At 40.0% G+C, this 126,201-nt stretch overlaps 2 protein-coding genes and 1 long non-coding RNA gene across 8 annotated transcripts; 2 read left to right on the top strand and 1 right to left on the bottom strand.

Annotated features, from left to right (window-relative positions):
• The first annotated feature begins 5,577 nt into the window (after positions 1-5,577).
• srp9 (signal recognition particle 9) lies at positions 5,578-11,096 on the top strand. Its single transcript, XM_042096329.1, has 3 exons — positions 5,578-5,929; positions 10,485-10,553; positions 10,644-11,096. Exons 1-3 carry the CDS (start codon positions 5,858-5,860, stop codon positions 10,761-10,763), a joined length of 261 nt encoding a protein of 86 aa, XP_041952263.1. The 5' UTR covers positions 5,578-5,857; the 3' UTR covers positions 10,764-11,096.
• A 6,404-nt stretch (positions 11,097-17,500) lies between these two features.
• Positions 17,501-123,575, bottom strand: slc5a6a (solute carrier family 5 member 6a). Of its 6 annotated transcripts, XM_042096319.1 has the most exons (18): positions 123,306-123,575; positions 99,419-99,469; positions 96,202-96,379; positions 94,599-95,049; positions 93,906-93,971; positions 93,759-93,810; positions 93,600-93,667; positions 87,088-87,242; positions 72,552-72,692; positions 72,142-72,271; positions 67,182-67,270; positions 66,968-67,080; positions 65,082-65,149; positions 54,996-55,082; positions 54,719-54,897; positions 21,558-21,661; positions 20,015-20,136; positions 17,501-18,088 (listed from the first exon to the last, which is right to left on the bottom strand). In XM_042096319.1, exons 4-18 carry the CDS (start codon positions 94,944-94,946, stop codon positions 17,960-17,962), a joined length of 1,851 nt encoding a protein of 616 aa, XP_041952253.1. In that variant the 5' UTR covers positions 94,947-95,049; positions 96,202-96,379; positions 99,419-99,469; positions 123,306-123,575; the 3' UTR covers positions 17,501-17,959. The 6 variants fall into 6 exon arrangements, with proteins under 6 accessions (XP_041952253.1, XP_041952251.1, XP_041952252.1 ...); XM_042096317.1 differs by lacking the exon at positions 99,419-99,469; XM_042096318.1 differs by lacking the exons at positions 99,419-99,469; positions 123,306-123,575 and adding an exon at positions 123,156-123,272.
• On the top strand, positions 37,842-38,299 carry LOC121712236. The gene is made up of 2 exons (XR_006032558.1): positions 37,842-37,903; positions 38,012-38,299. It is a non-coding gene; the product is annotated as an uncharacterized LOC121712236 (long non-coding RNA).
• Positions 123,576-126,201: the final 2,626 nt, after the last annotated feature.

Below are 126,201 nucleotides of genomic sequence, written 5' to 3'. Positions count from 1 at the left end.
AACTGAATCAGACACATGAATGGCAAACTATAGCCATGGAACATAATAGAGGCAAAATTAACATTTGCTACATATAAACATTATATAAACTCATTAATGCATGCACAGACAGGAATAACAAATGAATTGCAGAATCAGACACATGAATGGCGAACTATAGCCATGGACATAACAGGCAAAAATAACATTTGCTACATACACATAGGCTACATTAGGCTGTATAAACTTATTAATGCATGCATGGACAGGAATAATTACAGTGCAACCGGCAAGTTTTCACACCCTTTCAAGTTTTCCACATTTTGTTATTTTTCAGACTGATCTTCAAATGGATTCAATTCTTTTTTTCCTCACCAATCTACACATAATACTCCAACACTACACAAAAAAGAAGTTGTTTGGAGTGTTTCGGAAATTTATAAAAAAAATAAAAGAATGAAATATACCATTTACATAAGTATTCAGACCCTTTGTTATGACGCTTCTATCAATGGTCCTTAAGATGCTTCTACAACTTGATTGGAGTCTACCTGTGCCTATATGAATTCACTGGACATTAGTAGGAGAGGCACACATCTCTTTATATAAGGTTTCACAGTTGTATGTCAGAGTGAAAACCAAGCCACAAGGGTCGAGTGAAGACACAGATCTGGGGAAGGATACAAGAACATTTCTGCAGCATTGGAAGTGCCCAAGAGCACAGTAACCTCCATCATTCTCAAATGGAAAAGTTTGGAATAACCAACAGTCTTCCTAGATCTGGCTGCTCAGCCAAACTGAGTAATCAACGGTAACCAAGGACCCAATGGTCACTATGAGATTCTGAGTTCCTGTGAGAGGATGAGAGAAGCGTAAAGAAGGACAAACATCAGTGCATCACTCCACCAATCAGGCTTTTATGGTAGAGTGGACAGATATAAGCCATTTCTTGCCAGGAGTTTCCCAAAAAACACCTGAACAACTCTCAGACCAAGAGAAGTAAAATAATCTGGTCTGATGAAACGAAGACTGAACTATAGGCCACAATTCTCTGAGCTTTTAATATCTTATCAACCACAAAGGAAACTTAAATCTTCCAATTCTAATCTTTTAATTGTACCCAAAGTGCTCCACAAGCAAAGTGGAGAAGCTGCTTTTATCCATTATGCCCCAAAACTATGGAACACCCTGCCTCTGTACATCAAGCAGGCGAGTTCAGTAAATATTTTTTTTAAAAGACTAGAAAACATACCTGTATAAGAGAGCCTTTAGTTAACTCATCTTATCCTGTAGACTACTTTTTCAGATTATTCTACATCTGCTGCCATTGGAGGGCGCAGCCAGCCAGAAGCAGATGGGCTCCCCCTATTAAGTCAGATTCTGCTCAAGGTTTCTTCCTGGAATATGGGAGTTTTTCCTTGCCACAGTTGCCATATGGCGTGCTTGTGGCTGCCAGTCTTAAATGTCTGTGTATAAAGTCAAATAATTACGACATATGCTAAGAACATGCTAAACCTGGCTGCTTGGAGTTCGCATCAACGGGGCCCTAAGCATTTGTTAGCAAAGCCTTTATATATCTTTAGTAGTGTAATAGTATTTCTGATATATTGCTGATTGGATCATAAACGGCCACAGCAACAAAGGGGAATGACTGACTCTTTTCTATAATTGTGTTGCATGTTATTTTCTATATTTCTGATATGTTGCTGATTGGATCATAACTGGCCACAGCAATGAAGAAAAGTAAAAGTGATTGATAATGACTGACTGACTCTATTATTGTGTTAAATGTAAAGCACTTTGAGCTGCATTCTGTGTATGAAAGGTGCTATACAAATAAAGCTTATTATTGATAGCCTAACTTCAGGCACAGAAAATGTCCTTGCTTCAAGCCTTAGTGCTACCAACTGCATGACAGGCCTATAAATATTTGCCTAGTGTCTCTGGTAGCATATCTTATTTCACAAATTGTTTCAGTAATTTAGACTACATAATTGTAAAAGGCAGTTAGATAGTGTTTATCGTGACACTATCGTGAAAATTCTTTTTATCAACTAGTAGTTCTAGCTGAATATTCTTTTTATCAACTAGTAGTTCTAGCCAATTATACAGGGGAGATACCGATTCATAACATCTGACTAAATTCATCCTATAAGGGGTCTGGGGAACATTGTGTGGGCAGGTGACTTTCCAAGCCTATGGAGTTTTGAATAATATTCAAACAAAGGTTAATCGGAATGATAAATACTGTTATTAACCGGTTATCTAAAATAGAAAATAACGTTGAAATTGGTTTTGTTCCTGTTTTCGGTTACGTCCATCCAAAAACTGTGTTCGTTTCCGGTTTTCATTTTCATTCTTTGAACCGTTTCTAATCCCTGCTAAAGATATTTGGCCTTTAATTGTAGTGGGGGTTGAAATAAAAACTTTCCAAAGAATGAAATAATTGAATTAGATACCCATACCCAGTACTTAGTTACTGTCCACCAATGTGTGTGTTTGCATGTTTATTAGTGAGGTGGTAAATTAAGAATTACACTCTTGTTATGTACATTTTAAATTGTTGTATTATAATAAATCAAAAAAGAATGTTTTGACCAAGAAGGAATCAGATGGAAATGTTTTGACAGTCACAGACATGGTTATCATTGCAACAATCCTGCATTAGAATCTTGTTTCAATCTAGAATGAATGGAATTGGTGGGTCTTCAATAATTTGTTTTCCAAGCATTTACATGAAGCAAATGATATGCCGAGTCGACTGAAACGCATTCCATTCAGATAGCTAGGTGGATACCAGGCTCATAATTCACTTTTAATTGCAAAAAGAAACGTGAAGCAACATGTCATTGCACATTTCCATTTCCAAAGCAATGAAGGCTGCTTATAACAACTTAACATTGTGCATATTATTGTTAATATTGTGCTATCAATGTAACTCAAACAAACAAGGCTTGTAAACAAGAGCTGACAAAAGGGCATTATGAGGACGTAAAGATCAATGTTCTTAAAGTGACAGTTGACAGTGACAAGTATTTATACGTTTTTTTATAAGTAAAACAGCATTTCTTCAGACATTAATGTTTAAAAACACACAGTAATGGTCTGTAAATAATAGGCCTTTTATTTTACTTTAGGTGTTTGAGTTATCATTTAAATGTCACTCACTCAAAGCCACTCACTTAGAGCATCGAAAGGGCCAGCAGGCAACCATCTTGACATGTCTTTATTAAGATTTGATTTACAATGTAGTAGGCTCTCTATTGATTTTAATGAGTAGGCCTAGGCCTTAAAGTTACAGTATTTCTATCACAATTTACCAGACTTTGACCTTTTGTCGGTTTTTAACAAAATTCTGACTATGATTGTTCCTTGTATTGCATCATGAGTACTGCGCCTGCTGCATCTGTTGTTAGCCTTAAGCCTAGCTCAGTCATTATGCTATACCACATCACCCTCCATTGGAAGAGCAATTAGCTGCATTGAGCATAATAAACTGCATTTAGAATGCCAAATCCATATTTCTAGATATTTCGGTGAAAGTAACTTAAAAGTAATGCAATAGTAGTGGAATGCCTTACAATTCAGACAGTAATATTGTAACAAATCATAGAATGCTTTTGTCACAGAGTTTTATTGACTCAACACAACACACGAACGCCCCATGCCGGGCCAGACCCGGCCCTTATGCCCCAGTACTAAACCTCTGCTTCAGGCTGTGCTGGCAGCACACACTGGTTGACCCTGGTACCAAGCACTCTAGCAACTAGTACACAGCCACAACTGTCAAGACAATACAATAACATGACCAACATGGCAAGTAATCAAAGACCTTTTGAAGAAACATTTATGAATGCATTGCACAGCATTATGGGAGTTCACAGTCCTGAACCAGCTAGGCTCGGTTCATTACACATTACGGTGCCATTGGGTTTATTGCCTGGCGATGCCACCCAGAGGACAATTCTCCATTTTTTTTATTTCAGAATGTCGTTCCCCACCCTCTGGTGAACAAATCTGACCCCCATATTGAGGGTAAAAGTTTTTAGTTTTCTCAGCCTAACAACTTTTGCGTCGACAGTGTAATTCAATTGAGCGCATAGAGGTCAATACGCCATTGAGTTTATTGCCTGGCGATTCCACCCAGACAACAATTCTCCAAATCCCCAACAACAAAAAAAGACAACAACCAACATGGCTTTACATTTTCTACATTTTACTACTATGAAATATACAAATGATATGCTCTGAGCAGTAATATGAGCATACAATAAAATGCTACTATGCACTATAAGAACAGAGAAACAGAAGATAGGTATAAAACCCATCAGGCATTATTGAAGGAAATGAGTGGAATGAAAAGCAACAGATATAACTTTGTACACAGCTACATAGTTTTGCAGAGTGTCCAGGACTGTGCATAACCTGACGACCTGAGAGAGGCAGCCAAAGCAACTTTCTGGGGGAAAAATCCTCGAAATGACTTCATAGTGACAGTAACAGCAACTTGAACAAGGCAACACAATCATCCAGATGCTTTTGCATCAGTAATGGGTGAGAGAGGAGTCTTTTATGAGTCCTGCATGACTATGACCTGGCAGACAGCATACTCCATGTTCTTCTTAAAGGTTTAAAGGTGCTGTAGGAGGGGGTGATGGGCAGCAGGAGGCGGTTGGCATCGGGCTGGCCCTGGGGGAAGGCGTAGGACGGGTCGGAAAGGAGACGGTGGGGGCGGCATGAAGCCCATGTTCGAGAAGATGGCGAACACCAGGACGTCCTCCAGGGAGCTGGCACACACACACACACACACACACATACATACATATACACACACAGGTTATAAGAGTTTTATCTGCCAAGTCAAAAGTCTGTTAAAGTTAATTCTGGCAAAAAGCTCTGGGTAGGCCTACTGAGTGGAATATTAATTATTTTAACATTTTTTAGTTGCACTTGCAAGTGTCATTCAATTAGTCCTATAGAGTCAATTTGTTGCTGTTTTGTTTATTTCAGGACATCGCTCTATCCTGCGTATGTGTTTTATTCAGTCATGTTTTTATCTAATTGGCATGGCAAATCTTAGGCCTACATTCATGTTTACATTCTTCAATGTCAACAGACCATCGCGAGTAGCGATTTATTTGCTATTAAGCTGCCGCGAGTAGCGATATCAATGTCAAGAGACCATCGCGCTAGAATAAACCAAGTTTTGATAATCTATTGTCTGCTATTATGCTTTCCCATCGCAAGTAGCGATTGATTTACTAGCTGCCGCGAGTGGCGATGTAGCCTATCAATGTCAAGCGACCATCGCGTATTAAATAAGTTTTGATCATCTATTTTGTGCTATTATGCTGCCGTAAGTAGCGATACTTGCTTTTAATTACATCCTTTAATGTCAAGAAAACATCGCGCTATAGCAGGCTTTTATTTTGATTGAAATCGAAACAGGAAGTGTGCTTCTTAGCAAACCCTTATTTAGGCTTATTTTGGGCCAGTAATGGGGCTCTGTTCGTCTTCCTAACACACGCTCTTACCATAGATATGCGCTCTTGGATCAACCGGAAATCTGTCGCTAGAATAAAATCGTAATGTAAAAAAAAAAAATGTAATGTCGTTAACAGAACCCTGCTGTCTAGAGCTGATTGAACTAGCGACAGCAATCAAAGTGTGACTCGCGGATATGTGAAACTGCTTTCAAAATTTGATTATTTTGTTGACCTTTGACTTTTATGGCGGGGTTAGGGAAATGTTCCTTATTGTCGCTTTTTCACTCATCTCAGTCGTGCTGTTTCTTTGATGAGGTGGAATTATCTTACTGAGTGGATCAAAACGGCTGCATTTTTCAAACTGATTCAATCTTCCTGGCTTTCTCCAAATCATGCCGTACTATCAAGTGTGGGAAGAATTTGCCAGGGCTGCCGAAAAACTATATCTCACTGAACCGATGAAGGTAAAACATGTGATTGTTGCATGACGATAACTTGCCTAACGTTATCTAACATTGACTTAGAATTGTAATTAGTTAGGCTAAAATAAGGGTCTTATCCGTTATATTACAACAAATGCCACGAGGTTAGTGGGTTATTGGCTATTTCAGTGAATCAGCTGTAACGTTCTTTGTAGAGATGATCAACGGGCTTTGTAAAACAGGATTACATGGGGTTCATATAATCTTTTGTCTATCCTTCCTTCCTTCCTTCCTTCCTCTTCCTTATAATTAATTTTGTTAAAGAAACGAGGAACGATCGATAGGAGAATGGACGAATGAAGGAGAGACAGATATGGGAAATGAGACGTCCTGTTCTCTCACGCATAGGGGAGTTTCGACAACCGGATCTAGAACTTGGTTTTACAGGGCCGGGGACGTTTGTGCGTGTTTCCAGAGAATGTCTAAAGCCCGTTTACGGAGAGCCGGTTCACTCTTAACTCCATGGACCTGCAATTTGTTGCAATTCCGGTAGGGGCGATTGGATTCTCTGGAATGTCTAATAAGGGGAGAACTTTCACTCGGAAAACTTCCGGTTTCTAAACTGGTTGCAGTTCCTTCTCTGGTTCCACATGAGGGCGCTCGTCCACGGAGGTCTATGAGCCATACCCCTCAAAATCAACTTCTCTTGGGATACATTTTTTGTCTAGTAATTTGAATGTTGCATTCGAAAGGGGAGGCAAAGAAAGTACACACTGTTGAGTAATATATTTTTTAGTCACTTAATTGTTCTAAAACACCTTTCAAACGTGTCAATGACGTCATTCATTTGCACAATGCTAGCGTGTTATGGGCAACAACGACCTAAACTGTAAGAAATCGAAAGGACATAAGTACTCATTCATTCAACTTTTGACCTGTAACCCATGTTGAACTTGTAAAAACTACAATCAAATCTGAGATTTCTCAACGACGATCAGGTGAAAGAGACCAATTTGGCCATCTCTCCATAGACTCCCGTTCATTTTGCACTCATGGGTGATTCCGCCAGTGGAACTCTGGTGGAACTGCAACCAAAATTTGGTACAATGGGACAATTGGTACAACACAGGCCTGCACAATGCAATATTTTGTACTCCAATATTGCAGTAGCCTACTGCAGAAAAAAACCCCTGCAGTTTTCTTGTCACACAAGGCAGTTTTTTCCCCGTAAGGGTTTGATAGGGCCTAGATGACAAGCAAATGTATGATGGGCTAGACGTGTGACTTGCTATCGATAACAATTAAATCGTTTTAAACACCGTAACTGAGTCACTGAGTGAGGTAGACACCAGTGTCTGTAATTCAGACAGCTGAATTAAAGAGGTAGAGTTGTAATAAAAAATAGCAGGCCTAGGCTATTGGCTAATCTGCATAAAGTGTGCTGTCATAAATATCAGTCATTCAGAAAAATATTTTTATATCAGGATATAAAATAATAGATATAGTATATTGTAATCCTCTGGTGTTCTAAGGGAGGCTATTAAAATGTTATTTAATAAAATGTCTACCCCCCCCCCCCCAAAAAAAAAAGAAAAAGAAAAATCGAGATTCGTATCGAACCGTGGGTCAAAAATCGTGTTTGTATCGTTACAGCCCTAGTGCAAACTCAATCATCTTCAACTCAACACTTCAAAGACCCAGGAGATGGTGGATTTCCGCAGGTCTAAGCCCACTCTGCTACCAGTCTCCATTGATGGGGTCAATGTGGAGGTGGTTAGCACCTACAAGTATCTGGGTCTCCACCTGGACAATAAACTGGACTGGTCAGCCAACACTGACGCACTCTACAAGAAAGGGCAGAGCAGACTGTACTTCCTGAGGAGGCTGCGGTCCTTCAATGTGTGCAGCAAGCTCCTCAGGATGTTCTACCAGTCTGTTGTTGCCAGCGTCCTCTTCTATGCAGTGGTATGCTGGAGAGGAAGCACAAAGAAGAAGGATGTGGGGCGACTTGACAGGTTGGTAAGGAAAGCTGGCTCTGTAGTGGGAGCTGAACTGGAGTGCATCACTTAAATATCTGACAAAAGGACCCTGAACAAACTGATCAACATCTTGGACAATGGGTATCATCCACTCCACAGCACTATTGTAAAGCAGCCTGATCAGCTGGAGACTTCGCTCACTGCCTTGCACAACAGACAGACTGAGGAAGTCATTAGTCCCCAGGGCCATTGAACTGTTCAATGCTTCACTTAAGGGAAGAGGAGAGATAGACTTCTCCGCATAGTCTGTCTGCCTCTTCACCCCCTCCATGTTTGGATTACTGTTTGTCCACTAGCCACTTTTTACCACTGTCTTTCTGCCTCACTGTTTGCGTGCTATGTTAGCACATATGCATTATAGGAGGCGTGATGAAAATTTTGGGGGCAAAAAGTTAGTCTGGAGCCCTGAGGAGTCTGTGTTAAGGTAGTAAAAATGATTATTTATTTATTTATTTATTTATTTATTTATTTATTTATTGACAACGTAGTTAAGGCAGAAGGTGTGTTACTTCTAATTATCAAACATATTTTGTATTGATATTGATTACATGTCTGTCGCGATATATATCGCTATCGTTTTATCGCCCAGCCCTACTCTCAAGTGTTTAGAATCTTTGATCAGAATAGCCGTTGTTGCCTACTTTTCCTTGAGAAGATACAGCAGTCAATCTGAATGACCGTATATACATGAGTGTTCATTCGGAATAGGAGTGGACTACACCACCTCTTTCATTCCGATTAAAATTCTGATCGGATCGGCAGTTTTATTCCGGTCAAGGTGGGCACACAGGTCAAAAGTTAAGTGCGTTTACACAACATCAAAAAAGCCAAAGCCCTGAGGGGTATTCCAGAAAGGAGGTTTAACAAACACTGAGATAAAACTTAACCTCTGGGTTGTCTGAACCTGTGGTGACTAAACCCGAGCTGTCGGTTCCAAAACACCGGTTACCAGTTAGTTCAATCAACCCTGTGTTAGATAACCTAGAGTTGTGCGCGTTCACGGCGAACTTATAAAGGAATCATCTATTGAGAGTCGAAACCATGAGTGAAACCGGCGAAAGGAAGAGCATTTTTCATAGGCGGAGTAGTCGAGGCTTACGAGGAGGAGAGAACTGTAATAACAAAAAAAGAGTAATACTTAAGCGGCTGCGTCTGAGACCTTGCTTGGCAGAGAATAGCCTAACTGTGTAAATGCGTATGTTTAAGATGGCCTATTTAATGTCAAAAGCACAATTAAATAATTCACTGGACATCGCGTGTAGGCCTATTGACTGCTTTGAATGACGCTTTCTTAAACTAGCCTACCTTGTCACAGATTGAGTGGGCCATAGAATTCTTTGAGAATCCCAAATGTAATTTTGTATTTAACGCGGGTTCTGCAGCTGTGGGCCAAGTTAAACTTTTGCGCTACATCATCGGAAGGGTGAATGTCGGAAGGCATGGGTAGCCTATTGGACACATTTCGGTGCACATTTGGAAAAGTTTATAAGTGATGATGACCTGCCAGTTGGTGAAACTACACTTTAATGATCCTAGTGGGTTTGTGTCCAGGAAAACGAATGAAGTTGCGCCGGAACTGCTTTAGTGCAAGGCAAACTTTATGCACCGACTGACAGCTTGCCGATATGCTCTGCGTCTCCAACACTACAAAAACTCCCAGTCGGAGAGCGTGTGTAGCCTATTAAAAAATATTTTATCCCAAATGCCATCAGCATTCTTAACCAAACTTAGTGACAACATGCATAGCCTACCCGGCTGAGCTGTACAGCTATATTTAATCTTATTTATTAATTTTCTATAGGCTATGTTTCCTCTTTTTTGTACTGTACTTGTTTTAATTATATCTTCAATGTGTCTGAGATGTTGTTTGTCCATCTGTCTGGTAAGCCAAACACAAATGTCCACTATGGTGTAGGCTAGCTACATTAAAGATTTATTTTATTCTATTCTAATCCACCATGCTTAATGTAGGGATAGAGAATGCTTTTCAAGAAGCCTATATTTAGGATTCAGCTGAAAAACTCTAGCGCTCTTGAAACACTCGTTTGGAAAAGAATAGATAGGCTTTCATGTGATGTCGTGGTCTTATCGCCCTCTCACGGTAAATTGCACGGATGTATATTACATGATTTTGTGCTTCTTTGTCAATCGGACCTTCGTCAAAATGAAACGCCATTGTGTGACAAGTGTAAAAATAGCGGCCTGATTGAACATGCACTGAAATAACTGAACATAATTGAACATAACCTGAACAAAACCTACCCCCTACCAGGTTAAGTTCATAGCCTATGTTACCATAGTTACTTACATAGCCTGATCATTTTTGAGCTTTCTGGAACTGAAATCCCAGGTTTACCGTTTACTCTGGGTTAACATACCCAGTTAAGCCAGTAAACCTGCTTTCTGGAATACCCCCCTGGACTATGGACTACTATCTATGAGGTTTTTAGTTGTTTAGTTGGTTTAACTTCAATATATCAATTTTGGAAATTAAAGAGTTCATTAATTTTGCATCGTTTGCCGTTCTTTTAGCCAATGTGTGCCTCTTTCTCTTTAAGGTTAGGGTGGTTCTGAAGTACAGGCACTGTGATGGAAACCTCTGCATAAAAGTCACAGATGACTCTGTGGTAAGGGCAAGATTTCTTTAGTTTATTTTACTTCTGATGCTCTCAAAGTTATATGTTCAACTGTTTGACTTTCTGTTTCTAATATTTCAGTGTTTGCAGTACAAAACCGATCAAGCGCAAGATGTGAAGAAGATTGAGAAGCTACACGGAAAGTTGATGAGATTAATGGTCTCTAAAGAGTCTCACAGTGGTGCAATGGAGACAGATTGATACTATGGCCTTTTCTTTCTTTGATCTGTGATAATGGTGTCTGCATAGATTCACATGGGTTTGTGTCCTTTGAATTGAAGAGCCCGGTGAAGTAAAAACAATGACTTTGTATTGTGCCGATGGAGACAATTCTGACATTTGGCATAAGTATATTCACAGTTGAAGCTGTACATGGTTAAATTTACTTTTCACTTAACACTTTATTTGTGCTTTATTTGTGTAAGCATCTGCTATCCAAGGCAAGCAGATGAAGCACAGTCCAGCAAGTGAGGTGAAGAGCAGGTGTGTTCAATCTGTTCAATCTCCAGTCACCAAATAAAGTTAGGTCTGTAAGCCTTGTGTTCCCTTATTGCTGAGCAGATAAGCAGTCCCTCCAGGATTTCGCGGGTCTTATTTGAGATTGTTGCGGCCTAAAGTGCCTGATTTCGTGACCACATTTCCAACAAATTGTGACAGAAGTTGCAGCGTTTGTTGCAAAGAAATTGCAGGAGGAAGTGAAAATTGCAAGAATAGTTGTGATTTTTTTTTATTTTTTATTATTATTTATTTATTTATTGAAAATTGAGGGGAAACTAAGGGTAGTAAGACAAAAATCACACTCATCATGATATTGTTACTAAAAATAATAAGAAAAGTAAACGATTACAGAAAATCAAGTTATTTTATTTGTAACTAAATTAAGAAATGCTTTGGCTGGGGTAATTCACAAAGCAGTATAACCTTTTGTAGAACTGTCCAAAAAAGACCCCCTGAAAGATGGCATCATGTCATATGTTTCAATATATTCATATACTTTGGAACTCGTATTAAGTTCATATATGGTTAAAGTTGTCAAGAAACTGATGGTTAAAATTCTAAAGAAACTTGAGGTTGGTATGTGTGAGCAACCCACACGTTACTCATCTTGCACTGGATAATTTTCCTGAATGTCAATATTCTGATCACAACTGTGGGAAAATTTATAAGTCAGCACCAGTCAGAGGCTACATTCATTGTTTTGCATTTTTATGATGTCATAAAGTATTTTGATACAAAATACGAAGCCAAATACAAATTCAGTTATTAAGGTTTTTCATGTGACTGATTAGGTATATAACGCTTTGTTTACTGCCACCTGGTAGACAAGGGATGCGTTGAACTTATTGAACATCATTGTCTGCAGTTGCCTCTCGGTAGGCTACATCTCTGTATTTCATCAATGTCAACATGTCAGGCATCAATAAAGGATGATGAAACGTTATCCCATTGTTCAATATTTGATAGCCTGTCACAGAAACGTAATTTTGCTAAAATTGCCCTGATTTGGGGTGTTGATCCGTATGGGAGAACAGGCAAAGTTGTAGCCTAACTTTTTTTTCTCTGTTTAAAACTCAGTTTACACGAAGATTATATAGTCAGGTAGAACCCCAGGATAGGTGTGACATAAGGTACGAATGCAATTCTTTGCATAAATTGATAGTGGGGGTGTAGACTCAATCTGATGGGTGCCGCTCATTTTTTTAAATGACAATCTGCCACGCCCCCTTTTTTGACCATAAAACAACTAGATACACATTACTGTATAAACCCATGTATGGTATCAAATGAAAACTTCTCAAACAGAAATTAACAATGTCAATACAAAATGCTAAAAAGTCCGGTAAGGTCACACCGCTGAAATAGTAGGCTGAGCAACAAATTGTCTCAACCCTCAACAATTAATCAAAAGTTAGAAGGAACAAAGTAGCACTTTCTCATAGATTCTGAAAGCAACTATATACAGAACATGTTGCCAGGCTGGCCTTGTACACATCACAAACATCAAGACATTGCTCCCTCGCTGTCATCAGTATCCTCCACTGAAAGTGTAGCCATCTTCAAATTTTTATTTGCACCAACTTCACCACCACTACTGCAGTGGTAGTCCATCTGACTGACAGCAGCAAGAGACCCTGAAGCATGCTGGCACTGCCTTGCATCCACAAGCAACAAGCTGTAGACCTGGCTGTTTTGGGTGCAATGTCAGTGTTGCCATGGACAGGCACAGGAATTCCATCCTCTATTTTCCAGCCTAACAGGGATACATCATCAGTACACATGGGAGGTGGTCAGCAACTCTCCACAGAAAGACTTGCAGCCATGCATGCTTGATGTGTTCCGCTGCATATTCTCTTGTTGGAGGAAGACTCTTTATTTTAGAAGGGTCTCTTATCTTGGTGAATAGCATGTATCTCAACTTACTGAGGCTTTCAACAGTCTTTCCATAATAGAGGCAAGAAAGGAAACCCATTCCTGCCTTCATGCTCATCGGCTTCTAGATCTGTAAAATTCTTCAAATGAAGATTCCTCTTGAGCATCAGATTGATTGCTGAGGTTTTCCCTTTGCCATATGGATATGATGGCACACTGTCACAACCAGACAATGCATGAACAGTCAACAAATCATAACATTTGCAGCCATATTAATGTAAAATACTTTGGGCCAATGTTGGGAAAGTTCACTTTCTACGTGAACTAGTTTAAAGTTCAGTTCACAAATTTTAAAATGAACTAGTTCAGTTCATAGTTCATAATTAAAAATGTTGAACTAAGTTCACACTTTCCAAAAATGAACTAGTTTATAGTTCTTTTTTTTTTTTTTCATATATTGCTGCGAGCTATTATTTTTCAAAACTTTCGTTCAATGAACACGTTCAGGCACAACACTTCTTTGGGCATCCATGGCCTACTGGTTAGGGAATCGGACTTGTGACTGAAGGGTGGCCCATCCGATCCCCGACTGGTAGGAAAAATGTGGGTGGGGGGAGTGACTTAACAGCGCTCTCCCACATGCATATCCACGGATGAGGTGCCCATCATATCTTATGATTTTGAAGCCTGTTAAACTTTTTATGATGTTTGGCTTTTCTATGAAATGTGGCAAAAGTAAACATTTTTAGAGCATAAGACCAGGGTCAAAAAGATGCATCTGAGTTTAGAGATTAATATGATGAAAGAATTTTGAATCTAGGTCAGTCTGGTAAGGAGAAATATGCATAATTCACTTTTTTGACAATAGTGCCACCTTTGGGTGCAGTACCCAAAATTTTGGGTTATGTGTAGTGGAGGGTACTGGTTACCATACCTGACAATTTCAAGTTTCTAGGACTTACGGTTTAGGCTGCAGTATGACTTATACAGAATTTTGGCGGAAAATGAATGGCACAGAAACAATAGGGGTCCCGCAGCTGTCCTGCTTGGACCCCTAATAAGAACATAGAAACACAATAGCCAGCTTCAAACTGTTGAGCCAAAGCGAGCTAGGCCAGGCCGTGCCGGGGCTAATTGCTTTCACACCTTCAGGTGCAGGTGCTAACTGGTGCCACCTTGGGGCTATATTGGTGCTACAGGCCCCTGATTTCTGGCCCAACCTAAATGTTGGGCCACTTGGTGCTAGAGCGGGGCTAGGGGTGGTGTCAAGGTGAAGGCGGGGTCAACCCATTGTGTGTGAAGTCGAGAAACATGATAGAATGGAATGGCTATGAAAGCACAAAAGCACAGCAGTATTTGCTAGTAGCCTACACCGAGTTTAGAGATAGCGGTTATCCGTCCGTATTAAAGATGTTTGCCTATCAGTAGGCTAACTCTGTCCAGAGGTCGCCAAGTAGCACAGTCGGCTAAAATTAAAGGTGAACTTATGAGTAAATTAACATAGACACGCGTCCCACTAAATTATTCCTGCCAGTGTGTTTTATGCTATCGATAGTGTGGAATAGCCTAGGCTACTTAAAGAACTATCGTAAAAGCTCCAATTTCAGTTTCAGCCCCTTTCGTTAAGAAATTCTATATAGATGTTTTTTAATATATCAAAATAACATTTGATAAATGAACCTTACATTTTCCAGTAGCCATAGATGTGTATATTTGAACAAAGTCTGGTTTGGTTCTTTGTAGGAGCATCTACTGCCTTCAAAATCCTATTTTCTTTACTGTGCGCTCGGAGTTTGGTGCTGGGCTGGTGGCTCACGCGGCACATCTTCGTGAAATCAAAATTCCACCGGAGCTCCAGGCGGATTTGTAACGTTATACACAGCCTTACAACACTGTTTACAGCTCTTTGATTCACGATAAAATGTCATTTATGGTACATAGCTCATTTAGATACATGTATATTGTGTGTGCTTGCGTTTCTTTAGGAATCTGCCGTCTTGGTTTGTATAGAAATGAATAGGCTGTGGCATACACGTAAAAGGACAGAAATAGGTGACTGACTTCGATAGCAGGGGTGCGTTTACCAAAACCATAGTTGCTGACCCATTGCAACCAACAAAGTTAGCAACTATCGTTTTGGGAATCGCACCCCAGTATAGGAAAAAGATACGCGACATTCTGCTTATCCTGTTTGAAAATGGGTGGTATTGGTGACGTTTTCACAAGAGAAGGTGTGTCGAGGTGTAATGCGGAGAGATAATGGCCTGACAGTCTGAACACAAACGTGTCAGGTTCATGAGGCTTGTAGCCTGGGCTACTATCACCAGATGGCCCCTCAAATGACCCTAGCCTGGCCTGGCTCGACGGTCTGAAGCCAGCTAATGGGTGCCTTTGCAGCTTCGCTGCTTGGCCCCCAATTATACTGCTTGGTCTCCAGTAAGATGAGACAGAAACACAATAGGTGCATACATTCTGTTTGGTCCCCAGTAAAAGGTGATTAAAATAAGCAAAGTCAGAAACACAATCGATGCAGTGTTTTTGCTTGGACCCCAGCAAAGGTGATGCATTATGAGTGTACTGGTTTTACCAATTTAAGTCCATCCATGTGACTGACTAGTTATTTCTGACTGACCGTCCTTGCCATCCAAAAGAAGTGATTGTCCACAATGTTATATGCCGTTTGAACTCAATGAGTTGAGTATTTATTTTACAATAACATAACTGGTAAATCAAAATAAAACAAGCAGCTCAAGCTCATGAAGGCAGGAGACGGACGTAAAAAAGCTGTTGCCTCCAATCAGCCACACCTGGCCTGGCTCTGCCCAGGTATGTTATTGGGGCGGAGTATCCTCAAGGGAGGCACTCCAAACCTGCAGAGGGTGCACAAACTCAAAACAAAAAAGGGTTAAATTTACCCCAACAATGAGTAAAGGTAAAAACACAAAGGCTAAGCCTATGCAGCTTCGCAAAATGAATCAAGGGAACGCTACTAAATATACTAAACTTCAAAACTGTTAACCATGCAGTTCTAAGGGCTGCTACAGACTACAATTATGGAATATATAAGCAGAATAATAAGAAAAGACAGAAAAGCAATAGATGCATATGCAGCTTTGCTGTTTTGCTCCTAGTAAAAGTGATGAATAATAAGTAATGGTAGAAACACACTGGGGCCTACAAAGCTTAGCTGCTTGGGTCCTATAATGTTATTTTTGACAAATATACTCATACAACCGATAAAATAGATAGAATTTCACTAAAGCAGTGATTTATTATTATTAGTGGGAAGTTAATGCAATAACTTTTTTACCTTTCCACAATTACAACTTCCCACTAATTTAATAAGGTTACACTTTACTTGACAGTATCGACATAAGAGTGATATGACACTGTCATGAACGTGTCATAAACAAGTCATAAACGTTTATGACATAACGCTTCTGTTATAAAGTGACATTCGGTTTTTGTCATAAGAAGTCAGGTTTAAGATTAGGGTTAGGGTTCATGTGTCATGACAGGGCCATGTGTTCATGACAGTGTCATGTCACTCTTTACTTATGTTGATACTGTCAAGTGTTACCTTTAATAATTATTACGTCGGTGGGAAATTAGTATTTACATTGGTGGTAGGAAACAGTTACATCTTAAATTTCCCTTTGGGGGTCAATAACGTATCTATCTATCTACATCTGCCAGGAAATTATTACATTGTTGGAATTATGACATTTTGAAAGTGCAGATTCTTATTATGCTGGTGGTTTATTAAATTGGTGGGAAGTTATTCCGTTGATGGGTGTTACATGGGATGATGCCAACCTCAATGCAGACATTCTGGTGCTGTGGAGGAGTGGTTGGGGAAGTCAGAAGGCAGGCTGGAATAACTTTGGTTGTATACTTTCAAAATCTATCTTTTCTGGCTGTTTTCCCGGATCTCCTACCCTGTCGTTATCATGCGGCTAGCTGGGAAGAAATACAGTCTGTAGAGAGATGTTTTTCTTACTCGATAAACGTTATTGTGTTTGCAAATTCCATCCAGCCAATTAGCTTCACGTCATCATGTTGGCATTGGCAAGTTGCTAATGAAGTTCATTGTGAGCAACTCGCGTAACTTCTTGTGGTCTGTGTCGCTATTCACATGGATATGCATGTCAGTCTCCAGCTTTAAGGTATTCTGTCTCTTCGGCTGGCTTCATTCACAAGCAACTTACCAAAGCAACAATTCTCAGAAAGCCAGAGAATTCTTTAAACAATGAGTAACACCAATCAGTATATTAATCAGTATACAATGTAAACAGATCCACCTCTGAGATTTCCTCCCTCAAATTCTCTAACTGATGACCTGATATTTTGAGCTGAGATGAGCCAACCTTAAAGAGATCAGCCTTGAAGGAATGCAATCAGCTCATTATTTTTATTTTAATATGTAGGCTATATTTCCTGTGATGTGTGTGGTTATTATTTAAACTGTTGTCATTACTTTAGCCTACCATGCAAGACAGGCTATTATGAGTTCTGACAATTATTGAAAGCTATTGATGGCAAATAGAATTGAGAAATATTGGGGCAAATTTTCATATTTAACACATTTATTGAGAAACAAGGTATAAGAACATGGGATTTTTACCCTGGCATTGATTTGGGAATCGAGAATCATATAATTTCACTGGTATTGGTATCGACTACCAAATGTTTATGGCATCCCTATTGCATTCTCATGCAAAATAGTCTTTTGTCTGACAAAATTACTTCAGAAATGAGTCAAGTTTACCAGAGATTGCTGCAATTCCAAGGATGATGATCCACAATCTCTGTAGGATATCATGTACAATATGTCACTGATTAACAGAAAAGTTTTGACTATTCAAGTAATACACACATATAAAATCCTTGACAAGCATTGTCACAAAGGCACAAAGACAAAACCTATCATTTTTAGAAACATGGAAATGGGTTTCAGCTCCATCTTCTTTTTCTCCACTGCTTCTCCATTTGTGGCCAGAAAAAAACAGGTATGTGGATTAGAGCCATTACATGGCTGTTTCCTGCACCACCACCACCACCTCTTCTCCATGACACTTTTCCTCATCTTGGGAGTAAGACACGGCATTAGCATCTTTCTGAGCCATTTCATAGGGCTGCTGGTTCAATGCTGGAGACTGCACAACAGATAGAAACACATACAAAGATAGGGCTGTTTGTTATACATGTTTGTGTTTCAATTTCAATTTAATTTCACTTATAGAGCACCAAAACATTACACATGTCTCATGGCGCTTTACAGAATGTTAGACAATCAGATAAAAGAAAATAAGGCCTATGGGTAACAGGGGCAAGAAAAAACTTCCTAGAATTGGAGATACATATAGGAAGAAACCTCGAGCAGATCCACGACTCAAGGGCCTGACCCATCTGCCTAGTCAGTTACAGAACAGTAAGGTCTGTATACATGATAAATGCATAAGTTAGTCAGATGTAGAGAATAGAACATGGTGTTTAAGGCCACCTGAGGTGTATGTTACAAGAGGTGGGATGGTTTCAGTATGATAATGCATGAATCCTATTTAGTGTCAGAAAGTTCAAATAGTCCAATGTGGGAAATGGAATTGTCCAGTGGGGTTGTTAACACATTGGCCAAACACTCAATTGTCTTGAAAACACTGAAAATCAGTTTGGTGTCAAACCTCAAGCCTTGTAGCTATCAAAGAATGATGAAATATTAACATTACTTTCTGACTGGAACTCACCAATGAATACAATCATGAAACAAAATGGCAACATGGGCTGACCTCAATCTCAAAAGGCTTGAGATTTTCCAAAATCCAGACACAAATTCACAGATGCATTGCATTGCACTGCATTGTTTTCAAGTTCAAGTATATACTCTTTTGATCCTGTGAGGGAAATTTGGTTTCTGCATTTATCCCAATCCGTGAATTAGTGAAACACACACAGCAGACAGTGTACACACAGTGAGGTGAAGCACACACTAACCCGGAGCAGTGAGCTGCCTGCTACAGCGGCGCTCAGGGAGCAGTAAGGGTGCCTTGCTCAAGGGCACTGTGGATGTGGGCATGGGAAAGCAGTGTTCAACCACTTCCCCCACCCACATTTTTCCTACTGGGTCGGGGATTGCACCAGCAACCCTTCGGTTACAAGCCCGAAGCCGAAGCAAATATTTTATTATATATTTTCATGGGACAACACTGAGGACATGACACTTTGGTACAATGTAAAGTAGTGAGTGTACAGCTTGTAACGTAAATTTGCTGTCCCCTCAAAATAACTCAACACACAGCCATTAATGTCTAAACCGCTGGCAACAAAAATGAGTACACCCCTACACTTGTATAATACATTTTTCTTTACATTTACTGAGGTAAACAGGCATAAGATTATTCCCAAGTGATCCAATCCAACAGCTCGATAATTACACATCCTGGTTATATAGTTTCTGTCAAATTCCACTGGTAACGCCCTCTTGGAAATAATAACATTTAATTTAAATCACAGGCCACCAAAAGAGCCAGCAAAGAGGGGAGAAGATGCAAACAGAAGAACAGAGACCATTTAACACTTTATCCCGAGTAAACATTTAGCTAGATATTGTTTTGCATATATGCTTCATAACCATCAGTGTGCAGGTAACAGAAGTGTTACTTGTTTGTTAAATGTCACATGTAACAAATGGCTGTTGAGACTATTCAAATTCAATTCCTATTACTACTGAAAAAAAATTAACAACTATCGCAATTGGCCTCGATGTGAAGTAATGACTTTAAGCCTTAGTGAAATTATAGCTCATATACTTCATGCAAGATGAATAATGTCATTATGGATTTTCTTATTTTGGCTTAGGCCTATATATACATTTTATGCCAAAACACACCGATGACTAATTGAAACCATTAGAACAACTCTTTTAAACAGTGTGCCTGGCGCAGACCAATTTCTCATTCTCAAAATAAGGAATGAGAAGTCTGACACCCCAAGCGTGTACAGTATGTGCATCGTATTACAGATAGTGTTTGTGCATCAGTATCTAAGAAAATGAGAGTAACTGTGGCTGAGCATGTGAACACTACCTTGTCTAACAGTTTAGTGACACAGCACAGTTTCTCCTTGTAATGCTCTGGTAGGAAAAACAGCAGGGTGCTCAACACAGGGTATACTGTACCGGGGGTCAGCTCCTTCTCCTTCATAGGCCCTGAAAAGCAATAAAAGAGGTTGACTTTATCAGGCCTGCTCACCACAAATTTTGCCTGCAGATAAAAACTACTAAAAAAAAACTACTGTTAAAGTGTTACTCCTGAGTAAAAGCAACCTAGGGTCCATTTACGGTAGTTAACAACGTCAAACTTTTGTTTGAGAGCAAAATTACCTTAATTGATGGCGTTTTGAGCAAGACTGAATGGGCTTACAGTGATGCTAACCAGGCAAAGTCCATGTCGCTATTTTATACATCATTATACGGCATCGTTTGTCTTGTTATGTATCTTGTTTGTTGGAGCGCTTTGGGTTGCACTATGTGAATGTTAAATGCGCTTTAAAAATAAAACTGACTGACTTATACCATTAACAACCCAGCTGAAAAAAACAGCTAGAAACCAGCTTAAGCTGGTAGCTGGTTTGAGCTGGTCTTTGCTGGTTTTCTTCCAGCTCTTGCTGGTCTTTGCTGGTGTAGCTGGTGCTCGATGGTGTTTTATGCCCCCAACGTTGTCTTCCAGGCAGCGCTGCCACCGCTGACTTAAAGGCACCTAATCCTTAACCTAACCCCAAAACTAACCCTAACCTTAACCCATGCCTAACCCTAGTGCCTTCAGGGCAGCGCTGCCTTGAAGACAACGTTGGGGGCATAAAACACCAAGAAGCTGTTCTGTTGTGTTGCTGTTCTGTTGTGACCAGCCTGTCATGTTGGATACAGCTGGTGTAAGATGGTCATTTTGGTGACCAGCCTGCCAAGCTTGATATTGTAAGTGTAAGATGGTCATGCTGGTTTGCTAGAATGCCCAACACAAGCTGGCATGGCCAGTTAAACCAGCAATGTAGACCAGCAACACCAGCTAAAATGACCAGCTTGAGGTGGTAAGACAAGCAAAACAAGCTGAATTACCATCGTAAGCTGGGTAAACCAGCTGAAGGTATGTTTTCACAAGAGTTTTGCTAGTCTAGCAGGTCAACCATCATAGGGTGGTCAAACAAGCTGGTTAACGAGTTGGTCAACCAGCAATCCACCTTTAGCTGGTCAGGCTGTTTTTTTTTCAAACTTTTTTCAAAGTTTGAAGTTGTTAACTACCGTAAATAGACCTTAGGTTGTTTTTCCTCTGGAGTTTAAAGAGTCAAACAGGATACTAAATAACTGTGACTGGCGACCAACATTTGGTAAACAGTTACTGATATTGCTTCGGAAAGTATTTTCCAAATATGAACACAGAAGTATTCACAAATCAATTAATTAAAAGACGATTGAGCATCAGAACTGGTTTCATACTTTAAAAATTTGCTGGTGTGGCATGGTCACAAGGTTATTTTCTTTTATTTTCTCAAGTTAGTTACAGGAGTACCGTTCAAGTAAATATAACTGAGGGCTACAACATGTTTTCCATTTTAGAAAATGCAGATCCACACCTGTGAAAAGGCTGACTATCAATCCAACCAGGACAACTGTGGCAGAATTATGAGCACTGTACCACATGTAGGATAGAGAGTAAAGTGCCTGCACACCTGTGGGCCTGTGTACAAAGAAATATTTAATTAAAATTCATATTTTATTGATTTTTATGTATCTTAACACAAATACAGCAATATTGGCAGCCCAGTGTATGTATGTATACACTGGGCATATATGTGTGTATATATATATATATATATGTAAAAACATTTTGGCAGTTTATCTTAGTCTTAAAATGTAAACAATGAGGGAAAATCCAACCTTGTAAAACCCTTAAACAAAAATAATAATAATAATAATAATAATAATAATAATAATAATAATAATATTAGTACCTCTGCATTTAATACTTTGTAAAACCTCCCTTTAACAATAAAAACGGTTCATTCTTTTTCAGACTAGAAAAGTTGACCGAAGTGCTTTTTTGATTTTGAAAAACTCTTTTTTATTAAAAAAAGTTTTTTGCTGCCTTAACGTGTGCTATTCACAAGTTAAACTCCCGGAATTTACTTGACCATCAAACTCCATTTTAAAATCACGGATCCATTCATTTTTTCTGTTAGTCTGACATTTTCCCCGGGTTGCCAAATTGTGTATGAAATACACCCTATGGCTTACGCAATTCAATTTCAACTCTTGTCGTCATAAAACCTGGCAACGCTTCAATGTAACAACTGATATGATGCCAATGTGACCGTCGAGTGTTCAGTAGCTACATTTTTTAAAAGAAAATACACAAAAAGAAAACGAGTCTGCTTCTCTGACTGACGTCTTTACCTTGTTCTTGCAAAGGTCAGTGCCTTTGGGAAATGTTCAGGTTTGAAGCTTTATGCATCAGTTAAATCTGGCATACCAATTACCAAACTAGAACACGTTTTTTAACGGTGTTATTTTGGTTACGTTGACATATCAACCAGATGGATTATGCTACAAAAAGATAAATCCTCCTTTTGAATGTCCCGTGTTCGTCCTCCTATTTGCGCTTAGCTTCAGGGTTTTCCTGATTGCAACAGTAGCATTACACCTGGCTAAAGAAACAAACGTGTCTGCTTCTTTTTTCCTATCCATAACGGTACAATTATTATGACCGCCGCTAGCGAAGCGGTCATATAGGGATTGTCAAAGTTACCGATACCCGGGACACCGAACCACCGGGGCACATGAAATTTGGTGGGTATGTAGCCCCACTAGACTTTTACGGAAAAAAATTTGTTTGGTCCCCGGGGGCCACTCCAAGCCCCCCCGCTCGGTGGGCCCCCCGAAACCCAAAAAATGCAGTTTTTCCTAAATAACTACCTGAACCGTGGCACCGAGGATTAAGACATTTTTATGGTATGTTGGTCTCAAGGGCCCACATCAACCTAGCCCATAATCACTCATTTGTGATTTGCACCCCCCCGGTAAAAATGAAAATGCAATATCATTCTGCTTTAATCACCCCTCTCTTCAGTTAAGATGTTCAGAACTGCACCAAATTTTATGTGTATGATTAACCTGACATTCTCTGGGGGTATGCCAAGTTTCGTAGAATTTCATTAAATTCGTAGAATCACTCATTGGCCTGTAGATGGTGGTGCACACATATACACACGCACACACACACATAGGCACGCACATACCATCAGTATTGACAATTACAATGGCCGATACATAATTACAAATTCGGTAGGATTAAAGGAAAACCAAATATTCATCATAATAATTTGGCTGCATTTCCAGTATTGGCGTCACATAGTCGTTTGTCCACCAGATGGCGCATCGTTGCAGTGAGACGCAATTTTGTTGGAAGTTAATCTAATCTAATCTCGCTTCCTACAAGGACAAGACTGTAGTTCACCGCAGAGAACGGCTAATAAGGGTAGGATGATTTCTGCATGACATGTAATTCCCATTTCTTCTTGAAGCCGAAATAAATCTGAGAATGTTTATCGGACATGCTTGGTTTTTACTGCAGGTAGGCTACGTTAATCTTAAATTATATCAATAGCCTAGAGTAGTCAAGTCAAGTCATATTTATTTATATAGCACACAACGCAATGTTATTGACCCAAGGTGCTCAGAAATAAAATAAACAGTAATAAAAACAAAAAATAAAGACATAAATGACAAAAAATAAAAATAAATAAATGAAAATACAAAATAATAATAATAATAATAATAATAATAAACAGATTATGATTGTAGATAAAAAACTAGATGTACCGCATAGCGGTACAAAATATGACCGCCGCTCAGTCCTGTACATCCGTTCCGCGAAAATAAATCACACTTCAATTTGTCTCCATATTTTACTCCATCCCCCACTCTTGAAACTTTTGTGTATGCTTGTTTGGCATGCCTGAGTGTGTGTGTGCGGCTGCACAGAGAGTAGCCTACTGGTGCTGAAAAGGTGAATAGATTGTAGAATAGCCAAAGAAGATGTAGCATTGTTATAAAACCTTTAACATCTCTAAACAATCACAAGTAGGGCAGTTCATCAGTTCATCCATTGCAACTGGATTGATGAAAGGTCACTTACACCTGTAGGCTACATTGTATTTGGGAAAAGCAAAAGGTATCAGCATAATGTTATTTATTTATTTATTTATTTATTTATTTATAAACAAAAACATCTCTGTCAGTTCCGTGCCGTTTTCAACAGCTATCAAAAACAAAGGTTATTTTTGGATGGATGGATTTTTTGTGAATGTTTCTTCTTCTACATAAGATTTTAGTCATCTTTAGTTCATGTAATACTTTATTGTCAATGCACAAATTAAGGAACAGTAGTCTGAAACGTTATTGTTAATGCACAAATTAAGTAACAGTAGTCTGAAACGAAATGCTGTTTTACATCTAGTGGTGCAAATAACGGACATGTCCAAATGGGCCTTGATGAAATGCGTCGCTGGACTGTTCATACACATTTTAACGGGCCAAAGTTGAAGAGCTGTTGTCCGTTATTGTTCGTGCAAATCTGGGCTGATTCATGTTCCCTTGCATTGTGTAACTGAGGTCCATGGCTAGTCTGGCTTTCACCAGACCAACCTCAATCTTTTAAGAAATCAAAAAATAAATAGCGGGCAGATCAGGCTGGGTTCACCAAGCCTAGTCCATAGGCACCCGATATTGTTCACGCTCTGGCTATTCTAAATGCAAAAATGCATCAGGGAGTTATGACAAAACTGTAACTAACACACTAGATCCTAATAGAAAGCTGTTAGCTTCCCTAAGCTACAGGTAGGCTTATAAGGTAGGCCTATTTACAACATAAATTGTCAACAGGCTATGCTGGCGACACAAATAAAATCTCAGTTGGAAACCAATGGCTTACGCCTTACAGTATCAAGCGGACTTAAACTGCCATATCGTGGCGAAAAGTTGTAATAAAATTCACGCAGCTCCATGAGTCAAGGAAAGCGCGAATGAAGTAGCCACTTCTAAATGGGACCCACTACAGTAGCTTAAGGTGTGTTGCTAAAGCAGCCATAATGAAATGAAGGTGTCATTGTTTGGATACTTCACACACACGTGCTTTTTAATTTCACAGACTACAACTACCAAGCTGGAATCAAAGCACATCGATTCCCCTCTCACACCCTGCACGCACTTAAAACAAAATAAACAGGCGTCTCAGTCTCACGCATGTATAGGCAAAACTGTAGGCCTATCAGACCGGTGTAACGTTGGTAAATCTTCCATTGCACAGAATGATTTTTGTAGCACATGCAACAAATGACAGTCGAAAGATACAATTACAGTGCTGCTTTCAATTTGCTTGGTATAACCGCATTTATAGTTTTCTACAAATGCAATCAATCAAATTGGCCTCCATCACTCTAACGCTAACGGTAACATTACCTAGGTCCTTATTGATATTATAAGATTAACGTACCTGCAGTAAAAACCAAGCATGTCCGATAAACATCCTCAGATTTATTTCGGCTTCAAGAAGAAATGGGAATTACATTTCATGTGAACATCATCCTATCCTTATTAGACATTCTCTGCGGTAAACTATAGTCAGAGAGGGTTAAAGCGGAGCGAGAGGCGCAAACGTTCGACAATTTCCACGTTCGATTATTGCAAGGGGGAGGGGGTGAAATCCCCCTTTATGCAGACCAGAGTAAACCCTCGCTGCACTAATGTCAATGGAGACTTGTGGAATTTTACCAATAAATTGGTCATTATGTCTTTCTGGATTGGTTGAGGTTTTTTTGGAAAATTTTGTCATAATCTGTAAGTGTTTGGGATCATTTCAAGCCTAAAAGTGTAATTTTTTAGTGTTCGGATTTGTAATAAAATAACTTAATATCAGACCATGCTGCTGCCAGTTACTGTCTGGTTGTTAGCATGCTAGCTAGCCTCTTAGCTAAGGTAACATTTTAAACGGAGAAGTGTAATTTCTTTGAAATGACAACTAGCTGAATAACATTACTGACATTAGTTAAAGTGGATAGTTTATACTCAAGTGAATTTGCAACAGTATATTAAGTTTAAGCGAAGTCCTTCAACTACTAGTCACTTGTTAGTGCATAGCTGTATTGCCATAGCTACTCCCATCCACTTGTATAGCATTTTAAGCTAGCGTTAGCTAGCTAGCTAGCTCGGTTCACATGACTAATTAAATTATTCATATCATGTCCTAAAGAATGATTCATTGGTATCATACATGATTATAGACAATAATACTGTGAACACAATTATGTTTATCTGTTCTTATTGCTTATTAAGAGAGAAAGTTTATTTAGTGACGTAAGGTGACACTCCCACTTATGCAGACTGGAACTGTCCCGTTTTGCTCCCATAGTAACGAATTACGTTGCTCTATCTTGCTAGTAATCAAGGATCTTTGCTATAGTCCTTGTAGGAAGCGTCCATTGTTATTCCAACCCACGTTTAACTTCCAACAAAATTACGTCTCACTGCAACGATGCGCCATCTAGTGGACAAACGACTACTTATCGCCAATACTGGAAATGCAGCCATGATGATGATGATGAATATATATTTTGGCTTTCTTTTAATCCTACTGAATTTGTAATTATGTATCGGCCGTTCTAATACCGATAGTATGTGGGTGCCTGTGTGTGTGTGCATGTGTATATGTGTGCACCGCCATCTACAGGCCAATGAGTGTACAGTCACTAAATGTACACATAATCTATTTTTTTTAAGACCCCCCCATGGATGAAATTCTACGAAACTTGGCATACCCCCAGAGAATGCCAGGTCAATCATACAAATAAAATTTGGTGCAGTTCTGAACATCTTAACTGAAGATAGGGGCGATTAAAGCAGAATAATATTGCATTTTCATTTTTTATCGGGGGGGTGCAAATCACAAATGAGTGATTATGGGCCAGATTGATGTGGGCCCTTGAGACCAACATACCATAAAAGATTCTTCATCCTCGGTGCCACGGTTCAGGTAGTTATTTAGGAAAAACTGCTTTTTTTGCGGTTCGGGGGGCCCAGCACGGGGGGGTGGGGGGGAGTGGACCCCGGGGACGAAACAAAATTTTTCCGTAAAAGTCTAGTGGGGCTACATACCCACCAAATTTCATGTGTCCCGGTGGTTCGGTGTCCCGGGTATCGTTGACCAAAAATTCAGGAAGTAGATGACGGGGGGGGGAAAAAAAAAAACTTTGACAATCCCTATATGACCGCTTCGCTAGCTTCGCTAGCGGCGGTCATAATAAACATATGGTTACTGAAACTACTACTACTATAGGCCTAGAGAAAGATGTACAGTAAAGTTAGATGCCAGTTAATATAATGCAGAAAAGAAATAGAAATAAGATTAAATAAATAAAAAATAAAATAAAAATAAACAACCAAACAAGGGGAGAAATTAATGGACATTATAGGCCAAAGAAAATAGATGGGTCTTTAAATTTGGTTTAAAACTACTGATGGTGGGAGAGGACTTAATTTCTATAGGGAGATTGTTCCAGAGTCTAGGGGCAGCAACAGAAAAAGCTCTATCACCTTTAGTTTTAAGGGTTGCCTTTGGGACTGATAGGAGAAGTTGTGAGGAAGACCTCAGTGGCCTAGAAGGACAGTAGGGACTTAAAAGGTCACAGATATACTGTGGTGTCATTCCATTTAGGGCTTTGAAAACAAAAAGTAAAACTTTAAAATGAATTCTGTAATTGACAGGTAACCAATGGAGTTGGGCCAGCACAGGACTTATGTGCATAATTCTTTGTAATTCTTTGTCTTCTTCTAGTAAGAAGCCTAGCTGCTGCATTTTGGACTAATTGAAGTCTAGCAAGGGTATATTGGTTCAGACCTAAATACAGAGAGTTACAATAGTCCAGCCTAGATGTAACAAAAGCATGAATTACAGTTTCTAAGTCAGTATATGAGAGCCAGGGCTTTAATTTAGCTATTTGTCTTAGTTGAAAAAAGCTTCCCTTAACCACACTACTGACGTGCTTATTGAAATTCAAAGAGGAATCTAGGAAAACACCTAGATTTCTGACCTCACTGTGGCAATTTACAGCCAGTGGCCCAAGTGCATTTCTTATCTTAGGAACAGAGCTGAGTGGACCAAAAATAATTATCTCTGTTTTCTTTTCATTTAATTGTAAGAAGTTTGCAGCCATCCAACTCTTCATGTCATTAAAGCAGTTAAACAGGCTTTCCAAGGTGCAGGAACTATCGGCTGTTAATGGCAGATAAAATTGAGAGTCATCAGCACAGCAGTGATATTGAATGTTATGTTTGTTAAAAAATGGAGCCAAGAGGAAGCATATATTAGGGAGAATAGCAGAGGGCCTAAAATGGAACCCTGAGGGACACCACATTTGATAGGTGCAATGGACGAAGAGCAATTACCTAATCTTACAGAGAATGTTCCAGGGCTCCGAACCGGTTCAAGGAACGAAAACAAAAAAACGAAAACGAACGGAATTTTACGGAATTTTACGAGGAGCGGAAACGGAAACGAAAGCAAAATAGTCTTCAACTGTTCCGGAACAGAAACGTTATTCTGAAATCCACAAAACCAGTTAATAACGTTTTTTTTTCGTTCTCTATATATTTTATAAAATTTCACAAAAGCATATCCTATGTCAGGGAGACTATTTCCGGTTGTGCGAAAAACAAGCCCGCCTATGCGTAATAGCCTATTTTGCCTGTCCACGCCTTGTCATTTTAAAGTCGGGATTTGAAATGTTTGCGCAATTATAGCCTATTCTATGTAGAAGAGTTAAACGGGAAATTTGAGATAGGCCTTGTCAGCAACAGACAGGTTCGTTTATAAACAGGGTTGGAATTATAGCGCAAGCCTTTGAAGATCTCCATATGGATAAAACTTAGGCTACAACCAGGTAAGGAGTTTAGCACGTATCCAGAAATATTTTTGATAAGAAATTATTTATAGGCATAGGTTAGGCCTACAGTAAGTCTGTAGGCTATGGGATGGATAGCCCATCTGAATGTTTTTGGATGCCGCCTGTGATTTATTATTTTTGGGCATAGCCCAAAAGGCTATAGGCTAAATCAAGGGGAAATAATGAGTACGTCTATTCTAAGGTAAAGTCCACAAAAATACACTTGATAGGCCCGCCAAACACTGCCGGAACTTTAAGAACGAACGATATTTTGCGTTCCGAACCGGTTCAGGACCGATATGTTGGTGGCGGAACGCATGCAAGAACGAAAACGTTAAACATAGGCCTACCTGAACCGTTCGGAACGGAACGTTTGAAAAATAATTTCGTTTTCAAGCCCTGGAATGTTCTATCATTCAGATATGATGTGAACCATTTCAACACCACCCCTTGCAGACCAACTTCATCCTCCAGACGTTTTAACAGGATGCTATGGTCAATGGTATCAAAAGCAGCACTAAGGTCAAGAAGTGCTAAGAGGGCACAAGAACCATTATCTACTGAGCAAAGAATATCATTTTGCATCTTAAGTAGAACAGATTCGGTGCTATGAAGTTTTCTAAAACCTGACTGAAATTTATCTAGGATGTTGAAAGCATTCAAATAAGAAGTGACCTGAGAGAGAACAACTTTTTCCAGGATCTTTGAAACAAAAGGTAATTTGGAAATAGGCCTAGTTTTTCAGGTCACTGTAATCAAGGTTGGACAATTGCATGCTTAAAACTAGAGGGGACCACTGCAGTAGATAGAGAGCTGTTGATAATGGCCAAAACAACAGGGCAAATGATGTTAAAGACTTCCTTAAACAGGTGTGAAGGTAAAACATCTGAGTGGCAAAAGGAGGATTTCATATGAGAGACCACTTCAAATAGCTGGGAGGGAGACACAGGTTGCCACTGCTGAAGGCAGCTGGGTGAGAGTTTTATAACTGAGGGATCAGAAATTAAGGAAGGAATTTGAGATTTAATGTTATTAATCTTATCAATGAAGAAATTAAGAAACTTCACAGTTTTCAGTGGTGGGAGTGATAAAGAGAACAGCAGCAGGAGGATTTAAAATAGAGTTGATGGCACTAAACAATATTTTTGGTCTGTGAGCATTACTGGCAATCAACTTAGAGTAATACTAGCTGACTTAACAGAGTTTTGGTACATCTTTAGAGAATCTCTAAAAATGTCATAAGAGACTTGGAGTTAGTCTTTTTTCCATTTTCACTCATTTCTCCTACACACTTGTCTAAGAGAATGGGTAGAATCATTAAACCAGGGAGTGGAGTTGGTTTTTGACCGTTTTAGTTAAAGGGGCAACACAGTGTAGAGTAGTGGAACAGGAAGTGTTGAAGAGATTAACTAATTCTTCCGTATCAGAGCAGGTGGACAGGACATCATTGATAGCAGGTGACTGAGTAAGCATAAAGGTGTTAGAGAAATGTAAAGCTGTTGTTGAATTTATGGCTCGGACAAAGGAGTGGGACTTGGGCGGAGAGACAGGGGAACAAAACATAGAGCATTCAAACAAAATCATAGAGTGGTCAGAGATACCAATATCAACAATTTCTAAATTAGACACAGAGAAGCCAGAGGAAAGTACAAGGTCTAGAGTGTGGCCTTTCTGATGTGTTGGTGCCATCACTGATTGAGTGAGGTCAAAAGAGTCCACTATGCATAAAAACTCATGAACCAAAGGTTTTGATGGGCAACAGATGTGAATGTTGAAATCCCCAAGAATCAATAATTTGTCAGAATGAGTGGCCATGAATGATAAAAGGTCAGAGAATTCTTGAATAAAATTAGAACCAATTTTAGGTGGTCTGTACACTAATGCACAGAGGACAGGGGGATTAGCATGAATTTTAAAAAGTTGAACTTCAAAAGTAGAGTAAACATCAGTTGGTATAATTCTACAATTAAAACAGTCTTTAAACACAGTTGCTAGACCACCTCCAAGACCAGTAGACCTTGGGGAATTGAAGAAGCTGCACTTAGGAGGGCAAAGTTCACCGAAAGGCATTACATCACCGTTGTTAATCCAAGTCTCTGTGATGAAAAGAAAGTCCAGCTGACGAGACGTAAAGTTGTCCTGGAGAATGAAGGTCTTGTTCGAAAGAGACCTCACATTCATTACAGCTTTGAGGTCACGTGATCCGTTGTCCGGAGTAATCAGTGGGAGTAGGCCTATGCAGTCTTGGTGCTCGCTTGTTCTGGTGGATGGCACAAGAGAGTCTGGCACATTATCAGGGACACTGCTCCATGGTGGTGACAGCAATCGCCGTGTGCAGGTGCCGTACAGAGAAGATCCAGGAGGTCGCTGTAGATTCTCCACTGACACTGTAGGGAGCGGTTTGTTTGCAGGAGCGGACTGTTCTGGAAAGCAGCGTTGATTCGGCAAGAGATCCCGTGGAGATGATGGAGGGATGCTTTCCTGTGACGCTCGGATGAGAGAGCGACGTGCGCCTCTGTGCAAGTAGCGTTTCCGCCGGAGGATCCCCGCTGCCCGGCAAAGGTGGATCACCTCGAAGTTGATGGTGTCGGTGGAGGCGAACTGTTGAAGTTCAAGGGGTGTGTAATGAAAGCCCCCCATAGCCGAAACACAAACTCCGACACGGATTGATGGATCAGCCAGACCAAAGTGGAGTTGATGTTATCGGTGCATTTGCAGTCACCTAGCTAGCACGAAGCCTCAATCTCCGGCTGGTCAGTCAACCGACTATACCCAGCAGCTGGACAGTCAACCGACTGTATGAACCCAGCGTATACAGGATGGAAAAGGAGAGAGACACTAGCACGAGTCCAGCACAGCTTCCTCCACACAAGCAGCAATCCCAAATAGCAGTGTAATAGGCCTCGCTAATGGCAATTGGCAGAAAAAACAGCTGATCACCAGGCGAAAAACAAAAACAAAAACAGAGCGCTAGAGGCAGACTTCATAAAACGCAATAAAAGTGTAGAAAAACAAAATAAACAATTTAAATAAAAAAGGCTATCTATAACTGTACAGCTAAATTAACGAATGTGCAAGAATTGAAGAAAAAATAATCGGGAATAAAATAGTAAAATATAAAAAAACGAACAAAAACTGGTCAGACAGAGCGGCTTGAGCAGCCAGCGTCCCCGTTGCTAAGCGACCCCGAGTAGGTAAAATAATGTTACCATTAGCATTGGTTGAGTGATGGAGGCCAATTTGATTATTGATGTATTTGTAGAAAACCATAAATGCGGTTATAGGCTACCAAGAAAATTGATAACAGCACTAATTGCATCTTTCGACTGTCATCTCATTTGCTTATGACCATAACCTAGGCTACTAACAGGAGCTAAGTGAGTTAGCCACAACACGTTCGCTACGTGATGGTTTTCTAATGGAAAATATATAGGCTACCTGAAAGATAGCCTGTCTATGATGCATCCTAAACACCGGGCTGGGACATTTAGCTCAAAGTGTCAAAAAGCATCTGAGTCAACGTTCATTCCCAAAACACCCATATAGGCTACTTCAATCCTCTATTTTTAAAGGTGATTCAAGTAAGGAAGAGCATGGCTCAAAATAAAGTAACTAGGACTGAAACTACATAAATTCGTCAAAGTGAATAATTTGTGTCAACTCGCCGCAATGTAGATTTATTAATGCACCCGTGATCTACATCTCCATTTAAACCAAATGTTTTAGAGCGCACGTTGAGAGATGTATCCAGGGCAGGGCTGTACCTACACATATTTGTTGCACGTGCTACAAAAATCATTCTTTGCGATGGATGATTTAGTACCAACGTTACACCGGTCCAATACAGTTTTGCCTATGGCTATACCGTGAGACTGAGATGTTTTTTATTTGTTCGAAGTGCGTGTTCAGGATGTGAGAGGGGTGGGGCCAGTGCGTGGATATCTCAATCGCAAAATTAAACAATATTTCTATCGGGTGCCTACCATGGACTAAGCTGGGTGAACTCAGCCTGATCTGCCGGCCATTCCTTTTCGATTTCTTAAAAGATTGAGCTTGGTCTGGCGAAAACCAGACTAACCATGGACCTCATAGTTGCAAAATGCAAGGGAACATGAATCAGCATATTATTTGCACGGACAGTAGCCCGTTAAAATGAGTATGAACAGTCTAGCAACGCATTTCATGAAGGCCCTTTTGGACATGTCAGTTATTTGCACCACTGAGTAAAACGGCATTTTGTTTTAGACTACTGGTATTTCATTTGTGCATTGACAATAAAGCTGAATATCATATGAACTAGATGACTAAACTTATGCATATGTAGAAGAAGAAACATTAACAAAAATCCATGACATGACCTCTCTTCTTGATAGCTGTTGAAAACTGCAAGGAACTGACAGGGATTGTTTTGTTTAATAATAAATAAATAAATACATTATGCTGCTACCTTCTGCTTTCCCCAAATACAATGTAGCCTACAGGTGTACCTTTCATCAGTCCAGTTGCAATGGATGGACTGTGATGAACTGCCCTACTTGTGATTGTTTAGATATTTTAAAAGGTTTTATAACAATGCTACAAATTTTTTGGCAAGTGCTACAAATCTATTCACCTTTGCAGCGCCAGTAGGCTACTTTGTGTGCGGCCCGCAAACACACATTCCAAACAAGCATACACAAAAGTTTCAAGAGTTGGGGATGGAGTAGAAGATGGAGACAAATTCATTAATATGATTTATTTTCATGATTTATTAAGGCCCATGTACAGTAAGGGCCAATATCTTGTGATGTAAACAAAATTTCACATGTTGAATCAATGGTAGCTGGCTCTATTCCTCAAAAGTACACACATTTACAGTAGATGTTTTTTTTTTTTTTTTTTTTTAAATACCATAAATGGCCTTGAAATGGCTCATATGTAACTTTACACCTTCTTCCTCATTTCAGGAATTGGGACCTATCTGGCATCTCCACACACTGTTCACTTGCTACTGGAACTGACACTGTGAAGTCAAACTCTATTTAGGATAGTTTGGGAATAATGGGAAGAAAGCTGCATGGGGAAAAGAGAAAACAGTGCTGATTTCACTTTCAGTCAGGTTAGCGGAGAGGAGTCGGCCAACACTATCAATTAAATCTCCTCCCATTGCGTTCAGTCCGCAACGTAACACAAGTGACGCACCCCCAAGGCACAGGTGGTTAATTAAATACTAAGCGGGAGTGAATAGGGGAGACACGACAGCAAACAATAGAGCAGACGCTGACAAATGCAAAGGCAAACGCCGAAGAGTTACCTGCGTGTTCACGAAGTTCTGTGCAATCTGGGACATTTAAAAGCTGGAGAGACTGACGGTAAGGGATTTATACCACTTTTAATGTTGGTGCTCGAACCAAATGCATGCCTTAATTGGCTTGGAACGTGAATGTCCGTGGAGGTGCGGTTCCACCTGCTGTCCGTGCGTTTAAGTAAATGCCTGAATTGTTATTTTGTATGCTTAACGATTTAAGCAACGTATGTTAAAGCTGGATCGTATTGTGCTGTAGGCCTATTGTATAGAGGGTGCTAATGGGCCTGTGAGTTTGTAAGCTACAGTTTGCTTTAGGATGTTTGTGGGGTTCTATGTAATTTAATATGGGCTATATGAGTTATCTAATTAGAGGGGATGCATCCCCTCTATTGAAATCCGAAAACTTATTATTATTACAGTGTATGAAAATGCACTGTACTGTTCTTCCTAGGCAACTTCTTCTTATTATTATTATTCCGCTTACCACTTTTTCCGTACGCAATTTCTCTTCAACAGTTTAACTTAGAAACTTCATTCAAACTTTAACGTAGGTCTTCAAACAGATCGGGTTGGTATGACTTTTCAACTTTGAAACTTTTATACTTTTTAAACTATTAAAGAAAAACGTTTTAAAAATCCCCATAGACTTAACATTGCCGATTGTGACATCATAATACGGCCGTTAAGCAATTAGAATCCTATGGCAGGTGTTCAGGCCACCTGCAGCCTCAGGCTTTAAGCATTCAATCTGGGTCAATTAAGACTACACATCCTATTCAACTGTTTCCTCTGCCCAAAACTGTTTCAAAATAAGTCCTCACTACAATAATCCACTGTTAAACAATGTAACCCATTAAACTACTGAACTTTTTACATTCAACTTTTAAACGGTCTACTTTTAAACTATCATTAAACTATCTATCTATTAAACTAGCTGTCTATCAACAACTTTTAAACTATCTACATTCAACTTTTAAACATTTAAACTATATACATTCACTAGCTGTCTATCAACAAATTTTAACTTGTCATCAACTATGTCAACACTTTTCATCAACTATGACTCCTACCCACTGTAGCTAGTTAGCATGGTTAACAAAGTTAGCATGTTAGCATTGCTAACATTGTTAACATTTTTAACAAAACTGCTAAAAATGATTAGCTAAGTCACATGGTTAGCATAGTTAGCATGCTAGTTAGCATTTTTAGCAAAACTGCTAAAAATGATTAGCTAGGTTTGCTAAAGTAACATGATTAGTATAGTTAGCATGTTAACATGCTAGTTAGCATAGTTAGCATAACTACTAAAATGATTAGCTAAGTTAGCTAAGTCACATGGTTAACATAGTTAGCATGTTAGCATTGCTAGCATAGTTAGCATGTTTAGCAAAACTGCTAGAAAATGTTAGTTAAGTTAGCTAAGTAGCATGGTTAGCATGTTAGTATTGCTAGCACTGCTATAAAACATTAGCTAAGTAGCATGGTTAGCAGAATTAAAAATCTTAGCATAACTGCTAGTAAACATTAGAGCCATTCCAACTTTCAGTTATCACCATTAAACTATTTGAATATCAACATTCATTAAACTGCTAGAAAACGTTAGCTAAGTAGCATGGTTAGCAGGTTAGCATTGCTAGCACTGCTATAAAACATTAGCTAAGCAGCATGGTTAGCATAGTTAAAAATCTTAGCATAACTGCTAGCAAACATTAGAGCCATTCCAACTTTCAGTTATCGTCAAATATCTACCTATACACAGCCATTAAACTATTTGAATATCAACATTCATTCAACTTCCAGTCTGTCAACAACTTTTAAACTATTTACCTTCAACTTTTAAACGGTCTACTTTTAAACTATCATTAAACTATCTATTAAACTAGCTGTCTATCAACAACTTTTAAACTATCTACTGTCTATCAACAACTTTTAAACTATCTACATTCAGCTTTTAAACAGTCTACTTTTAAACTATCAACTTTTATTAAGCTATGCAACCACCATGTCTATCCTAGCATCACCGTAGTAACCATCTCTGTATTATCTGTTTTAACTATACATGATATTTTACATCACAACTTTAGCATTTTCATGCATTGGTAATTCCTTGGAATTGCATTTCTAGTTATTATTATTTTTCTTTTTACCTTTTTGTGCGCGCTATTCAGCCCAAACCGCTTAACGTACAAATTTGGTTCAAACACCGTTCCGTAGATCTTCCAAGGCTTTACCGTCCTATCCGTTTTTCATTTTTGAGAAGTTTATACTTTTTGAGATATTTGTAATTAAAAGTGTATTTTTCCCCCATAGACTTGAATGGGGGCTGTGATGTCATAATAGAGCCAGCTGCGCTCGTTAAGTAGTTCTCAGAGCAGTTCCCAGGCTAATCAGAACACTGGCACAGGTGTCACCTGTGAGGAATTCAACTGTCTCAGCCTCTAAGCATACAATCTAGCTCTACCTGAACTACACATCCTGTTAGTGTTTCCTGTGTATCAAAATAAAAGTCCCAGCCATATCTCATGCATTCAGCATTATATCTCCAGAACGGCTTGACGTACATGCATCAAATTTGGTACGAGTGTTTTTATGGACTCAAAGATGAAGTGAGTTGATGTTGGAGGTTGAAGGTCAAATGTCAAGGTCAAAAACACCTTGAGTGTTATATCTCAAGAATGCCATGTCACAAGATTAAAATTTGGTTACTCCAAAAGCACCTTTGCAGGTATCACAATTACCCTACCAACTAGCTAGCAGCAAGCTCAACAGCCCCACCAACACCCTAACCAGCAGATTGCATCCCCTCGTGTAATTCCTCGGAATTGCATTTCTAGTCGTATGTGGTTTTCTACTTCAATATATATTTTTCTACTCATAGATATATTTTTCTATTAGAGATATTTTTCTACTGATTTATTTTTATTAAATTAGTTTCGTACTTGAATATTCATTGCCTATTTAAATGTCTGGTTACCCCTGCTTATTTACAGCCATGTTTGAAACTGCCATTTGAATCTATTTTTCTATTGGGCAATTCCTGAATGTTACACTTATATTTAGACGTTATCAAATGCTGTTGAAAGATGCGTAATTTTCTGCATTTCTCATGGAATGTTGCACGTGTTTAAATGTCTACTGTTGGCTGTATAGCTTCATCTCATGTACTTTCTGTTCCCCATTTTTTTGTCTGTCTTTTAAAGGTTTTTCACCTGATGAAAATTACTTGTTAATGACAACATTTAATGGATGCTAAAAAGTGACTGCATATGCCTGTCATGAGCATTCTCTCTCCCTGGTAACAACCTTAATTGAATTCAATTCTCTGCCACTCTGCTCACTCTCTCTCTACTCTGCCTAACGAGCTCCACCTGGCTCCGCCCTGCTCTGCTCTTGTTACCTGGCCAGCTGCACTGCATTTCCCACTCACCATCCTCACCTTGCCCCACTCTGCTCTAATTACTCTGCCAGCTGCACTGCATTTCTCCACTAACCTCTCCCAGTATATAAAGCCCTGTTTTTCAGCCAAGCCCTGTCAGATCGTCTTCAAACCTGGACCAGTAACCTGCCTGCCTGTCTACTCTCTGACTCCTACCTGTGATTCGGATCCATTCTTGACTGCCTCCCTGTTCTACTGCCCCGGTTATCCCGACCTGCCTTCCGGATCTTCTCGATTACTCTCCGATCTTCAGCCCCCCCGGTAACTCGAATCTGCCTTCTGTCTCTCACCACGTTTAGTGCCTAGCCCTGGTCTGTACTTCTGCCTGCTGTTCATCTTGCTGTTGTGTGTGTGTGTGTGTTCCCCCAGGCCTCCGACCACCAGACGAGCGAGCCCAGACGCGTCACCACCCTCAGCCCGAGACGCCGCTCGATCACTGGGACACACACACACACACACACACACACACACACACACACACACACTCAGCACCTTGGACTGGAACCCCCCGGAAACTTGGTGACCCCCGGAGCCCAGGTAACCCACAGGACCCTGAAAAACCCCAGAGCCCCGAGGAGCCCTGGAACCCCTGACACCCCTGGCACTCCTAGCACCCCTGGAACCGGAACCCTTCAATAAAAAGACTCTGAATTTGAACTTGCGCTCTTGGGTCGTCTTCTGTCCGTGACAATGCCTGCCTCTGAATTCAAAGAAAATAAAAGAAACAAAAGCACAGTTTATTTCAAGTCATTGAGTGGAATCCAGCATTCTTAAAAACTCCATAGATGTCCTTCCATTTTTCAAGTTGAGGATATTTTTGTATTGGTGGCTGAATTATGGCAGGTAGTGCGCCACTTTGCTGTGTGGAAAACGGCTGCTTATCAACTATGAAAATAAGCCAATTTAACCTGGCAGACTGAAGTAGCCTGTCATATAAACTCTGCTTTGCATCGGTGTTCTGTTCGCCCAATGTTGACATGGTCAGGATTTATTTTTCGATAGGCTATGCGGCTACTTGCCAAAACAAGGAAATTAAACTTCACAAGTCTTACAGTTAATTGGTTACCCTTTCATGCATCTGCTGAGAAAACAACTACCGTATTTTCCAGACCATAAGTCACACTTTTTTCTTAGTTCGCAGGCTGTTCCTGCGACTTACAGTGGGCATCGCTTTCAAATGACCACTTCATTCGCGCATTACGTGGCGTGAAGCTGCGAGAAGCTTTAGTACCACTTTCAGCCACTGTGCGTCGCTCTGCCACTGTACATCGCTCTGCCTGCCGTCCCTTACATAATTGTTGCCGAGAGTAATCCCAGCCTACGAATTCAATAACAAAATAAATCATGCATAATTAAACATTACCTCGATTTAGGCTACTTGGGTATGGCTTAAGGCTTGACTACACGAAAATCGAAATCGAAATTTGCTGTCTACATTATTGTCAGTGTTGGGGTTAACGCAACTACGCAAATCAAAACAGTGGTGTGATAATTGAGCCAGTAGAGAAATAACTGTTCAGAATTAATCTGTAGCCTTGGGTAGGCTTCTGCAGAAAACAATGTTGTTGCCGATTTAATACTATCTGGCGACGTTTTTAACAGGCTACGCAATAGAGGCTTAGACAACTATGACCCACGTTTTGGTTTCGTAAATTAATTTGCCCTACTTCTTGACTGCAATGTAGTCAATTGACTGCTTGACATGTCATTTTTATTTTTCTGTACGATAAACAATTACATCTGCTTTATGCCGCAGAATTACATTCATATTTGGCTGACTGCAGACGCGCCACTTCCCTCCCCATATTCCAATATTAAGATAGTATAAAGTGCTTTTTGTATAGGCTACTATCATAAAAATAGCTATTATAAAATATAGAGCTATTTGCAATTTGACAAAACACTGGTCCTCATTTTGCGAATGCGAGGACGATATGAGCCTGTTGCATTTAGTTAGATGTCCGAGTCACACATAATGTTTGAAAACCACTGGCTCGTAATCACAATAATTTAACACACGACAGTTGGATAACCTACTTCATCATGTCCCCATGCCTACATTTTTGTGAGTAGCATAGAGATCGTTAAAAACAATAAAGTATGGCTCTCCGTTTGGGACATCGAAAACTTTTTTTAATTTTTAATAGACTACCGTCGAAGATGCTGACTTGCAAAAGCCTCGGGATAACACGTTATCTCCACTATCATCAGTCATGCCCCTTGATCAAAGTGGGGAATGAAATAAAAGTTTGATAACCACTGGCTTAACAAGTTACCTGCAGTCCAGAACACAGAATCTATTGCAATATTCTGATGATCGGCGATGATATCGGCAAATATTTGTTTTCCAAAGTAAGAATTTCACTTCACCATGCACCTTCGACAATACCTGGCCTACCTGGTATCATTACAAACATTATTCTGTGTCCTAAAACTGGCATATTTTATGGCATTGTGTCATGTAAGTTCGTTGCAAAATCTAGAGAAATGTGTGAGGTGGTCAGCGGGGGACAATTGAGACACACATTGGATTGTGTTATTACTTGAACATTCCACACTATCCACAGCTGTGGTAGGCCTATCAGGGGCAGGAGGATTACTGTCAGCGCAAGCTTTATATAAAATTCTTCAACAGAAGGCCTCGAATGTTGTCTTGTTTGTGGAGCGCTTTGCTTCGCTTCTGTAATTTCGGCTTCATTGAAAATGAGGGCTTCCCTCAATGACCCTCCGAGAATAAATAAAGGTTGAATGAATGAATGAATGAATGCAGGCTTGCCCAAAATAAAGGCATGTGGTTTGCGCAGCCTACAGTAAATAACAGACCCGCCAGAATGTGCGTTATGATGCTTTTTTACGAGCAAGATGTTTTGGTACCCTACGCACACTGCATGTTCTTAAATAACAATGATCATCAGTAATATTCGACCATTAATTTGGGTAAATGGGCAAGCGTGACCACCTTGATTGGCTGATTGGCTGATGATTGTAACGTGGGCATGATTCCAAACACCTCCCTTACGATGATGAGTGACAGGTCTCAGAATGCGTGCGCTACACAAGGACGGAAGATGATGAATAACTGGGGCCGTAGGCTATTCACAAAGGCTTTTATCTTACTACTAGGAGTAGGCTACTCCTAAATCGCACTTAAAGATTTTAGATTGGAGTTTTCTCTTAAAAGTTATTCACAAAGCCTTTCAGACAACTCCTAAACTAGGAGTGAGTCTTCGTGGCTATGGATGACGTCATTACTCATGCACGAGCTTGACTGAAGTGACCACCTTGATTGGCTGACGATTGTAACGCGGGAATTCCAAACACCTCTCTTCCGATGATGACTGACAGGTGACAGGTCGGAGAATGCGTGCGCTACACAAGTAGTGCGAAGGACGGAAGATGATTAATAACTGAATAAAAAGGCCTAGCCTAAATGAATAAAGAGTAAGGCAAAACAAATAGCTTAGTAGCCTAATGAAACATAGGCCTATGGATTGATGCAGTAGCCTACCTTTGCAACATTTATTAAATTAATCTGTCACCATATCCCTAGGCTACGTTTGCAAAGAGGAGAACATTTTAATTTGATTCACAATGAAACGTTACATTTCATTTCCATGTTAACAATGAGTAGTTTGTGTTGTTGTTGGTGGCGTTATTGCATCCCTTTTATGAATGCAAAATTGTTCCCTCGCAATTGGAAGCTCCTGTTGTGCATAGGCTATTTCAAAACATCGCAACATAAAATGCCACAAAAAAGCTGTTTATGAATAGGTCTTAGTGAGTTAGGAGTCCTCTCGACTTAAGCTGTCCCAGACTTAGGTGCTACTTTTAGGTCTAAAATGCTTCGTGAATTACTTTTTGTGAAAAAATTAGGAGTCCTAAAGTTAGGAGTGACACGCCCATTATTTTTAGGAGTTGCTCCTAAATTCGCCAGTTAGGAGCTACTTTTAGCCTTAAAATTCTTTGTGAATATGGCCCCTGAATAAAAAGGCCTAGCCTAAATGAATCAAGGCAAAACAAATAGCCTAGTAGCCCAATGAAACATACGGATTGATGTAGTATCTTGTAACATTATTAAATTATTCTGTTACTATGCCTACGTTTGCAAAAGAGAACATTTTAATTTGATTGACAATAATGTTACATTTAATTTACATGTTGACAATGATTAGCCTAGTTTTGGTTGTTGTTGGCGGCGTTATTGCATGTTAGTTATGCCTACAATGCAAAATTGCTTCCTCGTGATTGGAAGCTCCTGTAGCTGCATAGGATTTCAAAACCGCAGGTTTGTGACTAGGTCTGTGAGTAAGGAGTCCTCTTGACTTCTTTTAAGCTGTCAGAGATGGGAAGGTGTGATTTTTTGGGGGAAGGGCCGGATTAACTGGGCACAATTGTCTGATGGCCCCCCTTCCCCCCAGCCAACGTGAATCGGGTGGTTAGTTAATAGGCCTATCGTGAAGATTTTTCCTGCCATCTAAGGCACGAGCGCATCTGTGAGGCCAAGCCTCACCAAGTAGCTCGTTTGTTTACAACTAACATTCCATTTAATTAAACTGCTTTATAGGCTATGCCGAAATAGTTTTCAACATTTTGAATATTAGTGTCGGGTGAATTGAAATGTTCTCAAAGTAGCCTTATGGCTGAAAGCTGCTTGGGACACCCCCCCCCCCCCCTTCCTGCACTCATTGTTTCAAAAGGAGTAATTTTGGCTTTGTCAGAACTGAAGAGCTGTGGACGGCACGGCACGGTATGCCCAATGAAAATAAATTAACGCAACGCAACACAACACAACACAGACCCCGCTTCTCTCGCGTCAGTCACTGACATGAACGAAACACAGAACCCGCTTCTCTCACGGCAGTCACTGACAGTAACCTAGAATAAATGCATGGGGAAAAACACTTCCCCATGACAAAGACATCTTAAAACACTGAAAGTTAATATTTTGTCACTAGCAACATTCATCTGTCCTTTGTCAAATGTATTATGTTCCAAGTACCCTATGCGTAATTCTGCTTCATAAAGTTGAACAAATACATTTGCTTATTTCACAGAAAAATATAAATAGCCAGTCTACAGTGCAGAGTTGGTAAGTTATGGTAGGCCAACTTGCAGTGAACATACAAAGAGGGGAAATTATTTCTCTTGCAGCTGAGTAGCCTCAGGTGCGCACGTAGACATAAGGCCGAACATGCAAGCGCCAATGAATCGTGCTCTCACGGCAATCGCGCCGTTAAACTTAAATAGGTTAACATCACTCTAAGTTCGCCTTCAAGCAAGGAAAACGATGATTTGAAGACATCTGTTTCGTTGGAAGGGCAAGGGGTAGCAACAGGGCAACACAGAGACAGGCCCGATGGCAGGGCTGTTATGAGAGTATTAAAATATAGGATATTCTACGGGAAAACATTAAAACGGCAAGACAGCGGGGAAAGTTAAAATACGTGATAAACACGGAAAAAGTTGGCATGCATTGTTTCGGTCCCCGTGCACAGGGATTATTTGTCATACTATTAATCACATATGATTATTTGTGAAATTGTGCAAACAGGCGCAACACATTTGAAAAGGAAGGACTGGTAGCATGCAAGCTCACGGGAAAGATTGATTTAAGAATGTTATCACAAAGTGTGTGGTTGTGGCGCGGGCGGAAGACAATTGGCAGGGGAGGGTCATGTCTTTTTTTAACAATTCTGTCGGAGGGTCATTGAACAATTTCTAGCAGGCAAGAGAGGGTCATGCAACTTCCAATTGAAGCACTCAAAATTCCTCCGGTGGCCCCTTCAATAAATAACGATCAGTCCCTAGATTGCTGCTGGGCTATATGTCTTGGTTCTGTTAACAACTTATTGTCAAACGCATAGCCTATCTCGCGGTTGCATCCATTACAAACAAACATGCAATGTGAACGTCTGGGATTGGGGAGAGCACTAAATGCTCTTCTGAATAAGCACGAAGTCAAACCTTTAAATGAAAAACACTCTTTAATAATCCAAAAAAATAAACCGCTAATGAAGTAAACTTGACCATCAAAAATCGTTTATCGCTCGTAACTCCGTGATACCAGGACGTAACAGGAAGGCATTTGGCTGAGCAACGGAGGTTAATATGCTCCATGTTTTGTCCAAATGATGACTGTCTATCATCGTTGCACTCGGAGAAAACCGGAATGTTTCATTCGTCCCCGTTTCAATCGTCCCGGTTGTACCTACTCAAAACGCAGATAGAACCTTATTATTCTAAGGTAGCGAAATAGCGTTCAGCATGATTCATGCCCAATTAATTCCCCCTGTTAAAGTGTTCGCCTTTGTAGTTTGGTTTCGTGATAGCCTATGATAAACGGCTTATGGCCAAATATGTGAAAACGTTAAAATACAGTAGGCGATAAACCCGGAAAAAGTTGACAGTGATTTTTTCATAATCACTTTGGAGGGTCATAGAAAAATTTATTGCTGGCGAGGGAGGGTCACGTCTTTTTGGACTAATGCTCCCCAAACTCCTCCGGTAGCCCCTTAAATAAATAACGAACAGTCCCTAATGAAGTAAACTTGTGACCATCAAAAAACGTTTATCGCCTGTAGGCCTAACTCCGTGATAACAGGACGTAACAGGAAGGCATTTGGCTGAGCAACGGAGGTTAATAGGCTACTCTATATTTTGTCCAAATGATGTCTGTCTATCATCGTTGCACTCGGAGAAAACCAGAATGTTTAATTTGTCCTGCGTCTCTACGGCTGCAAACTGGATTCACTCGCAGTTAACCAAATATTTCTTTATTAGGGCAGGCATATTTCTGGCTATTACATTATTTCTAAACCAGTCTGCTAAAGTCTGTAGTGAAGTCTGTGTAGGGTTTTCCAGGCTCCATTTCTTTTTACGAGACACCCTTCTCACTTGAGCCATCTACCGGTTGTTTGGGTTGTTGCAGCGTCTCACTGGAAAAATACAAATTAAAGTCGCGTGATACCGCGTGATCCCACGCGCGGACCGCGAGTGAAGCTGGCCAATTCGAAGCACTGCCCACTGTATGAACACTTTAAATGTTAATTCATATTAACTGACATGAACCCTACATGAAACATTACAGTCTACAGCCGCGAGAATGCGCTCTCAAATGTACAAGTTCTGTGCACTTTCAGTCAGAGATTAGAGCTTGCACTATGCCTGAAACACACATGCATACCTAAATCCTCAAATTATGGCCGGGATTCTATTTATAGCTGGCCCTCAGATTCGGACAAATAAAGGCAAGTAATAATTTTGTTTCCATTTAATTCATAAAAGAGCTCTTAATATTTTATATTGTTGGATGGTTTAATATTGTTGGCAATGAAGTCATTGTCCTACACCATGAGTCTCCAACACGTCGCTCTCAAGCTACCAGTCGCTTGCCGCCCCCTTCTAAACTTGCCAGAGGCTGAAGCAGTAACCTACATTTAAAACACAATTGTTGCTGCCAGGCATCAGCCTACGAATTTGATAAAAAAGTAAATCATGCATAATTAAAAAAAATAACTACATTTAGGCTATCGTAGACCTCTGGCTATACTGAATAAGGTTTCCATTACAGCACAACACACGTTCCATGAATGAATGAAAGCGGATGCCTTATCTCGCAATAAGCGGATGGAAATCCTGACACTCTTTCAACTACATGAAACTTAATAGTGAACCATCAAATACCCCACAGATTTCAGTGGTTATCAGTCCCGATATTTAGCAATATAATCAAACAGTCCAAACGTATATTAAATCCCAAATTGAACATCTTTTGCTTTTGATAGCCTACCGGTATGCTGCTCCAAACGAAAAGTAGGCCTATGTCTCGCAATAAAACGCACCATGTAAGAAATAAAGTCTTAACCTGCCTCAAATAAAGGTGCTGTGCTTTGCACAGCCTAAAAAAGACCCCAGCCTCTGTCTCCTAAACATTCCTCACCCGTTATCTAGACATGCATGAAAAGATTTGAAAACAAAACTCACTGCCATGTAATATTTGATCGCTGTTTTGCTACTAATGATCTTTCACGTAATGAATGCGCACGCCGCACACTAGAAAGTGAAAGTAGGCCTACTATGTGCTCCGTGTCTGTAGCTTTCTGTTCACGTCCGCAATCGATTATAACGTTCCTCAAATGGAGAACATATCCTTGTTCTCTCGTGTTATAGGCAGTCATGCTTTCGTGTTTGCAAAATTCCTGACGGTTCCTGATCGCTAAACTTTTGTTTTCCTTTCCTGTCGATAGCTAGCCTAGAAATCTAGACGTGCCCCTAGCGGCAAATTACATTTGCTGCCAGGGCTAGTCTAGCAACTCTCCGTTGGCTTGTGAGCTCCAGAAATCGAAACTTAATCAGGACATTGAAATCGTGTATAGAGTCGTTTGGTGGGCTTAACATAATGATTGATGGCAGAGTTGCAACGGTTTGGCTTGAATTCCCTGCTACTTGAAAACAAATATCCTATTGCGTCCTATTGCGTGCAGAGGGAATTTGAAAGACAACTGATTATCCCGCCCCTCGGACTGAGCACTGCGAACGGTGAGTGCCCAGACCCTACATTTTAATGTGGGTCTGGCTCGCCAGGCTAGTCGATAGCGGTTGATGTAGAAGCACCTAGGCTATAATTTGACTTCAGCGGTGACAAATCCTGCTGAGAGAGAGAGAAAGAGAGAGAGAGAGAGAGAGAGAGAGAGAGGCACCCGCAAAGTGGTCCTCCACGCGTGTGTCTGCATGGGGCTACGTACAATTGAAGTCAGAGTTGGTCTGTCCAGTCAATAGTCCTGCATTCAGGCCGCTCCATTAACGTTATCAGACAGCGCTGTAAAATGTGTGTGGGAATTTCTCACATTATGATGGCTAGAGTTGCGGGACTTTTATCATTATGCACAATACTAATAACTTATGCGCAATCCCGCGCTGAAATTTAGGCCCTGATTTTAAATGCACATCTTTTTTTCTCTCGCTCTTTCGGAGGTGGCCAGCCGAGCATTTGCACCTGCTTGTTGCAGCTTCGGTCTGCATGTCCTTTTAAAACCGCATCTTTTTTCTCTCGTGAGCATTTAATCTGGTGCCGGCTTGTCTCCACATTGCCAATAATGCTTGATTGCATTGCATTCTCCACATTTGTAGCTAAATCTTTTGCTTTAGCCTACAATTACCTTCTGGCCCTCCTCTTGGCTGCCTTCACTCCTTCGTCTTCATTAACATTAATCTTTTTGGCCTCAATGGTCCAGTTACATGGTATCTGTTTTTGGTTTTGGATTTTTTGAAAATAGTCTGATGCGACTTGTTGTTTTTTCCTGTTCATGACGCATTTTTTGACTGATGCGACTTATATTCCGGAGCGACTTATAGTCTGGAAAATACGGTAGATTGCCACACAAAAAGAACTTGAAAGTTTCAAATGTTGCATAGAAACGTAGCCTATACTTGCTTACTGTCACTTTCAATGATAGCGAATGAACTATGAAAGAAATGATTCATAGCTCAAAACCGAGGTCATATTTTCTGCAGTGGTCTTTATAGCAAATATCCTTTGTTACTGACCAAGATAGAGCAACCTAATTTATTTGCTCCGCTTTAACACCGTCTGATAATAGGCTGCAAAATTTTTGGACCTTCGAAACATTGGCTTTTTTTGCAAAACTCTACACACAAATAGGAAAACCTTTCACCCAATCAGCAAAACATTGTAGTTCTCTTGCAAAAGCTAACACACCTTACTTAACTCTTCACACTTTCGTAAAAATGGTGTTTTCGTATCAAACAGTAAACACAAGCCATCACAATAGTAAGCACGCAATGTGCCAACTACGCACTGATGGTATGAATAAAAAACACATCTGGCTTTTGCTTTCTCTGTGCAAAAGATAGACTACTGTATGGCAGTTTGAGGTCATACTTTTGTCATAGTTCTGTAAACATACAGGGATCCAAACTTTAAGTATTAGTGTTTATTTACACACATCAAAACAAACACAAGTGTGTTTTTCCAAGTCAAAACACAAAATAGCAATTTCACTGAGACAAAAATCATTCTACATCGGGGTCGTCTCTCTCAAAATTTCGTCTACATCACATGCAATGTCCTAGTCCAAGGCACCGGGGAAAATATATTCTGGAATGCCGTATCCAGGCCTGACATGACAATATCCCCACATGTAGACTGATTTTTTTGCCTGTAAAAGGGCTATTTTTTTCTCTTCTTACCCTTCCCCCTCCCCATCCTCCTCTTGCTCCTCTTTGTCCTCTTCCTCTAACTTCACCTCCTTGTCCTTGTCATTCTCTCCCTCTCACTTCTTCACCTCTGCATCCTCTTCCTCCTCTTCTTCCACCTACTTCTTCACCTCCACGTCCTATTCTTCAGCCTTCTCTAATTCTTACTTTTCTCACTCTTCCTGCTCCCTCTATTGTACCCATTGTACATTACCTGTGGCTTATGTATAGTGCTTAGGCTGATTGCAAAGTGAACTCATGATCTAAAACAGTTTTCACATGAAAAAGTGTGCCAGAGAGTTGGCAAAATAGTGAAAATAATAGCCATACATGTGTATAGATTTGCTAGGAGTGTGTTGATCATTTGGAAATTGAGTGTAAAGCAGTGAGTTGTGTTTACAGTTCTGCAAAAAGAGTGCTGTGCAGTGGATTGTGCCTACAGTTGTGCAAAGTGTGTGTTACAAAATTGCAAAGCAGTGCTTTTAGTTTTGCGAACTCAGTGAGTGATTTTGCTATAAGTATTAATAGTTTTAGAAATTGTGCTATAAGAATCACAGTTGTGTTTAAGCATTCAGAAAAAAACTGTAATTGAATTCATCATTGTCAGAACAGGAGCACAGAGGATGCCATCTCTATGGCACTTCACTCTGCCCTGTCCCACCTTGACAATAGCAACACCTATGTAAGAATGCTGTTCATTGACTTCAGCTCAGAGTTCAACACAATCATCCCCTCCAAACTGATCACCAAACTCAGTGAACTGGGCATCAATACCTCCCTCGGTAACTGGATTCTGGACTTCCTAACCAACAGACCTCAGTTCAGCTTCAAGTTTCAAGGGTCCACATCTCTGAGGACCTCTTTTGGACCCTCAACACCTCTACCCTCATCAAAAAGGCTCACCAGCGTCTCTTCTTTCTGAGGTCCATCTGTCTCCTCAGATCCTAGTGAACGTCTACCGCTGCAACACCGAGAGCATCCTCACCAACTGTGTCACAGTTTGGTATGGCAACAGCTCTGCCCATGACCGGAAAACACTGCAGAGTGGTGAAAACTGCCCAATGCATCACCGGTTCCTCATTCCCCTCCATCGAGGCCATCCAGGGCAAGCGATGCTTGCGTAAGGCGCACATCAAAGACTGTTCTCACCCCAACCACAGACTCCGAGAGGTGTTACAGGTCTCTTCGCATCCGAACCAGCAGATTCAGAGGAAGCTTCTTTCCTGTGGCTGTCACCCTACTGAACTCTAGCTCTGCATCCCAGTGACATCCAACCAACTAAGCCCCCATCACCCCCCGCCCCGCCTGATGCCTCCTTGCCTGTGCCTGTTGAGGTGTCCACGACCATGGCACCCCTTGACAGGGACAACAAGGAGGCCGACATACCCCAGCCCCCCCCACCGACAACTGCACTACCCTATCCCACCCATAGTGTCTATTTATTTACAAATGTACATACTGTAATTACATTATACTGTACATAGCGACCCTAACCCGTCGTTAAGGACAAGCAAACCCAGAGCCGTATAGCAATACATTGAGAGAAAGACGCATGGAGGTTGAAAATTGTTAACTTTTGGCAGAGAAAAGCAGACGGAAATTCCCCTGTGTGGTACAGGAGACATTTCATTTTTTGTGATGTGTCCGTTCAAAGCTAAAAAAAAAAAAAATTCCGAATAGTACATTTACAAATAGTAAATAGCATAGCAATGCAGACCTATGTAATCATTTGTATTTCAAGTATCTGCTGGGAGGTAGGAAGGTAGAAATACATTGATTAATGAGGTAGTGGGCATTTTGATTAGTGCTGCAACACGTTGTGTCTCTAAAAGCGTAGATTTGCACATTATTACACATAAATCTTGAATTCTATCAACCAAAATGAAGGGCAAAATCACATAATGATTCAAAATATGTATGCCAACATCAAACACCAAATATGCATCTGTAATATTGAGGTTTGGATTATTTTCTGGGCTCTTATGAGTGGTTTAACAAAAAAAAAGCCAATAGGCGGAATTTCCTTTTTTCAAATAAGAGGTCAACTTTGAAGGCCTGTACAGCCACAAAGCTACAAGATCCAACTTGCTATCATACCATTTTATACTCCAGAGATATGTTGCTTTCAGAAAAAGATAGTGAGAATTTGCCCCCCCAAGTGGTAGTGACACGCCCCTTTTTGGGCCTGTGGCTCATGGACTAAATGATTGAACCGGCTTTTTTGTTTGTAACAAGCTAATGATTGAACAGGCTATTTTCAAAATGGTTATGAAAAGCATTGTTTAGTTTTGGCCGGTAAAAAATATGTCTGGCCGGTATTTTTTTTCCCCCCATCTACCAGCCACTTTGGCTAGTAGGCCAAAAGTTAATTTCGACCCCTGAGATTAACATCCAGTTTGACTCATCTTCACTGACCCCAACTAGATCGGCACATAACTTGGGTGTCGTAATTGATGACCAACTTAACTTCTCTGAGCATGTAGCCTCAGTTTCAAAATCATGTCGGTTTATCCTTTACAACATTTGTAACATCAGAGCTTTTCTGACACAAGATTCCACACAACTTCTTGTACAGGCCATGGTTAACTCCAAGCTGGGCTATTGTAACTCACTGTTAGCTGGCCTACCTGTTTTTGTAGTAAGATTGTTACAACTGATTCAGAATGCTGCAGCATGCCTGGTCTTCAATCAGTCAAAGAGGACACATGTAACTCCTCTCCTAGTTACTTTTGCCAGAATTAAATTGAAATATCTCACTTTGGCCTAAAGGGCACTGACTGGATCTGCTTCCTGCTATCTTAATTCAGTGATCAAGATGTACATGCCCAACCGCCCACTGCGGTCTTCTGATGAGCATCTGTTGTGTCGACCAGCCATAAATTCAAGACTCTTTTCCTCAGTGGTTCCATGTTGGTGGAATGAGTTGCCCAGTGCTCTCCGTTCCTGTGATAGTTTTGGGTCTTTCAAGAGGGGTCTACATTAGATTACATTACATTTGGCTGACACTTTTTAACCAAAGCGACTCACAGTGCATATGTTGAACAATTTAAAAGTAGAGTACCATAAGAACAAGTTATAAGCTATAAGTGCTAGAATTAGCAAGGCTAGTTGTAAGTAGTGCTACGAGAAGAAAAGGAAGGAGTTTTTTGAAGATGGAGAGGGATGTCTCTGCTCTAGTAGGAACTGGTAGCGCGTTCCACCAATGAGGAATAACAGATGAGAAAAGTTTGGATTGGCCTGAGTGTACTGGTGGCAGAGCTAGACGTCGTTCGTCTGAGGAGCGCAATGGTTGGGAGGTAGCATATGCATGTATGAGGGCATTCAAGTAGGTGGGAGCAAAACCTGAGACTACTTTGTAGGCAAGCGTTAGAGACTTGAATTTGATGCAGGCGGCCATAAGTAGCCAGTGTAGCTGGATGAGCCGCGTGGTAACCAGGGTTCTAAATTAACACCCACCTACTGCGGGTTAAAATTCATTTTGGCGGGTTAATAAAAATTAATAAAAACGTACTAGCCAGTTTGGCCGGTGGTGCGTGAGGCATTACATGCATAATACATAAGGCTCTGTTCTCGGTCATTTATCCCTGTGGCAGTACTTCCTACATTTCCCACGAACACTGTGCCATAATGCTACGTGATGACTTTTTATACGCCCATTGGCTGCGCGCAGTTTGCTGTGAAACCCATATGTATATCTATGGTGAAACCAGTGCGAGAGACCATGGAAACGAACGGAGCGTCTACCAGAAAACACAAGGAAGAAGAAGAACGAACGGAGCCAGAGCAGGGAGCATAGACTGAAAGAGGAGGGAGTTAGCCAGTAAAGTAAAGTAAAAAGTAGTGCTGTCAAAATTAACTCGATTTTGACAGTGCGATTTTGCACTGTGCGTAGGGCACCAAGAGACAGAGGAGGTACCAACATTTAGCTAATAAATAGTAGCTTTATTGCAAACTGTTTTTCACTCTTGTTAGAGAAAGTTTACAATGTCAACATGCACCAACAGCATGTTACATAAAGATGATACTTTTTGGGTCCTCTCCATTAAGATCCAACTTGAACATATGCTACTCCATTTAATTGAGAACCAGTCTGAGCACGCACGAGAGGGAAAACAAGTGGCAGGTTCCAGCTGGCTTGACATTGTTGATGATAATTGATATCTCCTTTTTAATATAAGAAACGAAATACTGAAAGCAAGAAAGACAAGGTTAGAGGAGATTGGCAATTAATCCGGTTCCCATACTGACCAGTTAAACGGTCCAGAGCCAGGGCACTTTGACATAGGCTGTACTCTGTGATTTGGATAATGGACAAGAATATAAAAAGTTGTCTTTGCCTTTGTGTATTGGAACTGGTGAGTCTAGAAGTCTTCAATTATTTGTTTACATGAAGCACATGATATGCCGATTGAAACGCATCCATTCAGCTAACTAGGTGGCTGGCTACCAAGCTCATAATTCACTTTTAATTGCAAACAGAACATGTCTAGCTAGCATCATGTCATTACATGCTTCTATTTCCAAAGGAAGAAGTAAGAAATTAATACTTTAAAACAAAATTACAGTGTCATTATTGTCATTTAAATAATATAAAAGTGTTTTACTTTTAGCTTTGTGGTTACTCATTTATTTTGTGATTTATGTTGTATTTAATATGCCACTTATGAAGCTTTAGTCTTTAGGGAGAACATTTTACTTTTTAATCGGGATTAATCTAGATTAATTAATTTCAAAATATGAGATTAATAAATTAATTGTTTTTAATCGTTTGACAGCCCTATATTAAAAAGTTAAGATTAAACTAAATGCGGCGGTGGTTGGGACAGACTTCTGGGGGCGAGAAGAGGAATGAAGCAGGGCATAGATAGATAGATAAGATAGATAGATAGATAGATAGATACTTCATAAAATGATCAAATACATTCAGTGGCACTCATAATTTCTCTTATTTTCACCAGAAAAAAATGGGCTAGTAGGAATTCTGATTGGCTGGTAACTTTAGAAAGTTACTAGCCACATTGGCTGGTGATCAAAAAAGTTAATTTAGAACGCTGGGGGTAACATGTGCCCTTTTGGGTTGGTTGAAGATCAGGCACGCTGACGCATTTTGAATCATCTGAAGGGGTTTCACTGTGCAGGCTAGAAGACCTGTCAGGAGTGTGTTACAGTAGTCAAGTTGTGAGATGATTATGGCCTGTACCAGGAGTTGGGTAGCATATTGAGCCAGGTAAGTCCTGATTTTTCGTATGTTGTAGAGTGAGAAATGGCACGACCGGGCGACCGAGACAACACGATCACAGGGGTACACGGAGAACACGGGTGAAAATCCGTGCCCGGGGAGCAGTTTGGGGTTAGGTGCCTTGCTCAAGCCCATGTTTGAGTATAGAGAGAAGAATGCGGTGATTAACCGTGTCAAAGGCAGCTGATAAGTCAAGCAGAATGAGTACTAACGGTGCGGTCACCCTGGCTTCCTTTAAGACTTCTGTCACGGACAGCAGAGCTGTTTCGGTTGAGTGGCCACTCTTGAACCCAGATCGGTTTGGATCAAACATAGACCTACCTTTCCCTAACTGAAATGTACACACTATACATTACATCTGTTTCTCAAAAATGTTGATCTACACAGACTATGCTAACAAGATTGCTTTTTAGATTTGAAGTTTCATGTCAGTCCCATTTCAAGAAAGTAGCCTGTAATGACTGTGGACTGAATCTTGTGATGAAACGGTACTATCAAACAAAACTTCATACACAATCATTACAATCTTTTTTGATTATGCATATTTTTGTGTGAAAAAATGTGCTAATAGTTAATAATCCATGGTATTTTGCAGTCACATGTCCTTGTCAAAGGCAGCTGATAAGTCAAGCAGAATGAGTACTGATGACTGTGCGATCGCCCTGGCTTCCTTTAAGGCTTCTGTCACAGCAGAGCTGTTTCGGTTGAGTGGCCAGTCTTGAACCCAGATTGATTTGGATCAAACAGAGACCTGTTTGGAGACTGCTCGTTCGATACATTTGGATATAAAGGGTAGGAGTGAGACAGGATGGTAGTTCTCAACTTGAGCAGGGTTGAGAAGTTTTCTTAAATAACTGTGTTACCTGAGCCATTTTGAATGCTGTTAGAAATGTGCCAAAGGTTAGCGAAGCATGGATCACATGTGGTGTGATGGTCGGGCTGATGGACTGAAGTAGGCTCATAGGCATAGGGTCCAACGAGCATGTAGTAGGACGGCTACATGTCAGGAGTCTAGATACCTCACTCTCAGAGAGAGGCGCAAATGCAGAAAAAGATGTGCCAGCAACCACCAGAGGTTGTAGGAGTGCAATATCTGGTTCGGTCACGTCCTGTGGAGCCAAGGAGGGACATGTAGAGAACTGACTGCTGATCGCTGCCGCTTTGTTTGTAAAAAATAAGGCAAGGGTATCGGCAGTAAGGCTGGATGGAAGAGGAGGAGGCTTAGGATTGAGTAGCTATTTGAAGGTGGAAAAAAGTTTCTGAGTGTTTGTGACACTGTTAATTTTGTCTTTGTAGAAAGACATCTTGGCAGCAGTGATGCTGGCTGAAAAGGAGAATATCTGGTAGTTTTAGAGGTCCTCAGTTAGTTTAGATTGTGCCAGAGGCCAGAGAGGAGAATGTGGTGAGTGGAGGTAGACCAGAGGCGACCACAGAGGAGAAGTGGGTTGGAGACAGATTGCAGATGTTGCGGCGCAACGTGAACACCGGCTAAGGTGCACAATCATTACAATCTTTTTTGATTATGCATATTTTTGTGTGAAATGTTTTCACTTTTAATAATCCATGGTATTTTGCAGTCACATCCTAACAATCAAACTCTGACATCATAATCAACATGTCACCTGGATGTAGCGGAAGTTATGATGGTCATCATTGTGGCTGTGGTTGTGTTGCTTATACTTGGTATAGCAGTGGTGTTGACAGCTGGTAGAGTGTCTGGGACAGATAAACGTGTGACAAAGCTGCCAATGCCAATCCAGAAAGCCATAACTAGGCCTGCAACCAACCCAACAAGGGCACCCTGAGAAAAGACAAATGGTCATCCTGAACCCATGATCTATAATTAAAAATAGTTGTTCAGTTGTTTACAGTTGGTGGGTTAAGTTGCATTGAACTTACCACAGAGTTAGCCCAGGGGAAGAACATTCCAAGACAGAACACGCCAAGAAGTGGACCACCCACCATACCAAAAATGCTGAGCGCTGCCTGAAAGATGACAGAGGGGATGTGAAAAAAGGAAAACACCATAAAATTATTTTTAAACCAGGATTACTGTAGTGGGCAAGAACATGTTTAAACATTTTAAGTATGAGAAAAAATGCTACCAGTCTGTTTTTAAATTTCTCCGGTTTTATTGTTGCGTCCATTCATTCCACAGTTTACAGTCCTCGATTCGGCCCTGGACCTGAGGCCGTCTGGGCCACAGCCCCAGTCCGGCCTCAATCATGGAAATTGGAAAAAAAGTCTGAGGTTTTATCCCAGACATCGGGGTTTTACCCCAATGTGGAAAAGGGCCATATGAGACCTTGACCTCAGACCCTATGGCCTTTAGTACGAAATCAATTCAAATAGCCTTTTTAGTGATAATCTTTGCCCCTATTGATGAAAAACCTCAGAGCTGCCTGGGTGATCTTGTGGTAACACTTACATCATGATTCTGACCATGTGAGCTTGAGTATCTAACCAGTCTAGCTGAATGATTTGATGAAGATCCCTTAAGCCACTTGGGAAATACAGTACCCTGAATTTCATATATGACCCCCATGTGACCTTGATCTTAAGACCCATGACTTAGAGCAGTGTTTTTCAACCTTTTTTGTGCCACGGCACACTTTTGACACTTAAAATGTCCCACGGCACACTAACATCCTGTGTGAAGAAAAAATAAACATACCATAGCCTAAAATTTCAAATAATACACAGATATGGCCTTATTATGGCTTCTATGCAAGACCTGCTCAATAAAACAAGCGCCCTCTGTTTCATTTGTAGGTGACTATATCTAATTTAATTGTTATGAACTGTATGAAACTGTGAATACTGGATATGGGGCCCCTGTTGTACAATGCCTGCATACCACAATTAGTGCAATCATACAATCAATGAGATTGTATGATCATGTGGTTATAAATTTAATTAAATTATAAACAGTTGCTTTTCTGGACCAGTGAGTGACATTTGGGTAATTTTCTGCGGCACACCTGATCTCTCACGGCACACTAGTTTGCCCCGGCACAGTGGTTGAAAAACACTGACTCGTAATCAGTAAGGCTATTTAGCCTCTGTAGTGATTAACTGTGCAAGGTATGATGAAGATCCTCCAACCTGCTTGTGAGATATTGCACCAGGGTTCCCACTCAAAGTCAAATGTTAAATTCCATGACTTTTCCCTCACTATATAACAATCCAATAATACAACTTTATTGTTATCATTATCTTTGAAGCAGCTTCTGCTCAGTCTTCACCACCTTTGTCCAGACATTGTAGTTGCCTTAAGTTAGGTTCATTCTTAGGTTCACTTTGACAAGATAATTTCTTATTTGATGACGGTGATATTTTAGGCCACAGGTTCTCAAACTTTTCTTTTTCAAACCATTCTACAGTGCCATATGTAGGTGGTTGGATAAATATGTAATAGTGTCTACTAGGTCTGGCCTACTACCACTACTATTATTGGTTTTGGTGATGCACTGACTCCTCAATTGCTGCAATCTCAATTACTCTCATGAAACAATGTTAAATATTTTCAAAGCTGTTAAATACTCGCTCAATTTTGTACACACAGACAATTATCGGCCGGGTCGATTATTACGGCTGATATTTAGCACTTTTATAATAATCGTTATCGGTCGTTTTTTCCACAGATAAGACGATATTGAAATGGATAAAGAATGAAACGCGCTACTTTGTCTGTAAAGCATCTCACTCCCTGCATTTGCTACTCTGTGGTCGAGAGCATTGTCCCGCCCACTACACCGTCTGATTTGTTAGTCAGCATGAATGCAGCCAATCAGGATTGAAGACTGAATACACAGAAAGTTTAGGCTTCTCATTGAGGCAGACTGTAGACTGGGCTTCAGCGCTACGGAGCTATTCTTCGAAGGTAAGGTACCTTACATTGCTGAAGTTGCAATGAAAAAAGACTACAGGCACCCAGGGCCAGTCGTAATTAATCCGACCTGGACTAAATCTCGTCCTGAGCTGGCTATTAACGTGCCTTTTATGCTCACAAATGTGTAAATGTGTGTTTGTGTGCCTATATGGACACAAATTGCATGCTTAAATAGCCTATGAACTATTTTAAAACTGTTTTGTTAAACTATTCAACATTAACACTTGCCATCATGCATGCACCTTCCTCTCCCTCTCTCCTGCACTCACACACACAATGGCAAAGCATCCTCTTTGTGACCTTTGTGAGGTCCCTTAACAAGCACATAGCCCATTGTGTAGGCCTAGTCTATGAAAATAATTGCTATCACTCAGCTCTTGGATTAACATGATTTACACTTGTGATTCAAGTTATGCAAGTTGATAGACAATTGTGTAACAAAAGAAGAAAGAAAAGTTTGCATAATTAAATGCTTTTGATTGAAATTTTTGCAGCATATCGCCTTTATTATCTACCCCCCTTTTGACAACTGACATATCGTTTTTACATATTGGTTATCGGCCTCCTGTTTTGGTAATAATTGATATCGGCCCTGAAAAAAACATATCGGTCGATCCCCAGCTTCTACCCACATTATCTCCAATGGTTCAACAGCTTCACTTGCACAGATGCGCACACACATTGAATGAACGCTCACACCACAACCCCCTAATGTTATACCTCTTTATTTGATAACACTATATTTCCTAATCTTGGAAATATTTAGTTTATTTTTCTTTCGGTCTGTGGTTCCACGATACCATTCAATTGTGACGCAAATTATCCACAGACCAGCAGTTTTTGTACGCATTTGGTATCAATCATTATTTGTTTCTATACATACTATATTTCATTACTGATGTACCAATATTTGAGCTCCCACGCTTGAAGATTTTAAGGATTAAACAATGGGAAGTTGTGGACTAAAATGGTATGTGGGGTAGCTAGTAGGCACTTGAAAATCTATGTGAAAGTAGATCAGTGTATGTGCATTTAGTGTACAAAGTGCCAATGCTGTACCATAGATAAGTACATTGAGTCAAAATCATTGTTTTACCCCAGGGCCAAAAATGAAAAAGGTATACAATGTAACAATGGTACACAAGTAAGTGTATTTATGCATGAATGAAACATGGTACATCATGTAAATGTAAATCATGTAAATGTAAATCAGGTTTATAGGCCAAGTATACTTGCGTATACAAGGAATTTGGTCTCTGCATTTATCCCATCCGTGAATTGACCTTTTGCGAACTCACGCCCCCCTTAGTTACTATTGCTAAGTCCGACAGCCTCAGACCGGAGTTGACTAGAACTTCAATGGTAGCTGTAAGCCTGTCTGTAAAAGTTACAGGCTTACAGCTACCATCAGCTAGTAGCTGTAAGCCTGTAATATTTAGGTCAGGTCATGTCATGTAAGGAACATGGTACTGCAAATAAACGGAAACATAGTCTACATTGCAGAGCGACTTCAACTTTATTAATTTATGGTGAATAAATGTTACACCACTGTGCACAGGCCCATGCTTTTCTGATGAGGCGATGCTAGCACGTTAGCAGCGGTTAGCTAACTATGCTAACGTTAGTTATCTACGAGTCTCCTCTAAGTGACAATCATATTATACACAATGCTGGCAGTGCTGAGAACAATAAACAACCTTGTTTGTCTTACTTACATTGAGTTAACTGTTTGGCTTAATCCATAGATGTGGTGGAGCACTGTTTCATTGCTAGGAGTAACCCTTTGCTTAAAATAGGGGAGAGCTGGGAGGAGAGAATTTACCTTAATTACAAAATAGCATAATCAAGATTGAAAGCCATTATTTTGTGTATTGGTGTTGCGTTAATCCCACACATGTCGTTTGGCCGTCCTTTTTCAAACTTACAGCACTATACAATCCCATAAAACCGGAAAAAAAAAAAATCACGGCTCCCAATGCATTTCTATGGGGCCGTAAGGTGATGCTGTCGGAGTTTGTCTACATGTGCGAAGATACTGGACTGGCATTGGCTTATCCGCATTCGGTGGGCGGGGCTTGCGATAGGTCAATTAGTGGGCACACCGAGCACACAGTGAACACACAGTGAGGTGAAGCACACACTAACCCGGAGTAGTGAGCCCTTGCTACAGCGGCGCTCGGGGAGCAGTGAGGGGTTAGGTGCCTTGCTCAAGGGCACTTCTAGTCCAAGAGCATTAGCTCAAAATTCAGTCATACCCGGAACAAATTAGTAACAAGCTGAATTTTTCAGGATATGTTCAGAATACCTTTAGGAAAAACATACTAAAAGTCCCCGTGAATCCCCCTTGTGCTTTCTGAGATATTCAAGATGGCGTCCAAAATTGCCGCTATTTGGAGATTTTTCCATATCTCAGGCTTAAAACATAATACAAATGCAATAAAAATGTTTAAATATAAGTTATCATACAAGGAATCCAAATTCACCATTGACAAACTGCTAAAATTAAAGTTAACCAAGATTACAAGGTCATTAATGTGACACGAAATTCACATAGTGTACCCATTAAGCCCAGGCACCATTTAAGCCCATTTATAACTTTGAAGTCATTTTTTAGAAAAAGAGGGGCCTGTCTAATGCTATTCATTATTTTGTCTAATCACAAAATGTCTTTATTATATGTTAGTTTTTATTTGGCTCGCTTACATCTGTGCAGTCTCAAGGAGGCTCAGATAAAGTCGCTTCAAAACTTTGGTGTTTTCGAACCCCTGAAGATAGAGCCTCTTTTCAATTATTTTCAGCCACTGACTTAGTATGTAGATTCATATTATGTAAATTGGGAGATTATTGTTTATTGTTTTGTGTGTATAAACAGGTAGTTCATTGTCATTTTTTACCATTTGGCTTTATGTAGAAAGATGAGTTATGCTAGTTAGCGCAGTGAGCAAACCATCGTCAATAGTCAATACATGTAGCCCTACTGATAGATATGTAATGGGAGTATTTTGCTCTCCATAAATATCCTCTGTGTTGTTTTTAAAAGAAAAGTTGAAATAATGCAACGTGACGTTTGAACAGGGTCTTACTGAATTTGTTTATTTTCGTACACAGGCTATCACATTCAGGTGCTCCTGTTGCGTGAAATCTGACAAGCCCGCCTGGGGTAATGGGACACTTAGTTAAAAGTTAATTTTCGCGGAGCATAGCCCCACGTCACACCTACACCACACCCCCTTACCCTTAGATTCCCGTGGGAAAATAAAGAAAATTCATGTGGGGAAATTCAGGGAAACAACATTAACCCTGCTACAGATACACTGCTTAAGGATTAAAAATGTTGAGTATGCAAACTATGTTTTCTGATTCATTTTACAAAAAATTTACAAAAAAGGATTTGGATGGGTGAAATATGTTCAAAAAATGCCTTTTTCCAAGGTGGGCTAAAATGGTACAGTGACACAAAAAAACTAGAAAGGCTAGGCAATCAAGGACATGGGTAGATGGAGGAGAAATCAAAAATAATAAATAAAAAGTATTTCATTCATTTAGTATGTCATTCCTAAAGGTATTCTGAACATATCCTGAAAAATTCAGCTTGTTACTAATTTGTTCCGGGTGTAACCCTATTACTACTGGACTATTCAGCCGTTCCACTGGTCGGGTTTCGAAACGGCAACCCTTTCGGTTCCAAGCTCGAAGCCGTAACCAGTAGGCCAAGACTTCCCCATCATTGGCACTTTATACACAAAATGACTATAAACTGAGCTATTCCCATGTTGATTTTCATGTTCCTACTAGTTACCCCACATACCATTTTAGTCCTATGAACATTTTTAGTCCTATGAACATTTCCAAAAATGCAATCATACCTTGTTTTATCCTTAATATTGGTGGGATATATGTGCATTGGTTGCAGAGACCTCAAATATTGGCTCAACATTAATAAAGTATTGTATTTGCAGACAAAATAATGATTGGTGCCATGTGGATAAAAAAATGAGTTTACAAGACCCTTAATATCACCAGTTTTGCACTTTTTTTCCCATATCTAGGGCCTTAAATAAACCTAATGAGCATGCAGTACAAATTTTCAATGGTCCAATCTTAATATTTTACAGGTCTTAGTTTTGGGACCTAAATATTAGGTAGACAAATTGCAGCAACCATTTTCCTGGATTTTGTCTGATTTGACACGGAATGACTTATATTTAACACAGATGACATAGACTAGGCCTATAAAAAAAAATGAAAAGAAATGACTTGGCTGTACTTAAGACAAATGCTATGCATACTTCCCTTTGTTCAAAATGTAAGGATTCTAATTCCCAGGCTGATGATAATCCTTTCAATCATATGTGGACTCTTGATCAGCTACTAAGTGCGGGCCTATTGTGGGCCTACTGTCACATGCCTGTCACATGTTCACAGGAGCAGTTACTGTAACTAGGAACAGGAAATGTAATCAAATGTATAACTTGTCATGTTTTGATTGATTCACTCTCACTACAACAATGGTCTCAAGCCCCATCAACAATTCATCATGTGATCCCTATGTACCAATCACAAATTAGGTAGCCTATTTAAGGGAAGTTCACACAACATCTGGGGAGTTGTTCTGTAGCCAGATCCTCCCGTACCACTTTGGTGTGTAGCCATCATCCTCTGAGCTGGGTATGTTCCTTCTCTGATTGTCTCATATGATTTTCTAAGTATTCTCTTGGCCTGTTTTTGTAACTTTCACATTATTCATTTAGATGAACTTCTATAATGTATTGGATGAATAACTTGTACCTGCCAAATAAATTGTTATGATCTGATCCGTATAGCCTTTGTATTGTACTTATTGACCAGAGTAGCAGTCTAGGTAACAGTGTTAGCATAATGAATGGCTAGGATTAGTTATCACCGCCGTAGAAACTAAAATCACCTGGGAGATGTGGCAGATGTGGGCAGTTTGCCAGCGATGGTCTAGATTGGTCACGAAAACCTAGCACAGCCTAAACCTCTGTAGCATAGGAATTTGCTTGACTGTTTAACACGTTGGTGAGTATCGCAGTCCAGGTCAGCATGTAGCCTCTGACCTACTTTCAGACTAGTACATATTATGTTGAGGAACTATAGCATTATTCCTAGATTAGAGAGAGTGTAATAAGAAAATGAGTCAGGCATCATCATCAACAGCCTGTATTTAGGGTATATCAACCCACTATGGATAGCAATGTTACATTGAACCAAAATTTCAATATATTATATACTAACAGGGCTCTACACTAACATTTTTTTCCAGGAGCACTTGTGCGCCCAAGTTAAAAAAATGTAGGAGCACAGACAAAAATTTGGGAGCACAGTCAGTTCTGTACTTAACTTACACATAATCTAACATTACACTGCAGCTAACAGTTAAACATGCCAGTGCACCAATTGCGAATATTAAGAATGACTGACAACATTTAGGCTACAGGAAACAGGATTTTAAAGATCAGTGCCTACTTTATTTTCAGTCTGTTCTATTTTCCTACATTTTGTTAATGTAAAATAATATAATACATTGCCATATTTGCATTTAGCCTGTATATCAAGTATCCTGCCAAATATAGGCTAATTTATTTATTTGTGAATCCACCTGTAGCTAATCCAATGGTCTATGGTCAAAGCCTATGGTGACCTATATGACTGCATACTGCCTAATACTACTACTAAAACAGTCCATTTTCTCTTCCACAAAACCCAACATAGTCTAATCAAGGATATATATATATTTTATACTTTTATTTTTTATTTGAAATATCTGCATTGATGGGGGCAGTAGCCAAATGTTAGGCCTACTTTCGTTTTGCACTTAACAGGGCTGCCAACTTTTCAAAAAACCTTGGAGTGAGATTTGGTGGGGCCAACCAAAATTTTGCTGCGAACATTTTTGTTTGGCTTGTTCAGCATTATACCCTACAGTAAAAAAAAAGTACATTGGTTCTCAGGTGTAGGGACCAGGGTCCCAGAGTTAAATTAACATTGGTATCAAAGGGATCTAGCCTAATGCTAGGACCATGGGCGATGGCATTCTGAAAGTGGGTGGGACATTTCAGTGGGGGGTATGGGATTTGTAAGAATTTAAGAAATGTGTGTATATTTTAACTTTTAAATGCATCAATCTGGTGCACTTTTAAAAATAAATTCAGAGGTCAGACTTGCTTATTTTTATGGAAATATTTGTGCTGTAGCCTAAGCTATTTTGCACTTCAGAATTATAACCATACATACACAGGTGGAATAGTTATGGTGATATTGCAATAAGTTCACAACCACAAAAACATATGGTCCATTTCACAGTTCAGAAATGTTCAGCACTCCATGAAATTATGCAGAAGTGGTCATCTGTGTTTTTCAGCTAGTTCATTTAAGACAATATATTGGTCATTGTAATGGCCATAGCCTACAGGCTATTCCTTTTTCAGGATGTACCCATATCTGCATGATGTGAATGTTTGCATATGGCTTATGTCAGGCTTTATATCAATATTTGTGTCTCCTTATTTGATTTTCTTTATATTTTTGCATTAATGTCACTAGAAAGCATGGCAATATAAATAGGCCTATATTCATTTATCTGTGTAAGTGGGATTGGCTGGAACCTGACAATATAAGAACCATGATAGTGGGATAATCTACTGAGCAATTTACAAAAATGTATGTAGGCCTACTGACAAATAGTTTACATTAGAATACATTATAATTTCGCCCCAATGAGGCTATGTAGAAATGTGTTGCAATTTCAAAAACAGAGGCATGCTTTATATCCTCGTATTCGGTACGGTTTGCTGTTTATTGTGATAATAGGGTTTCCCACATGTTGTGTGAAGGGTTAGTGAGATATTACAACCGAGAGTAATGGGTGTGCACTGTGTGCAAAATGCAAATATGATTAGCCTAAATTGCACGTCGGTTCAATGATAAATGGTTCGCGAGAAAATTATCACAGCAACTTGGCGCTAATATCATTGGAAAGCTTAGATTCCGCTCGTTCACATGATGTGTGATATCATGTATAGGTTTAGTTTAGTTGAACCTCATCTGCCAGGTATTTGACCTACCACGTTGACACTTCAGCGTGAAAAATACTCAAAGCATAGGCCTACCTAAAGCCGGGGGAATGCGCCTGGGATGGCTTTTGAAGTAGCATCGCAAATGAGAGAAAATTTTGAAAATTCCACAGACAGGGGGTGCTCTTGAACCCTCTCACCGTCTCTGAAAGCATAACCGTGGCTCAACAGGTAGATCTATAGGCTAAACTCATTTTTCAGGCATCTGACCGACCGAGTTGACACTTCAGCGTGAGAAATCGTGGGTGTGGCGTGTGAGTGTGTGAAACTAATCAAATGCGTGTGTCTCACGGCCAATGCGTGAGAGTTGGCAGCTATGGAGTCAGATTTATTAGATGTAACAGGGGTTTATAATCAATTGTTATATTTCCAACAGCACGCGGAGAGCTTCACAATTTCCTTCGACCACTTTCAGTTCCCTCATTGGTCCTTAAAAGTGACGTCTTACAAAAACCCAATAAACATTGCTGAATAAAATAATTTTTTCATTAGATTTCACTAAATCGTCTTGTGTTGCCTTTGCGTTGGGTGAAAAAAAGTTGCATTGCATACACAGAAAAATATTGCCCATCTGACTGTGAAGTTCACCAATCACAATTGGGCAATCACAAAATCCCGTAGTATGCACACCCACCAACCAGAAGTGACATAGTCAAGGAGGATGAAATTAATATAAAAGTTAGAAATGTGACTAAATGAACTGTGCACGATTATTTATAGCTTTTGCGATTAGGTAATTGCATTGGTTAATATTGCGATTGCAATTGCGATTGCAATTACGATTGCGATAATTGTGCCATGAAGCAGACATGGTGGTAGACATTTTTTTTACAGCGTACATCATGTAGGTGACCGAGATCCTTCCTAATGTGTTGTGACACTGGGTGTGAAATACTGTACCGACTGCAAGCTGTACTAAAATATTGCCTTCTAAAACAGAGAATGGAGGTAAGGTAAACAAATGAATGAGTAACAGTAACAACAATTGCCTCATCTGACCTGCAGTACAGACCCCATGAGGGAGGCGATGTAAGCCATAGCAAGGCACACCATTCCAAATCCAAGTGCTGTGGAGAGGTAAAAAAGGGTTGTGAGATGAATAAAATTCACAACAGATAGGATTAGCACAATCTTAGCTGCCTTTACTACTTTGGTAGTGACTGGTTAGTGCCAGGTCACTTTTGGTTAATTTGATTAATAATACCTAAATACACTGCGTTCCAAATTATTATGCAATTTACATTTTTCTCAGATTTTCCAAAATAGTTGATGCAAATGACAGTCAGTATAATTTTCAAGTCATCAACCATTAGAGTATAATTCAAATGATAACAGTTTTTTTTGTTTTTTTTGTTTATAGGTTGTAAAGAATTAAAAATGAGGTAGAGGTGTATTTAGATGTATTTAGAGGTGATATATTTAAATCAAAATAACATAGGACCTTTCATTGATATCACCTTCACAATTCTTGCATCCATTGAACTTGTGAGTTCTTGGAGAGTTTCTGCTTTAATGTCTTTGCAGAATATCAGAATAGCCTCCCAGAGCTGCTACTTGGATGTGAACTGCCTCTCACCCTCATAGATCTTTTGCTTGATGATGCTCCAAAGGTTCTCAATAGGGTTGAGGTCAGGGGAAGATGGGGGCCACACCATGAATCTCTCCTTTTATGCCCATAGTAGCCAATGACCCAGAGGTATTCTTTGCAGCATGAGATGGTGCATTGTCATGCATTAAGATGATTTTGCTACGGAAGGCACGGCTCTTCTTTTTGTACCACGGAAGAAAGCGGTCAGTCAGAAACTCTACATAGTTTGCCAAGGTAATTTTCACACCGTCAGGGACCCTAAAGTGGCCTACCAGCTTTCTCCCCATGATTCCGGCTCAAAACATGACTCCGCCGCCACCTTGCTGACGTCTCAGCCTTGTTGGGACATGGTGGCCATTCACCAACCATCCATTACTCCATCCATCTGGACCATCTAGGGTTGTATGACACTCATCCGTAAACAAAACTGTTTGAAAATGAGTCTTCATGTATTCCTGAGCCCACTGCAACAGTTTCTGCTTTTGAGGGGGTGGCCGAATAGTAGATTTATGCACACTTGCAAACTTCTTAAGGATCCTACACCTTGAGGTTCACGGGACTCCAGAGGCACCAGCGGCAAATTTCTTCACAGTACGATGATCACGCATAATTTTTCGGGAAATAATGATTTTTTTCATACCTTGTCCAAGGTAGTGCACAATTTCACGCTTTTCAGCAGCAGAGGGATCCATTTTCTTTCCAATATTGCTTGAAACGTGTGGCATGCTTAATAGTGTGGAACATCCTCCTTAAGTAATTCTCCTTTGATTGGGCTCACCTGGCAAACTAATTATCACTGGTGTCTGAGATTGATTTCAATGATCCAAAGAACCCTGAGACACAATATGAGTGAGTAAAATGAGTTTAATTGAAAAACAAAAAAAGAAATGTTTATGACACTTAAATCCAATTTGCATAATAATTTGGAACACGGACATGCTAAATGTGCATATTTTATTTTTAGCAGATACTTTTAATCTAAAGTGACTAATGTCAATTCTATTACAAGGAACTACATTGTACACAGAGCAACTTGGGATTAAATGCCTTGCTCAAGGGAACAACGGTGGAAGCCTAGAATTGAACCCACTAGGGACTAAGTAGTAGTTAAGGACCTAGCCCAGCTCCTTAACCACTATGCTACCACCGCCCATTGTGTATATGAGGATATAAAAAATAAATGCCTGTGAACAGTTTTAGATGAGGTACAGGCAGAGATGCCTGACCATAGGTCTCACCCTCTACTCAATAACCATACATACAAGTTTAGAAACACCAGAAGAACTGCAATGCTCACCAAGGCCTTTTGAGAGCAAGGTGGCCCGTGACTCCTTCATCGCAGGGAAGTAGGGCTTGATCAGATCCTCCATAGTAACCGTTGCCAACGAATTAAATGCAGACGATATAGTACTACAATTGAAGACAACATCGAAAAATGGTAAATGTCATGCTTTCCTGTCCAGCTGTTATGCTAAAGTTCTTTGGCATAGAGTAACAACAGAAGGGGTTACCTAAGAGCTCCACTGAACAAACAAGCAACAAACAGTCCTGGGAGTCCTGGTAAATCTCTCAGCACATCCATTACAAAGTACAACACCATCTAAAATGATACCACAGACAGCTATTAAGAAAGGTACAAACAACAGGATTGTACAAAACATGAACATGATCATAGGGGTGAATCTCACAAAGCCTGTCAAACTGACATCAAAATATTATTTACCTCATTTGATTGATTTTTAATTTAAGTGACTAAATATAATGTGAACTTCTATTTTCTGATAAAAGTATTGAAGTAAAACAATTTAATATAACTTTATTTCAATGTTATGGTAGCATGAACCAGAATAATTCTCATTACCAATACGGTAAATGACAAAGGGACACCATTAGTAAGAAAATTAATTTTCACATTTTTTTCCATTTGCACAAATGAACAGTGCAGTGCATCAAAATATAATGTTTTATATATTTTTAATTCCATTTTAAATTAATTAACTCTCATTACCAAAATACAACATGTCTTGTACAGTTCAATTTTTGAAATAATCTCTTTGTTATCGATATATTTTTTAACAAAACCACGTGGGACACAGATAAGGAACATATTACAAAACTAGAAAATGTAATTCCGGGGAATTAGCAGTGCATGAAAATGCAAAACATATTATGTAAAATATACGATGTTTAAAAAAGATAATGTATAGATAGTTACAATGGTTTTGCTTAGGTAGACATGGTTGTTGCAATGCTAAATAAAGCTGTTTCTATGACGGTTGCTAGGGTAATCATGTTGGTTGCAATGGAAACTGACACGGATGCTTTATTTCAATGGTTGCTATGTTGGTTGCTAGGTATGTGGTTGTTTATTATAGTTGGCTAGAGGCATAGTGGGTGATAACTGACAGTTGGAATAGCTGAACAGTTAAATAGTTGAGTAATTTAAAGAGTTAAATTATTTAATAGTAAATTATTGTATTGAGGATTTTTATTTTGAAACAGTTGGCGGGAGTTATAGTTGATGACAACTGCCAATTGGAATGGCTGAACAGTAAAGTAGTTGAGAGGTTGAAAGTTAAATTATTCAACTAACATGGCTAATTAGCTAATTATGCTAACAGTATATTAACAGTTGCAAATCAGTTTAATTAGCCCATTGTGATGTCATCAGCCCAATGTTAAGTCTATGGGGAAATTTTGAATAGTTTTTTAAATTAACAGTTTAAAAAGTATAAAAGTTACAAAGATACAAAGCCCGGATGTCATAAGTAAGACCTACATGACGCAGCGTTAGAAGAAGATGAATAATAAGAACTAGAAAATGTAATTCCGAAGAATTACCAGTGCATGAAAATGCAAACGTTTAATAGACAGATAGTTTAATGGATGTTGATATGCATAGTTTAAATAAATGTTGAAAGTTTAAAAGTTAAATGTAGATAGTTTAATAGATGTTGATTGGCAGATAGTTTAATGAATGTTGATAGACAAATAGTTTAATGGCTGTAAATGGGTAGATAGTTGACGATAACTGACAGTTGGAATGGCTCTAATGTTTAGAGTTTAGAGAGGCCAGTTATGCCAGTGTTTCTCAAACTTTTTTTCTGGGGACCCACTTTTTAAAAATTACAGACTATCGCGACCCAACTCATGACTGTGGTAGTTAACAAACTAGATCAGTGGTTCTCAAACTTTTTCTTTCATTCCCCACTTTGATCAAGGGGGCATTCTCGAGCCCCACCTGTCCCTCATCGCTCAGAAAGTGGTAGGTCAAGCTTAAAATTGTCAAATTTATTGAAATAATGACAAGTTCTAAATATATCCTCTTCAACAGAGTTAAAATCAGCTGGTGCTGCAGATATAATAATAAATAAATACATAACACACATATTTCTGTTTTCCAGCAACATATGACATAGGCCATTTTACAGCATTGTACAATATATTCAATGAAATACCACCATGCTGCATTAAATGGATCCATAATCCAGTCATACTGAGCACTGCTGGTTGGGAAATATTTTTGAAATAAACTTTGCAGGGATGTGATGTAGGCCTACTGTTTAATACATGGAATCACAAGAGTGGCTCCCAATCAGACGTTTCAGCGATTTCGCTCAGAAATCTCAAAGGCATAATACTGTCGCGATCGAGGCGCCTGTCCCATACTCAAGTTTTTTGGTTAATGCAGTAATCTTATTTGCTAGGTGAGGTAGGTGCTTGTCTTTGCCTTGTAACTGGACATTTAACTCAAATGTATCGCTAAGATATATCAAATATATCGCTAAGATAGGCCAGCTACGTCAAGAAATCATCTTGCAGATTCAAACATGCACTCTTCCTCCAAGAAGAGGCGACTCGGAGCTCAAACACGCGCGACAGCACTTTACCTCGGGAAAGCCACCTTGCCTCGCTGTGAAACAGTACAGCCATTTTGGTCAGCTACCATCTCTTCGCAAAGTGCGGAGAATAGACACGCTTTAAGGGCCGGGTTTTGATGAAATTCACCACTCTCACAACAATGTTCAAAATCACATGTAGGTCGGGACTAACTAAGCTGCCTTGACACGAGCGCTTCCCTGTGAATAACACAGTGCGTCCATTGCGCATCGGGTGCTACCTGGGCCCAGGCTACAGATAAAAAAATAAATTAAAAAACTCCTGTTTTTCACGTCAGTTCGCGCCCCACCTGGCATGTCTCCGCGACCCACAGTTTGAGAAACGCTGAGTTATGCTAACAATGGTAACTATCCTAACCAAGTTATGTAGTTAACTTAACTAATGTTTTCTAGCAGTTATGTTAACAATGCTAGCTATGTTAACAATTTTAACCATAGTACTTAGCTAACTTAGCTAATGTTTTCTAGCAGTTTTGCTAACAATGTTAACCATGCTAACAATACTAACCATGTTACTTAGCTAGGTTGCTAGGCTGTTGCTAGGGTACTTACTGTAAAGTGGTTGCTAGGGTAGTTATGGTGGTTGCTATACTGGTTGCTAGGGTAATCATGTTGGCTGCTGTGTTTGTTGCTAGGGTAATCATGTTGGTTGCTATGTAGGTAGCTAGGTTGTCATCGTAGAAGTGGTTGATAGGTTGTTGCTAGGGTACTTGAGGTGGTTTCTAGGCTGTTGCTAGGTTAGTTGTGGTGGTTACTATGCTGGTTGCTAGGTTAATCTCATTGGTTGCCATATTGGTTGCTAGGTTGTAACTGTGGAAGTGGTTGCTAGGCTGTTGCTAGGGCACTTGAGATGGTTGCTTGGCTGTTGCTACGATAGTTATGGTGGTTGCTATGCTGGTTGCTAGGGTAATCATGTTGGTTGCTAGGTTGTCATTGTGGAAGTGGTTGATAGGTTGTTACCAGTGTTTGGAATAACGCCGTTTAAAAGAACGGCGTTAGGTAACGACGTTATTTTTTCAGTAACGGGGTAATCTAACTAATTACTTTTCCCGTCGTTACAACGCCGTTAACGTTACTGGACGTTAAATGCGGTGCGTTACTATGCATTGATTGAATAAACTGTGTAATCCGAACGCACCCCTGGCTCACAGCTAGTGTGGAGGTGGGTTAATAACGACGTAGGCGATTACAATTGGCTAAGGCAGAGTCATGTTTCATAATAGCCAATCAGAGCCAGTGTTATTACACACTTGCCAGCACACGCACCACACACACACACACACGCAACAGCTAAAAGAGATTCGACGAAACAGCAGAGGTCAGGAGCAATCTGACGATGAAAAGTTGGCATTTTCAAGGTGGAGATATAAGCACTACTTCAAATTCATTGTGGTCAAAGGCAAGAACGTGCATGTAATGTGTACATTATGTCCAGGAGCGAAGACTGTCGACGTCCGTTGTAAGCAACTCTAATTTAATGAAGCATCTCACACACGCATCTAAAGCTAGTGGCCAAAAAACACCGATACCTCCACCACAGATGATAGCTCGCAACCCACTAGCAAATAAGGACTCGGAGCAAAGTCCTCCAAGCGGCAAAAGCTAGATCTTTCTGCCTCACAACAAAAACCTATGACACAGGCTGAAGTCAACCGTAGGTCTGTCGATGTGCAATATCTTGAATTTCCCCTTGGGGATCAATAAAATATCTATCTATCTATCGATCTATCGATCGTCCCCACCAATATTTTAGCGAACTCCCTTGTGGTATTTGGATTCCGACTGCCAGGTCGACAGTAAAAGAAACGCTGTTGATTGACAAACCAAATGGGGGTTATCTGACACACACGTATACTTCATACAACTATACTTCATACAACTCTAGAAGAAAAAAAAGAAAAGAGACCACTGCAAATTTTTCTGATGTCATCCTACGGTTGCTGAGTGGCATTCCAATGAGTTGACGGTCATATTCAAATTTAATTTTTCCAGAGCTGTATATTGGACATCTCCGATATACAGATATCTTGAATGTCTCAAGCTTTATGGGGTTCTATGGTTGGCCTTTAAATCAGCTGCATGTTATATGGGCAGCCATTTCAAATTTCCTTCAAAAACTCACCTCCTGTTTGAGATTTTTTGGGATCACCTGGGGTACAAATATACCAAATCCCATGCTTCAGTCCACTGCTTAATTATTACTTATTGCGGCTTATCGGCTCTAACCTAACCTTTCACTGATTTAAGTAAACCTGGCTCTGCTCATTCTGTCAAGTGATCACCGTTTGGTTTATCACTTATGCCTATAAAAAGTATTTATCCCCCTTGGATATTTCCTTTTTTACTGCTTTTAAAAATGGAAAATTGATCAATTTACTTTGGTCTTCTTTGACAATAATTTACAGAGCAGATTTCTACAAAGTAATGTTAATTAATTTAAAATATACAATGTAAAATAAGTGATTGCATAAATACCCCCCCCCCCCCTAAGTAACTGACCTAAATCAACAGCAGTTACCACTTACAATATCTATTACTATATTATATATAATAAATATAATTTCTTAAAAACCTGATCATTTGTCTGCACATAGCCCTTATCCAAAGGACTGTCTTCTCCATATCGTGCATACATGACCAGTCCCATGAGACAGCCCAGTGTTAGGACTATCTGCTGGCAAGGAAAGACCACATAGCAGGACCTGGGAAAACAGGCAGAGATGATAAACGTCTGTGGAAAAGGGTAGCAACTCTTCAAATAAAGCAATTAGCACTAAATTGAAAAAAATAAATGCAGCGTTTTCTACCAACATTAACTAATCAATGATCAAAAATTGAGCTAATTATATGTAGTAAATACAATAATGCATTTCTGATAAATGACTTTCACACAAAATATTTTATTGCATTATTTTCCTGGAGGTGCTCATTTTTCTGTTAGAAGTCTTGAGAGTAAAGAGTAACATGTTGTTGAAGTCTTACATTACAGCCTCCTGCTCAGTGCGGGAACTTAGGTATCTCTGCACCTGGGCTTGGTTGACTCCATACAGAGCTAGCATTAGGAAAATTCCACCAACACTGAGGGTCCAGAATGTGTGCCTTTCAAGTGGGTCAGGGTTCAAGCTACTCGACCCCAGGGGAGTGAAATGGGTAAGAAGAGAAAACAATGGGATCTTAGATACATCATATGACTGGAAAACAGTGGGAAAATCATGTAATCTAAACTGCAAGTAAAACAAACTCATTAATCAATCTAAACTGTAATTCCTAACAACTGTATGCATTTCACTTTTACTTCAATATGAAAATGTTGAAAGTTTTAGAATATAAAAAGACTGGTTCATTTTATTTTTTACAATTTCTCAAGTTTTATTTCAGTAGACTTAAAAGTACACTGTGTAAGATTTTCACCATAATATAACCTTTATTAAGCCAATTAGATGGTAAACGAACTTGTAATAGGGGATATTGAAGAGGTTCATTAGGCCTACTGTTATACTATTTTACACTGTTTCTCTGTACAAGCCAATAAGGTAAATTTGTGTACGTGTCACGTGATGTTGGTGTGACGTTGTCTGAGATGTGTTATATGGCGTTTTCCATCCCACCTGATGTGGTGGGATGGATAACACATCTCAGACAACGTCACACCAACATCACGTGACACCTATGATGAAGGCTACAGAGGTAAGGTAGCTGAAACTTGTCAGGTACACAAATTTAACTTATTGGCTTGTACAGAGAAACAGTGTAAAATTGTAATAGGGGAATCGTTCATCTAGTATAGCCATATAGCATAGCTGTAGCATGTTGCCAACGAGAGAACCAGCCATGCAACTTCAAGAATAGTTGACCCGAAGACATCTTGCGAGAATCGTGAAACATTACTTTGTCAGTAGACATAGCTCTCTGAAAAAAGTTTTTGCCTGTTGTTAATCCTTTCCCTCCACAGCAAAAGCATTTTCATTGTGTACAGAGGGAACAAGCCAAAATCCACAAGAAGTCGGCTATTTACAACGGCTGAGTAAAATATAAATATACCGCGACTCTAGGGGGAGCTCTACAGTCAACAATTTACAACGGCAGAGTAATTTACAACAGCAGAGAAAAATATAAATATACCGCGACTCTAGGGGGAGCTCTTGGAAATTGGCAAGCAATTGGAAAAATATATATTATATCTTCAATTGTGTTACCATTAATACAAAAGACAGTGTTTTTTTATTTCACCGTCTGGCCCACATTTTATTTTTAATTGTTGAAAATGTGTTACATTTGACATTTTCATTTTTCACTTTGAAACTGCAGATACCCATAAAATGATGCTTTACAGCAGTAAGAAAAATATTAGTTGGGTATTCTTAATACCCGACTAGTGCCCACTAGTGTGTGTGGGGTAGAGCTAGGGTGCATGCTCGTGCAGTGACCGGCAGCAGGATCTGTGGCTGTGTGTTTGTTTTTATAGTTTGTCATCGTAACCTCGAGTGTGTGGGTTCGGGTCGCCCATTCGGCTGGACAGAGACGGTAACCTAGTCACAACGCAAGGACTTCAATACAGTGACGTAAGGGAAACAGGAATTCTGGGGGAACCAAATCAGGTGCTTCACCGGCAAGTCTACGGGCAGAGGTTAAATGTCTCTCAGGGATGCAAACACGTGTGGTGAAAAAGAGAGTAAGACGACCTGGTTCCTCTGGTAGCCTGCGGTAGATGACGTGAAAAAACCGAGGGTCGCCGAAAAGCATCCCTGATACTCAGACTGTCTCAGACTGCCCCCCCTCTTAAAAAAACTCTTTGGATCTGTAGGTTCACACAAGTCACCCAAACTGACGTAAAAAAGCGGGAGACGCCGAAAAGTGCGCTGTTTGCATCCCTGGTCTCTTAAAACGAATGTGTTGAAAACAACACAATCTGCGTTTTTATCACATCCCTGTTCTCTCATTTGTTACTCAACAGGTGTTGAAAATAACACAACTTGCATTGAAAACGACACAACTTTGTGTAAGAGTGTATGTGAATGAGCACTGGTGCAAATCGGCCATTGTTAGAGATAAACTCTGCACTGCCGATGTTGAACTGCTCACTTCGTCCTCACTACCCCGTGAGTTTCCCCAGCTGTTCGTCACTCTTGTATACTTCCATCCTAAGGCGAACGGTAACAATGCATGTGAACTTATCTTCCAAGCAACTCAAAGGCTCCAAACGCGATCTCCCGATGCCCCAATCATTATTCTTGGGGATATGAATAACTGCCCATTGTCCAAAACACTTAAACATTTTCACCAGTACCAGTTTGGATCTGTGTTACTGCACAGTTAAAGACACATACAAGTACATTCTCCTCCCACCGTTAGGCTCATCTAACCATAATTGTCTACATCTCGTCCCTTCATATCGCACTGTCCTCAAGAGGGGTAAAGTACAGACTGTGCATATTAAAGAGTGGTTAGAGGATGCTTGCTTGGCTCTTCAGGGGTGTCTGGATTGCACAGAGTGGAAATGTTCAAGGAGTCTAGCTCTGATATTGATGAACTGAGAGGTGTTATCAGCAGTTGGATCTCATACTGCAAGATTGCAACGCAGCATTGCCGTTTTTGTTCCAAACCTCTTACCTGATCACTTCACATCTGAGTCAATGAGCTACTCCAGTGCCAAAAAGACAGAACATGGTCAAGCAAATCATTTTTGTTTCATAAAAATGTATTTGTTTTATGATGTAACCTTTGCAGATGATTTCTCATCTTTTACTACTGGGAGTGTCCAACCATTCCAGGTTACACCAATACGGGTCAGCTGAATGTAGGCTAGTTTACCTCCCAGTGTTAAACTCAGTGATTACGAATACCACAACTTGTATAGTAAAGTGACATTCGATGTAGACTTCATAAGATATTCATGAAATATTTACGAAGGCTGGAGAGGTTAAATTAATGGTATCCAGGTTACACAAATACGGGTCAGCTGAATGTAGGCTAGTTTACAAAAACGGCAATGCTGCTTTGATTGTTGGACTTTTATTTTGACGTTGTTATTTTGTCGACGTTGTTATTTTGTCGAAGCTGTTCGTTCTGTCTTCCACATTCATGAAAGGTTTGGTAACAGTCATGAATGCTTTATGTGCAGTTTATGACAGCTGCTATGAATGTGTTATGAACTCACCTGTCAAGTAAAGTGTTACCAATTTTTTTAATCGCATTAAGCGTGTGCCGCCAAATATTTTACATTTTACACCTTTACTTGTTCCGTTATCAACGATTCTCTTTGGCTGCTACTATTTTGACCATTTGATGCACCATTTCTTGTCCTCAAACTGCCACACTTTCTAGTAGGCTTCTGCCTGCCTGTAGTTATTAAGATAATAAATACCAATGCAGTTCTGAGCTCCCAGTCAGCTGAATGAGCATTTTACTTTTTTTTAAGAAAAAAACCCTCCCTGTCGGCTCAGGAATGGAATTATCACCGAAACACCTCAAGTTTAAGCCATAATCTACGACATGGATCGGCAACAGGCAGCCAAAGATCTAGAAACTTAATTTCATCATCTTTGATTGCCTACTTACAAAAAAACTAGGGGAAAATGGTCCAATGACTGAGCAAGATAGGCAATTTGGTGGCCATTTTGATATGCAAATTAGAAGGTCAAAAGCTCACAATTTCGCTTGGGTACCAGTTTTTTTGGATTCAGCACCCTTGAAATATGTAAAGTAGGTCGGTTCCCAACTTGTACCCTTAAATGCTCCTCACTTTCACTTTTTGGGTACATCCCGTCTAGACTATAGTACAAAGATAAAATAGAAACTCAGCTCAGGATGAACAACCTGGGCTCTGTCTGGGACAGTATGAAGACTATTGTGGGGCTCAAGGAAGGGGGGAGGAGTAGGTTTGAAATAAACACAATTAACTGACATGTAAGTGACACAGCTTTGTGGGGGGACATTCAAAGTGAGAGAGCCAAAACAGTTCTCATTGACAAAGGGGTCAAAGTGTTCCATAACTGGAGTGCAAGTTATGCATTGGCACTATGACATCATAAAGGGCTAATTAAATTGATTTGCAACTGTATCAACTGCCAGTTGCTCAACTGTACATACCTGCAAAACTAGTCGCTTTTCGGCAAAAATTGCCATTTTGAATCAAAATATATGTCATTCACGTGAATCGTGTAGATCCGAAGAGTTTTTTTTTTTTTTTTTTGGGGGGGGGGGGGGGGTCAACTTCATGTGAGATTGATAGGGAGACAGGCAAGTGATTGGCCTCTCTTTGTGCTATTTTTGAAGACCTACCTATCAGTTGTTTCTGAGGGCGGGCTTTATCTCGCTCACTTTTTGTTACGTATAGCCTGCCTGCAGCAAGGATACAAGGATACAAGGAAGTTTATTGTCACATGCATATAGTAACTGGAAGTAAGAAATGCAGTGAAATTATGTCTGGTGTCAGCCTATTTGTGCAAAGTGGGGGGGGGGGGGGTAAAAAGTGCAGTAGAAGAGGGGTTTAGTAGATTAAGTGGCAAGGGCTGCATAAGAAAGGTGGGGGAGGATTGGAATTGGGGGGGGGGGGGGGGGGCACCAACAAGGAGCACCCAAGAGCAACAGGGGCAAGGAAAAACTCCCTTACCAAGGAAGAAACCTTGGGCAGATCCACGGCTCAAGGGGCTAACCCAACTGCCAGGGGTCTTGGTGTGTGTGTTGGGGGGATGAGAGATGGGATAGTGTGCTGTGTATGTGGGGAGAGGGCAGTGTGCAATATGTGTGTTGGAGAAGCTTCCTCATGAGACAATGTGCTGTGTATGTAGGGGAGAGGGGGGGGGGGCAGTGTACTGCAAGTATGGTGAAGGGACTTACTTTTTCAAGCAGAGTACTTACTGTATGTATGATGTATGTGAGTGATGAAGATGTGTGTGTGGGCGGGAGGGGAGTGTAGCAGTGACTGTGTGTGTGTGTGTGTGTGTAGTGTGTGTGTGGGTAGGTGGGGGCAGTGTGCTGTAAGTATGTAGAGGATGTGTGTTGAAGAAGATCCTGAAGACAATGTGCTGTGTATGTAGGGAGGGGGGGGGGGGGGGGGTGGCAGTGTGCAGCAAGTAGAGGAGGCTTACTGTAGCAAGCAGTGTGCTGTATGTACGTGAGGTAATGACAGTGATGATGTAAGTGTGTGTGTTTTTTGTGTGTGTGTTGGGGATGGGGGTGGGGGGGGGGCAGAAAGGCTAGGCAATCAAGGACATGGGTAGATGGAGGAGAAATCAAAATAATAAATAAAAAGTTCTATGGAGATGTGCAAAAGTTGGAGAAAGTCAGATATGTGTGTGTGTGTGTGTGTGTGTGTGTGTGTGTGTTTTGACGTGTGATGAAATAAGAAAATAAATAAAAGGTCTGTAGCATAGGGTGAGGGATGTAAAAGTGCTAAAAGTCTTGTAGGTGTGTGTGTGTGTGGGGGGGGGGGGGGGGTCATGAGTGCTGAGGAGTGAATGAGTGCAAAGTCAGTATAGTGTGAGTTCAGAGTTGGGAAATGTTTGAGAGTGCTGAGGAGTGAATGTGTGCAAAGTCAGTATAGTGTGAGTTCAGAGTTCGGATGGCCTGGGGATAAAAACTTCTCCTGAGTCTCTCAGTTCTGGCTTTGTGACTACATAGGCGTCTTCTTGATTTCAGCGGTAGGAATAATCCATTGTTAGGATGAGAAGAGTCCTTCAGAATCTTTTGGGCTCTTAGGAGTACTCTTCTGGAATAGATAGTCTTGTAGAGCAGGGAGTTGAGTTCTTATAGTACGTTCAGCTGAGCGCACTACTCTCTGTAGAGTACTACAATCTCTAACTGTGGAGTTCCCATACCAGGTGATGATGCTACCAGTTAGAACACTCTCAACCGCTGAAGTGTAGAAGGCCTTCATGATGGATGTAGAAACTTTGAATTTCCTTAGCTGGCGAAGGAAGTAGAGTCGTTGTCTGGACTTCTTCAGAACATATTGAGTGTTAACAGTCCATGTTAGGTCTTCAGTAATATGGACACCAAGGTATTTAAAACTTGTGACTCTCTCTACAGGTTGCCCGCTGATCATTAGTGGGGTGTAACTCTGCTGCTGCCTTCTGTAATCCACTACCATTTCCTTGGTTTTATTGATATTCAGTGTCAAGCTGTTAGATTGACACCACTGTGCCACCTCATCAACCTGATCCAAGTAGAGCTGTTCATTGTTGTTACTAATCAGGCCCAAGATCACTGTGTCATCTGCAAACTTGATGATGGAGGTATGACTACTGTTGGCTTTGCAGTCATGTGTGTAGATGTTGTACAGCAGTGGACACAAAACACAGCCTTGGGGAGCACCAGTGCTGATGGTTAATGAGTCAGATGTCAGACTCCCCACTCTAACCACTTGTGAACGGTTGGTGAGGAAGTCAAATATCCAGTGACACAGGGTGGTGTTCAGTCCTAAGGCCTTCATCTTTGTGACCAAGGTGAGAGGTACTATCGTGTTGAATGCTGAACTAAAGTCAATGAACAGCATCCTCACATAATTCCCATTCCCCTCCTCCAGGTGAGTTAAGGTGGTGTGCATGAGGTTTGAGATGGCATCCTCTGTAGACCTGTTGGCTCTGTAAGCAAATTGGAGGGGGTCGAAGGAGGCAGGGAGGGATGAGCAGATAATGTTTTTCACAAGCTTCTCAAAACACTTCATCACTGTAGACGTCAGGGCTACTGGGCGGTAGTCCTTCAGACATGATGGACTTTTGTTTTTCGGTACTGGAACAATAACAGACTGCTTGAGGCAAGTAGGAACTGTCTCTTGAGCCAATGATGTGTTAAAGATATAAGTGAACACATGAGCTAACTGAGCAGCGCAGGATTTCAAAACCCTGTTAGAAATTCCATCCGATCCAGCAGCTTTTCTACAATTAACCCTCCTAAAGGCATTGCTGACATCGACCTCAGAGACACCGAAAGGTGCATCCTCATTTGCTTCACATGCTTCAGCTAGTGCAAGATAGTCTGTGTTTTTCATGTCAAAGCGAGCATAAAAAGCATTAAGTTCATCAGGGAGGGCTTTACTCACATTCATCATAGGAGGGGACTTTCTTTCAAAGCCAGTGATGGTTCGGAGTCCTTTCCACACTCGTGCTGGATCACCCTCCAAGAAATCAGCTTCAACTCTGTCTCTATAGTGCCGCTTAGCATCTTTAATAGCTCTACGTAAACTATAAGATGCTGCTTTGTAATCAGTCATATCCCCTGAAATAAGCCCAGCATTATAAGTCATGGTGCGTGTCTTTAATGCCGTTCTCACTTCTCTATCCACCCATGGCTTCTGGTTAGGGAAGCTTCGGATCTTTACAGTTGGGATGATGGAATCAGTTAGCATATTGATACCTCAATGATACTTCCGTAAAACTCATTGATGTCAGCAGAGTTCGTCTTGAACATCTCCCAATCAACGTTGCTAAGGGCGTCCTGTAGCCTGGCTTCCGATTGGTCAGTCCAGCGCTTGACCTCCTTCGTCACTGGGGGGTCCGTCCGACTTCTCTGTTTGTACATAGGCAGTAGGAAAACAGCGGCATGATCTGATTTTCCGAAAGCTGGTAGAGACTTCGCTTTGTAACTGTTCTTGAACTGTGTGTAGCAGTGATCCAGTGTGTTGTCACCACGTGTAGGGAAGTGAATGTGTTGAATAAATTCAGGCATGGACCGGTTCAGATGTACTTGATTGAAATCACCGGCCACAATAAGCGCAGCTTCAGGGTGCGTGTGTTGTTGTCTATTTAACACTTCTTGCAATTCTGAAACCGCAGCATCTGTGTTGGCTTGTGGAGGAATGTAGACAGCGTTGAATATTACCGAAGTAAACTCACGGGGCAGGTAGAAGGGTCAACAGACGATCGCTAGATGTTCTAGATGAGGCGAGCAGGACTTTGAGAGAACGGTGACATTTCTAGGATCACACCACTTGCTGTTCGTCATGATGCAAACACCGCCACCTTTCGATTTTCCAGATTCCTCAGTCCTGTCAGAGCGAGCAGCAGAGAAAAACTCCACCGGAGTGATGGCACAGTCCGGTACAAGTTCAGTTAGCCATGTCTCAGTAAAGCATAGAATGTTACAGTCCCTGATGTCTCTATGAAACTGTATCCTCGCTCTTAGTTCATCCATCTTGTTCACAAGAGACTGGACATTGGCTAGGAGAATGCTAGGCAGTGGAGGCCTATGAGCTCTATTCCTCAATCTGTTACGGGCCCCGGCTCGTTTTCCTCGGTGTTTTTTCCTTCTGCGCCGAGATGCGTCTCCATGGTTCCATGATGTATCTCGGAGAATCTCAGTCGGCCAGGTAGAAACCAAAGATTCTAGAGCGCTCCGCTCTAGAATCTTTGGTAGAAACGTCGATTAAAACATCCCGAAACAAAAAAGGCAATTCATTTCCGATGTTTCTAAGTGTAACGCCATCATACGTTAATAAAAGGTAAAAGAGTAAATATAAGCACAAATTAGGCGGAGCAACCAAAAAGGCGTCCATGGCAACCGAGGCAGCGATGTGACCAAGGAAAAAAAGAAAAAGTTAGCTAACAAACACGGTCCACATGCTACACTAAAGTGTATCTCTGACTATAAACTCGAGATAAAACATCACATTGTTAGGCTACTTTTCTCCTGCCCTCGTTGGGTTAAATGAAAGACTCGCAGAGGCGAGGTTAACAAGTGTTTACTCGCAAATTCACGTTCCCGCAGCTGGACGTTTTGAATTGCTTTGTGAAATAAAATGAATCTGCACTGAATGCGATTGTGAGTTTCGCACTCGGCTTAATACCGGTAATATAATTGGAAAGTTATTGCTTGTTCACAAGTTATTTCATTTAGCATTATATTTTCCATGTGTCGATGAAGGTTAGACATGACATTCTCAGGGAGCGCATCAGACCTTTCCAAGGCCAAATGTAGCTATTTGCAACAAATCTGAAAGTGGATCTAGCAAAATATTTTGACCTGCTCAGTGATGGGTGTTTAATTTGTTTGTTTTCTGTGTAGCATATAGATCATCATTCTTGATAATTAGCGTGCAAAACAAGCGAGACCTAGGCTTCTAGACTGACATAGCGCACCTATTGCTGAGACCAGCCCCTTTAGTTGGAATAAGTGATCATTGCAGCCTCAGTAGACTCGAGAGGAGCAGAAAGACACCAACATAACATAGCTAGGATGCAATTCATGAAAATTGGGCACTTCTGGATAAGTTTTTGATTTTTGGCAGGGTGTTAGGTATAGGCCTAAGGTTTTCAAAAATCCATGGATACAAGTTGGGGTGGCCCCCCTAGTGGCAGTTATCCATAAAATCCAAAATGGCCCCCACCGAAAAGAGAAAAGGTTATATCTCAGCTTCCTTTAGTCTTAAAAAGTGTAAAATGTATTTTCTCTACTTTGTTTGATACAAGGAATCCAATTTTGATATGTTCTTCTTATTTTAAGTCCATTTCCATGTAGTATTATAGTCATATTTAGCTCATAAACTGTTAATATCTCACATAAGTCACATTGAAATACTCAGGTCCCTAGACCCATATTTTTTACCTCCAAGGTATGCTTTTCTTTGTTGATTGGACAGGTCACTATCACTATAATGTCAAAAATCACATGTTGTGACCAAAAGGACCATTGTTGAGGCCTTAAATAAACACAACTTCAGAACTATGCCACAGTGAAAATTAGGCTTTTCACCATGTTAAGGATCAATATTACATTTTAGTCAAATAACACAAAAAAACAATTCATACTTAAACATCATGTATTATTAAAAAAAAAAAAAATTCACTCTTCATCATTACAGCTTCCCTCACACTTGCACAATGTGGTACAGCAAAGTCCAGCTCAGTGGCACTTACAGTTGCCCATACAGGCAACCACACAGCCACAGTTGAGGAGGGGTGAGCATCCCTTGCTGGCATATTCCAGATCTGTCCAGTATGGCACCCAGACTTCGGTTCTGTCATTCCATTCCCAACCCAACTCAATGGAATGACAGAACCGAAGTCTGGGTGCCATACTGGACAGATCTGGAATATGCCAGCAAGGGATATTCCCTATTAGGGAATTTTATAAAAAAGTAAATCATGCATAATTTAAAAAATAACTACATTTGGGCTATCTTAGACATCTTTGGCTATACGGAATAAGGTTTCCCTTGCAGCACAGCACACGAATGAATGAAAGCGCGGATACCTTATATCGCACTAAGTGGATGGCAATTCGAAATTCCTGACACTATGAAACTTAATAGTAAGCCATTAAATGCCCCACAAATTTCAGTGGTCATCAGTCCCGATATTTAGCAATATAATCAACAGTCCAAACGTAAATTAAATCTCAAATTAAACATCTGCTTTTGATAGCCTACCCATGCCGCTCCAAATGAAAAGTAGGCTATGTCTCACAATAAAACGCAAGAAATAAAGGACTATATTATAGCTGACTCGAATACAAGCCATGGCCAAATAAAGGTGCTGTGCTTTGCGCAGCCTAAATTTGAGGATTTACGAGTCTCCTAAACATCCCTCACCTGTTCTCTAGACATGCATGAAAACATTTGAAAACAAAACGCACTGCCATGTAATATTTGATCGCTGTTTTGCTACTAATTATCTTTCACGTAATGAATACGCACAGAAAGTGAAAGTAGGCCTAATGTGCGCTCCTTGTCTGTAGCTGTCTGTTCACGTCCACAATCGAACGTCAAATAGAGAAGTCATCCATGTTCTCTACGTTATAGCCTAGGCGGTCATGCTTCTGTATTTGCAAAATTCCTGACGGTTCCTGATCGCTAAATGTTTGTTTTCCTTTCCTGTCGATAGCGGTTGATGTTGAAGCACCTAGGCTATAATTTGACTTCAGCGGTGAAAAAGAGAGAGAGCAATGAAAGAGAGGCACCCCTAAAGTGGTCCTGCGCGCGCGTGTGTGTGTGTGTCTGCATGGGTTTCAATTGAAGTCAGAGTTGGTCCGTCAATAGTCCCGCATTCAGGCCGCTCCATTATTATATTAATGTCAGACAGGGTACAGGGTAAAATGTGTGGGAATCTCTCACATTATGATGGCTAGATTTGCGGGACTTTTATTAGGCCTATTATGCTCAATACTAAGTAATAATTTATTCGCAATACCCGCAATTCCGCGCTGGAATTTAGACCCTTTTAAATGTGCATCTTTTTTTCTCTCGCTCTCTCAGAGGTGGCCAGCCAAGCAATTGTTCTTCTGCATGCCAGCCTGTGCCAATATATCGTACAAAATGATTGATTGCATTGCATTCTCCACATTTTTAGCTAAATTTTCATGTACCACATCAGCATTTGTGTTCAGTGATTTTTTTGTAAATTGCTTTACAATTAGCGTCGGGCCTTGTCAGCAGCCTTCGGCTTGCCTCTTGCCACTATTCACTCCTTCTTCTTCATTAACATTCCCTGTAGAATTCTCAATATTTTTGGCCTCAATGTGTACAGTTACATAGTCTGTCTGTTCTTAGTCTTGGATTTTGTGAAATATATTTCTAAATATCACCTGCTTGCTGCAGCTTCGGTCTGCACGTCAATTTAAACCCGCATCTTTTTCTCTCTCGAGCATTTAATCTGCTGCCAGCTTGTATCTCCACATCATCCAAAATGCTTGATTGCATTGTATTCTCCACATTTTTAGCTACATTTTCATCTATCATATCAGCATTTTTGTTCAGTGAATCTTTTGTAAATTGCTTTACAAATACAGTCAGGCCTATTGGCCTATTGCCATGGCTTGCCTCAGCTTAGGTCACGTCCTTTTAAAACCGTCTTTTTCTCTATCGTGAGCATCTGTCGGGCCTATAGGCCTATCGTTTCAGTCACGTCTAAAACTGCATCTTTTTCTCTCTCATGAGCATTTAATCTGCTGCCAGCTTGTGACTCCACATCGCCCAAAATGCTTGATTGCATTGTATTCTCCACATTTTAGTAACATTTTGGTGCACCTCATGGCATTTTCTTTCAGTGAATCTTTTGCTTTGCAATTACCTTCCTGCCCTCCTCTTGGCTGCCTTCACTCCTTCATCTTCATTAATCTTTTTGGCCTCAATAATCCAGTTACATAGTCTCTGTTTTTGGTTTTGGATTTTGTGAAATACATTTCTAAATAAATGCGACTTATAGTCCGGTGCGACTTATATATGTTTTTTTCTTGCTCATGACGCATTTTTTGACTGATGCGACTTATACTCAGGAGCGACTTATAGTCCGGAAAATACGGTACTCAAGACATTTCTTCAAGGATGGCAGGTCTAAAAATATCTTCTCCATCATCAAGTTATTCAGTTAGGCTAAACATGGCCTTAACTCAAAACAGCTTGTAGGCCTACTGTTAGGACTATGTCATTTTAATATGTAAAAGTGTCAAATGCAGCCATACTTAAATTCTGCTTACTGCACGTTTATTATAATATAATATGATAATATTCAATATTCATTATTACAGGTCTACCTATGTGAATGTAATGTAATTGTCGGTTATTCCCGATATCCCTTCATTTACGTGTTCAAATTTAAAATCTTTTTCAAATTTTCTGGGGGTCATGATGGTTCGTTGGTACACACTCCTGACTCTGTGATTGGTTAGTGAACTTAGATTCCTGATTGGCTAACCAAACCTGAGCATCACCATTGGCTTTTCAACAGGAAGTGCCAAAACAGTCTCAAAAGTACTTGTACTTGCAGAAAATGTACTTGTGCGGATGGCAGAGATTCGTAATGGCAGAATAGCTTCGTAATTGAAAGACAGCAACTATGGAAGGTTTAGTACCTGTGGAATATATTTGTAAGTGAAGGACATATGAGTAATACTTAAAATCGTTCATGTTATTTTTTTTGTTAAAGGGGTGGTTCAGGATTTTGGACATAGGACCTCATTTCCAAGTAAGCAAGTGTGATATTTATCAGTGGAGACCGTTTTCAACACGTTTCATCCAGTCCTTCTAATTGCAGAGTTCGCAGGTGCTAGGCTAGCGCAAGTCAACGGTATGTGCTAGCCTGCCACTAAAAACAGTCTTACCCACTCCAAAGTACACCCAAGGCAAATAAATTATAACGCCAGACTATCGATGTAAATGTCTGTATTGATAGTTTTATTTCTAACATTATTCTATCCTTGCATTTCAACGATCGCATTACATTTTGAGGGACTAGTGTCTTAGCAGCGGCGGAATTATACTTGCTCCAGTTAGTAGTACTGCGCCAAAAAGTAAACAGTAAAGCGCACTCCAATGGGGATACCTAGTAGTAGCCTTGGTAATATCAGTCCGTCGCTGAGATGCAAAATGACTACTACCAACTTCAGGGAACAAAGTATAACTATTGCAACGCGATGCGAGGGTAGTTGTATTTCTTACACTATTCTATCAACACAGACATTTACATTGATTGTCTGGAATTTGCCTCGAGTGTCCTTTGGAGTAGGTAAGACTGTTTTTAGTGGCAGGCTAGCACATACCGTTGACTTGCGCTAGCCTAGCACCTGCAAACTCTGCAATTAGAACGACTGGATGAAACGTGTTGAAAACGGTCTCCACTGATAAATATCACACTTGCTTACTTGGAAATGAGGTCCTATGTCCAAAATCCTGAACCACCCCTTTAAATCACAAATCAGTTTTACAGTTACAAATCCTGATAAACACACACACAATACATATGAGACACTTCTCAGCCCTATAGGTGGTGCAAAAGTCTGTGCACCTGTAGAAAAGATTTGTAACTGTACGACAGCTTTTTGTGCGTAGAATATTGATTTGTAATTGTAGAATATATTTGTAATGGCAAAATATTTTTAACTGTAGGATGATTTGTAGCTGTAAAATCGGTACCCGTATAATAGATTTGTAAGTGTAGGGCATATTTGTAATATTGACAATGACTTGTACAGATCATTTTTACAGTTACAAATAATTTCTACAGTTAAAAATAGACACATACAAAACATTTGAGTCTAATATTCTTCCATAAAGCACACACTAACCCAGAGCAGTGAGCTGCCTTGCTACAGCGGTGCTCGGGGAGCAGTGGGGGGTTAGGTGCCTTGTTCAAGGGCACTTCAGCCGTTCCTACTGGTCGGGGATCGAACCGGCAACCCTCCAGTTATAGTATATTTAGTATTTAGTTTTGTTAGTTTTTCTACTGTCTCTATTGTACAGTGGAGTTTTGTTATATGTATATACTTATATTTACCCCTTCTGCTGTAAGTGCATGTTGTGTGTGATGTCTGTATGCTACTGAGGCTTTGAATTTGTATCTAAAGTATCTATCTATCTATCTACAAGCCCGAAGCCCTAACCAGTAGGCCATGAATGCCTTTACCACATTTCAATTTCAATTACATTTTAATTATCTTTTTTTCCTTCACAAAAACTGTTGCAAAACAGCAATGTTAACCAGTCTTACGAGTCCCCAAACCAAAGACCTACTTCAAGTTCACCAAACTGCATATGGGTATTTAAGGTGTGTTGTAGGGTGTAGCAGCAAATGTAGAAGGCACTTACTCTAACCCAGAGATTCGATTACCATTCTGTGCTTTCCTCCACACCTCAGTGATGCCCCCTGCTTGGTGAGTTCCCACTATAATCACAGCCAGCTGGCCAGCAAACATCACAATGGTCTGAAACACATCTGTCCAGATGACTGCTTTCAAGCCTCCCTGTCATTACAGAAAATCAGAAAATACAAGATATATAGAATAGGCCATGGGCCAGAGGGAGGTACCCCCCCCACACACACACACACTTTCCAAGGAAGCAATTATTTCTAAAAGGAATTTAAATGTTAACATTGAAAATGTTGGGATACACTACCTATTTCAGCCCCGTTAATAGGGGGCGCGACCCATGTAACTTTTGGAGACTAATATATTGTCTGAATAAAAGCCTGAATTGTATCTGTGTTTTCCTCTAAAAATGTGTAGGCTACTTTAAATGCGTCAGATGATATTGGTCACTCCCACTGACTGCTGTGATGTGATTTGTTCATTTGACACTCCCCTAATTACTAGGTATTTACCTAGTAAGTACGTGGAAAGTTTTGGCATGTTATAAGTATATTTGGCATGTTATAGGTATAAGTATAAGTATATATACTCTTTTGATCCCGTGAGGGAAATTTGGTTTCTGTATTTATCCCAATCCGTGAATTAGTGAAACACACTCAGCACACAGTGAACACACAGTGAGGTGAAGCACACACTAATCCCGACACAGTGAGCTACCTGCTACAGCGGCGCTCGGGGAGCAGTGAGGGGTCAGGTGCCTTGCTTAAGGGCACTTCAGCCGTTCCTACTGGTCGGGGATCGAGCCGGCAACCCTCCGGTTACAAGTCCAAAGCCCTAACCAGTAGGCCACAGCTGCCCCCTAAACAGTAAAAATCACCACAGATAACATGAGGGTACAGAAACTACTTGTGAAATACTAAGAAACACCTAAACTATTACCTAGTAAGTATGTGAAAAGTTTTGGTATATTATTAGGTAATTACCACAGGTAACATGAAGGTAAGTACAAAGAAACTACATGTGAAATACTAAGAAACACCTAAACTATGACCAATACATTTCACAGCATTACTGGATAATTAGCCTACTACAGGTAAGTAAAGAGAAACTACAGAAACAAATACCAAGAAAAACTTCCACTATTACCTATTAACTTATGAGCGGGTTAAGCTGGTAATAACTCAAGATAGAATTGTGTACTTTCCATGAAAGTAAACAAGTAGTTCTTAGAAACACATTCTGTATTACCCATCATTGGAAGGTACAATTTTAATTATTCCAGGCTTATGTTAGTAAAAGCCCAGGTTTAAGAATGTTTTATCGAGAAGTTATAATAGAACTTTATAATAAATTAGGCGTACTTGTCATAATACTTGTCCACCGGTAAACCCCATTCATAATGGGTATATTCAATGTACCTACCTGGTAACTTCTGCAGAAACAATTGTATTTTCTTAAATACTGTCTTTTCTCCTGATGTTTTTAGAATTTACTCAATATGTAAACAGTAAATTGAAGCCATGTTTGTTTCCATAGTCTTACCTGGGTTTTACCATATAATATTTAAGAGAAATTAATTGAATTAAATTGTCCTTTCCTCTGCAATTAAAACAAACTTGAACCATGTATGTTCTGGCACATTACCAAGTTAAACATGGTAATTTATCGAATAAGTAAGATGAAACTGTACTGTAAAATGAAGCCTTGCTTGTTTCCATAGTATTTCCAGGTTCTTACCATACAAGTTCTAACATACAGTATGAATCATTTTCACATGAAATCAACACATATTTCCACCATGTACATCCTGCATTATTACCCAGTTAAACATGGCTATTTACCAAATAAGTTAGCTGAAACTGTACTGTAAAAGGAAGCCTTGCTTGTTTCCATAGTATTACTAAACTCTTACCATAAGACTGACTACATTTATAAGTTATAAGTGAGAATGATTCTATTTTGCATAAAATCAACATTTATACCATAGCTACATATTCTGCACGACAGCCATTATGACATGACATAGCAAAAAAAAGCATTACAGAGAAATATTTTATAGTGACTTTTTATTTTACAGCCTATGTTAGAATGACTTTAAAAAACAATTTAACAAAGGCAAATGCTAGCCTCGAAACAATAAAGTAGGTTAAGTAACGTTATTCACGGTACCAGCTGGCTACGTTATAGGCGACCCGGTCGCGACGTTGTGGCAATTTTAATCATGGCACCAAATAAAAAAACTTTTGCGAGTGATCATAGCACAACTTTGTGGTATTATTCATTATTCACGGTGCCAGCTGGCTACGGCGACCATAATATGACCATATCAACATATGTTGATAATATATGGTGTTGGTTTAGAAAAAAGCCTAGAGCGCCCTCTCACGTCTGTAGACGGTAATGTTTCATGTAGGGTTCATGTCAATTCATACTGACTAACATTTAAAAACATGTTAAATTATATATGTTGACATATAAGTCGCCAGCCAAACTATGAAAAAAAGTGTGACTGCAGTCTGGATTGAGTGCTGACGTGGGGAGCTCTGATGGCGACGTCGGGAGCCATGAAGCAACAAACGGTCCTTGCTAAAGCCACCGAGCTGCTGATCAGCAGGAAGATCGCCCATCATGACTTCAGACTGTTGTTCTTCCGGTGCTCTGCTCTCCAGACTGCCAGTAAATTCTCTGAGTTGGTCAGTGAAAGAACTTTGTTGGTCTTGCATTGGCAGTTTCACGCGGGTCATCATTGCCCTTTTCAGCCGGTTGGAAATTGGACTAATTTTAACATGATTATTATTTTATTTATTTATTTTCAATTTACTGTGTTGTCTGTCTTGTATGTCTTAGTGTCACGGGAACGCTGGCGACTACGCTGCTCCGTCCGGCATCTTTTGTGTTTGTTATTTTTTAAATGTGGTGTCAACGCTGGCGACTACGCCGCTCTGTCTGGCATTTTTTGTCTTATTGTCTTTTGTTTTTTGTCAATGTCTTGTATGTGGAGCGCTTTGGGTTGCACTTTGTGCATGTTAAATGCGCTATACTAAATAAAACTGACTGACTTGACTTATAGTCCGGAAAATACTGTACTTTATTTGTCCTGTAGGAAATGTATCCTCTACATCGGCGTTTCCCAAATGGCGGCCCACAAGAACCAAATGAGTAGTCCCGCCGACATGTGTGTGTCTGGCATGTGCGGACAAAAATTATATTATTAATTAATTAATTAGTATTAATAAAGAGAATCCTTACTGAGAATCCTCACTGATTCTGTTATATGCGTCATATTTCTCATTCAAAATAGCAGAGTAATGCAAGTGATAGAAATAAAATAGGGGCATCCGACTAAAGGTCTGCTCTAAATGTTGTGTTACATCGCGCTACACACCACAGCACACCAACGGCTTCACGTCATGTAGGCCTACGGTCAGGATATTCCAATTGAAAATAATGTAGCTTAACTGATTTTATCGCTAATGCTTGCTCGCATCTTTTGTAGGACTTGGTGAGACGAGGTAAATGATAACTACGGTAATAAATTTGGAACCGTATGTAAGATTGTGGCCAAAACTGGTACTACAATCATTTTCAAATTAGAGCGGTATATCCCCTCCCCCTCCCCTCTGACTGGCAGAGCTGGCAACCCGGATTAGTAGATAGGTGGATGGTGGCGCATCAGGCCAAAACACAACATGACAACATCAACATCAGTTGAGGGCTGCAACTTCACTTTTTAAATGACAATATCCTGGCTGGACTACTGTTGTCAGTGATAAGTATTTGAAATTAACATGATTTCTTAATGTCTAGTGACATATCAGGGCCATTTTATGATTAATTGAAATACATTTCTTACATACGGTTCCTTTAAGCAATGTGCCAAACACATTTATGCAAATTAAGCACACTGGTAACGTTAACTCTTAATGGTATCAACATATAAACATGGCAGGTGTGTAAGGATTTATATTAGCCTATCTCATTTTGCCAACACGTGTAAATGTGATACATTCCATGGTTAAATAATTTGTGATCTCACACTATCTAGCAAGGTAAACGCAGAATCATAGAAAGCTAAAGAATTTGGTATAGCAACAATGAAATCTACTGTAACCTAGCAAACTATGCAACAGAATCCATTCTAAAATCTTTAGCAATCTCATTATCTCTGAACATATTATGACACAGTCCATTTGTATGGGTTGTTTTCACATCCATTATCTTACATTGACATTGGCCAAATATTTTCAGATTTTTAAAATGTTAAGTTCCATGTTGGTCATTCCTGTAATTTTCTGATGTTTTGGTTTTTGCCCTATACCAGAATCCTTTTAGTATCAGCATCAAGATAATTTGAGCAGGTATCATATTGTCGCAATGTCGCTATTTTGCTTTCAGAGGTGAATGCTTTGGCCCTTGATTTGGCATGCTTGACATAATTTGGCCCTTGGAGCAGCGACTGCAAAGGCTCTGTCGCCCTTTTGCCTTAGCCGAGAGCTGAGGATGTGGAGAAGGTCTTTGTTGCCAGATCTAAGACACCTGGGGGCTGAATGGGGGTATATAGGGGTTTGTTTGGCTCTCAACGAAGGCGGTCGCATTTTCTTTCCCTCTCTTCCCCCTTACCTTCCCTGCTTTGCTCCTTTTGTCTCGTCTAGTCTACTGTCTTATACTCCAAGAAACTCTCTCCGCACTGCTCTCCAAACTTAAAATCATGGATTTGATCAACTGGTCTCTCAACACTTCTCGACGAGAAGCTTGGGTTCAGGGGAACTTGATGGATACTAGGATGATAACATCATGGAGAAGCTCACGGCTTTGCAAAGGCAATTGGATCGATTCGGAGACCAGAATGGACTAAGGGAGTAGTCGTGTAAATTGAAATGCGGCTACCAAACAATCCCAATTTTATCTGCTTTTGGCCCCCTCAACCAGCACTGGCCTCGGCCAAGCAGTGAGATGCTCTTGTGTTCCTTCCCCCACTTCCCACAGACACCTGCTGATTGTTGACTCTGTCTGGGACCTGATCAAGGCTGTCTCAATGGCAACTGGCTGTGTTATCGCTATGACAATCCTGCGGACTGAGGCACTAAGATTGTGATGCCAGGCGAAGCGACTCTTCAGGCCTACACATACACTAACTCCTACACATATATACAGATATGCAGTCACTACCCCCAGTCCCTCGCCGCTTTGTACTTCCAGTCTGACAAGCGGGTCTGTCTGTGTCCAGCGCTGACATGGCTGCAGGAACGGGTGGCTGCCCCTGTTGCAAGTCGTATGGGGTCATTCCATGTCAATTCAACCAGGGCCCACGCACTTAGGTCTCAAAAAATGTTTGTCAAAGTTCACAAGCCCACAGCGCAAGAACTAAACCATGTAGGAGGCTCAAATTTTGCATGCTGGTACATAAATTGGAATAGTATGTAGCAAAATCGTCACGTTTGGTCTGGATAATCCTGCATTGCCATAGCTGTCCCTCAAAGTTGATACAAATTTTATTGGAGTTTTTGGCTGGGCTCTGTTTAAGCCTTCAGAAGACATATTTGTACTCAACATAGGCTCTTGATTTATTTTCCTTACTGAGATAAGTAGAAACACTCTCACAAAAAACAATGAACAGAGCATAAATTCCTTCAGGGTCTGAACAGCAGACTTAACAAGTCTAAAAAATCATTTTGGTTCTCATTTTCAGAGCACCCAAACACCTTGTGGGAATATACAAAGATTTTTTAAATATTTTTTTCTTTATTCTCCATGATCTTTTCTTTTTTAAAACACCAATTTGACTTGTCTTATGCAAATCTTTCTTTTTCACTTTCCACCCTGAACATGGGCAAAATGCACCATTGACCTCAATATGTTTTGTATAGAGCTACCACAGGTTACTTTCAACCTGGTTAATACAACCACAGGTATGAAGACTTGCGTTTCGCTTTGCTCCACATTGCGCCCGGAGCACAATAAGGCCCTAAATGAGATTTGACATGAATTAAAACATGATCAAGATTTATTTAAAACTCTATAAAGGCCTACGCACACGGCCGGCGACACGATGGCGACTACGCCGCTCCATCCGGCATCTTTTGTCTTGTTGTTATGTGTCTTGTTTGTGGAGCGCTTTGGATTGCACTATGTGCATGTTAAATGCGCTTTAAACATAAATCTGACTTGACTTGACTTGACTTATGGCAGACGACCGGCAAAATGGAATAGAATCTATTGAAGTGAATGGTGCAACGCACACAGCAAGTGGAACGATACAGTGACCGTTGCTGTCGCTCGACCCTTTTCTATTTTTCAGGGCGTTTTCGATACGTCATATCAATGGGACTAAAATAGCTAGTGCATCCCAAAAATCTCAATTCAAATTCAGCATATCAATATCTAGAATTCTCCAAAAAAAACTTTCATTGGGAGGTGGGTTGGGGTGGGGTGCATTGTAGCTCCCTATGGCCAATGGCCAAGAAGATACTGGGTGAAAACAATGCATTTTAAAAACTGATCAATACTTACAAGAGTTGTATACAATGTGCAGACTAAACCCATGGCTAGCACAGCTCCCCAGAGATCAAATCCTGTCACTATATAAACACAGAGTTCAAACATTAGAACAGTTCTTAATAAAATGGCAATGAACAGTATCATTTTCTCAAGAGTGTGTTCCATTTTCACCTGCATTAAGAGCCAGTGCAGGGGCATACAGGACAACTCCCATGTAAATTACCTACAGTAGCAAAACATCATGAAAATATTAATAGCAAAACACCATGTCTATTTACAAAAAACAAAAACAAATGAGAATTGCAAAAAAACAGTCACCATCTGAAAAATGAAAGTCACTGTCCCACAGATGCGGACTGTTTTGTTGAATCGCAATTCCAGGTACTGCAGCAGACAAGAGACATAAGGGAAAAAATATCAGCAAAACAGGAGCATCAAATATTTACCTCCCCATCAGCATACTCCCAGATCTATCAGTGTGGTTAATTAATCAAAACTCCGGGAAGAAATCTCTGACCTTTCTCTTTCTGCTAACCATATCTTCCAGCCAATGCCATCGAGGAGGCGCTATAGATCTCTGTCTGCTAAAATATCCTGATTAAAAAAACATTTTCACCCACTACACACTTTTGTTGCAAATGCTGTCTTAAGAGTTCATCTTTGACATCATATTGCACTGTAGATTGTCTGTTGTGCTAATCATTGTTGCTAATGTCTAATGTCTATGTTTCTGACACTGAATTTAGCTGTGTCAAAAGCAAATTCCACCAACCTCGGTCGTGTGGTCATATGATTATGATTCTAATGTGATTTAACACAGAGATGCATAAAACATTTTAATAACTTATTATTAAAGCTAAGCTAAGATTATTTCTTAGCTTAGTATTTCTTCTTACAGACTTCTTAAAAGTAAATGTACAACTACATGTTAAAACAGTCTTAACAGAAACTGTTCTGCACCAACCGTCATACACTCCACAAACAACATTAAGGCTTTTGAATTTCTGGTACCTCATAAGCACTAGACAGGCGAAGACGGTAGAAAACAGGGATGAATATGTGTGCAGGAATGAGCAAACCCAGGAAGTAAGAGCACCCCAAGAACCAGTACTGGGTACCATGGGTGTAGACTTCTGAGGGGGCCCCCAGAATGGCAACAGCAGACTGGAAAGTGGCTAGCAGGGATAGTGAAACAGGAAAGCAACTCATGCTGCGGTCAGCCAGAAGAAATTCCTGTGTGGTCCGTTGACGTCCACCAGAAAATGCATAAAACAGCCCAATCCCAGTGGAGGCCACCAGGAGGATGACAAAAATCACGTAATCCAGTGTGGTAAAGTGCATCTGGACCACATCTCCCATGATGTCTAATGTCAATGGGAACACCTGCACAGTTTGAATTCAAGACTATTTCCCTGAGATTACAAACATTTGATCCTCTTCAAAAGCCTCTGAAGACTCCGTTCTGAAAAAAAAGTTCAAATGCAAAAAAGTTCAAACAAGTTAGATAAAATAACATTTACAATAGGTATACTATATATTAGAATGGCTAACTGATTAACAACTAGCTAACAAAGCTGTAAAGGAGACTTAAATCTGCTGACAGACTGTATCTCCTTCTATCTGACTCTTGTGTGGAAACTGTGATACCAACAAAACAGGTCAAGATATATCCAAATGACAAGCCTTGGGACACCAAGGACCTGAGACACTGCCTAAATAACAAGAAAGCAGCGTTTCTGCAGGGAGACAGACACAGAGTCAAAGAGCTGAAGAGTGAGCTGAGAAGGAAGACCAGACTGGCCAAGCTCCATCATAAAAACAAAGTGGGGAACAAATTCACCACTGACAATGCAAAGGAAGCAAGGCAGACTTATATTCTTAACTTCCAGCCCCATTTTGAGTTTTTTGCCCGACATTGCACATCATCTACTTAGGATGCTCACTGCTCCCACATACTTTGGCCCATTATCAAATGCTTAACCTTTTTGGAAACTTAGACCCAGCAGAATTCACAGAAACCGTGTGAGAATTCACATTAACTGTGTGATGTACTGGCAACGAGTTACAGAGGCTTGAATGTTGTTTTTTCTTTGATCCGGTAGCATACATGAAATGAAGCATAAACACAACAAATCAAGAAATATATTTTTGCTGTTCCTTTAAATTAATTCGTATAGGTCTGTAACATTTGTAAAACACCAAAAAATATATAGAATTTTCTCTGCTAAGAGAAAATATAGAATATAGAATTTTCTCTGCAAAGATATGGTTAGTCAACTACCCTTGATGTAGCTGTTATGATAAAAGCCATAATAAGAGTCGGGAAAAAGGGTAGTTAGGTGAGGATGACCTAAAGGTTTCACTATAGACGCAAAAGCAAGCTTTATAACTTACCAAGACAAAACTGATATTTAACGTAGCAGTGGCCTCACACTGAGAAACTTAGGCTTTGCCAGACCAAAAGCCAATAAATGTTCCCCTTTCCCCCATTTCCCCCAAAATCTGTGAATCCACTACACTTTTCCCATTTGTATGTTCTTTCCCTTAACATTCACTGATTAAAATATCTTCTTGTGGTTGGTTGAATTGAAAATGAAAATACAGCAGTTCTTACCTCGGGATACTGAGCAGACCATTAAATGACAAAACAAGGAGGTCTACTTCTTCTCATGATGTACACTTATTAACCTGGGCATGGGAAGCAGCATTTCAAGGTAACTAAACAGTACCAGATGGGCTGGTGGGTGTTTGCAAAATTTGCATAAATGTAGGTGGTCCAAGATAGCTTTCCCCTAAAAAAGTAAAAATAGAATAGTTTATGACATGGTGCAAAACATGATTTCCTGTGCTACCTGACTGACAACTAATAATCCTTCCATAAAACTATGATTAAGTGTCTATACATGCCATGTAACTACTATTGTAACCAAATGTCACTAAGTACTCCCTGGAACCTCCACACACTATCATCGAATGTAATACAACCTGGGAGTAAAGGGAGTGTAAATACCATTGTGTTAAAAATGAACTTCTGGACTCTGTACTGCCAATAGTCTTGAGCCCTGATCAGACACTGGAAAATAAGTCACGTTCCAAAAGTTTCACATGCACATAACTAGGGTTGAAGGTTAATTGCACTCATCTAGTGAGGGTTGCATATCTACACTTTGGTGTGTTTCAAGGTCAGATTGTAAGGGTGTACCAGATACAAGGTATTAAAACTGCACATGAATGGAAAAAAAAACATCAATCAAAATTCCAGGCGAAAGCGGTAGATTCATATAATGCCTGCCAGGTATCACTCCCTACAAGTACCATACGCATCATGATAAATCATATCACAAAAGTCATGTATGATAAGAGTATCATGATAGTATTGTTGGAAGTCATTAATTTAGTAATTACAAAGGAATTACCATATTTTCCAGACTATAAGTCGCACATTTTTTCATAGTCATAGTCAGGTGCGACTTATATATCAACATATATATCATTTAACATGTTGTTAAATGTTAATTCCTGCTGACTGACATGAATCTCTGCATTAACCAAGGTAACATTACCGTCTACAGCCATGAGAGAGCACTCTAGGTTTGTGACTCACTGGCTTATGTTAATTTAGCCTATTCAGCTTCCCAGGCACTTCCCATGTTCAACACAGCCAACTGCTAGCATTTCGCTAATCGCTAGCATCTAGTTCTTGGTCTTGGATTTCGTGAAATAAATTTCTAAATAAATGCGACTTATAGTCCACTGCAACTTATACATGTTTTTTTCCTCTTCATGATGCATTTTTTGACTGAGTATGGAAAATACGGCAAGCTTTTTATTCAACCACCTTTCATATAAAAAAAAAACATCTGAAATGTATTTGCCACTGTAGTCCAGAGGTGATAAGTATAAGTATATATACTTTTTTGATCCCGTGAGGGAAATTTGGTCTCTGCATTTAACCCAATCGGTGAATTAGTGAAACACAAACAGCACACAGTGAACACACAGTGAGGTGAAGCACACACTAATCCCGGCGCAGTGAGCTGCCTGCTTCAACGGCGGCGCTCAGGGAGCAGTGAGGGGTTAGGTGCCTTGATCAAGGGCACTTTAGCCGCGGCCCTCTGGTCGGGGCTCGAACCGGCAACCCTCCGGTTACAAGTCCAGAGTGCTAACCAGTGGGCCACGGCTGCCCCATTTGATTGAGCTGTTTTTTAAAGATCAATGTGCAGAAACCTCCTGCAAAAACACATTGAAATACAGCTGCAGGTAGCAATGTGGTCAAATCCCAATCCTCCCCCACCTTTCTTATGCAGCCCTTGCCCAATCCTCCCCCACCTTTCTTATGCAGCCCTTGCCCCCCCCCCATAAATGCACAAATAGGCTGACACCAGACATAATTTCACTGCATTTCTTACTTCCAGTAACTATATGCATGTGACAATAAACTTCCTTGTATCCTTGTATCCTTGTACTAGACATGTGTAATGTTTTAAATAGGCTACATCAATACAATATATAATATGTGAAGTGAAACTGAAAAGGCCATAATAACCTTTGACTAGTTTTAGGCTACTTATTGTTAAATTGCAATGTGAGCGGCAGCCAGCAGGGGAGGATACGTCGGCAGGATTATTTAGAGGCCGTGCTTTTCCGTGCCAAGTATGTTTTAAAATGTAACGTGATTTTAAAATTGACCCTTCCAAGGTCCTTCCGCCCTCCTTAGTTACTGTTCCTAGGACTGTCAAGCTTTTGCACCCTGCACATCTATTACATAAGGGGAGAACCGAGACTTTTTAATGAAAAGTTTTTCACTAGCTATTGCACAGTCCTATTGCATGGCATGCATGCCACAAGATTTTCAGCGCTATTGCTAGTAGGCTACGGAGGAGAAAGGGCCCGTGAGCTAAAGCAATTGTTTTTCAGTCTTTGAACAATCATGCACAAACCATATGGGATGACACAGAATAGCAACATAACTTTTGCAAAGATATGCTTCCATTGGTTACATCAGAAGAGCAAGCTTTTTTCTTTTACTGTCTATGCGTGCAAGTAGTGTTTATGCAGTGTAGTGTGTTGCATGAGAAAAGGATTTGGAGCCAAAGGCAAAAATTTAACCTAGCTACAATTTGTAAGGTATCACCAATATCAAGTAAATGTTACAGATGTATGGTCTACAATTAAGTAAGGGATAATGTATAGAACGCCGGTCATTATGGGGAAAATAAGTCCCGACAGGGCGAACCGGTCTTGTTTCGCCCTGAAGGGACTTATTTTCCCATGATGACCGGCGTTCTATACATTATCCCGCTTATTATACGGTTACTTGCCAAAACGAAAAAATAAACTCCATGATATGTCTCTTTACACTTATTTGTTACCGTTTCGTCGTGGCTTTTGCTGAGAAACAAATAGTTCGCAACACACGCTGAACTTGAATCAAACATTCTTTAGAACACAGCTGATCAACCGTCTGCTTTCAGTTTTGTGCAAGTTCCAAGCACAAACTCCGTTGCAATTGACAGCGGTCATTCTTGTTTTCAGAGGTCCTTTCCCAAGAAATAATGACCGCTAGAACTTTCGGAAATCCCATTCAAGTCAATGGAGCATTCTACTTGCATTGTGAAGAGCCGTATAATAAATATCTATTAAAAATGTCACAATGGAGGATGTTTTAGAGCGTGATCTGCAGGCGACTTTTTGGTTTGGCTATTTTTAGAAAGTGCACTGCAGATGACTCATAGGAGTCCCGTGGGCACCGTGTTGGAGACCCCTGGGCTAGGGTGTTTGTTAAAATAAAAAAAGATCAAAATTTGGATTTCTCGATGCACATTGCCTACCTTGGCACTGACCCCACTGCACGTCACTGGTCCACACAGTTTTTGGTGTATCTAAATCAAAGCACTGAGATATCATAACATTGCTGATGAAATCCATCTGATAATTTTTTGTAATGCTTGCTCTGAAGATCATTTGTATGGAACTCGACTTCATCCAAGGACTCTAACGGTACCTCATTTTTGAAAATCAGACATACGGGTCAAAAGTTAAACATACGGACAACTACTATATACTTATAGGCTGTTGCTAGGTTAATTAGCATGGTTGCTAAGGTGTTGCTAGGGTACATGTGGTGGTTGCTATGCTAAATAACGTGGTTGCTATGGTGATTGCTAGGTAGTCATGTTGGTTGCTATGGTGGTTGCTAGGGTCACATTATAGTGGTGGTTGCTAGGTTGTTGCTAAGGTAATTAAGATGGTTGCTAGGGTAATTGAAGTGGTTGCTATAGTGTGCTAAATAACGTGGTTGCTATTGTGATTGCTAGGGTAGTCATGTTGGTTGCTATGGTGGTTGCTAGGGTCACATTATAGTGGTGGTTGCTAGGTTGTTGCTAAGGTAATTAAGATGGTTGCTAGGGTAATTAAAGTGGTTGCTATAGTGTGCTAAATAACGTGGTTGCTATTGTGATTGCTAGGGTAGTCATGTTGGTTGCTATGGTGGTTGCTAGGGTCACATTATAATGGTGGTTGCTAGGTTGTTGATAGGGTAATTAAGATGGTTGCTATGGTGTTGCTAGGGTAATTAGGAGGGTTGCTAGGGTGTTGCTAGGGTACATATGGTGGTTGCTATGCTAAATAATGCGGTTGCTAGGCTATCATGTTGGTTGCTATGGTGGTTGCTAGGGTCACATTATAATGGTGGTTGCTAGGTTGTTGCTAGGGAAATTAAGGTGGTTGCTAGGGTGTTGCTAGGGTACATTTGGTGGTTGCTATGCTAAATAACGTGGTTGATATGGTGGTTGCTAGGATTAAAGCCAAACCATGTGTATACAGGTCATGTACATGGTCTACTGTGGATCTACAAAGATCTGTTTGACATGGATTGGCTTCAAAAAAGATGTGACAGCGCGGACATGACTTGTATACACATGGATTGACATGGATTAACTGCTTAATGCTGTGAAATCTCTATTTTAATTGTGTGTTTCCAATGGCATGGAACTCGGCTTCATCCAAGGATTCCAGCGGTACCTCATTTTTGAAATTTGGACATACGGGTCAAAAGTTACATTCACACAACTTCACAGACACAGACAGACAGCCCAGCCCAGCTTCATAATTATTCAGCTGCCAGATTGCTTAGAACTATATTATTACTGTTATACTGTTCTTCCTAGGCTTCTTGTTCTTCTTCATCATCTTATTATTATTATTATTATTATTATTATTATTATTGTTCCGCTTACCACTTTTTCTGTAAGCTATTCAGCTTGACCCATTAAACTTAGAAACTTCATTCAAACTTTGTAACATAGGTATTTTAAAGCAACTTTCGCCAAAATGCATCCAAGGGTGTTTTTGTGAATGTACCCGAGTCAAACTTTCGTTTAAAAGCATAATTACGTCCAAAGCACCACTTTTAAGCTTGTCCGTGTTGTCGTTTTCGGGTCAAATGGCCTTCTGAATGGGAATCGTAGGGGTACTATTTTGATACATGATCGCGTCAAAATCGCTATTTTTAAAACACTAAGAAGGCTCGACACAACCTTGATCAAAGTATCATCGGTGTTTTTTCACATGAACTTGAGCATTGAGAAAGGTTTTGGAAAACTCACTCCTTGACTGGCAAGATGGCGGCGAGCAGAAAAACCAAGTGATTTGAGGCCAGTAAACACTCATTTATCTGCAGTGACCATTTTAAAGAAGATGACTTTGACAGAACTGGACAGAATATCAGGATCAGAGACGGAGTTATTCCATCTGTCTTCCCTTTTCCAGCTCACCTTCAAAGGGTACAGTTTGAACTAAAGTGAATTATGGTAAAGTAAAAGGTTTTTTACGTATGTTATTATAACCAGTAAGCGTGTTTCTATCCAACTTCCTAATGTGCATTTTAATTTATTTTGTTTTGCTGATGCCAAAAGTTTCGCCAACAACTCTGTAGGCCTAGTCGGCACACGTCGCAAGTTTATACAAATAGTGCAGTGCCCGTCCAAACATGCCATTTATGTAACCCGTAGCCCAATTACATGCCTGCAGATATGATTTAAAAATAGAATGATAGGGAAAAACATCATTCCGGCTAAGCAATAATGAATACTGAATATTATATTAGCCTGTAATTAATGTGCAATGGCTATAATGGCTTTATATTTAATGGCTTTATATTTAAAGGCTATAATGTTTATTGTTAAGCTTATTGAATAACTTCCTGATACTGAAGACAAACCATTTTGTGGAATGATGCATCATCGTTTGAGATTTGCAACGATGTGACTCAAAAACAGTCTTTGGTAGCATAAGTGATGTCGCTCTGTCTGCCACTTGTTGTCTAGCTGTGGCACGTCTTCTGAAACGTTGTTAAATTCAGGACCATTAGCACTTTAGCACTCGTTTCAACTGACCACAAGGGGTCTCTCAAATACTAGCCTCCTATATTCAGAGCTGTCTATATAGAGCAGTGTTTCTCAAAAATGTGGCCTGTGGACCACTGGTGGTCCGCAAACTATCTCAAGTGGTCTGCGAGCAGATGTGGTAAAATATAATATAGATGAGTTGTTTGCAATATTGAACCAATTTGTATGTAAATCCAAATAGTTCTGCAACACTGCCTATGTAAGCTACGCCAGTTTACATTATATGAATCCTCTGGTAAGTAGCAAAGACAATAAACAAGGTGGTTCATTGAGTAGGCCAATTGTATAATATACTGTTTTTATTGGTTAAGTGGTCCTTGGTCTAAAAAAAACTTTATGAAACGAGTGCCCCGCATGGATTATTCTCTGTACATTCTAATGATGATTGGTAGTTGTAGTTTAACTATTATATATATATCCTCCAGAATTATTGGCACCTCTGCTAAAGTTGACTAAAAAGAAAATCATCTTTTGGAAATTGATCTTAATGCCTTAAGCAAAAAAATGAGGAAATATCCAACCTTTAAGGACACCAATTTTCTTTGTGAATGAATAATGTATCATAAATAAATAAATAAATAAATAAATGTTCTTCCTTAATATACAGGGGTCATAAGTATTGGCACCCCTATGTTAAATTCCAATAGAGGCAAGCAGATTTTGATTCTTAAAGGTGCTCTAAGCAATGCTGGGTAACGTCACTTCTGTTGACAAAACAGAGAGCTAGCTCGCTACTCGCATCTCGTCTGTGATTTGCTGGAATAGTCTGTTGGAAATGTTTTCATGGGCTAGGTTTGCCCAGGTTGTTTTTGTTGTCGTTTTTGGAGCCTGGTCTGTCCACAGAGATCATGTTTTTTTACAGTGTATTCAGGACACAGACAGCTAGCGGTTGGTTAGGTGATGTTTGCAGTAAGTGACATAAAATGTTTTAGCCTAAAAAACGCATAGCATCGCTTAGAGCACCTTTAAAGGCCATTTATTTCATGGATCCGGGATACTATGCATTCTGATAAAGTTCCCTTGGCCTTTGGAATTAAAATAGCCCCACATCATCACATACCCTTCACCATACCTAGAGATTGGCATGGTTTTATTTCAGTTAGCCCAGGGCTCCAGATTAACTTTTTGCATTGGTGCGCCTAACTGTTTTTATTTAGGTGCACCAGCACAAAATTTAGGTGCACCCAAATTTTTTATCTGGTCACCTTTTAATCGCCCTCCATATACATTTATCTGAGTTGTTGACAGAGTATGAACTGGGAATGACCGTATTGGGCGAAACAGTAGCCCTACTTTTCTTAACAAAAAAACTCTATGGGTCTATTGTCTTCATTTTTTGTTGGCTGTTTTGTCACGTTTATTTCCTTTATCCGTTGCTGATTCTCTGGTGCTCAGGTCGCCAATCAGAGGCAAAGACCCGCCCCATCTTTGTCTCTGGTTTAGACCACGATATGATCCTACCATGAGTGTGAGTTCAGTCAAAGGTAGTGTTGTCACAATACCAAAATTATTGTTTTGATACAGTGAAAGAATTGTATTAAGAAGTGAAACCAAGTGAAGAATTTGAAGATGCTTCTTAAAAATTTGATTTGATTTGGGGGCTCCCACCACCTTGACGCCAGTGGCTATCCTAGACTCTGCTCAATCCTCCACACACACAGAAAATGATGGCTTATGTCATATGTTTGTAATAAGGTATTGTTTCGTTTCTAATTTCAGGGTATTGTGATACTTTTCCAGTACCAAGGAAACATTTTAGAGGCCGTTTACACGACACCGCCGGGTGAATTTTCTCTTACCGTTTTCACACCTTTAACGACTCCGGCAAGAAAAAACCTTGCGTGTACACACAGAGGTGTAACCGGCTAAATGTGCTGTAGTGCATATGCCAGACCAGTCGATGGCGCCGCTGTGCAGAAGCTTCGCGATAATTTCGCGTGAATCGCATAGAAGAAAACATTGTTAAAACTATTATGTCTATGGTTAAAACCGTTTGTTAAGCCAGAGAATGTCTAATAAGTGCTCTGGTTAAGCAAGTCGCATGAAATAAAGAGACTACAGACAATTCGGTTTTCAATTCAACTGTTAAACTAATAAAGTTCATTTTCAAGGTATGTGACTGCTATGTGAAATTTCAAATGCTTAGCCTACGCATTGCATTAGGTCTGAGCACCACTGGAGAAAACACTAACATGCAGTAAGCTAAACTAAGTTAAGCTAACGTGTGCTTCTAACTTAGCCACTAAAGGCTGATAGGCTACATTGTGCACATAAATCATAACAGGGGAAAGAAAAACATTTTAATATGATAAATAAATGGCTTGGTTTGTTTTGACAAGCAACATGTCAGGTCGAGTGCCGTGGCTGAGTTGAGAGGTGGGGCTATGTCGTCATAAAGTTGCCGGCTTCGCACCTACAGGCGTCTACACGGCGAAAGTTGGCCGGCGGTTTCAAAAGTTCCCACTTCGGAAGCCGGTTTCAAAAGCTATCGGTTTCAGTCTCCTAAACTGCCGGCGTCGTGTACATGCAAGGCGTAACCGTTAACAAAACCTCACCGGTTTCACAAAAACCAGCGTCGTGTGCACGGCCCCTATGTCGCACCCTTAACAATTTTGGTCGCACTCTGGAGCCCTGTAGCTTATTAGCTGGTTTGATTTGCAATGCTAAACCCCCACCACCTAATCTCAGTCGACATGAGAAAAAGGCTCTGGCATTGCTCAGCAAGGATGATAACATCACCATTCTATAAGCTGACAAGGGGAGATGCACAGTGGTTTTGAACACAGAGGATTATCACTCTAGAGTAACCACCCTCCTGAGTAACCACCAGTGACAACACTTATATTAGAAACAAGTTATCAGTTGCTTACAGACACTGGAAAAACAAGGAGTGGTAGATTTCAGCCTATATTACCACCTTTACCCAGGAGAAACCACACCTTGTCTGTCTACCAAAAATACATAAGGAGAACTACCCCCTCAGACCCATCGTCAGTAGCATTACCTCAGTTACATACAATATTGCAAAATACCTGGCCACCATATTAGCACCACTGGTTGGCAACTCTAATCATCACAAAGGACTTTGTGGATAAGGTCTGTGGACTTTAATTGGAGGCGAAAGAAACCATGGTGTCATATGATGTTAAATCCTTGTTCACATGCGTGCCAACTACATCGGCAGTAAAGACTGTGAGGGAGTGATTGTGCCATGACCACACACTTTACAAGACAGAACACAACTCAATCCAGACCAGGTGTGCTCAATGTTGGAGCTATGTTTGAACAGCACCTATTGTAAATACAAGGATGTCTTTTATAGACAGAAACATGGCTGTGTGATGGGCTCCCCTGTGTCCCCGATTGTGGCCAATCTATACGGAGAAAGTGGAGAGGAAGGCATTAGAGACCTACAAGGCAGAGTCCTGCAACGGGTCGGGTATCCGCGGGTACCCGATGGGTACCCGCAGAAAAGTTGCTAAAACGGGTAAATTATGACGTCCCTAAAATTTACGGGCGGGTATGCGGGCGGGAAAAGAACTCCTTGCGGGCGGATACGATGATAACCAAAACAGTATAGAAATAAAACATCATTGAAAAATATGTGAAATATTTGTATATCTAAATTACCATTACCACATATGTGTTTTAGTCAACGATACGACACTTGACCCATCACATCAGTACTGCGACTTTTGAATTATTTGTTTGATGCATATATGTGTGAAAACATTAAACAATATAACCGTCTCGTAGTTGGAGCGCAAGAGAGTAGGCTACAATGGATGAAGTCAAGGTAAAGTTGGCTAGTGGCAGGCTCAGGTTGTTTTTTTCTTGTTCTCTTTGTTTCATTAACAGGTCCATTTAATTTGACAGATCTGATCACTCTAAAAGCAAACGAATCTGGCAATCCACAAAAACAATAAAACAGTTCATGAGCGATTCTGGCCTTGGCGATTGTTGGCGGCTTCAGCACCCAGACTCCAAATGCTACTCTTTTTTCTCTCCGGTCCACCACTCCTATTCCCGTATTGATTATTTTCTAACCAGCAACTCTATAATGAAAAATATCTCTGATTCAACAATTCATCCCATAGTCATTAGCGATCATGCCCCAGTTTCAATTAAATGGAACATAACTAACCAACAGCGACCAATTAGCAAATGGCGTTTTAATACATCCCTCTTACAAGACCCAAATTTCATCAGTTTTGTTGGGAGAGAGTGGGCATTCTTTCTAGAAATGAACGACTCCCCTGAATCATCTCCTTCCCTTCTGTGGGAAACAGGAAAAGCAGTACTCAGAGGAAGAATCATCTCATATTCAGTATACAAAAAAAGAAGGAAAAAGAACAGGAAGTAGAACTCAACAATCAAATTAAACAGTTAGAAGAAACCAATGCAAGCAACCCAACTGAAGAAACACAGGCAAAACTTATGAAACATAAATTCAAACTCAATGAAATGCTCAATAAACACACTCAATTTATGATTCACCGTCTAAGGCAGGAAAACTTCCACCATAGCAATAAATCAGGTAAATACTTAGCAAATCAAATCCAACGTAACAAAGACAAATCAACAATCCCGGTCATAAAGAACTCAGCAGGGAAGCTAACCAGCTCACCTGAAGAAATAAATCATATTTTTTACCAGTTTAACAATAAACTATATTCTTCAGAAATAAACCCCAACCAGGAATTCATACTCTTTCCTAAACAGCATCAAATTACCACAACTCGATATAAAAAACGACCGAAATAAAAAACCTGGAATCACCTATAACTCAATACAGAACTCAGAATTCAGAACTGTTTGATGCCCTGAAACAGATGCCCGATAATAAAGCACCAGGTCCGGATGGCTTTCCCAAACAATTTTGGACCATCTTAGCTCCACTTTTCATCAGAATGATTAATGAATCAAAACAGAAAGGACGTCTTCCAACTAGTTCCACCACAGCCTCAATTTCACTGCTCCTCAAGCCCAATAAGGACCCAACATTGCCATCCAGCTACCAACCAATCTCTCTCCTCAATGTGGACAATAAGATAATCGCAAAAATGCTAGCACACAGATTAGCAGAGGTCACCCCATCCATTATCCACCCAGACCAAACAGGCTTCCTTAAAGGTAGAATTTCATCCACCAACACCCGCAGACTGTTAAATATAATGTATCACTCCACAAATTTTCAAGATAATACCATCATAGCAACTCTGGACGCAGAAAAAGCTTTTGATAGGGTGAACTGGAATTTCCTGTTTTCAACATTAGGGAGGTTTGGCTTCGGGGAGTCGTTCATTAACTGGATTAAACTTCTATACACCTCTGCTTCAGCCACAGTAATCACCAATGGACTAACATCACAAAGTTTCACTCTTCACCGGGAACTAGACAGGGGTGCCCACTCTCCCCCTCACTATTTACAATCTTCATTGAACCCCTAGCAGCTGCCATCCGTCAGAACCCCCTCATCAAAGGTGTCCAGACTCCATATATGCATCACAAAATCAGCCTTTATGCTGACGACATTCTTCTCTTTCTTCAAGACCCCACAACATCAGTAGAAGAAACCATCAAACTCATTGACACATTCTCTAAAATTTCTGAATACTCAATCAATTGGAATAAATCTGCAGTTCTCCCATTACATCCCAACAGCTGGGATATGACAGCCAACTCTTAACCTATCCCACTCTGCACTAACTATATCACTTACTTAGGGATAAAAGTCTCCCCCAGGCTGTCAGACTTATTTAGCCTAAATTATTCCCCTCACATTATACTCACTTCAATAGATGATGACCTTCAACGCTGGAAGAACCTCCCATTATCCATCATGGGCAGAATCTCAGTAATCAAAATGACAATACTGCCCAAAATAAACTATCTATTCTCTATGATTCCAACCCAGCCCACCCCACTCTGGTTTAAGTCTCTCGATTCATTAATCACTAAATTCTACTGGAAAGATAAGACCCCAAGGATCAAACTCACCACTCTCCAAAAACCAAAAGCAATGGGAGGACTAGAGGCCCCACACTTCCAGCACTATGCCCTGGCCAACCAGCTCCACTTCATCCACAAATGGCTACACCCCACCCCCTCAGACAACACCTGGTTAGACCTAGAACAAACAATCTTTCTGCAGTCAGTCGGTCAAAAAACACCCATCCTTCAAAGCCCCAACAATTTCAGCTACTCTGACAGCCTGGTGGAGATTCTACCACATCACTGATTCACCTATAGCACCATCAATTCGCACCCCGATTTGGAATAACCCAGATTTCACCGTCAATAAAAAAACACTTAACTTTCACACATGGATGGGAAAGGGCATCACTCACCTTCAACACATTCTTCAAGACAATAATCTGGCCTCATTTTCCTGTTTGGTCCAGAAGCACGGCATCGAGAGTAAACACTTCTTACAATACCTGCAAATTAAATCATCTATCCTAGGAAAAATTAACATCCAGACAGCTAAACTTGACATTTCCCCACCAATCTCAGAGCTGCTTAATATTCCCTCTCCCAAAAAAATACTCTCCCAAATTTACAAAATTATATCTCGTTCAGAAAAAACAATTGGCCTGCCATATCACAAATGGGAATCAGACTTATCAATTACTCCCGGTGCCGACTTCTGGACCAAAATGTGCAAAAACATCTACTTCATGACAAAGAATAGTAATCTACAACTAATACAATACAAGGTTCTTCACAGATTCCACTTCACTGCACATAAATTGGCTAAAATGGGGTTTGGCTCGGATCTTTGCACTCACTGCACACAAAATAACCCAGATACATACATTCATGCGGTTTGGCATTGCACTCCAATCAACCACTTCTGGGTGAGTGTCACAAAATCTCTCTCTTCCATCTTTGGCTGTCACATCCCAGCATCCCCTTCCTTATGCATACTTGGTGATACATCCACAGTAAATTTAAGCAACTCCTGCAATAAAACACTGCTGGTAGCGCTGACTATCGCCAAGAAAACAATCCTCATGAACTGGAAATCTAAGAACACATCACTCATTGGAAAAACTTGTTAACAGACTATATATCATTAGAAAACCTATCAACTACAAACTTAATCAATACTCAGGATACAACCTCTCCTTGGTACCCCTTTATCACCTACTTACAGTCCTGACCCTCTTTGCCTGAGTTCCATCTCCACACCATCATAACAAACTTCATCAACAGATACACATATCATCAAACACTGGGCAGGGGAGGGTAGCTGGAACTATGATTGTTATTATTATTATTATTAGTAGTAATATAAATAGCATCCCCTTCTTTCCCTCTCCCTTTTATTTACATTTTCTGATAAACTTTACTAATTTCACTCTTTCTCTCTGCCTCTCCTATCGTTATTCTGACGGGGCCCCATTGGATGGCTTGGGAGACTCGGTCCTGGCGGGTCGCGGTGTGGTTTTGGCATTGGTTGGGTCCTGTGGGTTATCTATTGGCCCTGGGCCCCCGGTGTGCACCCTCCTCATACGCTCATGCACACGTTTTGTCCTGGAAGCACACAGCACGCTTCACTCTCTTTTAATTGCAATACATGTTAGGTGACATACACCAAACATAAACAAAAACTACAAAACAGGCTAGGGTAAGAGTGGAGTGCAGGTAGATGCCTCATCAGGTGTCTATCTGCATGCCTCACTTATTTTAATGCACACATTGAGGAGGCATACATCTTACACAGGGTAAGTGTGGTGTGCATGGGGAAATCCTGACAGATATTCACCATGCATGCCCACTTCTTTTAATGCTACACACTAGATAGATTCCTCAACCTAGCCATTCACATACTGTACATATTTAGGTCAAGAGTGGCGTGTTGGGTGAAGGTCTGGGGGCGAGGTGTGGTTGGTCGTGGTAGTGGGGGATGTGTGCATATGCTGGGAGCCTGGGGGGGTGGGTGGCACGCAGGTCCTCCCCTCTGTCACCTCGTCGCAGTATAACAGCGGGGGCTGGGTGGAACTGTGGCCATTAATGGGTGTCCTATTATTATACTTATCTTTAATAGAATAATTACAACTCATCTCCTCTGAAACCCTCCCTCTCTATGTTCCAGCTTCTCTCCTCTTGGCCCAACAGCAAGCCAGCCTTATAAATATGCACACACACACACACACACACATACATCCTCACATACTCACTACCCCTCACCCCCCATCACTCTCAGAGCTACCATCCGCACCCCCCCCCCATCCCCCCTTCTTTTCATTCCGGTCATCAATTTCATCCCTGATAATCATATCTGTAATCATCCTGGACGCAAATCATCCTTAGCCTTTCTGTTATTAATGTTATGTTGTGTTATGTTTATGGAAGCCAAGTCAATGTGATGTTTTGTAAAGTTACAGTATGTGTTTATGTAATGTACATCTGTTTGTCGTATGTAGTATTCTTGTGCATGTCGTAGTGTTGCATTTTCTGTAATGTCAATGATGTTTGCAAAAAAAACAAAACAAAAAAAACAGGTCCATTTTATGTGGAATAATGTTCTGATGCAGCAAGGTTTGGGCTGTGTTTCGTTGTTGTAAGGTTTATCCCTGATGCAAAATGTAAAAAAAAAAAAGGTCGCCCTTTACGTGCTTCAATTGTGCGAGGAACAAAAATAAAGCACATTCATTTGAAAGATTTTAGCTTGTGTGTGATTTATCGCGGGCACGGGTCGGGTAACGGGCAAAATATTAACGGGTCCAGGCGGGTGCGGATTTAATTTTAATATCACCACAGGTGACGGGTCGGATCTGGTGCTGAACTTCTCGGGTGCGGGCGGGGGCGGGTCTAAAAAAATGGACCCGTGCAGGACTCTGCTACAAGGGAGTTCCTCCCATCCACTGGTTCAGGTACGTGGAAATCAAGACCAAAGAAATCAGTCCCTTTACAGACCATATAAATTCAGTGGACAACCACATCAAGTTCAAAAAAGAGGAGCTGAGGGAAAATCAACTCCCCTTCCTAGATTGTGGGATAAGTTTGGGGGAAGGGGGAGAGCTCCAGGTGGAAGTTTATCAGAAGCCAACCCACACTGACCAGTACCTAATGTTTGACTCTCACCACCCTCTAGAGAATAAACTCTATACTCATAAAGTTATCCGCACATTAGTACACTGGGCAGAAACTGTGCCTACAAACTGGGAGGCCAGGGATAAGGAACAAAAACATGTAAAACAAGCATTAAAACAGTGTCACTATCCTGAGTGGGCGTTTGTGAAAAAACCCCGAAAAGTTTCTAAACCATCAATAGAAACAAATCATGAGGTCAGAAGAAGCCATGTTGTCATCCCATATGTGGCTGGGCTGTCTGAGAAGTTCCGGAGAGTGTAAATACAACATCCCTGTATATTTTAAACCCCAAAACACACCGAGACAGCGTCTAGTTCACCACAAGGACAACATTCCAAATCATCAAAAAACAGCCGCTCAGCCGACGCATGTATCAACACAGGCGAGACAACTCCTCAGGACAGGACTCAGCAGTCTATACTCATCTACAAAAAGAACACAGTTTTCAAGATCAAGATGTCTATATCCTAGACAGAGAGGATAGGTGGTTTGAAAGAGGTGTCAAGGAGGCCATATTTGTTTAAGTGGTGCGATCCTCTTTAAATAGGGGAGGTGGGTTGAGATTTGTCTTCAGCCTACAACATGATTCTGATAACCACCGCTCACCCGCCGTGAGCAATGCTAAAGTCACTGTTACAAACAGGGCAGTGTTTATTACTATTGTTATTATGTTTTACTCTTATGAGACAATTGGGTACACTTTTGTGTAGTCTGATGTGAAATGGGTCTTAAATGTTCCTTTTTGAGGGGCACTGACCCTCAAAAAGGACGCTCCTGTTCCTAGATACACTGACTGAACTGATTAATTAAGTTCGGGAGGAAAGAGATATAGCCACCTACACTGAAAACTGATTGGTTGATTTAGCAAAACAGACCAGGATGCGCTTCAGGCACACACTCACCTCTCCTCTCCCTCTCCCTCTCTGTTGTGTGCTTGTTAAACTCAGATGCACACACGATTTGAAGTCCGATCTGGCTTGCGTGCTCTTGTTCGCCATAGGTTCCGGGAGATTTTATGAAATTTGCGGGCGTCAGGAAGCCACTATCAATATGTGGGAGACTTAGGATGTCTAGCTAGACAGCACTTTGTCGCCAGCACAGAATGTACAATGTACCTTAATGTTGTCATGTTTAGCTGACACAAACTCAAAATAATGACTGTATAGATAAAATGTGCATCTCTCTCCTCCCTCCATTGTTGTTTACGTTTGTGTCGCTGCGTGGTTTTACACGTGAGTTGTCCTCATGCTAAAAACATGAGCATAGCCTACATGACGTTAATCCCAGAGACAAGAAGAAAGCAAAGAATCTTTTTACTAAGGAAAATAACAAAAATAGTAACGCACAGTGACTTACTCACACTTACTGGCATCACTGGCTAGGACACCATCTTCTCTGGCAAACACAAATTGACTACATCTCAGCAGTCATGTGACTTCATGCCATGAGACATTGTGACTGCCTTGTGTATTAATGCCAGAGTTACTTCCTGTGCACACTGCATAACTGATGAAGGTGTTTGGAGGAACACTGAAATGTCTTGTATTTTATTCTTATTTTAATCCCGTGTTTTAAAATAAAACAGGAATTCGGTAAGTGCAATAATAGGCTAATAAATCTTGTTCCAGGTCCAATTGCTTTCAGAGCCGCTCGGTTTTCTCCATAGACAGTAATATAAACTTTTTTTTCCGCTATTCAGTGTAGCCTTTAAGATAATTGTCATCCTCCTACTCACCTTTTGCCTCAACCTAATAAAATCCTATTTTTCACGGAAGCCTGCACGTAACCCTTGATTGTATCATCTGGCTGCACAGCTACAGTAATTGCTCTGTTAAAGATAACCGATTTTGTTTTACCCTCAATAAAACGGAGGTGATGGTGACAAGGTTTACAAGTTGCAAAAACTGTCTGGCTGCACTAGTAAACGTTTTTTGACCAAAAAGCTGTTGGGCCCATGATGTTGGACTTAACATCCGAATAATGTAAAAACGACAAGGGGTAGTCACAACATTTATACAAGCAGGATACACCAATTCAGGATGGATTTTTTAGAGTTGGAGCAGTGTCAATAGCTCAAATGCTCTAGAAGGAGTAGTCGCTCCAAAAAGTGGGTGAACGGAATAAATAAATAAAACTTAAGAAGAACAATAGTAGGCTTGCTTGATCAAGCCCATTAATAAAATAAACAAACAAGGGGAGAACTAATGGACATTAAAGGCCAAAGAAAATAGATGGGTCTTTAAATTTGATTTAAAGCTACTGATAGTGGGACAGGACTTAATTTCTATAGGGATATTATTCCAGAGGCGAGGGGCAGCAACAGAAAAAGCCCCATCACCTTTAGTTTTTAGGATTGCATTAGGGACTGTAAGAAGATGTTAAGTGGCCTAGAAGGACAATACAGACTTTTCTTACTTACTTTCTGCCCTAAATAACAGTTCCAATTACTTTTTGCCATCTACTGCTGCCAAAATACAAATACTGCCACACTGCAGCAAAGTTGCATGAGAGATGCTGTTTGTGCTCATTCATTTAAAAATGTGCCTGTCTTCACATTAAGGAAATTTGTACATTTACAAAGTTGACATCAGACAATTCAGTACTTAAATCTACACTGTGTAATTTCATGGGTTAATTCTTGGGGGAAATTCTCCCATCTAGCGGTGAGATAGTATATTGCAACAGACAATATGACAATATGCAACTGACTTTGTTCTGGCCACATGCACTGTCGGTAAAATACGCGGTCAAACCAGCGTTGCCATAATCCGCTTATTATAATATAAGTGACTTATGGCTTGTTTTTAGTGAAGTCGTGGGTTGCGGCTGTGCTTTTTTACAGTAGCTTGCTTTTGGGCATTTTAACCTATGCCTCTGCGTCGACTCTACGCTGTAACTGTAGGCTCCTCTGACATGACCGCCCCAGAAATGGAACATCGGGGGTCAGGGAATGGACTCACACTGTTTGGTCTTGGGTCACTTTTTTGGGCTTATTTTCAGAGACTTGGGGAGTAATCCCATCAACCTCGCTAAAGACTAAACCTGGCTTATTTCGAAAAGTCTCACTAATTTTAGTGAGAATTCCGTTCCATTAGTGTGGCTTAACATGAAGCCCAGCTTGGTAACTATGGGAACTTATGCCACAGAACTAGTATGCTTCGTAGGAGGTTAACTTTCAAGCTTAATCAAGCTGTGTTACAAAAAAAAACATCAGTCAGAAAACGAGTCCCAAAAGACGGTTCCGTCAACCTGTGCTTTCATGTTGTCATCACCTGTAGCCTACAACTTCAAAAATAGAAGTCGAAACTTTTTTTCCAACAGTGTTACCAAACATTGATTTACATACTCACTAGAGTTCTGAAGAATTTATGAAAATTATTCAACTTCAAAAATATTAACTATTAACTGTGTGGTTTTAGGAATACCAATTCAGAAAATATCATGATTCGTTTCGATATTTTTAGCAGGGCTCTACAGTGCGCCCATTTCACTCGCACATGCGAGTAAAAATGATGCCGTGCGAGTGCAAAAAAATATTTAGGCGCACTGGTGCGAATGACTTCTAACCATGTCAATGTTTGTCTACAAAATACACCGCAACATCGAGAAACAGTACTGGTGCAAACCATAGAATCACGTCGCGAATGCAGCATAAAACTACACCTCCCATCAACGTTAGCAGTTTCGCGTTGGGACTCGATAGTAGTAGTCGCTTCTATGAAATCCATGAGCGCGCAGAAAAAGCGGAAAGACTAGCCAGCCAAGATGAAAAGATTGAAGAAATTAGTTCTTCTATCCACCGAATTCATCGGATATAGGAGGAACAGGATGAGATTCTGAGAATGCAGTGAGAGAAGGAAAGGTAACCTAACATGCCTTTTAGCCCAGTTGACGTATTGGCTGCAATATGCAAAATATAGCTGTAGCGAACAGGCACAAAAGTAGCTTCCCGTAATACTCCCATTTTATTCAAAGGTAGAACGCTACTGACAACTCCAGGCTTCCACGCTTGCTTGTTTGTTTACACCGAATACAAGCTTAAGTGCAAAACGAAAGTAGGCCTAACGTTTGGCTACTGCCCCCATCAATGCAGATATTTCAAATAAAAAATAAAAGTATAAAATATATATATATACTTGATTAGACTATGTTGGGTTTTGTGGAAGAGAAAATGGACTGTTTTAGTAGTAGTATTAGGCAGTATGCAGTCATATAGGTCACCATAGGCATATTTGGATTAGCTACAGGTGGATTCACAAATAAATAAATTAGCCTATATTTGGCAGGATACTTGATATACAGGCTAAATGCAAATATGGCAATGTATTATATTATTTTACATTAACAAAATGTAGGAAAATAGAACAGACTGAAAATTATGAAAAAAATGAAAAGTAGGCACTGATCTTTAAAATCCTGTTTCCTGTAGCCTAAATGTTGTCAGTCATTCTTAATATTCGCAATTGGTGCACTGGCATGTTTAACTGTTAGCTGCAGTGTAATGTTAGATTATGTGTAAGTTAAGTACAGAACTGACTGTGCTCCCAAATTTTTGTCTGTGCTCCTAAATTTTTTAACTTGGGCGCACAAGTGCTCCTGGAAAAAAATGTTAGTGTAGAGCCCTGTTTTTAGGCTCAAGATTCCATTCAAAATTGATTTTCTATTCAAAAACGATTCTCGATTCAAAAAATTATTCACAGTATATAGTTACTTTTCCCATATGACTACAGTACACATTCAATTTAAAAGAAAATAAACACAACAAATTAAATATAGTTTAATACTACTCAATATCAGCTTTGACTAAGATGTGTTGTTTTCATGCTGTCCACTCATAAGGATGGCCAACATAAAGTTATAATTTTGACTACATTATTTACTATAGGCCTACTTGATGATAATATATAGCCTGCCCCTAACAGTCCCCAATGTACAAAATAGGGAAACATATGATAGCCTTCTGATATTGATGCTGATTGAAAAGGGATGCAGCTTGAAGGTTGTTGATATTTCAGTTGAAAATTGAATCAAATTACACCTCTTCCTCTCCTCCCAAACAGCAGAAATTAAATTCAATATCAGCAGCATCATGAGATTGAGGAAAATCCCTACAGGGAAAACCTGACATGAAGCCAAAACAAGACAAAACAACTACATCAATTATGTCTTTTTAACCCTTTGCAGACCGCATGCTCTAATTTCGGTACCCCAGTACCGATGACGTTCAGTCTAATAACTCCGCCATACCCCAACCAATTTTATCAATGAAAACGTCCTCAAAAACGTTGCATCATAAGCTTTCTGGTGATATGACTGTTCAAGGGATTTGTGGCGTGAATTTCTTTTAAGGAAAAATCAAGAGTTGAAGTCTCCCTCCACTAGAGGAAAAACAGCAGGAAGCACTATGCATCGTTCATCTTGACGTCGTCTAAAGGAGAAACTACTGGATCATCTGAGGTAAAAACAACGAAACAATGTTATTATTACTTGTTATTCATGTTATTACTTCAAAGTTGTTTTTAAAAGTTATTTTTGATGGTAATTAGTATAAGTATAGTATAAGTATATATACACTTTTGATTCCGTGAGGGAAATTTAGTCTCTGCATTTATCCCAATTCGTGAATTAGTGAAACACACTCAGCACACAGTGAACACACAGTGAGGTGAAGCACACACTAATCCCGGCGCAGTGAGCTGCCTGCAACAACAGCGGCGGTCGGGGAGCAGTGAGGGGTTAGGTGCCTTGCTCAAGAGCACTTCAGCCGTGCCTACTGGTCAGGGTTCGAACCGGCAACCCTCCGGTTATAAGTCCGAAGCGCTAACCAGTAGGCCACGGCTGCCCCACCGTGTATGCATGGCCGTAATAAAATGCATGTGTGTGTTCACTTCAGCTGATAACGATAAGCTGGTATTTTAGCACACCGTAATCTTTAGTAAACTCACTATTTTCAGTCATTTTTGGGGGGTTACTATATGTCAACCAAGATTACAGACCTACTAAGACTGACACTAACGATTTGTTCTATTTTGAACGATGTTGCTTGCTTGTCATGTGATGATCCAGACAATTAGCTGAAAGTTGGATAACGTTAGCACCAGTAAAGACTGCAACATGTCCTTGACGCGATACAGTTCACTCCTGTGCTTCATGACTGCTAACTTTGTCAAGTACACCTAATCGGTACGGTATCTGACTGTGGGCCAGGTCTTCTCCTGATACAGGTTTCAGCTCTGCTAGCAATGCTGTTTTATCACCGGTTTACAGATTTGTCCCAGGTCCGATTTCCGCAACTCAACTGGAAGTCAGGAGATGCGTTTAAAATACAAAACACTGATTTGGCCCAAACCTGTGATATGGATATGAGCCGAAGGACCATTTTTTCACAGCAGACCCAGGTGGTTATGATATTAATTAAGGTGCTGATTCTGCTAAATTGACTGTCCTTTCCCTACTTCATTGTCAACTGGCTGCTAAAGAAAAAAAAAAGGTATTTTGGAATGGCACAAATTTAGAAACCATGGGGGTGCACTATGTTCCCATGGCCACTTAATTTCTACAGTAAGGCTGGAAAAGAAGATATAGTTGGCTCAATATTGATCATATGTTCGTTTCATTATTTTTATTATTACCTAGCAGTGGTAAAAGTAGTCAATTGTTGTTTGTGTAACAGTGCTATGAGACAACCCCATATTCTTGCCACGCATGCAGTCCAAGCAGTAACGTTAATCAAGTATCTTTGGTTTGCTCACTATCAATCTTTTGACATGATTTGACAGCCTGGGGTTGGACTAGGACAGCCCAACTTTTCAAGGTAGGCTATCTGCTTTTTATGTGTTGGTTTATTCAAAGACAACAACAAGCAACTGAGCGATTGATAACTTTACTGTAAGGTTATACTATTATTTTCCAGCAATATGGGCTACTAGCTTAGCTTAAGCAAAACAGCCATCACAATAACTATTTTGGAAAAAACAGTGACAACGCTAACAGGATCACTGATGATAAAAAAAACGAGTGTAATTGTGACCTATTATCAAAAAGGATTAAATGGCTAATGTTTATTTTGTGTTGTTTCAGATTGCATGGAGATGATTGAGGAAGACAGCCTGAATATCAATGGGAACAGTAACACGACTTAAACTTTGTCTGGGATTGCACTTCTACAGCCAGGTTGTTGAAAAAATAATGAGACACTTATGTGTAAAGTTTTTTTACCCCCCTCTTGTGTTTGTAGCCTAGCTTATGTTTATCAGTTGAGCTGGGAAAACGTTACGAACTTTAGCCTGGGTGAACCTATAACGAACCTGTTAGCAAATGTGTAGCAAACAGATTTTTCAGGATAATTAATTACCAATCACATTTCACATGTCAAATAAAGCCGGCTGATATCTGTTAAACGGGTCCGTAACACACACAATAAGCGGACCCGTATTGCATATGATAAGCAAATCTGGAACACGTCAATAACACAGACTACCATACGGAACTGGGCCAGTCTTAGCCCTTATTGGAACCAGATCCGTCAAACGGATCCAGACCAATTTTGGACCGATGTGCGTTTGGACGCCGGATCAGGTCCATTATGCAGATCCGTGCCGGACGTTGTGGTAGGTGTGGCCCAGTTCCGTCCCAGTGTATGTTTGCTATCTGAGTCTCTAAGCAATATTGGAGTCATCCAGTGACAATACTTTTAGTGAAAAGAGTCATAATTGGTGGTGATTAAGATTATGTGGAAGTAATGTAAAATAAAACTAAACTACCTATTCACTATCAGACCTGTGATTTTTGTTATTTTAGATGGAGGGAGAGAAGTACGTGCAACTGGGGTGAAAGCAGCCGACTGCTGATGGCAAATATGACCCCAAGGACCACGATGGCACGATGGCCTGGACATGGGACATGGACCATTATATCTGTGTTTTTGGGTCAGATGTCAAACCAGGAAATGAAAACATCCTACTCTTTAAAAATTCTACTTGTTACTGCGACTTGCAGTTACACTGTATGAGTAAATTAATCATAACTTCTGAACCAAAGGTGATAATTGATTCTGTTTTTTTTCACTGAAGATAGCACAACACTGTTTATCTTTCACACACTATATCTACAATAGACATTAGTTGAAAAGTAAGATTCATCTTAACAAATTGATATTTTCGTGTTTTTTGATTTTGAAGGTATTGTTTAAAAATAATGTGTGTTACACTCAAGCTTATTAACTATGATATGTACCATTTTAAAGGGCTAGTTCTCTGATTACAATGGTCGGTATATTTTATCTCTGCCATGTAGCATGGCCACACAATAAGCCTTTTTGTCTCACAAGGGCATCAAGTATGAAAAACGGAATGTTTTGTGCCGTCTGCAAAGGTCTAATAAATTTATCATAACATTTGAACAAAAGGTGACACAATGGGTGTGTTCGAAACGGGTAAAGTTGCTGCCTTTTAAGATATCTAACTGGGGAGCAAGGCAGCAAGTGCGGTTCGAAACCGAAAAAACTAATTCTGCTGCCTTTTAAGATATCTTAGAATTCCCAAATAACGGTCATTTTTGAAGGCAGCATCGATGCACACTTCATGCTCCCTCCTACCCATAATCCCTTGCGGCAACGTCTGAAACAGCTGTGAAAGGTAAACAAACATGGCGGATGACATCGGTAATGGCTGCTGAATCTGTTTAAAATGTCATTTGTGTGACCTTATTTTGCTTAGATTTGTAGATTACAGATTAGAAATAAACAATTTACTATCTGATTATGCCATTGTTGTAACTATTAATAGCGTCTGGTCTGATATATCTGCCGGCCGTAAAACTAATTTATACCGTTAGCCTGTTATCTTACGTAAGCTAATTTAGTTTAACGTCAGGCCTTTGCTAACGTCATACCGTAGTGTTAACCAAAGATTCTAGAGTGCTACGCTCATTTTTAACAGATGCATTTAATCCAAAGTCATGTCTAGTGAGACAGCTCTCTATGTAGGGAGGGAGGCAGTAGGCAGCTGTCTCCCGTTTCGAACACACCCATTGATTCTGTTTTCATCACTGAGTAGAGGACAAAATTGTGAATCTCCCATACACTCTAAGTTTTTTCTTTATCTACAACAGAAATTGGGAGGAAAATTAGATTAATCTTAACAAACTGATAGTTTCGTGTCTTTTGGGGTTGAATTTTAAAGATATTTTAAAAATATTATGTGTTTTCTCCTCACAATTATTAATTATATTTTATATCATTTGAAAGGGCTATTTCTCCTGATAATAATGGTGGGTAAATTATATCTCTGTCATGTAGCATAATCACACAATAAGCCTTTTTGTGCCATAAGGCCATTGAGTATGAAAAAATGGAATGTTCGGCGCGGTCTGCAAAGGGTTAAATCACAGCTGATCCACCCGTCTGTTTCACACATAGCAAAGGATCTCCTAACGTTGGCGTTTGCGCCGACTAGGCTACCTCAGAGCTCTGGGCTCCCTCTGCTGAACTCGTTCTTTTCATTATGTCAGTTAATGAGTGCCCAGGCGTCAAGAGTGTGAAATAGATGCGGCGCCGTCGATGGAAATGGTGAGCTAAACTCATTTCAGGTAGTTTAAATGCCGTTACAAAACGGAAATAAAATATGAATAGATTTTTGGAATTCTATGAACCGATTTTGACTTGGTAGAGCTTGGATCGCGATACAAATGTGAATCATTTTTTGCACACCCCTACATTCTAAGTTATAGCTTACTCTTTAATAAAAGGGCCATGCACATTTAGTGGCATGTTCAGTGACAGTAAATGCCAGTGGGATACATTAAATCTGATGCAAGGCAATTAAAATACAATCCTGTAGCCTATAGCCTAATATGATTAAAATCACTTCATGTGTTGATGATTATTCATGAATGTCAAATTGACCTAAGCCTCGCTTGAATAAACAAAGGAAAGATGCAGCTAACTTGACTTAATGAAACGGGTTCAGCCTTAAGTGAAAGTCTACGCTACTTCATGCCAGGCTATTTCTGTTAATCGCAGCCTTCATTAGCAAGGTTGATGGAATACCACCCTAGTTGCTTGTTTTTCCTCACGTGACCCGGCAACACTGTCAAACATGCACCCTATTTCACTTGTAGTAGGCCTATTGTTTGCAATAACTATGTTGGAGTCATTGAATTCTGAAGAAGTCTAGAGCTACCACTTTTACAAAAATGTTACAAGACTTTTCTCTATAGGCTATCAACTGAGTTGGGTTTGGAATCTTAATTTATCAATGTATGACAGAATGACATGACGGGGAAAATACCTATTTTGTTGTGCCATTAGGGTTAGGGTAATATACGGAATCGTCTCGTATTTGAAAGGAAAAGATGTGTTCCGTATTGAACTGATACGGAACGCATTTTGTTCCGTAATCAACTCAGACAGATCAGTACAATAAGTTTCTTATGAGTTAAAGGGAAACCTTGTTGCTGTCATTTATCCCTCTTGGTTTGTCTGTCACCACTATCCCAGCAGAGAATGCACTTTTGTTTGAGACACTGTGAATCATGTAGGCCTATATTACACTGATAGTAGTGTGAGATGATAGCCTAGAAATCTAGACGCACCCTAGCGGCAGCAAATGTAATTTGCAGCCAGGGTAGTCTAGCAACTCTCCGTTGGCTTGCAAGCTGGGAAAATTAAACTTCTATCAGGCCAATCACATTGTGTATGGAGTCACCGACGGTTCTGTGTGAATTTCCTGCTACTTCAAAACAAACCGAACAGCGGTCTTTGAATCACGACTCGAGTTAAGCTTTTTTTAAATTGGCAAAAGTTTGATCAACTAGCTCCGCTGGTGGGAAAATCCATGGGACTCATGAGTTGTAGCGCTATCCTATTGCGTGCAGAGGAAATTTGAAAGACAACCGTTTATCCCGCCCCACGGATTGAGCAGTGCCAATGGTAAGTTCCCAGACCTTATATCTTTATGTGGGTCTGGCTCGTCAGGATAGTGAGATGATGTCTTGCTCTGAGTTTTACAGTGCATCTGTGAAAGATACCCAACAAGGCTAGCCTACTTGCTGCTGATACAGAAAAAAGCCAGAGATCATTTAAGGCTTCACCAAATTCAGCTGTTTGTCATGTTCACAAGATATTTGTTCTGTGATATCTGCCAATTCAGTTTAATACATTTCAGTCGTTTGGTTTGAGTAGAATATCGGCCACTCAATTTTCAAATATTTCTTTATCTTTTTGCCCTGGAGGCATCATTGCAATTTTTTTTATCATGAGAATACGCGCTCATTTGACCAATACTCGTTTTACTCAATTATGATCTCATTTTACTAGATTGTGCATAGAATGTAGTATGCACTCATTTTAGTGCATTCATTTTACAATTTAGTAAACAGGTCCACAATTTTGTAAAATTATGCACTATTTAATTGTTTTGATATATCTTGCAATACACACGCACACACATCCTAGCAATACCCCACCACCACCACACACACACACACACGTTCCTTATTTTCATATTAGAAAGTTGGCAACCCTACGTGGCATCATGCATTATAATCATTTCTGGCCTTTGAACTAGTTAAAGGCCCTACCTACTGCATTTCAATAGGGCCCTACCTACTGCATTTCAATAGGGCCCATTTTTTCCACTGATATGAAGTCTAAGCGTAACTGTAACCATAACCTAAGGGACGTTTTCCCCAGCAAATCGCTAAGGGTTGAAAGTCAGTCCAACTATCCAGTCCATCAATGCTAAGGTGAAGCACGTGGGAACACAACAACGCGTAGCAGTATCAAGTGTCATTTCTCCACGGAGATACTATTTTGGAAAATTATATATATAAAAAAATAAGCACCACGAGAAGCATGTCGACCCCCGCAACCTTCAAGTCGGCTATCGCATGTCCTGACAGCTTTTCGGTAAACACTGAATGAAAAGATTCTCAGCATTGTCATTACATCACCCAATGAACATTGTTTACTTGTTAATGTTATATACTACCCTATTAAAGGATACAATTAATTGGTAAAAATATAGCCTAGATGTTATGCTATTTTTTACCGTCATACCTCATGAGTTTCGCAGGTCGCTAGGCTGTTCTACCATGAGATGGTCATTCGTGTCATTTATGCCAGTCACTTAGTCATAAAATAAATTGACATGATAGGCTAATAACTTCCTGATACCTTTGGTAGGCTATCTCAAAGTAAAAGATTTACCAGTAAGCTGGCTTTTTTCTTCAAATGAATGGAGGAACAAATCACAACTGGTACATCCGTCTTCTTAAGCGAAGTTAGCTTCAGATCGAATTGGAAAAGCTATCTTGCTTTCCACGCTATGGGCAATTATTGCCATACTGGGAAATGCTACCAATAATACATGTGCCCATTTTTTTTTTTGTCACAAGAAAAGCATAACCTGACAACATAATCTGAGACCTTATTCAAGAGAACTGAAGCTATCCAGGACCCATATTGGTAGGACCTCAGTCTGCCACAGTCAAGCAGCGAGGATATTCCATAGTATCGCGGGATTACGTGACGAGAGATTTTTCATAGTCTATAGATAAGCCTATTTAACTTAACATAATAATATGTTTTATTTGGCTCCCATCTCATGTGGAAATAGAAGGCTACGAAGCTGCTGATCGCCTGACTAAGAAGGCTCATATAATCTCAATGGATAGCATACCACTGAGCAGACTGGAAGTGAAATACTTAAAACAGACTTAAAACAGTTTTTTTTTTTAAAATACATAAAAACAGATGCAGGTGACTACAAGCAGGTAGGGTGGTTGGAAGCGACTTTGATCACATGACTAAGAATTGGGCATACATGTGTCAATTACAATCTCAACCTAATAGGGAAGCATGCAACTTATTTCAAAATATGAGTAAATATTCAGTAGTGTCCACTAATCAATTCAATAGTCTTTCATTCAATAGTCTTTCTTATATTTTCTGAATATAATCTAATATATTTAAATGTATTATTCTAAGAAGCATGATCACATGACCCTTGAGGAAAGTTCTGATCACATGATCTATATATTTCAGACAAATATTTCTCTAATGTAGTTCATATTCAATTCAATTCAATTCAAATGTATTTTTCACATACAATTATGAGTATATGTAGTGAAATGCTTTGTCCACTGTCTCCATGGCTGTGCAATGTGTAAGTAAATAAGAAAACTAGAAATGCAATTCCAAAGAATTACCAGTGCATGAAAATGCTAAAGTTATGATGTAAAATATCATGTATAGTTAAAACAGATAATACAGAGATGGTTACTACGGTGATGCTAGGATAGACATGGTGGTTGCATAGCTTAATAAAAGTTGATAGTTTAAAAGTAGACTGTTTAAAAGCTGAATGTAGATAGTTTAAAAGTTGTTGATAGACAGTAGATAGTTTAAAAGTTGTTGATAGACAGCTAGTTTAATAGATAGTTTAATGATAGTTTAAAAGTAGACCATTTAAAAGTTGAAGGTAAATAGTTTAAAAGTTGTTGACAGACTGGAAGTTGAATGAATGTTGATATTCAAATAGTTTAATGGCTGTGTATAGGTAGATATTTGACGATAACTGAAAGTTGGAATGGCTCTAATGTTTGCTAGCAGTTATGCTAAGATTTTTAACTATGCTAACCATGCTACTTAGCTAATGTTTTATAGCAGTGCTAGCAATGCTAACATGCTAACCATGCTACTTAGCTAACTTAGCTAACGTTTTCTAGCAGTTTAATGAATGTTGATATTCAAATAGTTTAATGGCTGTGTATAGGTAGATATTTGATGATAACTGAAAGTTAGAATGGCTCTGATGTTTGCTAGCAGTTATGCTAAGATTTTTAACTATGCTAACCATGTTAACTATGCTAGCAATGCTAACTATGCTAACCATGCTACTTAGCTAACTTAACGTTTTCTAGCAGTTTTGCTAAACATGCTAACTACATGTTAACTATGTTAACCATGTGACTTAGCTAACCTAGCTTATAATTTTTAATAGTTATGCTAACTATGCTAACTAACATGCTGACAATGCTAATTATGTTACTTAGCTAACCTAGCTAATCATTTTTAGTAGTTATGCTAACTATGCTAACTAACATGCTAACATGCTAATTATGCTAACCATGTGACTTAGCTAACCTAGCTAATCATTTTTAGCAGTTATTCTAACTATGCTAACTAGCATGCTAACATGCTAACTATGCTAACCATGTTACTTAGCTAATCATTTTTAGCAGTTTTGCTAAAAATGCTAACAATGCTAGCAACGCTAACATGCTAACTAGCTACAGTGGGTAGGAGTCATAGTTGATGACAAGTAACAGTTACAATGGCTGAACAGTTAAAAAGTTCAGTAGTTTGAAGGGTTAAATTGTTTAATAGTGAAATATTGTAGTGATGACTTTTATTTTGAAACAGTTTTTGGCAGAGGAAGCAGTTGAACAGGATGTGTAGTCTTAATAGGGCCAGTTTGTATGCTTAAAGCCTGAGACTGGCAGTTGATCCAGGTGGCCTGAACACCTGCCATAGGATTCTAATTGCTTAACGGCCGTATTATGATGTCACAATCGGCAATGTTAAGTCTATGGGGATTTTTAAAAAGTTTTTCTTTAATAGTTTCAAAAAGTATAAAAGTTTCAAAGTTGAAAAGACATAGCAACCCGATCTGTTTGAAGACCTACGTTACAAAGTTTGAATGAAGTTTCTAAGTTAAACTGTTCAAGAAAAATTGCGTACGGAAAAAGTGGTAAGCGGAATAATAAGAAGTTGCCTAGGAAGAACAGTACAGTGCATTTTCATGCACTGTAATTACCCAATTACAGTTCCGAAAAAGAAAATAAAAAAATGATTTATGAAAATGCATTAAAATGGAGGATATAGCATTTTGGATCCAAACTCTTCTTATATGGCCCTTACAAAAGCCAATATAAGAGCTTAATAGTAAAACTAGAAAAGCATTTCCTGAAGGGAATATAGTGCATGCAAAGTTGTTGCTAGGTTGGTTGCTAGGGTAATCATGGTGGTTGCTAAGGTGGTTGCTAGGGTGTCATTATGTAAGTGGTTGCTAGGTTGTTGCTTGGGTATGTAAGGTGGTTGC

This window comes from Alosa sapidissima, chromosome 6 (assembly GCF_018492685.1).
Source record: "Alosa sapidissima isolate fAloSap1 chromosome 6, fAloSap1.pri, whole genome shotgun sequence".
NCBI lineage: Eukaryota > Metazoa > Chordata > Actinopteri > Clupeiformes > Clupeidae > Alosa > Alosa sapidissima.
This window is presented reverse-complemented; position numbering and strand designations above follow the sequence as displayed.

Bases quoted from the DNA above. Each gene is read 5' to 3' on its own strand.
- srp9 (XM_042096329.1), top strand. From the start codon at position 5,858: ATGCCGTACTATCAAGTGTGGGAAGAATTTGCCAGGGCTGCCGAAAAA. The intron at 5,930-10,484 runs GTAAAACATGTG...TTTCTCTTTAAG, and splicing joins ATCTCACTGAACCGATGAAG to GTTAGGGTGGTTCTGAAGTA. The intron at 10,554-10,643 runs GTAAGGGCAAGA...CTAATATTTCAG, and splicing joins AAGTCACAGATGACTCTGTG to TGTTTGCAGTACAAAACCGA.
- slc5a6a (XM_042096319.1), bottom strand. From the start codon at position 94,946: ATGGGAGATGTGGTCCAGATGCACTTTACCACACTGGATTACGTGATT. The intron at 93,668-93,758 runs GTGAAAATGGAA...GTGTTTATATAG, and splicing joins TGCACTGGCTCTTAATGCAG to TGACAGGATTTGATCTCTGG. The intron at 65,150-66,967 runs GTGAGCATTGCA...ACCTCTCCACAG, and splicing joins CTTGCTCTCAAAAGGCCTTG to CACTTGGATTTGGAATGGTG.